General features: G+C 39.4%; 1 protein-coding gene and 1 pseudogene across 1 annotated transcript; both read left to right on the forward strand.

The window, feature by feature from the left end:
• The first annotated feature begins 1,556 nt into the window (after positions 1 to 1,556).
• On the forward strand, positions 1,557 to 112,184 carry LOC111144366 (neurexophilin 2). The gene is made up of 2 exons (XM_022498641.1): positions 1,557 to 1,649; positions 111,295 to 112,184. Exons 1-2 carry the CDS (start codon positions 1,599 to 1,601, stop codon positions 112,036 to 112,038), a joined length of 795 nt encoding a protein of 264 aa, XP_022354349.1. The 5' UTR covers positions 1,557 to 1,598; the 3' UTR covers positions 112,039 to 112,184.
• A 25,284-nt stretch (positions 112,185 to 137,468) lies between these two features.
• The window catches only part of LOC111140900, an 8,723-nt pseudogene continuing 2,012 nt past the window's right edge, over positions 137,469 to 144,179 (forward strand).

Consider the following 144,179-nt stretch of genomic DNA (forward strand, 5'->3'; position numbering starts at 1 on the left):
TGGACCATTCAAAGACTTTTAGACTCCCCCTTTATTTCTATTTTAGGATGGGAGGTGGGTTGTAAGAGGAGAAGAAAGGTTTTCCTAAAATTCCCCTAGGAATTTCCCCTAACATTTCAGCCCAAACTTCATTTTTGTTGTTTAATTTTTTGAAGACTGGAAATCAATTGCAATTCTTCTCCCTTGCCTCAACATGTTTTTCTTCCATAAGTAAGAGTTTTGCGTTTCTGAAAGCAGGAAATAACCTTATTTTGCTCATTCTTTTTGAAGCAGCTGCCTCGAGACTCATCCCTGGAAAAGTAGTTTTACCTCTCTGGATCTTAAATTTCCCACCTGCTCACTAAAAGGGTTGATGAGCAATGGTTAAATTCTCATCCACCATAAACAGTGGAGGAGTCTGAGGCCCACTGCCCTTTGACTTTTCTCCTGGAATGTCCAGCACAGAGGTAGCTGAAGGTTAAGGATCTCTCCAATGCCAAGCGGTTAACATGGGGGTGAGGCTCACTGGCTGCAGGTTCACAGCCTCTCCCCGGCTCAAAGACACCCCTCTCCAAGATTTCTCGGGTGTGAAGCTGCTGCGGGGTCTTCTCCATTCTTTCCCGCGTCCTGGCGGAAGGTTTGTGTGGCCCGGCTCTGTCGGTCTACCGGCCACCCAGCTGTCTATACCATTTTTAAACCCAGTCGAGGCCGCACCGCACACCTAGCTCGGTTTCTCACGGTTCTGCCACTACCCCTCTCCTCCAGGTGCCTCTCGGTTCCCACTATTTCCCACTTCCAGAAATCCCTTCAGCCGCACCAGCCACACTTTGCACCCCTCGCTTGGGGCTCTGGAGCTAGGCGCGGAGGTGAAGTGGGGCGCTCTCCCGGGGCGTCCCGGGCTCCAGCTCCACCTCCACCTCCCCACACCAGCCTTTCTTGTTCGCGGCCCCCCATGCCCCGCCCAGACCCCTGCTGCCTTCCCTCCAAACTCCTTGGGTGTTCTCCCGGAGCCCTTTTTCTTGCATCCATGTAGGGAGACTCCTCCCCGCCCTTACCTCCCCAGTAAAACGGGAGCGGGTCAGTGGGTAGGGCGGCTGGCCCAGCCGAGTCACCGGACCGGCTCTCTGCTGGGCGGGGACGGGGACAGCGAAGGCTCCGGGCCTTCCCCCGGCTCCGGGGAGCGCTGAGCTCTGTCGGGCAGCCGCACCGCGGGACCAGATCACTAGAGCAGCCTTGCGCGGGAAGCCGGCACCAAAGCGCCCGAGCCGCCGCCTCCAGCCCGCGGGCGTCCCCCGTGCTCACCCCGACTCCGGAACGCCAGAGCCTCGGCCGCCCCTGAAGCCCCGCTCGGCGTGCGGGTCTCGAGCGGCACCGCACGCTCTTTTCCAGGCCCCCAACAAGGAGGGGCGCGCGGGGGGCCCCAGAAGCACCTCCCGCCAGCCCGCCCTCCCCCTTCCCCGCCCGCGCACCGGGTCCGCGCGGCGCCGCGCTGCGCTCGGATTCCGGGAGGAAAGCGCCGCGCGGTGTCCCTGGCGTCCTCAGTCCTGCCCCTCGAAGTGGAGATGCGCGAGAGGCAGGCGAGGGCGCGCAGCTCGTGAGACGCCGCGCCAGCCGGCACCATGCGCCTGCGGCCGCTGCCCTTCGTCGTGGTCCCCGGCTTGCTGCAGCTGGTGAGTGTCCGGCCCGCCGCGCGCCTAGCGCGCGGGGGACGCGTTTCGGCGGGAAAACTGCGTCCGTGGTCGACTCAGAAGCGGAGACTGAGGTTGCACGGGACCTCGGCGCTGGGAGCACGCGGGGTGGAAGGAGTTTGGGGTTGCTTTAGGGGTTGGAGGGGAAGAATCGCGGAATTTAACAGAGGGGACCTTGAGGCGGGTGGAGGGTTTAGCAAGGATTGGGACTTGAGGGCTGGGGTAAAGTGGGCAGAAAGTGGCCGGGGTAAGAAGATGCGAGAGGGGATGAGAGTAGAGGGGTACGATGAGGATGGTCTGAAAGATTTGCCTCCAGGCCAGAGTTTGAGGGGCTTGGTGGTTTTTGTGTTTCACACGGTATTTTGCCCGGATGCCTGCAGACACTCCTTTCAAACCGGGCATCGTGCATCCTTGTTCTCAGGGTCAGTTCGTAGCTCCTTGCTAGGGGAAACTTAGGCAAAAGACAGATTTAGGAATCCGGGGGAGATTGGATTTGTCTTCGTTTTCCGTCTGGCGCAGGGGACTGGGATGGGGTTTTGCGCCGGTGGGGTTGCGGGATGTAACTTTCACGCCCAACTCCATGCTGGAGCCCCCTCTTGGGAATATCTTACGCAGTATGCTGCGGAAGACCTCTCCCGCCTCGTCTGTCTGAGGGGGCACTGAGGCATATGAAGGCCGTGAGAGGGTGCTTCAGGGTTCTCCGGCGAGGCTTTGGGTGACTGTTAGTCCTTTAACTATCTTCTCTCCCTGCTTTTCCCGCGCGGCGCCGCGCTCTCCTCCTTCCGAAATATGCCTCCATAATATATGTATTGTTAGTTAATTATACTTAAGGGAGATCCCAAGTAAAACCTTCCAGAAGACAACTTTTAAAGTAAAATAGGGAAAGGGACTGCTTTCGCCTGTGGATTTCAATTGTTCTCTAGGTACTTAACCTTAATACAGTGCTGTTAAGGGTTTTCTCCAGGTTCCACGGTTTCTTTGGTCCTTCTACCTAAGATTTTGCTCAGTTAGCTATGGGCTGTTAAAACAAGGTTAAGGAAACCAAGCTGTCAGAAAATGATGATCTCTCCCTTTCTCCTCTCTTCTCTTCTCTCTTCTCTTCTCTCTTCTCTTCTCTTCTCTTCTCTTTCTCTTCCTTTCTCTTCTCTTTCTCTTCTCTCTATTATTTCCTTTTAGAGGGAAAGATCAACTAACTTAAGAAAGTTTCTCTGTGAGATGTATGATACTGTAGATGCCGAGGTACTTGCAAATTTTGAGGATGGAAGGGATTCTAAAAGGTCTTAGTGAAGGGGAGAGGATAAGGAAAGGCCTGTCCATTCTGGTTACAACAGAGATTAGCTTTACTTGCACAGCATTAGGTAAGAAATTCTTCAGTGACATCAAGAGGAAAATGCCTTGATGTTCCCAAATGTCCTTCATGGAGCCATCACATCCTGCCTATATACAATATTTCATGTTAAAATAAATTTTACATCTAAGGCATTGTGCATGCAACATATATGCCACATTAGACTTTAGTATCACTTGCTTTTTTAAATGTTTAAGCTGGATTCCAATAAAAGATGGTCTAACCAGCAGCATTTGTATGGTGTATATAAATAAAACTCCAAAGGCCTAGAGAAATCAGGTACTTAGGTAAGATTTTCAGGATATCTTCATGAATCTCTTAGTTAATTTAATTTTGCATTCAGTGATCCAACTGTGTATCTGTTCCGCTGTGTTAGACTCTTAAAGATGAGGAAATATATTTGGGCATATGATGGGAAAAAGTTCTTCTATCAGCCACCGTATTGGAAATGTTACTTTTTTTTTTTTTTTCACACCACCATAGTCAATAAGAAAGAGGAAATACATCTTGAAGGGATTATATATCCTCCTTAAGAGCTAGATTCTAATATTACAGCATAGATTGATTGATTCATTTTTAAGGAAGCTTATGTCAAATTCTAATCCGTTTTTGGATTGTGCTTGGGTTGTTATGTTTTTTTCTGGAGCACTTTATCATGGTAAGTGAGGTGTGAGCTGCAGCTGTGTGATAAGCACACATTCCTTACTCTGCCATCCTTTTGGACAATAAAAGGCTGTTTACATTCTCCACATTCTTAGAGCTGTTTCCAGCCACACAACACGAGGGGGTTAGGATGTGAGCTGAAAACAGAGTGACTGAGGAAGGTAGACCTAAATGAAACATTCCGCAGTCCCACCATGTACCCCACCCTGGCAGGTATCAAGGAGGGCAGGTCATAACTGGACCCTTTGGATGACTCACAGTTTTATTCTACCTTTTCCAAGCTGATATTGGACTTACTTGCTCAGTCCCAACAGCAAGTGGATAAAGTGTTTTCTAGATGTGAAAACTGGACTTTTAATTTTCTAGGAACTAGAAATAGTTGTATTTAGTAGATCTGCCATGGGGGGAGTGCAGAAGTGGGGGCAAGGTTGGATTATTGCTGGAATTGGATTTTATTTTTTCAACCACCTGGGCAACCTGAAGAATGTACTTTTTAAAACACGCTAAGTTTTTTAAACCAGTAGTGGATTCATTTGGGGATTTTTAAATTGAATTTTAAGAAAATGGTCTGTTTCATCAAAAACAGTCACGTGGAATTGGGTCCAAATAAGTCACTAACCACATGATACTGGTACAATAACTAGAATGTTTTTACTTGTTTTTGTAATACTTAAAATTTCTGAGAAAACAGTTGGATGAATTGGTAAATATTGCAGGTAGCCTATGAAGTACGTGCGTGTTACCTGCCCTTGTCCAGTTCTCCTTCCTGCGTCCAGTGTTTTAACAGATAGATTGCTCACCTAATTAATAGGATTGCTAGGCAGTTGCAAAATTTAAATATCAATCCTGAATGTATTATTTTCTCCGAAATCCTTATTCAGCAACCATTCTTTATTATAGTATTAACAACACATTATTTCTTTTCTGCCATCTAATGATGAGAAAATTAGCATTTGAAATTAATATTATAATATAATGAGTGTTATTTCCTGACATGATGCAAAGTAAAGACTTCTCCAGATGACAACTTCTTACAGATTTACATGATAATTTAGGACTCATAATAAGTGTGATTTTTGCCTTTAAGTAAAATGCAGATTGTAAAAGATTAAATTTGAATTTAAATAGATTATTAGCTTGAGTTTAAGTTAAAATTCAGTGATGATTTTAAAAATAAGTTTGTCATACATTTCAACTTGTTTTTCTGTGTTACAATGATTTTATAAAGTAAAATATAAATTAGAAGTGATGTAAGGTAGCGAATTTTTAGAATTCTATAAAATCAGAGCACTTGTGAGGAAAGGTGTTACAATTTTAAGTTTATCCTCATTGTGTAGTATCGTCCCACAAGAACTTCCTTTGTTTATCTTTTAATAAATTAATAATTTTAGGATTTGTTTACTATGATATTCATAACATATATTATTCTAAGCTCCGTATTTACAAGAAGTGGTAACTCATGACTGTCTTCCATTCAAAAATCGTAATTTCCCTCATACAGTTCTGATCAATAAACATCAAAACAGTATTTTGATAGGATCAATAGTCTCTTGGCGAGATGATGATAACGCACAGGCGTAAAAATATTGCCATATCATGGCTACGACTTAAGAGTTGACAGGGCATTACAATTAATTCCTCATTAAAAACACCGTTATCTTAGACGTTCTTAAAAATGAGAATTAGAATTAGACAGCTAAGTCCTCTATTCTCGCCATTCACCTCTCCGAGCCTGTTGTGTTCCCTTGGCCTGTTCTGAGATTCATGTTATCTGGTTCAGTGTTAAATGCCTTCCACATAGGAATCTGACTCCTCTTGGGAACTTATTTTATAGCTTAATAGATTTCCAAATGGAAAAGAAAAGCTTTCTTAATCTTCATTGTTGTTTGTTTTTCTTTAATATTCTTTTTGTATTGTTTTTGATTAATGATCAAAATGCTCAATAAGGCAGAAGGCTTTTTGGAAAACCTTTTAGAGGTTTTACGTTGTCAGCTTAAAATGTGTAGCTCTTGCAAATCGAATGAATTAAGAAATGTTGATTTTATAATACGTTGTCCACCTTTTACCTGTTAAAGAGCTAATCAATACATTTTGAATGATTTAGACATTTGGTAGTAGCAATCAAAGGTGAATATAAATGTGTCACAGGTTCGTGATTTTGTTAAAGCTCTAAGACTGTCTCTTACTGTTTATATATTCTGTGGACTCCTTTACCTGAAGCATTGCTGGGTAAGATTTGAAAAAAGAATTACAGCTGCACACTCAAGTGCCTACAGTTAGGGCTGTGTCAGCGTTTCTGTAGAGAATCTCATTTCTATCTTAGCCATAAGCATTATTGCTGGTAAGAAGTTGGCATTTAATATCTTGATCTGGGAGTCAGTTATTTTAAAGCTGCTTTAAAAAATTGGTCCAAATGATCTTGAGCACTCATCCATGTGAGGTTACTCTCGCAGTATTTGTACAGTACGGAAGACCATGATTTAATAAACTGATTTCTCTATTAGTCTGGCAAGACATTATAATGTTTAAATTATTTTAAATAATCCTTTTCCAATTAACCCATTTATTGCACTGTTGTAAGACTTTGAAACACTATTTCATCATAAGTGTTTTTTACTGTGCCAAAATCAGATGCCCTAATGATTATTTTTATGAGTTTTTACTTGCTAACAATCTACTTGATTTTTTAAAAATTATTTTTGAAATGACCAATGGTGTTAATACAACTCCATTCCTTATTTCAAAACCCTGTTCCATTAAAAAAAAGGATTTAAAACAATTCACAGCATAGATTTTCATATTATAGAAGGAATTCTAAGATATGATTGGAAACGTCCATTTTAGGTTATTTTTAATTTATGAAAATCTAGATAAAAACCTTCAAACAACTGTTTGGTTCATTGTGCTATAAGAGCAATATATAATAAGGGATTCTGTTTCTTTGTAGAATGACCATTAGAAATTCAAATGTCATTACCTAAACCCAAAAGCTACAAATCGTATTTTCCTTTTTTCCTAGCCAGATCATTTAAGAAGTTAAAATAATGTCTTTAAACTTGCCGTTCTTATCAATTTTGTCTGTCCTAGATTTATGGATGTACGGTAAGGGACAAGGGAAGTTTTGTATACTTAAATTACAACAATAATGCTGTCTTAAAGTTGGACATACTTACTATTTTCAAGTTTCTTCTATACAGTTTACCATGTTCTGTTCTCCCAATAAAACTATAAGATCAAGAGGGACATTTTAAATGTCTCCATTTGTGTATTGGAATGAACAATGCATTTGGTGTTCCATTTTTAAATAAATTGCACATTCAACAAATATTGACTGACTGGCTGTTTTGACCCAGACAACCACACCGAGACGACAGCAGACATTGGGGACGTACCAGTAAGCAGAGTAGGACTGGTCTGAGAGTGTGAGTATGTGGATGTGTGTGCACACATTTGTGTGTATGTGTCTTGTGCAAGTCCCTTAACAACCTCAACCCTTCATCTGTAAATGAAGTCATTAATGATAAAGTGGATGAAAAGTGCTTTCTTGCATCACTTTCCTTTTTATCATACAGTAACAGTGTTTCTGGATTTTTCTTTTTATGAATTATATCTTTAATTACTGTACAATTTAAAGTATGTCTTAATACAAACATAATTGTTTTAAAGATAAGTTTTACGTGGAGTTTATGCTGTGTAACCACATCACAAATGATATGTGTATTTAGAAGTAGATTTAAAACACTGCAAGATTGATTAATGTTATCACTGTTTATGGGAAGAGAAAATTAGTGAAAGTAGGCAAAGGGAATTGATGAACATTTATTTAACCCATATAATCAACAAAATCAATAAAATTTAAATTAAAATGGTGTATTCAGGCTTTTTCCCCCCGTGTATACTATTTTTAAATTGTAAATACTAAAATCTAGTTATTGCTTTAATTTAAATAAAAGTAAATTGATGCTGAGTTAAATTCTGATAATTAAGATAAACAACGTAACAGTGTGATACTGTACTTCAACCAGAAAATGATCCTGTGACTTTTGTACATATCAGTAGAATCCAGCCTATTTAAATCAGAAATAGTTTTAACTAACTAAAAAAGTTTCAGGAGTTTGGATATAAATGATATGGAAATTTTAAAAGAAAACCAACAAAGAACTGGCATGTGAGACCCTATCAAAGGTGGAGAAAATGTCAGTGGTCTTAACATTAGGAAACGAGCCATCTGAAACAGACCTACTAGTCCTGGGGTTCACTCCAATTACACATTAAACAATGTAAATGTCTTTAAAAATGAACCCTGATGGGGGCACCTGAGTGGCTCAGTGGGTTAAGTCTCTGCCTTCGGCTGAGGTCATGATCCTGGGGTTCTGGGATCGATCAAGCCCCGCATTGGGCTCTCTGCTTAGCAGGGAGCCTGCTTCCCCCTCTCTCTCTACCTGCCTCTCTGCCTACGTGTGACCTCTCTCTGTCAAATAAATTAAAAAAAAAAAAATGAACCCTGACATTGTGATATTACTGTTTGGGCCAGATGAGGTAAGTTTATGGTCATAAAAACACTTGTTTAATTCTCTTCATGCAAGAATATGCAAGATTATGACTTTCAAGCATTGTAGTATAATACTGACAATATAAAAATCTTATCAGTTTTACCTTAAGTTACATAGTTGTATATTTATTCATTCACAATAGTAACTTAAGAAATAGTCTAGATTATTTGCAGAGAGAGACCGCATGTTTAATTTATATGGTTCTATAAAGTCCATGTGATTTCCATTCCAGAATTCTACCCCTCGTTTGTGTGTGCAGACTTAACCACTGAAAGTATTTGATTGAGTATGACAATCGCATAACATTTTGAATGGATAATGTATACAATAAGAGAATAGGGACTCTAAAGAACTATTTAACCTTTTGCAGTAGTGATAACAATCATTTTTATTAACAAAGTCTTACATTTTGATAACCCAAAGAGAAGACAATTGGGATCAGTATAAAGAATATTGCTACGGAGATAAAAAAAAAAAAGGGAGGTGAGGTTTTCAAAGGTGTGTTTTCCATAACTGTGAATTCACCCGTTAATCCCTCGTCGATGACTCCCAAATTTGCACTCAGTCCCTGACCTGCTCTTCAGACTCCAAGACCATATCTCCATAGCTCCCTGTTCATTTTGACTCGGATGTTTTATTACCAACTCACACCCGCTCACCATGTTCAAAGTCACACACATCTTTTCTGAACAAGTGCCTTCTAACATTCATGGGTTCAGATCTTGAAGTCACAATCTCCCCCTTTTTAATGTCTGGTATCTTTGTGTTCAGACTGTGGAGACAAGTGACTCGGTATAAAGCGCTACATGGTTTACTAGATTCTTTTCCCATATGTGATCTCGTGTTTTATCTTCGCATCAGCTCTGAAAGGTAAGCAGAACAGTAATGACTTTGGTGCATCCACTTTGCAGATGAAGAAACAAAAGCGTTGAAGGTTTCAGAAAAGGGCTATAGATGAGGAAAAGATAGTTCAGCTCTAAGGTCAGGGCAGTATCCACTCACAGCAGAAGGTCATGAGATCTGACTTTGACCTCCAGAACGCCTCACTCTGTTCAGTATCCTTGCTGAGGTAGAAACCTCAACTCATTCATTTTAGGAAAGTTTTAAACAAGTTTGTCATAAAGTCAAAGAAGGTAAACACAACAAACAGGTTCTTGGATCATGTCCTTTGGTCAGCAGTTCCATTTAGAATTTAATCTCCCAGAGTCCAGTTTGCCAAGTACTTTGGCGAGTAAATGTATCTCCAGTTAGGATCAACCGAGGATCTGAGAGTTCCTCTAATTTCTCAAGATCTCAACCTACACCACTTGAGATAAAAAAGATGAACAGGAAGAGAGCAAAAGGTCTTAATTTCTGTTAAGGGCCACTTAATCCCAGTTGTCTAAGGGGAAGGTCGGAATGTGAGAAGGAGCCTGGGGGATGGGGCCGGGCTACATAGTAGGTACTTACCCTTGTGCAGAACTTGGGAGCATCCATATGTGATTGTTCTTTAGCAATAGCAAACTTCCTCTTGTTCTCCCTTCCCTTTCTTACATTTGTAAAGGTAGTATATTATTGACTCTCCATCTTGATCTCTTTGGATCTCTTTTTAACATTTCTATGCACAATCCCCTCCCCTCCACTTTTTGATTTCCATCCTAACTCTGGGCAACTGTAAATCTCCTGCAGAGAAGTACCCCCCCAGGTGCTGGTGTTGGATGCACCTTGCCAGGAAGCGCTCAGAGTCAGAATGTCCTTCTGTTCCCTTCCCTCCCCCTTCAGCCAACTTTTAACAAATGACTCACAGGTGCCAGGGTTGTCTTGCTCAGAGACTTGGCGGAATATTCCAGAGTTTCCTTTGAGGCAGCAGGTTGAATCTACCTCAAGTGGATTTTGCCTGAGATCATACATTTCCATGGCTTCCTTCCACTCTCTGACCTGCAGCTCCACGCTCTTACCAGACTTCCCTGGAACCTCTTCATTAGAAATCACTCGCTCGGGGTCTGCTTCTGGGGAAACCGACCTAAGATTTCTGTTTAAATGGTTTTTTTTAAATATTCATAAACTTTAAAATAGGTATTCTCATCCTTTTCTGCTTTCTGCCATCTCACAGTAAGAGATAATCACTATGAATAATTTAATGTGTATTTTTCCAGGAATTATGGATATGTATGCTTTTATCATAATTATATCAACACAACAATGTTCTATAACATTTTTTGTTATAGAATATATATTATGGCCATTTTTAGGTAATATAGAACAGCTTATATTTTTGAGGATTCATAGTATTTCATAGCATTGACATACCATAATGTATTTGATCAATCCCTTATTAATATTTTGACTGTTTTGAAGTTTTTGTATACACTTGTAAATATGTAAAATGAATTCCTAGAGTTGAAAATTCTGGTTCAATGCTGGGAATGTAAAATATGATTTTTGATAAATATAAATTGTCCCCTAATTGACAATACCAAAATAGAGTACCACACACAGTGTATTTGCACATGTGTGTTCCTATCTGGATAGTATTTTCTCTTTTTTTTAACTTTTCCAATCTATTAGAGGAAAATACCTCATTGTTTATAGGGAAGGTGAAATGTGTTTTCATATTTAACCATATGTATTTCTTATTCTTATTAATTTTCTTAATTTTTCCATTCTTTTTTTTCTACAACTTTAAATTTCTATGTCTTTTATATTGCTCTTGCACAATTGTTGTTTATTTTATTTTATTTTATTTATATGTTTATTTTTTAAAGATTTTATTTATTTATCTGACAGAGAGAGACACATGGAGAGAGGGAACACAAGCAGGGGGAGTGGGAGAGGGAGAAGCAGTCTCTCACTGAACAGGGAGCCCGATGTGGGACTTGATCCCAGGACTCCGGGATCATGACCTGAGCTGAAGGCAGACGTTTAAGGACTGAGCTACCCAGGCACCCTTGTTGTTTATTATTCCTTGGATAGTTTATACATTATGGGGTTGTTGTGGATACTGTTTCTATGCCTGACATTTTAAAATTATTTTTTGCTGGCACACAAGGAAAGATATTTATTTTAGTTTATTTATGTTTGTATGAGTTCTATTTCTGAACTAGATTATTTTTAATAATCCTTTAATTTGATTCTCTTGGATTTTACATATAGATAATTATATTACCTTATAATTATCTATATGTAAATAAATAATCTTATATTTGTCTCTTTAGTAAACATTGATGCCTCTTGAGTTAAAATCTATTCTCCTAGTGTACTGACACTGGGAAAGACAGAGTTCTTGTATTTCCAACTTCAGTGAACACTTCACTCAATATGTTTACTTTTAGCTTCTGGTAATCTATCAAGTTAAGAATATCCTTTTATATTGTACATTAAAATAAATTTGTTGATCTCAGAGGTCATTTTCAAATATGTTTTTAGCATCCTTCAAAATGATCATATTATTTTTAAAATGCTAACCTCTGTATATTTCTTATTTATATAACATAATTTTCCTAATATTTTTCCTAAAATTTTCCCAATATTAAGCTGTTTAAACCAAGTTAAATGATCTATATTTTAATACACTGGTACATGTGTTTTTATCTTCTTAGTATTTTATTTAGGAACATTGATAATAATACATAAGTAAAATACAGCAAAAGTGGTTTTACATCAGGATTATTTTAAGATCATAATTAGAAAGACTTCTATTTTTTTTCCGTAGTTCTGGGAGAAATTAAGATGAGAATTGCTTCTGCCTTGGAAGTTTGTTGGGAATCATTTTAATCCACTTGAGCCTTTTTGTTTCAGGAGAGCTCTATTAGAAACATTTAATTGCCATTATGACTACTTATCCCCTCAGATTTTTTTTCTTAAAAACTGTATTGAGCCCCTTTTGTTAATTTTAAAAGAAAAGTATGCATCTTTGCACATCTTCAAATTTATTTAGCATAATATCATATATGCTATTACTTTAATTTTTAAAAAATTTACTTCACATCTGTGAATTTACACCAAATCCCCCCCATCCCCCTGCCCCAACCAAGTTTGTGTGTTTGGGAATAGTAGTTGCTGGGGGACGGCCTTCATTCTTTTTGTAGATCTATGGCTGTAACTAGAAACTTTCTGTGGCAGATTCCAGAGTTAATTCTGTAAGCTGTCCAAGATGAATGAAGCCTCACGTTAAAGGGTGAGCATCTAGAGCCTCAACCCTCTTTCTGCTCACTGGAAGACATTGCAGCCTTCTGGGAACAGCCCTGGTCCCTGGGTGTGCTCCCCGCTCCCCCTGGGCTGAGCTTGATGGTGGGAAGAGGGTATTCGTTGGCGGGGGTGGTGGGGAGGGGTGGTTGGGAGTAAACCCCAGCTTACTGCTCAGGCGTTGTTCTTCTTTGTCTTTGATTACGGGCTGCTCAGCACATCTGGCTTTGCATCATTCTGATCCACTCTTCTTTCCTTCCTCTCGAGGTTCTCACATCTTGTGGACTCTTGGCCTCCTTTCCTCTTTCTAGCACCACTATGCATTCATTCTTGTTTTTGCACTCCTAGTTCATGTCATGGGACATTTGGGAGGGAGGCAAGGTAAATACATTCACTCAGCTTTCCCCATTGCAACTGGAAATCTTTTAGTCGTTTTTGGCTCATTTTTCTTCATCCCCTACAATATCCATTCAGTCACAAAATCCTATGAAATTTCCTTCCAAATCCTTCTGTAAACTGTCTCTTCCTCTCCACCTGGTGCCATTTCATCACTACAGCAGCCTCCTAGCTGGTCTACTTTATTCCAAAACAAGCCTTCTAAATTCACTCCATATGCCATAGAATCAGCTTTCTTAAATCCTCTTTTGATTTACTGTGTCACTCAACTTTTTTTTTTGAAGATTTTATTGTTTATTTGAGAGACAGAGTGAGTGAGAGAGAGAGAGCACATGAGCAGGGGCCAGAGGGAGAGGGAGAAGCAGACTCCTTGCTGAAGAGGGGGTCAAACGTGGGGCTTGATCCCAGGACCCTGGAATCATGTTCCTAGCCAAAGGCAGACACTTAACCAACTGACCCACCCAGGTGCCCCTGTAACTCTACTTTTAAGAATGAGATTGTGATTCCCGTTTTCCTAACACGTGGTATCTAAGTTTTTTTGCCTGGGTTTCTAGCCTTTAATCTCTTGTCCAATATTCATCACATGCTACAAACTGCAGCCAGGTCTGTATCCTTAATACTCTACGGATACTTTAGAATAGAGGGAAAGCATAGGTTTTGATGACAGAATGATTTGGATTCAGTGCTTTCTTTGGCATCTTGGACAAGCCAATACGTCTACTCAATGTCAGTTTCTTCATAAAATAATGTCAATTATAGTTATTTCATAAAGTTGTGATGATTGTCTAAAAAATGTAAAATGCGTAGTACCTAGTATTAGCTTAAAAAAGATCAGCGTTCCTTTCCATCTGCAACATCTTAGCTTCTTGGTATGCAAGCAACGGAAGCTGACTCTGACAAACTTAAGCAGAGAAGAAATTCATGAGAACGGGGCGACTCACGGGAAAATTTGGAGAACCAGGCATGTCTAGAGCAGAATCAAGGATCTGGGTATCAGGAAAGTATCATTTAGGCAAGAAGATGAATAAATGCCAACTTTTTTTTTTTTCTTCCTCCAGTCCTTCTTTTGCTTCATTTAAGATGTCATGTTCAGGTTGAGAGCGTCTGGTAGACTTGAAAAAGTTGGACTGCTTAGACCAACAGTTCTACACATCCTAGGGAATCAACACTCCGTGTTCCCCTTAGAGAGAGCTTGTGATCAGAACTCCTGCTAAAGGAAGAACTCTATCAGAGGAGTAGACCCAAACTCCTCCAGCTCTTCATCTTGATTAGTGTGATTTTTTTTTGACTCATAGATTTAAATAACCACAGATCACCAGACATTTAAGAGAAATCATTGACAAAAAGGAGGAGGAGGAAGAAGAGGAGCTACCTTGCAGGAAACAAATAGTATACGGGGTAGATTTCAATTTGAAGGATTCCTAATTAGTATTCTCAGAAACTCAAGAGGTTATTGTATCCTGAAAATAAGAATAGGCTGCTATGAAGAAATATCAATTACGCAATGAGAAAGAATTCCTGGAAATGAAATGTATAACTGATGAAATTTAGAAGTTGAGGAGAAGATTGAAAAGAACAGGGCTAAAGTTCATGCTGGTGAACTCTTTTTTTCTTTTCTTTTTTTTTTTTTTTTAAGATTTTATTTATTTACTTATTTGTTTGATGGAGAGAAAGAGGGAACACAAGCAGGGAGAGTAGGAGCGGGAGAAGCAGACTCCCTGCTGAGCAGGATGCCTGATGCAGGACTCTATCCTAGGGCCCTGTGATCATGACCTGAGCTGAAGGCAGACGCCTAATGACTGAGCCACCCAAGCACCCATGCTGGTGAACTCTTAAGAGGAAGTCAGCCACAACAGAACCAAAAGACCAAAATAGGAAATAGGAGTTAACAGTGAAGAGACACAGAAGACAAGTTCAGAAAATCCAGTAAGATGCTCCAGAAACAGACACTGTGAGGGGAGGGAACATAGTAAAAAATAAAAAACAAAACAAAAAACAAACAAACAAACAAAAAAAACCAGTGTTGAAGGGGCTGATTTAAAAAGAAAAAAAAATCTGGTGAAATTTCTGAACTTGAAGGAAAAAATAGAAAATCCTTAGAGTTTTCAGAGAAACAAGAGATTACTGACACATACACACACACACACACACACACACACACACACACACACACATCTCATTAACCACACTGGATGTTGGAAGCAAAGGAATAATGCCTTCATAGTTCTGAGAGGAAAGGGATATTGAACCAATAGCAAAACTACAAAGTATAAAGGAAAAAGGAGGAAGAAAAAGCAGAGAAAATCAGAGAAAACAAAAAATGACTTGGGCATGCAAGGATCTCAGGGGAATTACTACTCACTCCATATGGAACAATTTTCAAAGAAATACCTCAGCCAAGCAAGGGGGGATGATGTGGGATATAGTGGTGTCTGAGTATGAGTCAGAAGTGAAGGAAGCTGGAAAAGGATCCGTTAGCCTCTGACCTTGGAAAGGTATGGGGTTCCGTTTCCTTTTCTAGTTCAGTCACACTGTGGCTCTACAGGGATTTCCATTTCAACCGTTTCAGTTCTATAAATGCTATTTATTAGTGTTTAGAATGGATTTACACACAAAGCATGAATGATTTAAATATAGTCTAAGAATGGAATGTAACCACAATGAATATTAATGAACTTAAGTAACAGAATATTTTAAAAATTTGGAGGTAAATGGAAGACACAGGTGAAGATAAGCAAGCATGCCAGTTTCCTTATCTTTCATAAGAAGAAGTTGAGAGGAGCTGTCTAATGTTAAAAAAAATTAAGAAACAGACTTCAAGTGTTAAAAGCTACCAAACAATAGAAGAATTAAAAATAACACAACAAAAATTCTCACGTAAATTTATTTACAGTGCGCTTTTATTTTTCCTGTCATATAAACAGATTAGAATACTAAATTTAATAGTAACATCTGGAGATGGGATTTTGACCTTCAAATGTGATTGTATGAGTGCACTTCTTTTTGTGTAGTGTTTTTGACAAATATTATCACTATGAATTTCAAAATAAGGGAGGTCTTCTTCGTAAAGGGAGCTTCCCAGCAGTTGTAAAGACATGCATGTGAGGTAATGTGTGCTTCACTGGGATGTGACGGGTATGTTAATGGCATAGATTGTGGTGATATTTTCACGAGTGAATACTTATCTCCAAGTGTATATGTGATAAATGTATAGCTTTTTGTATGTCCATCATGCCTCAATAAAGGATTTGAAAAAAAGGAGTAAGCAGAGGTCATCTCTTGGGTCGTGCCATAGGGCAGGGTTTCCCAACCTCAGCACTATTGACATTTTGGGCCAAGTAATTACTTGAGTGAAGGGTTGGGGTAGTGAAAATGGGGCTGCTCTGGACATTGTAGGATGTTCAGCAGCATCCCTAGCCTCTACCCACTAGATGCCAGTAGCACACTCTCCCAGTTGTGGCAACCAAGAATATCTCCAGACATTGACCAATGTGTCCTGGAGGACAGACACACCCGGACTGAGGCCCACCACTGTGGGAGATTCCTGGCTGTGAGAAGCTGAGCCACGTGACCTCTTTGGCCTATGCCAATTAAATACTCTATCTTTGCGCTATTGGGAAGGGATCAACATTTTGCATAGACCTAATTTCTTAACACTTTTTTTTTAACCCCATCTCAGCTTCCTTCAGTTCAGTTTTCTTCAGTTCAGTTCAATTCAAACAGTGTTTTTGAGTGCAGCTCTGTCAGACACTCTGCCCAGGGTACCCACCTCTATTTAACAAATTTTCATTTTTTTTTAATTTTTTTTTTTAAGATTTTATTTATTTATTTGTCAGACAGAGTGGGCACAGGCAGACAGAGAGGCAGGCAGAGGCAGAGGGTGAAGCAGGCTCCCCGCTGAGCAAGGAGCCCGACGCGGGACTCGATCCCAGGACGCCGGGACCACGACCTGAGCCGAAGGCAGCCGCCTAACCAACTGAGCCACCCAGGCGTCCCAACAAATTTTCATTTTTAAGGCAAATGGATGAGTGATTCCCCTGATACTGCCCTCCTGGATAAGATTTCCCTCTTAGTAGAAATTCACACGCTTCATTTTGTCTCAGGTACAGCTCTTACCAGTTGTTAGGGCTGGTTCAGAGAGTTTTAGTAAAGCCTTTGAATTTCCATATTTTAAAATGTGGTAATAAGAAGTTTAAAGACAGCAAATAAAACTGAAAATGGTGATCATCAATGATAGTTGGCTAATAAAAATGTGAACTAAATCACACTTGATGTATGTATTTGTTACAATTAAAATGTAGTGGGATTACAGTCTTCAGAATGTTTATCACAAACCCAGATTACATTATGCATATCAGAACCAGAGAGTAGCACTTTTTTTTAAAGATTTTATTTATTTATTTATTTGTCTCAGATCGAGAGAGAGAGAGAGAGAGAGAGCGCACATGTGCATAAGCAGGCAGAGTGGCAGGCAGAGGCGGAGAGAGAAGCAGGCTCCCCGCCGAGCAAGGAGCCTGATGCGGAACTCGATCCCAGGACTCTGGAATCGTGACTCGAGCTGAAGGCAGTGGCCCAACTGACTGAGCCACCCAGACGTCCCAAGAGTAGCACTTTTGAATGGAAAATTTGATTCAGTGTTTTTGAGATTTTTAAAAAGTAGCTTAAAACTATTAAATTCAACTCTTAGGAGCTAGAATATGTTTCCTTTTTATTAAAAAATTGAGGGCTTTCAAATTTGCTGAAATGTAAACTCCGGGGTACTCTATTTTTATAAATAGTATGAATCACTCTCTTCTACATTGGAATGCATTTTTAATTAAATTTCTTCTTTAAGGCAATTCTTTTTTTTTTTCTTTTTTTTTTTTTTTTTTATTTTTATTTATTTGACAGAGAGAGATCACAAGTAGACAGAGAGGCAGGCAGAGAGAGGGAGGGAAGCAGGCTCCCTGCTGAGCAGAGAGCCCGATGTGGGACTCGATCCCAGGACCCTGAGATCATGACCTGAGCCGAAGGCAGCGGCTTAACCCACTGAGCCACCCAGGCGCCCTTTTAAGGCAATTCTTAACAAAAAACAAAAACGTATCTATGAATGTATACTAGAAGTTGCATCATCTCCCCTAGAGATAAACACAGTAATAAACAAGTAAACAGACCCTGGCTGGTGTTAAAATTTGAAATATATTTTCATGAAATTACAGATATGTGTAAAAGGCGACTTTCCTTATTGGGATAAAGTCTGGGAACCACAGTGGACTATGAGCTATGCTTTTCTGTCTATGGTGGATGAGCCTCTGCATAGGCTCCCATAGCCTCTGGAGTGAGTGTGTTGCTCACCCCCGGGCAGGCCAGTACGTCCCTGTTCCTGCCCTTATACACACACATGCACACAGATAAACTCTCCTACTGAACTTTTCCCACCGCATCAAAAGTGGTATCTTTAGTCTCTACTTCGGCAGTTAGAGACCTGCTTATACTGTGCTAATGTCACTCTCTGCAAATGCCCAAACAAGCCATGATTTACTGGTACACTCTTAGCTTCCCTCAAAGGTTAGCGTAGGAAATAGCCATAGAAAAACATTTTTTTGGTAACACATATATTCATATTTTCATTCACTGCTTTGTTTGCCAGTTTAAGGGTCTACTATAGGCATAATATTCTGCCAAACTTTTCTTTAGAGTATATTCCTAAGGACAAAAGTATTTTTCCTGGTAAGTCAAGAATCCTTACTTAAAGAATGACAGTTTTCAACTCAGTGTTTCCTATTAACTTTTCCTACCAGGAAGAGCAGAGCTAATTTACAGCTCATTGCAACAAGTATCTTTACTAAACCCAATTTTCTTCAAGTTTTTCTCTCCCACTATATAGTTCTTGACCTTCTATTCGTTTACATACAGTCCTATTATGTATAGCTTATGTCACGTGCCTTGAAAATACTTTTTGAAAGTATTTGAGCTGAAATTTTCTTTGCCAGATGTTTCCCCATTGCTGTTCTAATGTTCTTGAAATTTGGTGGAGTCTTTTCACTTCTGTAGGTATGAATTTCCTCAAAAGTTTTCCTTGTGAAAACTGAAGTGGTTCGATTCCACTGTCCTTGTATGCCAGCCCCTGTGACAGCCACGGCAAGAAAGCTTGTTCAGGACCTTTGGGCGTGTTACCTCAGCGTCTCTGGGTTGGGGCCAAGTCACCAGGTGTTGCTGGGGCCCAACCAGGTTTAGGAACCCCTGGACCAGATGGTCGCCTAGACGTTCTTTGGGTTTATGAATTTACAATGCTGTTGGGAGCCCTGGCCCCCAGTGGGTTGAATATAAGCCAGCCCCAGAGAAGGAGCCTAACTCTCCTGATTACACTGCCACCGTTACAGGAAGGAGACCCTCAGGTCACACAACAGGGGTCTTCCCAGCTTTTACAGACCTTTCCTCCCGAGGCACGTGAAGTGCTTCTCTCTGGGCTCCTGCACCCAGGGCACACCTGCGTTGGAGCGTTTATGTGATGGTATTTACGGATGTGCACCTTTGTATATCCCACTGAACTTAAGTGCAGTCTGCAAACAGCATGGCTGTCCATCTCTAAGGCCACAGCCAACCACTGGTAGGTATCCAGTAAATGCTCAGGTGACTGAATGAAGGAGCTTTTGAGAGAAATCAGCCAGGAACCCCCTGCTAAGCTGTGTTTCAAAGCTAATGGAAAACCACCTGGGTGACAGATCACAAGGAAGAAATTTCAGTGGCATATTAAATCTAAGCCTTTAGATGTCAACGTCACTGACCTCCTTCCAAGCGTACCTGAACCCCCTTTGTTTTGGAGCTCTGGATTTCTACAGGAGAGGGCTCTTAACTTTTCTTAACAGTATTAAAAGGATCCTTTGGGACAGAACTTTTACACCTGGGTTACACTATCATACAAAAATAGATTTATTTGTTCTGTCTGTTATCTTCTACTAGAATGAAGAAAGGATATTCTCAATAGTCAAGGAACTGATTGATTCCATTGTTTACTCTTTTATAAGGCAATATAGATAAGCACAATTAAAATTTGTTGTTCATTAGCAAATATGCACCTTATAATGCTTTTATAATCTCTTCCCATCCTTATCATTGACTCATGTTTTTAGTAAAATATGCTTTGCTGTTGTTCTTCTTAATATATTAATATTTAAATAATTAGAGAAATAGATAATATAGGAAATTTTTAAAAAAATTTTATTAACATATATAATGCATTATTTGCTTCAGGGGTACAGGTCTGTGAATCAACAGTCTTACACAATTCACATATTTCTAAAGGTTAGAGTCAATCATTTGATAGAAAAAAATATCATGAAAATAAGGATTTAGATATCCAACAGTTTTATTTTTTTTTAAGATTTTATTTATTTATTTGACAGAGAGAGGGAGATCACAAGTAGGAGAGTTAGGTGGAGAGAGGGGGGAAGCAGGCTCCCCGCTGAGCAGAGACCCCCGATGTGCTGCTCAATCTCAGGACCCTGAGACCATGACCCGAGCCAAAGGCAGAGGCTTAACCCACTGAGCCACCCAGGCACCCCCATCCAACAGTTTTAAATTTATGATCAAGTTTTCTGATCTGCTTTTAAATTCTGATATTTTAGTGCTTTTCCACACAAATCTCCTTATTTCAGCTATTTATTATTTTCTGAGATCGCAGGTTTAATCTGTTGCTATTTATATACTAAGGCCACTTTCTTGGTATAGCTTAATTTACCCCCTTTTTAGATTGTAATCATATATCAGGTTTTTATTTAGTGTTAATTAAGGTGATTATTTCCTCATTGAATCTTTAAAAAATCTCAAAGGCCACATATGGTTTCAGCAATCATCACCTTACCTATGAGTAAGCACCATAACCTCCTTGTAACAATAAGCTATGCCCCAATTCTCCCACCTTATGTATAAGTAGATGTAATGTAACACAATGGCGCATGTAAGTAAGCACGGCCTGACCCGAGGAGCCAAGCATGGCTCTGTAGGGAATGGTGCCTCTTCTCATTATACTAAACAAGCATATTTCTAGCAGATAAGGGAGCAGGTCTACTTTCAGTTGAAGATTATTATGTGTAGACAGTTATGGTTTAAGCAGGACACAGCTCAGCAGCTCCAGGTGATAAAGGCATCCTCTGTTTATCCACAGCAACACAGACTGTCAGGCAAGGTTTTTGCATTTTCATTCGGGACCAGCTTTTCTTCTCTGTTCTGAACAACAAAATATTATGGTATAAGAAGCCCTTTTAATACGTTGTACCACACTTAAGTTAGCACATCAAAATTGACTCAACGAAGGCATATGACCAGATCATTAAGCAAATTCCTTTTATAATATTTAGTTTTGATTTGTTTGTCTTTGGGTTTATACTGGAGAGAGGTAGAACCAAATCAAATGTATCCAAGTGGTTATGAAATGACATGCCTGCAGCTGAAGAACAGTAGTTCACGAGTGCCTGCAGTGAGCAAAAGCTGTCATCTTTGAATGTTATTAATGAGAGACTTAAAAGTTTCTGTTAAGAATTCTGGGGTACTAGAGACTGCTGGGTAAAGTGTGAATCATGGGGGGAGATGTGCCAGTATTGGTGTGAAATCTGGTTCCTTTAGTGATGTGATACATGTCATAGCTTGTGGACTCCCATTATCTCGAGCTGACCTTGTTGATGACATAAATACAGTGTAGTTCAAGGCTCTTGTCTCCAGACGTGTCAGAGAGAGGTTACAGGGTATGCTTGTAACAGAAGCAAAGGTCATGCTTTTTCACTTTACATCTGTTGCCTCTTCTCGCCTCACATACACCCAGCTTTGAATCTACTTAATATGCTTTCTAACAGAAACTTCTTCTAAACTCTTTCTCTGGGGACCCATGTGGTCCTGGCTATTTCCCAATTCTGTATATACCGTAATTCTCTAAGACAGGAAAAAAAGCTCTCTAAATATCAGTTGTGCCTAACCTGTACACTACTCTGGATTTTAATAAGCCTAATCTAGGATTTCAACCTTTGTAACCTTATACTGTGAAATGGGACGACGTTTTGTGTGGTTAGCTCTACTCCCATGTCACCCTCATGAACACCTACAAGCATCTTAAATGGTTAGCCTCAGATGCTTGGCTTTTAATTTTCTAAACCCCTAGGTTTCTCTTTAGCTGAATCTGCCAACCTTCCTTTTTATCTTCAGATAATCCATACATTTGAATGCACATGATGAAACATATTTCGCTTTAGATAGGTACTTCAATCAGAATCTTTGAAAGTTAAATGTTCTTGTATCTGCAAGTGGCCAGAAAACCACTCTCCCAATTTTATTTTAGTGACATATAGGGGATGGAGGAAGATGTACTTGGGTACTAAAGCCCAAGCCAGGATCCTCCTTTCTCAGCTTCAAATGGCACAGGAAACCCCCATCAGATTTCCAGCATGCTCTCTCAGAATAGCACTCATTTCTGTTGCCACAGAACATACTTTGGCTTCTTGCTGAGAGCCAACAGGAGGCACAGCAGATGTATTAGTAAATCACAGAAATTACAAAACTATGAAGAAATACAGCCACAGGACATTGAAAAGCTCTGCTGCATAAATGTGACTGGGAGTATATTGTGGCCCCTGACTGTTGGGGACTTGGCCAAGAAACTGGGTGTTAAGGTTGTCCCATTGCTAGGACAATCAGCCATAGGTGAGTGGTGAGATCAGGTACTACAGATCAGAAAAAATGTGAGGCATGGGGGTTAGCCATGGACGGCCACAGAATGTTTTCGAGACTGGCAAAATGACTGAGGTTAGGTAGGGCATAGGCAGGGAACACTGGAATGATCTGAAGAGGTTCAAAGGGTTGGGGCAGGTAGCAGCAGTAGGTCAGGCACAAAGACAGAAGATTTGGTCCATTATGGGTCTCTAAGTTTCAGGTAGAGTTAGCTCTGGCACCCTGAACATCTCTGTAGGACAGGCATCTACTTGGTGGCAGTGTTATTCGGTTGGAGGCTTGTATGTGCCACAGGCTGGTTTCATCTGGTGGCTGCTCATGCCCTGATATTTGCTTAGCAAAGGGAGCTCAGGACTTTACCCTCAGCCTTGTTCCTGTAAAAAAGTGATATTATTGTTCTTTCAGAATTTGGCTTCAGAAGGAAGGTCCATGTCTGGTCTGACAGTTCTGCCAGCCTGTCTACTCTGCCTTGAGGCTGGCATATTAATCTCAGAGACTGGTCCTCAACTTTTAATTTGCAACCACCTGGGAAGCTGCCTAAAACTGCAGGTTCTTAGCTGCTGCTCAAGGAGATAGATACCAGGTGTGTAAGGTGAGGCCCAGGAGCCTGGATTTTAAGCAGCATCTAAAGGGTTTCTAAGCCCTTTAGATTTAGAGATAATTGGAGAAATACTAGCCTAAAGGGAGCTGGTTCTACTTTATTTTAGAAAAAATGTTGCTCTAGGGCCATTAATGACCGAGCATTATCTAAGGATCCTGACTGAATTTGTTCTCCAAAGCAGGGACCCTCTGCAACAGATGAGATGTAGCTCTTACTCATTATAACTTCCCAGGATTTCACCAGTGCTAAGCGTGTTTTTAACACACAGTCTTTTTCGTTCTGAAGGGTCAGGTTGAGTCATCTTAAAACTTAAGCAGATATTGAGTATGTGGACAGACTCTGAATATGCAACGGAGCAAATAGGAGAGTGGCTTGCAGATAGATTTATTATTCACGGTAATTGGGGAACTGGTGGCCCATTTATTTTACTGTTGTGTCTCTTAGACATATGGTATTTATCCAATTTAGGGTTGGCTTTGTTAATTTCCTCACTTGTCTTTCAGAATGAACAAATTGCAGGTAAATTTTAGCTTTTCAATTTGGAAAAAAAAAGTTCAGAATGGCTTATGATTTTGAAGCCTTTTTCGGAATGATTGTTAATTTAAATACTTTATAGAAGAATAGTGGTGCAAGTGCCTGTGACAGATACTACTGTCTGGCTGTCATAATCACCATCCACAATCTCTTTGCTCTTTGTAAAATTCTGGCACAAGTAGAATTGTAAAATTCTTACAATTCTTAGAAGATATTGCTAGGGCCAGTGGCATACAGGTAAAAATTTGCCAGAAAACCTTTTGCTTTTTTTATTAAAATAAGGATATATTTGGTTGGTATGCCTTTTGCCTTTGGCACTTTACCTCCTTTCCACTTGGATTGTTGAACTGTAGCTAGGGGGTGCAGCAGCCATCCTGTGAACATGAGGCAGCAAATGCAGGCAGAGAGCTACATCTTGAGGACAACAGAGAGGAAAGATGACAAAGCCTGGGTCTTTTATAGCTTTGTGGCGCATCTGCATCAGCAGTTGCCTGCCTGTCTTAGGGCTTCTTGTTTCTTGAGTACCTGACTATTTAAGCCACATATTGTCCTAATTGATACAGGATGCTAAAACATTTTGTGACATGTTCCACCTTAATAAAATACCCATTATTGGGGCACCTGGGTGGCTCAGTCTGTTAAGCATCTTATTTCAGCTTAGGTCATGATCTTGGGATCCTGGGATAGAGCCCCACTTTGGGCTCCTTGTCTACGCTCGGTGTAGGAGTCTGCCTCTCCCCATTCCCCCTGCTTCTGCCCCCTAGCTCACGTGCATGCTCTCGCTCTCTCTCTCTTAAATAAATAAAATCTTTTAAGAAATTTTTTAAAAATTAAAATACCCATTATCAAAGATCGTTGCAAACCATTATGAACAGGATATCTTAGTTAAAAAGAAAGGAAGAAAGAAAAATGTCTTACAGATCATTCATTAGAGCCTGGTGGGATTCAGAAAGAATTACAAGGAGTTTCGAATGACAGTCTGTTCCTCTTAACAGCATACATGATGGCAAATTACTTTGTAACTTGACGTAGTGGCTACAGAATATCTCAGGATCTGAGATGGTGAGTTCTGCATCTTATAAAGTAGCCAGAGGAAACACTTTCATAACATAAGCATATTACGATGTAAGAACTGGACCAGCTCTCATCCCCTCAAAATCAGAGACTGAAAATGGAATGTTTCAGTACAGCTCTTCAGTGAACTTTTTGCTGGGTTTCTTGGTGAGGGACAGTTGGTGTAAATAAAACCTAAGTACTTAAGAATTCTCCAGACTTGGTAAACCAGTCAGAGAATTAGATCTGCAAGGCCACATCTCTAATTATGAGTCTTTCAATTTTGAGAAATGGAATTTGGAAAGGTTATCATGTGACTTAACAAACTTGAGATGTTTCGTAGTGAGATGGGGCATGTTTCAACCAGAAGGCTTATGTAGGAGTTCATGGGGCTCAATCAAGTAGAGACATGAGTCAAGCACAAAAATAGTATTGTGTGAGGAACTCTGGACTGGGGACATGAATTTGAACTTGAAAATTAAATTCTTGTTACTAGCTGCTTAACTCAGAGTAAGTCATATCACTCAACCTCGGTATTTTTTCCTGAAAATGTTATATACACTTTAAAGTTATGTTTAGGCTTAAAATTCTATGATTCTACAGTAATTTCACAAGGACAGAGGGAACAGGTCCTTCGTGTCAGAGCAGATTTCAAGCACAGGCCCCTACATACCTGAACAGCTCCTTGGCCAAAATACTCAGGTGATAATATTAAAAATTCAGTGATCAGTTTTTTCAAAAGAAGTGCAGTCTTATTCAACTATGATTTTTCATTTTTCTGGAGTTCTCCGTGTTAAAAGAACTTTGGCCTCTTTTCTGAGATCTAGTCTGTGGAATATGAGATAGAAATTTCCTTAAGAAGTTGTGTCTGAGAGTCATCCCTGATTCAACCTGTGCCTCTCCCTTCTCTCATCACACATCTTGTTGAAAACTACATCATAACAGTGGTGTTCCTTGGACCACCACTCTTGTCACTCAGAAGTATGACGCTGGAAAGTTCATTTGTGTGCCTTAGTCAGGCTTCAAGTAGGCAAGCAGAACCAGTGGGAGATTAGATAGGTGAATAGAGAGAGGATAGATAGATAGATAGATGGATAGGGACACACACATACATGCATGCATACATATATATCGATCTAGCCATATATGTGTGTAAACACACACATTGTTCACTATCCACTGATCCTAAATTAAGGTGATAATTTAATAAATTACCTTTTAACCCACTTAAGTGGTTTGCCAGCCAGACTAGTGGCTTTAACTCTCTCTGTCATACTGACAAATCCTAGGGAACAGTGAGAGTTTGAACTCATTAGATACCTTCCTGAGCACTTTCTAAGTAGTAAGTGATGATGAGACAGTTTCTGTTGTTGAGCCCATTTTCTTTTGCACCCAGTTTATTCATGCCACCTTCAATTGTTATTGTGATTCTGTAACATAGTTATTATTTTGAATTGATAAGAATTATTTCTGAAGAGAAAGATAATTTCATGTATAAAACTTCAGTTAGGTGTCTTTGAAAGAGTAAATAAGGGCTAATTATTTTTCTAATTGCTGGAAAATTAGGCATGGGCAAGACAACTGGAAAAAAGGCAAACACTTTTCTAAAACTCTGGGCAGATTCTGTATCCAGATTACTTTGCAAGTATGTTCATTTGGGAGGTACTTAAAGGAATTGATCCAGTAAATCTTAAAGAAATTATGGTTTTCATAAGAAATATGACATTGTAACTGCAGTCATGGGCCCATTCTCAGAGAGAAGCTTTTGATCTTACAAAAATTGACATATTTACATTTTGATCAAAATAAAAAAATGTTTATATTAGAAGTCCTTGCTAACGCATTAATACAAGGAAAATAAGCAGTGTTCATATTTGAAAAGGATGAATAAAATGGATGATTTGATTGTATAACTAGGAAACCCCCCAAAATCAGTAACAGCAAAAAATCCTGGAACTAATAAGTGAGCTTAGCAAAGTCTCAGGATACAAGGTTAATATACGAAAGTCAATTTCTGTCTTATATACCAACAAAGAACAACTGGACTTGAAAATTTGAAAAATAACATCATTAAAACAACACCAAAATTAATGAGGTACTTATGTAAAAAATCTGAAAAAAAAAAAAGTCAGGATCTATCTGTGAAAAATTACAAAACACTGATGAAAGAAAACAAAGAAGAGCTAAATAAATGGAGAGATATGCCATGTTCATGGTTTGGAAGTCTCAGTGCTGTTATGATGTCATTTCTTACTAACTTGATCTACAGATTAATGTAATACTATTAAAAAAAAAAAAAAACCCAGAAGGCCATTTGTAGATATTGACAAACTGGTCCTAAAGTTTATATGGAAAGCAAAGACCCAGAAAACCAGTATAACACTGAAGAAGAAGAACAAAGTTGGAAGACTACCCTAATTTGGGGACTTATTATTAGGCCATAGTAATCAAGACAGTGTGGAGTTGGTAAAAGAATAGACACATTGATCAATAGAATAGAATAGAGGGACTAGAAATAGACCTGCACAAATCTAGTCAGCGGATCTTTAACAAAGGAGCAAAGGCAATTTAACAGAGAAAGGACAGTCTTCAACAAATGATGCTGAAGCAATTGGATATACATATGGAAAATACATAACTAGACACAAAGTTTACATCTCTCATAAGAACTAACTCAAAATTATAAACCTAATATAAATTGCAAACCTATAGAACTTCTAGAAGAAAACAGGAGACAATCTGGGTGATCTTAGGACTATTGATGAATTTTTAAATAGAAAATCAAAAGCACAATCCAGGAAAGAAAAAAGTGATAATACGGTCTTCGTTAAAATTTAAAACTTCTTGGTGAAAACAGTAGTAAAAGGATGAAAAGAAAGACCATGGACTGAAAGAAAATGTATGCTGAGTGTGTATCTGATAAGGGAATTGAATCCAGAATATCCAAGGAATTCTTAAAACATAACAATAAAAACAAGTTTAAAATGGGCAAAAGATGTGAATCTCATCAAAGAAGATATATAAGTGGCAAATAAGCATATGGAAAGATGCTCAGTATCATTTGTCACAGATAAATTGAGCATTAAAACAATTATGAGATACCGCTACACACCTGTTAAAATACCTAAACTCCACGTATCTTCCAATACCAATTGCTGGCGAGGATGTGGAGCAACAAGAACTCTCCTTCATCGATGATGAGAATGTACAATGGTACAGACACTTTGGAAGACTGTTTGGTAGTTTTTACAAAGCTAAACATAGTTGTATCACAAGATTCAGCAATTGAGCTTTTACATGTTTATCCAATAGAATTAAAAACGTATATTTATACACAAATCCCTGTATGCACATGATTATGACATCTTTATTCTTAATCACCAAAAACTGGAAGCACACAAGATGTCCTTTAATAGGTGAACAGATAAACAGATATTGGTGCATATGTATAATAGAATATTATTCAGTTAAAAAAAAAAAAAAAAGCATGAGTGGCCAAACTAGGAAAATATATGGATGAATCTGAAATGTGAATTGCTAAGTAAAAGACGCCAGACTAACTGTCCACACACTTCATGGTTGCATGACAATCTGGAAAAGGCAGAACTGTAGAGACTGAACGGATTAGTGATTGCTAAGGGTTCAGGGGGCAGGGAAGGATATGAATGGCAAAGCATAGGAGAAACTTTAGGGCAGTGAAGCTATTCTGCATGATACCATAATGGTGGATATATGACACCAGGCATTTGTTACAATGCATAGAATTTTGTTGCACAAAGAGCGAATCTTCATGCATGTTAAAAAAAAAAAAAAGGAGTTTAGGAGCTCAGGGGATTCTAGGTTGGAATGCAGAATATAACAAAACAGTCTAACAGCACTACAAATGTATGAAGTGACCTCACTGAAGAGGATAGGGGTCAGGGGGAGTTGCTGACCTAAGCAACTATAAATGAGTGGGGTTTGCAAAACTAAAGGCAAAAATCTGTACATAAGCACTGTACTCGAGTTGATAAAATTTTCCCCTGGAGGTCCAAGTCACTAGTCCTTACATCACTATACATGTACACTGGAATCAATCAATCAAGTACGTGTGTGGTGCATGTTGGAGCTAGACTTCTTATTTTGGAGCTGGAATCTACAGATAAGGAAGGGGGGAGGCTACAATGATCCATGTGGTTATGGGTTAGACTTGGAGTCACCAATACAAACTCATGTTTAGGATAAATACAGATGGTTGCATTTAGAAATATTTATAGATGTGTGTATATACGCAAGTTAGCACACACACATGTATTTCCTTGCCCTGCCTGCTGAGAGGACCTTGCAGCAACAACACCCCAGTAGCAATGAGCACACCCATCAACCACACCTTAGTTTCTAACACCATTTTTTCAATAAAAGGAACCAGAGCTCCTTAGAAAAACAACCAATTCTAGAACTAAGGCAAGAGATACACAGTTCATGTCTGGAGCATCTTGCAGTGTCAGAGAATAAGAAATTGCTCAAAAAGAGGAAAAAAAAAAAAGAAATCCTCAATGATGACAAATGTCAAAAGGACACAAGAGCCAACTGAAAGAGTTGGGTAATGTGAGCAGCAAGATAAATCACTATGGGATGAATTGTAACCCAAGGCTTAAAATAAGTGAGTCTTTACTGATACAAATTCCCAAATAAGCAAATCTCCACACAGAAGGATTCCAAATGATTTTATATAGATACGCCACCTTCAAGGAGGAGTGAACTGTGGCTCTGCTCCTTAAGCTTGGTCTGCGCATAGTGACTTCCAAGTAGTACTGTATGGAAAGGAGAAAAACTAATTTGTGGAGAAATCTGAGTGAATTATGGGCTTTCATTAATAATAGTGTACCAGTATTGGTTTCTTAATTACAACGAGTATGCCATACTGATGGAAGATGTTAATAATAGGGGAAATCAGGGATAGGGTAAATGGGAGTGCTGTACTACTATATTCATGATTTTCTGTAAATTAAAAACTTATAAACTGAAGTTTCTTTAAAACACGTTTAAGGTGTGTGTGATGTGTAATGTACATATCCATCTCTTTTCAACTGGCCAAGGCCCAAGGGCCAGGGCTAATCTCATCATATCAGAGGCATTCTCCAGAAAGCTCTGCCATTAATTCAGGACCTGGAATTCCACTAGATGCCTTTCTTTTTTATTTTATTCAGTCCCTACCACAACACTGCGGGGATAGTGTTTTTCTTCAGATCTATGAATAAGGAGTCTGATGTTGAGAGGAAATGGGGGCTTGTCAGAATCCTATTTCTAACAAATAAGATTTGAGTGGAAAAGAATTCATATGTGGGCTTTTCCGCTTTACATTTCCTTTTTCACACTGTTAGATACAGGAAGCTTATAAAACCATGTTGTTAGCTAGAATTAAATCATTCTTTATTGCTCTATTCTCAAAATGTATTTTTTAATCCCTTCAGGCCTCCATTTCATTAATGTGTCTTTGAGACCAAACACAAAGTAATTTAGGCATCTCAAATATTCCTGAAGTTATCACCCTATAATTTCAATGATGTCTGTTACTCAATTTAGTATGAGTATTTAGTGTTGAGTATTAAATTTAATATTTAGCATTACAATTCAAATTCAGATTCCCCACAACCTTTAAAATAAGAATTGAAGTTACCCTAGAAAAGAATATAGTAAAATTAATTTAAGAAAAATCTAAACAGAGTTATGAGGGGGACAAACAAATACTTTAACCATAAAAGTTAATAGAGTTGTTAAAATTCATCATGAAAGCTGCCGCTGTTTTATCTGGTGGCCAAGAAAAAGAAGGAAATATGATTAAGTTACATTTCTCCTTTGAAGAGGGAACATACCAGATTTTCAGCAAAACTTTCCCTTAGTTCAGATTCTGAAAGAATTTATTTATTTAGGGTATTTCGAGGGGATAAAACAAAAGAGTTGTTCACAATAGTTTCACAGCCATTATGAAAATAAAATTTATATAATTGTTTCTCATAAAAACTGACTAAAAGATTGAAGTCGTAACAATAAAAAGCAATTCAATGCTCATAGTTATTTGAGAGGATATTGTGATGTAGTCCATGTATATTGTAGGAAATTCCAAATTCTAATTCACTTTGAGAATACGTTAGACAAGTAAGAGTGTATATACATAGCTTGTTCCTAAAATTATCTTCTCTAAATATTATCCTTCTCATCTGAGTTTCTGGGAGTAGCTGGGTCTCAGAGAGAGCATGGTATATTCTCTAGTACGTGATCTGTACTGTTCATTGATTTCTTGCACAAATATTTCTTTCCGAGGAGCTTCTGTGTCCCAAGATATCCTGGTTCATTTGACAACAGACATCTGTCTCCTGAGCATGTGCTCTAGTGAGAGAGACCCAAGAGAACAAGGAAATAAGCCATTAGGAGATGGACAGACAGTAAGGGGTGCTATGGAAGAAAAAACCCAGGGTAATGAGACAGAGGTGGGATGAGGGGTGGTGGTGGAGATGCATGTAGGGTTGAGCAGGTGGCAAAGTTTTATAGAAGGTAGTAAGCCAAGGCCTCTCTGGCTCAACAGTAGACCTGAGGCCAGAGGGGAAATAAAGAAGCCAGACATGGAATACCTGAGGAAAAAGAATCTGTTTCCAGAAAGAGGGAACAGAAGATGCGGTGATGCCCATTTGGCTCATTTTTGCCCATTGTAGGCATTAATAGCTTACATAACACCAAGGTTTAAATAGTAAATTATAAATGTTAAATGAAGGATGCATAGGCTCCTTCTGGCATTTCACCTTTCACATTATCTGGTTCAGCAGGAAGCCTTTTTGCCTCCCATGATGGTGGTGGTATCACAAGGCAGCTTTTGAAAAAGTTTAATAAAACAGGAAACTGTGTCCTTGAAAGATGTAAATAGATTTAAATTTTTCTTGGAATATTTTCCATAAGATGAGGAAGATTTTAATGAGGACAGACTTGCTTCTTCTAAAAAAAAAAAAAGAAAGAATACTGGATCAAGAGACATAAATTTGCTGCTTATTAAAAATAAATTTTTTAAAACTAGGAATAATACTGAAATGTAGTATTGAAAGAATCTAGTAACTTGATGGACCTACCATTGTAAACACCAACTGTATGGTCATTTTAATTATAATTTTAATTTATGTCAGGGAATTATCTCTGAACCAAAGGGTAAAATGGGGAAAATAATCTACCAGTGGCCAATAGAGGAGTGTAGGTGTTAGCAGAAAGAAGTATTTAATGAGGTCTTCTTGCCTAATCTAACGAGAAGCTTAGGACTATGGATTTTGAAGCATATTTCTGGGAACTAAAGAGCTTTATGTCATTACTTTGTTATGTTACACACCATTCACCAAGTAAATACATTCCCAAACTTATTACAGTTCTAAGCATTAAGCCCAGGGCCTCCCATAGGGGTTTATTTTATACTTTTCTAAAGTAACAAACTATTTGATAGAAAATACTGAATAAAATAAATTCTTTGTTTAGTTTAACTCAGTACAGTCAACTCATTTTTGGTTAGTTTCTTCTGAATGCTTTCTAAATAACCTACAAATGTCTGATCATGTTCGGGGAGTGCATTTGGCCACAGAATGTTCTCATTCAGGCTTGCCAGATCCTTCAGCCGAAAGATCTGTCCCGTACCACACCTCGTGAGAAGTCACAAAATAGCCTCTGGCACTAGAAACCACAGCTATCATTTGTAACTTGGAATGAGTGCCTCAACATTTCTGATTTTACTATAGCTTGTAATATTTAAATTTTTAATTTTGGCTGTCTTAACATGGCTGGGGCTATGCATACATCTCTTTTTCCTTTTAATTTCATTTAAAAAAAATTTTTTTTAAATTATTTGACACAGAGAGAGGGATCACAAGTAAGCAGAGAGGCAGGCAGAGAGAGAGGGAGAAGCAGGCTCCCCACTGAACAGGCAGCCCGATATGGGGCTCTACCCAGGACCCTGAGATCATGACTTGAGCTGAAGGCAGAGGCTTAACCCATGGAGCCACCCAGGCGCCACTACTTTTAATTTCATTTTTGAAGTCATACTATTGCCCAGTAGATTTTGGGGACAGTATCTTCATTCACTTGTCTGGAAGGCCTTCATGGGTAAAGACTGGTTCTTGTTCACCTTTGTGTCACTAGTACCTAAGCATAGCTCCTATCCTTGTAGCAGTTCTCGGTAAATGTTTGGTGAATGAATGAACGGACACAAGGATGAGTCTCCACTCTGCCGCTACCAAGCTACAGCTCTGCTGGCTGGGCTAGAGCCATGATGTTGGTGACATCTAGACTATATTCCAAATAGATTTTCTCCTTATTTCATGAGCTTCTTTTATTTTAATGCCTATTTGAATTATTTAATTCTTTGTTTGCTTATGTCATTGGCTGAATTTGGACTGTATATTAGTGTTTAGAATTAAATCATTTGCATACATTCCAAGTTTGGGGCTTTTAAAATATTTATTCCGTGGGAGATACTAAAAGCAGAATACATGGATGACTTTCACATTCACAAAACGTTTCTTTTGAAAATAGTAAATGGTGAACTATAAAAAGAAACATTTCAGTCCTCACCATAGAGGAGAATAAAATAAGACCTATATTTTGGATGCAACAAAAGATTGCATTATTATTTTCATCCTGTAGGATCCTCACATCACCCCATTGTGTGTGTATCACTTGTGTTTTCTGGTTAAGATCACAAGGAAAAAAATGTTGGAGCTAAAATGCCTACCATTTCCCTATCTTCCCTGAGATCCAAAGGGAATGGACACCTGCCCCTTAGGTTTCTGGCTTCAATCTAACGTGTAAGCATCTTTTGAAATGAAAAAAACAAAACAAGTCTTTTGTAGAAGCAACACAGTCCCTGCTATTGGTTTGATTTAAGATACCAGAAACGCTTGCACTGGTCTTAAATTAAATTGGTAGAGGAATGTTTGCTCATTTAAATTTATCCTTACGAGGAACAAAACTTAAATGTAGTGTTTTCATAAGAGAAACCTTTCATGTCAGTAAAATTTATTATTGCATCCTGACATTATAAACTGTAAGCTTAACTATTTGTGATTTAAAATTATCATTTTTTACCTCTGTAGTTCAAGCAACTGTCCTCAAAACTTTGAATGTTTTTGCTGTTTTACTTTTTAAATTAAGAATTCAGCTTGGGATAAAGAGGCAGATGAAAGGTAAGGTATAGAGAAACATGGAATTCTTGAATTTGTTTTAGATTTTCTGTTTTCTTAATAAAGAGTTTATTCTTTGCAGGATCCATCATTAGAAAATACAAAAGCATATTGATAACATAAGGCAAAGATATGAAAGTAATTTGATAAAAATAAAGGAGCATATAAAGTATTACCATTAATAATAACTTTACTAAATCAAATCTGAAGATTCAGGACTGAATGAATGAGGTCATGCATTTCAGCCTTTTGGTAGGAGAAGAAACAGGAGCAAGAATGCAAACCTACATTTCTTTTATTCCATTGTATTACAAAATCATCGAGGAATCCTGAAGTTTGCAGACCACAATGCATACTTTTCTTTTCTTAAAAAACTGCCTTTCTCCAAGTACTCTGTTTTGTATATTGACTCCCCTTATTCTTAGGGTTGCAGTAACATGCCATCTTTGATTTCTAAAAGCAAATCTAATAGTAAGTAGAAGTTTCATTTCCGCTATTTAGATATGTCAATTTCTTCTTCCTCTTCTAATACATTTTCCACAGTATATTACCATGTGTGTGTGCATGCATGTGAGCATACATCTCAAAGGCAGACATTTTCCATTTCCAGCTCAATTCTATCCATTATAGTAATAAATCTTTCTAGCGGACACCATGACGTTTGCACACCTTTGTGTTGTTTGTTCTGTCATTCTTGCCCAACTATGGATTGGACCATGATGGGGAGTGGCCCCGCTGGGCCACAGGATACTCATGCCATGCAGAACTGTAAAGGCTATAAATGATGACTCTGAGCTAGCTTTTAATGAGCAGCCACTCTGAAACACTAAGCTAAGTCAGAACTTCCTGGCAGTCCTCTCAGCAGTCCTCTGAGATTGATATAACTCTTTTGTTCCCATGTCACAGAGGAGGAAACAGGCTGGTGAGGTTAAACAAACTAATTATTTGTCATTCCTCATCCTTCCTGACACACAGCAGTGTCACTAGCACGTGGCATGGGAGCAGGCACCTAGCAACATCCCTGCAACATTGCATGAATGACTTCATGAAGTCACTTGCCCTGGTCAGTGTCAAGGCCAAAAGGAATCCATGGCCTCTGATTCCAAACCCAGTCACCTAACCTCAAGTATACCGTGTCAGAAGGAGGCTGTTAACATCACCTAGAAACAGTGAGAGGAGCAAGGAGAGCCTAGAAGTGAGAGCAATAACGGCTAGGGTTGTGGAGGCAAAATTGAGTCTAAGTCAGGACTGAGGAAGACAGTAAGCAGATGCAGCTGTTTCCGTAGCTTTGCCAACCACACAAGGAAAAGTGACAGCCCAAGGCACATGTCTGCATTTGCACCCTAAAGGTTGCATGGCTGAGGTCCTGGACTCTTGAGGAACAAATGACCACTTACTTGTCCACTGTACATGGACATGGAGATGGGAGGAAGTCTCTGGAAGCAGCAGTCTGCACTCAGAGATCCCCACCCAACCTGGGGAGAATGAGGCTGACTCGGTCCTTGCACGGTGGGGCTAGAGCCTGGAAGAACTACTCCCTTCACAACAGTGGAAAGAGCCAGATGGAAAGGACCAGAGTTGTGACCAAAAAGCAGATTCAAGGTGGTCCATAACGGAAGGGAGGCTTATGAAGAGGAGGGAGGTCTGGACACCAGAAGGAGGGAGACTGAGGGAAGATGATGGCGGGGTAGCAGATTGAGGGAATCAGTAACTGCAGGGGGGATCAGATACACCTACCCAATGTCAAAACATTGAGCTAAACAAAGCAAAGCTTGGTCTAAGAGGTGGTGGTAGACACTGATAGGACAACCTGTTCATACAGACCTCTAAAGACTGACGTGACATAGTAGGACCAGTGCCAAGGATAACAGTGAATAACTGTCCTCCTCCCCTCTGAGAGCCTTTTTTTGGTCCTTTTCTTTTCTTCACCTTCTTTTCTTTGGACAGAAAAGACATCCATTCTTGAATTGATCCAGTCATCAATTCACATATTACTGGTCTGTACTTGTTATGGGAAAAATGCTCTCATATATTTTATATGTGGAGACAAAATTCTTAGAACAGTATATTCTGATAGTCACAGCCAAACCACATCATATGCCTACAGAAAACACACAGTGTTTTGTTTTGTTTTGTTTTTAATGGCCAAGCCACTCCTCTACTAGTAATGATCATAAAGAGAGAGTAAGATGTTCAAAGATATGGATTTAAAAATAAAATAACAGGGTAGCTTCAGTCATTTTTAAAAGATTTTATTTATTTATTTGCTTACTTACTATGAGAGGGCAAAGTGGGTGGGGGGAGGGAGAGGCAGAGGGAGAGAGAATCTCCAGCAGACTCCCAGCTGAACGTGGAGCTGATGACACAGGGCTCAGTCCCACCATCCTGAGATCATGATCTGAACCAGAATCAAGGGTCAGACGCCCAACTGAGCCACTCAGATGCTCCTAGCTTTAGTCATTTTTATAAGTTTCATCAATACGTAATTCACAGACCATAAAATTGACACTTTCAAAAATGTACAGTTCAGTGGTTTTTAGTATATTCACAGAGTTGTGCAATCGTCACTATCTAATTTTAGAACATTTTCATTTTATCCCCAAAAGATATCCTGTACCCATTAGCAGTCACCCTCATCTCCTACTTCCTCCAGCCATAGACAATTCAAGTTATTTCTTTATGGAGTGACTATTCTGGGCATTTCATACAAATGGAATCACATAATATCTGGTCATTTATGACTGCCTTTTTTCACTTAGCATAATGTTTTCAAGGTTCATCTATGTTATAGCAGTTATCAGTACTTCATCCCCTTGCATGACCAAATATTATTCCATTATCAAGATACACCACAATTTGTTTACCCACTTACCAGTTGATGGACATTAGTTTGTCTTTTTCAACTAGAAGTGGTTCATGTCTGGATAACCATGACCTCAAAGAGATACCCCATGGCATATGTAAATCCATTTCTTCCTGTGTTGGGTGCAGACTCACGGCCTTAGTCACAAGCAATCGAAAGAACTACATGGTTGCAATGGTAACTCTCTTGAAATATATTTGAGAATTCTTTCTTTTGGCCAGCTCTTTGGAATGTAAATTACCTATATTAACCAGAAGATATAGTCTTGCAAATAAGAAGTGATCTCATGGACTTACACCAATACATGTTGAATTAGAAGTGAAAAGTCATGATAAAAATATTGTTGCTGTTTGTGTTTGCTATATCCATGGTCAAGCAATATTTGTTACATTTAATCACTACCATATCTCTAATCTCTATTATGATGTTGATAATAATAGTAGTAGTAGCAGTAGTAGTAGTAGTAGTAGTAATGTTCCAGGTCAGTCTGTATGCCTCCCAGATACCTTTGGAAACTGAACTCCAAAAACAGTTTGTCGACATGGCAAAACTTGAGTCGAGATTTAAATTAAGTCACTATTTCATTTTCTTTGAGTTCATGGAATAAATAAATAAGTAAATAAAGCTAGCTTTGCTCTGGACCCAGGAAAGGTTGGGGGACAGGGAGGCAGTGCCAGCTTGCTGGGAGTGAATACAGTGTCAGCCAAGTGAGGGATCTGCATTGCTCATTGGTGTGTCCTGCTGGTGTTTTACACACACTTCTGTCACATTCATACATTGTGACATCCACATTATGATGTTTTGGGAATCTTGGGAAGAAATCTTTAATCTCATTTTATGTGATTATATATTAATGTCTGAGTTTTTTGGTTTGGTTTTTTTTTTAAGTTGAAATATAGGTGACACATAATGTTCCATTAGTTTCAGGTATATAACATAGTGATTTGAATTACTATAGGTTATGCTAGGCATAGCTCACCACAAGTGTAGCTACCACTTGTCACTCTACATTGTTATTACAATACCATACCAGAGTGTTTTTGAAATGAATATTCAGCAAAAATATTAGTAAGAAAAATCCTGTCAAAAGTGCATCAATACTTTCCCATAAGATCCAAATTCATCTCTTCATTATTTAAAAAAACTGCCTTTTTTTTTTTTTTTTTTTTTTCCTCACTGTGCTCTATTGGAGATCACTCACTTTCTTCCAGGATTCCTCAGTATTTTAACCTAGGTAGGTTCCGGAAAAACATCCACACCTCCTTCGGGCTCTAACCCTTCATCCCAGAGGATTACCTGAAGACAGATTCAAGTGTTAGCTCAGAGACATCTCACGTGTCTCTGATACATGAGACACCTAACTCAGAAGTTGTGGAGGATAAATAAAACAATCTGAATTTTGAGCCCAAGACTCATTATTCCTGGGATTAATACCTTGGTAATGAACTGGTTCAATTCGAGCCAAATTTTATGTTTCTCCCTTTCATTTGGAATGCTGACAGTTGGCTGGAATTATGGGCTAATGATGGCATGGGATTGACTTTTCAGGCAAATAAATAGAGAGCAATATGCTAGCTTCTACAGAACGTGTAACTATGAATTAGCAATAGTGCATTTTACCATGGTAACATTCTACCCATTAATGCCTAAATCGAGTGCAATACAGGGCTTTCTGTGCTTTGGGGATCCTCTACTTCTCTCTGTTCTGCATCTAGGTAATTATATCAGAGCTGGGGAAGCAGAAACAAATGTAGTTAATATCCAAGCAGTTCTAGTAGCAATCCAGAATGGAATTAGATGTAACCACTATGGAAAGTATATAATACACTAAACCTTGCTTTCACATCAATTTCTGCTACATTTGTTCATTTAACTTGGATTTTTTTCTTGTGAAATTAAGATATTTGTGTCGAGGTTATTTCATTTCAGGACCCCGAGTAATTTACAAGTGGTACAACTTCCTCATATAGGGAAATTAAATGACAAGAGGTGCCATCCCCAGTTGAGAAATTAGGTTTTTCGTTTATCTCTTCCAGAAATAACTGGGATTTGGATCATATAATTTCAGAACTTCAACAGTGAGAAATATGAACCAAAATATGGGGGATGATTTCCTGTTTTTCTAACATTCTCAAAAATCACTTCAAACAGAAGGTAAGCAAAGGTAGCTCTCAGAGACCCTGACCTAACATTTCTTTATTATTTCTGAGCTCCCCAGCTCTCATCCCTGAGTACCTGCACGAATGAGGGTGTGCACGGCTGTGCAGGCCATCCATCCCTTGGGCCAGTGGCCTCCGCAGCTCTGCCAACACCATCTCAGCTGGAGACGGTAGCTATCTCTGAACATTATGCTACCATGGACCAATTTCCCTCGTTCCCATCCACAACAAAGGCGAACCATCAACAGCGTTCGCGGAGAATCAGGCCAAGTTGTCAGACAAAGGTGTTTTTATTCCTGTTCTCAGATCTGTTAAGTGGATTTCTGTTTTGTTGTATTTTAAAATAAGTCATTTTCACCAGGAGTTGATACGACGCCTCCGACTTGCCAGGAAAATGCAGAGGGGGAGTGGGAAGCAAGGGGATTGTCCCAACATGGCTCTTCTCTCTAAGGATCTGTTTCACAATGTATTTTTTCCCACCCAACCCCCACTCACATCTCTACTAACACTGACTGTTCAAAAGTACAGGAGGCACCAGCACTGGTTTCTGACACTGCCTTAGCGAATTTGCAGTATGGCTTCATGCTTATCCTTTCAGATCTGTGGTGAGGCCTCCCTTTCCCCCCCAAAAGACCCATCATGAACACATTCTTACTGTGATCTATAAAGGAAGCAAGAGACTCTAAACTTTATAATGCAATAAGAATTAAAATTTGGATGATAAAAGTTATTACACATGAGTGAGTTTGTCTCTCCGAATCAGGGAAATAAATTAGGTTCCCTGCTTTGTAGCATATGGTATCCTCAGAATTGCCTTCATATAATTATAACTCTGTTTATTAAAAAGAATTATGTAACAGTATGGTTGATTTATTCTGATGTGATTGGCTTAGTAACTTAATTGGACCAAAGTAATATACCCGAGATAAAATTAATTTAATTAGCTGATTCATTTCAGGATGACTAGAACCCCTCATCACACTTTGATAATCTTCTGAAAAGGTGTGTGGGCAAACAAGCAAAGTTCAAGAACAATTGGATACCCGTGTGGTATGTTGATTAAGAGAGAAAATGGGGGGAAAATAGAGTAGTGGAGTACCTATTGCCAGAGAGATGAAAAATAATACTTTACCTCAAGCTCTTAACTCTTTTTTTTCCAATGGACAGATTTTCTCAAAGACGTCTGCAGTCCTAGGACCCTCTCTTCCTAAGTTAACCAGGACCTAGTTACTAAAGTCTACTCCTGACTTGTCCTTCCTTTTTCTGCTGCAGATTGCAGTCATGATCTCCAGCTGGGCAGGCCTTTTGTGCCACCCGGGCGCTAAGGTGAAGAACTGAGCATGAACCTGAGCCCAGTATGAGCCAGTGTGCACGGTTCTTTTCTGTGGATTGAGAACACCAGTGTGCAAATTTGTACCATTTCAGTAAAAGAGGATTTTAGGGAGCAGATATGGATGGATTAGGGAAAAACTGCCATGGCTGTTACAAAAGCAACTCAAAGTGTGCATATCCAAATAATTCTAGAGTCAAGAACTGTATCTTCTCACCTGCTTCTGGTCTGTTCTCCCTGCTCGTGCCCCCCCTTCATATTCTAATCTGTTCCGTACAGTGCCAATAGACAATATATTATATGTCTTTTTGTTTCTTTATACATATGTACAGTTCCTGCCTCATTCCTGAGGCAGATTCACTACTGCTGGGTTAATCTTACACTGCATCTTTGATCATATGTCATTTCCCTACTTGAGAGCAGATGGCTTTTCATCAGCTAAACTGCAGAGGAAGAAAACCACAGTTCTTCAACCTGGTGCTCATGTCCCTCTGTAACCTGCTCCCACCTTAGTCCTCTGGTCTCGCCTAATGTGACCCCACTGCGGGTGACAGGAACTTGGGACTTCTTGTCCTTTCCTCCCGGCCACTCTCTTCCTCCTCCTTTGTGCCCTGCATACCTTAGCTCATTCCGTATTCTCTTTCCACAGTAGCTCCTCACCACATTTCATTTCTGTTTACCACAGGAAACCTTTTCTGATCGTTGGGGTCAATACTTACTTCTTCCTCTTCTGAATGTGTGTGTGTGTGTGTGTGTGTGTGTGTGTATGTAAAATTTGAGGGGATAAATATTGTGAATGTTTGTTTGTGTCTACTAGTTTTGTTTACACGAGGGCTGTGGCCCATCTTCTCTCTCCCCGCACCTCCTGGTGCAGCAGTCAGATCTGAAACCTGAGGTGGCATTCGATGATTACTTGTTGCATAAATGAAAGCACATTACTGTGATTGTGGTTGTGGTGTTGCCTATCATTGTTGCTACTTTATTTTTATCACGGATACAGACATACCTCAGAGATCCTGTGGATTCGGTTCCAGACCACTGCGATAAAGCAAATATCATATTAAAGCAAGTCAAATGATTTTTTAGTTTTCCAGGGTCTATAAAAGTTATGTTTCAGGGTGCCTGACTGGCTCAGTCAGTAGAGTGTGCAATTCTTGATCTCCAGGTTGTGAGTTTGACCCCATGCTGGGTATAGAGATGACTGAAAACTAAAATCTTGGGGAAAAAATGTTATGTTTACACTCTACTGTGGTCTGATGAGTGTGTACTAGCATTATGTCTAAAAAAATTTACATACCTTAACTATGCAAAACTTTGTTGGTAAAAAATCGCTAACCATATCTGAACTTTTAGCAAGATGTTAATGGCTACTCAATGATCAGGGAGGTGGTTGCTGAAGGTTGGGATGGTTGTGGCGATTTCTTAAAATAAGGCAACAGAGAAGTTTGCCACATTGATTGATTCCTCCTTTCATGAACAATTTCTTTGTAGCATGTGACACTGTTTGTTTGATAGCATTTTACCCACAATAGAACTTCTTTTAAAGTCAGAGTCAGTCTTCTCCAACCCTGGCCCTGTTTTATCAACTAAGTTTATGTAATATTCTAAATCCTTTGTTGTCATTTCAACAATCTTCACAGCATCTTTACCAGGAATAGATTCCATCTCAAGAAACCACTTTCTTTGCACATCCATAAGAAGCAATCCCTCATCCGTGAAAACTTTATCATGAGATTGCAATTCAGTCACTTTTCCGGCTCCACTCTAATTTTAGTTCTCTTGCTGTTTCCACCCCATCTGCAGTCATTTCTTCCACTGAAGTCTTGAACCCCTCAAAGTCATCCAGGACGGTTAGAATCAACTTCTTCCAAACCCAGTGGATGCCTGATGTTTTGACCTCTTCCCATGAATCATGAATGTTCTGGATGGTATCTGGAAAGGTGAATCCTTTTCAGAAGGTTTTCAATTGACTCTGCCCAGATCCAGCCAAGGAATCATTATTTAGGGCAGCCATAGCTTTGCAAATATATATATTTTTTAATAATAAGACTTGAAAGTCAAAATTACTCCCTGATCCATAGGCTGCAGAATGGATGTTGTGTTAGCAGGCATGAAAACAACCTTAATCTCATTGTCCCTCTCTGTCAGAGCTCTTGGGTGACCAGGTGCATTGTCATCAAGCAGTAATATTTTGAAAGGAATCTTTTTTTTCTGAATAGAAGCTCTCTCAACAATGGGGTTACAATATGCAATAAACAGTGTTGTAAACAGATGTGCTGTCATCTAGGCTTTATTGTTCCATTTATAGAGCACAGGCCAAGTAGATTTGGCACAATTCATAAGGGCCCTAGGGTATTCAGAATGGTAAATAAACATTGGCTTTAACTTCAAGTCACCAGCTGCATTCGCCCCATCAAGAGAGTCAACCTGTCCTTGGAAGCTTTCAAACCAGACATTGACTTCTCCTCTCTAGCTATGAAAGTCTGAGATGACATCTTCCAGTAGAAGGCTGCTTTGACTAAATTGAAAATCTGTTGTTGAGTGTAGCCACCTTCATTCTCAGATCTCAGATCTGAGATCTTCTGGATCTAGATCTCAGCTAGATCTTCTGGATAACGTGTTACAGCTTCTCTGTCAGCACTTCCTGCTTCACCTTCTACTTCTAAATTATGGAAATGTCTTCTTTCCTTAAACTTGATGATCCAAACCTGGCTAGCTTCAAACTTTTCTTCTAGAACTTCCCCACCTCTCTCAGTTCATAGAAATGAGGAGAGCTACAGCCTTTTCCTGGATCAGACTTTGGTTAAGGGAATGTTGTGGCTGGTTTGATCTTCTTTCCAAACCAAGGAAACCTCCATTTTAGCAATAAGGCCATTCCCCTTTCTTATTCGTGTGTTCACTGGAGTAGCAATTTTCACTTCCTTCAGGAACTTCTCTTTTGCATTTGCAACTTAGCTGGCTGTTTGGTCCCGGAGGCCTTGCTTTCAGCCTGTCACGGCTTTCAACACACCTCCCTCACTGAGCTTAAGCACTTCTGGCCTTTGCTTGAAAGCAAGAGGTATGTGACTCTTCCTTTCACTTGAACACTTAGAGGCAATGGTATGGTTACAGACTGGTCTAATATCAATATTGTTGTGTCTTAGGGAATAGGGAGGCCCAAAGGCAAAGAGAGAAAAAAGGGACTGTGTGGTTGGTGGAAGAGTCAGAACACACATTTATATATTGTTTGCTGTCTTACATGGGCATGGTTGATGGTGCCCCAAAAGAGTTACAGTAGTAACACACAGGATCACTGAAGACAGATCCCCATAACAAATACAGTAATAACAAAAAAGTTTGAAATATTGCGAGAAATACCAGAGTGACACAGAGACAGACATGAGCAAATGCTATTGGAAAAATGAGGGTTGCCACAAACCTTCAGTTTGTTAAAAAAAAAAAAAAAGAAAGAAAGAAAGAAAGAAAGGAAAGAAAAGAAAAGAAAAAAAAAAGACCTGCAAAACCTGCAAAACGTAAAAAACTGAAGGCAAATAAAATGAGCTATGCCTAAACAGCGCTTTGTGGTTTCTGCTCCTCCTCGGGCAATAAAACATCGCCCATGGAAGCAATCATTGCTAACTTATTCACCATCCTGTATCCAGTGTCAACTTTAATCTGTTGCTTAAGAAGTTTTTCCTCTTTAAAAATAAGACCCTGTTTCCTAAGAGTTTGCTAATTTTTGAAGCCTTTGAAGGCTTTGAGGGTTTTTCTGGCTCCCATCGTACTGGGTAGTCTGTGGGTTGCAGGAAGATAAGGTCTGTGAGGATGGTGTCACAGGTGTGTACATACCCAAAGAAGCTGATGAGAGACAAAATCCCCAGTTCACCTGCTTCTGCCCCCTTTGATGCTGCAGCACATGTGGCATGTGTGATAACATGCTTCCCACAAGCAGCACTAACCAGGCAGAGCAAGGGAAGCAAATTCAGGCAGTCCCCTCGGTTCTGCTTCTTTGTTTCAGTGAAGTTAGATTAGGGTTGCACTGCATTGCATTGAACTTGGGTGCTTTGATTTCTTTTGTTGTAGGAACAAAACTGTAAAAGAGAGAATAGAACAGAGGTGCTTCTATAATGAGCATTGAAGTGATCGAGGAAATCTATATTGGACAAAAGACCCATTTATCAGTGCCATGAAAATCCTTTGAATATCCACAGTGTTTTTTTTTTCTTTAAAGTCTTTTATCCCTTGTCGTCTGAGGTAATAGGTATATCTCTAAAGGTTAGATAAAGATTTTTGCACACAATGAGAGAAGATGAAAATATGTTTTCCAAAATAAAATTACAAATAGTGATTATCATATGGAGATGAGTCCATTAATTGTCGTGCACTATTCCCAGTATTTTTTTCCTTCATCGTTTTATTTAATTATAAAAACAAGCCCATAAGCCCCATATTGTTACCATTTTCCAGTTTAAGAAAATAAGTTTTAGAAAGCAATAAAGTGGTTTGGAATCCAAAACCTAATCCAAACTCTGCTTTCTTTCCACTACACTGGATTTCATCTACATATGAGAATGAAGATGTACAACTTAACTGGACAATGGAACAACTCCTTTGTGTTGGTCACTGGATTATTAACCACAAATTAGACTGGCAGTGACTTTGAAAGGATGACACACTACATAATGATGCAAAGAAGCACTCTCCTTATTAGTTGCCTGAAAGTTGTGTGTTGTGTATTTTATAGATACTGATTAGGACACCAGCAATTTGGCAGGGGTGGGCATCCAGTTCTGACTAATTCCAACACATTGCTCTTGACTTGAGAGAGAATATTCCTGGATGGCCGATACATTCCAGAGACAGATTGGCTCTGAAATATGTAGTAAAATGTGTGGGGCTTGGTGATACGGGAAAGTAAGAAAGAAGAATACCATAATGGGATCCTAACTCTAAAACCCACAAAAATCAGTCTCAACCATCAGCTATTTTTTATAGTACCTATGAGATTTATGACCTTTTAGATCAATAAATACCAAGTCCAGACATCCAGTATCGTGGATTTTCCAGACTAGTACCATATTTATGTTCAAGCACAGCTTTTTGCCTGCCACAAGCTCCTTTCCCACCTGACCTCAGAAGACTGACTTCCTCAAGATTTTATTCTTGGCTTTCTTGCTTAATAAAATCTTCTCTACCACACCCCAGATAATATCTCCCACTATCAAGACTAATTACCACTTACAAACTGACGGCTCCTAGATCTATACCTCTGACCTTGATCATTTTTCTTATTTTCATCTTTTGATTCTACATTTTTACCAAGATACCTCTGAGCTACTATAAGCTCATTGAATTCCCTATTTTCTCTTCCTGTCCCTGAACATCCCCTGCTCACCATATTGCCTCTCTTCACCATGGTACCATCAGCCATCCAAGCATCCAAACACAAATCCCTAGAATCGTCCTGAGTGCATTTCTCCTTCACCCCCCATAGCCACCCCCTCCAACACTAGGTCCTATTTACTCTCTCCTGTCCAAATCTCCTCCCACTCCTGGCATCTCCCTCTGGCTTTTTATTGTCACCTTTCTAACTGGTGTTCACTCGCTCTATTCCGTATTCCATTCTTCTACAAGCACACATTCACTTTTCAAGATTTAGCTCAAACACAACCATGTTTGTAAAGCTTTCCCTAGCTTGGACATTTCTTCCTCTCCGCCACCAATCACATTGAATAATTACTTTATCTCATTGCCTCCCTGTGATATTGTGAGTTACAAGGGGTATATATTTGGTCATTCAGATATAGAGAAAATATATTTCTCTTACATATTTGGTCTTTTTGGTTCTTGACTCACAACACACCAAATCCTTGGAATTTCCTGAACAATAAGCATCTTTTATTGTAATATTTGGTCTCTCGTCTTCAGTTCCTAATACCACTTCAGAGCCATACAGGTATAATGGGTATCTCATGTTCACAACAAGCCCCTTTGCACCACAACTGGGTTTATGGTAATGAGATGACTTTTGTGTAGCACCTAAGGATGGGGACTGGTTGCCAGGGGAATCAACTCTGTGATTAGAGGGTTGGAAATTTCAGTCCCATGCCCCTGACCTCTAGGAAGTAGGGAGGAACTAGAGGTTGAATCAATCACCAATGATTTAATGAATCATCAGTGATTTAATCAATCTTGCCTATGTAAGGAAGCCTCCATAAAAACCCAAAGGGAAGGGGTTCAGAGAGCTTCCAGGTTGGGTGAACACATGGAGATTTGGGGAGAGTGGCCCATTTGGAGAGGGCGTGGAAGCTCTGCACCTCTTCACCATACCTTCCCCTATGTATCTCTTCCTTCTGGCCATCCTGAGTGACATTCTTTTATAATAAACCTGTGATTAGTAAGCAAAATATTTCGGAGTTATGTGAGTCACTCTAGCAAATTAATTGAACCCAAAAAGGTCATTGGAACCTCCAACCTGTAGATGGTTGGTCAGAAGCACAGGCAGTGACCCGGACTTGCAGTTGACATCCCATATTGGGGATGGGAACAGTCTCATGCGACTGACTCCGTAACCTGTGGGATGTGATGCTATCTCTGGATAGATAGTGTCAACCTATAAAGGAGGCAAAACTGAATAAGAACAAAGGCATTTATCTGGGGGGTCTCAGAATTGTAATTCAGGGAAGGCAGATTCCAGCAGTAACCAGTAAAGTGTCCTGCCTACAAGGTGAATACAGGGGATTTTATGAGTAAAAAAAAGGAGGGGAGCAATTAATGACTCAAATAAATGAGGACAAAAAAAGTATTCATTGATACTAACAGGCAGAGCTGCTTTTGGTACACATTGATCAACTCTTCTATTGATGTTAAAAAATGAAACTACTCCTGGGTACCTTCATTAGTTTAGCTATTATGTCTTTAAAAAGTCCACAACCCATTGTCTTATGATTAGGATGTCCATTGTCCTGTTGACTTTATAAACAATTGCTTGTAAAATATTTGCTTGCTGTTTCTGGCCCAGTCCAAAGGTCTTTTTGCCCAGTTCACAATGAGTTCATTAAAAAGAAAATGGAGATTTTCTCTAAATGGAGTCTCTCATGCCCTGAAATTTTATATAATTCCACAATAATGTCATATTTTGAGTTAAATTAAAAGACACCCAGCTGGTACCAGAGCATTGCTTATTGGTGGGGAGAAAACAACCTCCCACACATTGAGATTGGGTGCTCAGAACTTTACTCCCCTTTTAAAACACAAAGTTGAGAACAAAGATGGAGCCCTATTGATCTTTGTATTCCCGATGCTCAGACTATAATAAGTAGTTAAGTGTTTATTAAATCAAATATCCCTAAGCTGAGTTCTGCTTCTCAGTAACTTCCATGCATTCTTTTAGACCTAGCCTTGACAACTACCCTGAATGTCTCCTTTTATTTGACATTTTATCTAATATTTACAAACAACATTCTGATTGATTCTGAAATCTTCTTGCTTCCTGATATATAACTGCAAATCTTTCCATTGCCACTGTCTTTATGTTCTGGAAACTTCCAGATCCTGGTCCACCCATCTTCTGGAGACAGTTCATTACTTAATGCTCCTTTTAGAACCAAGTGTGAATATCACGATGTGATCTGAAGTCCATGAGTGCAGTGACCTCCTTTGATCACCCCATATAATGTCCTTCTATAATGCGACCAAAAATTGGGAGAGTTTTCTTAGGTGTTATATCCCCTTCTTGCTTAAGTATAGCTGGAGGACAACTAAACATACAGATATTTTTTTCACATGAAACAACAATTTCCACAGAAAGTTTTTCCAGGTTTAAGTGCAAAGACTTCCATTTTTCTCCATTAATTTCATATTCTTTCCTTTTTGCCTTTCAAGGTCTTTCAGATTCTCAGTTCTGTAATCTGACAGGCAAATAATCTTTCCCAGCTTGGAGTCACTGCAGATTTGATAAGTGGTTTCCCCCTTGATTCACACAGAAATAAAATATCTAGATATTTACCTAAACCCTGTTTTAAGTCAGATATTCTCTCTAAATCTCTGTAATGTTCTATTCTGTCTTTCTAAGGTGCCCGTGGTTAACAAAATGGCGTTCTGTTTATCTTGATTTCTTTAAATACACTTATCACTGGATCACTCATACTAGCCAATTTCATAGAAATTTTTCAGTCAATAGAAAAATCATTTTAAGGGAATTCCTCCTTTAAATCATTTCATTATAGGCCATGTTGATACATGGAATGAGAAAGAATATTTAGAAGATACAACACAGCTTACTTCAATAAATTCACTTTTCTCAAATTCTTAAAAAAAGAAAAAAGAAAGAAAGAAAAGAAACAAGTCCTATAAGGTATTTGAAGCATTTGTGCATGTTAAACAGGACGAGCAATGATTTAAGAGCATAGAAGCTGCATTTTGAAAAGGAGGAAATGTAGTCAATTGCTTGAAAGTCTATTTTGCACAATACTAAATATTTGTGATTTGCCTCAGGTTTTTTTTCTATTTAATCTGGAGGCTTTATGTCAAATATGTCATGAGGCATACAATCAATGACAGTGAGCAGACTTTTAAAAGTGGAATAGAAAGAATAAGCAATGGAAGTAGGAAGAGCCATATTATTCAGAATTATGAAGAGCCAGTTATTAGGACTTCACATAAAAGATTAAGGGCACAAATTAAAATCAGAATGCCAGCAGAAGGAACACTGAGAAGACCATAGGCTCAGAATGATAGGTCAAAGAGATCACAGCACAGGCTCGTAAAACCGACATGACAAGGCAGGAGAAGGACAGAGCCTGCTAGTGAAGCTTTGAGGTACATGACTCAAAAGCCTGGGCCAGCAGACCTGAGGATCTCCCCTCATTAGAAAGAAGTCCACATCCTCAGCTCTGACACTGACAGAACTTTAGATGAGACATTCTCCTGAAAGGAGCTCCCACCTTGACAGTTTAACAGAGTTACTTTTTCAACTTTTTCTCATTACCTAACCATGCGGCTGCCTTTTAAAAAGTCCAGTTATACATCCGACTCTCCTCCAGGCCCATATGTATATAACAGGTCACCTAAGAAGCTTCTCAACCCCCTCCTCTTCTCTAGGACTTTCATGGGCCAGATTTCTCTACAGGATTCTTGAAACATTTTTGATTGCCTGAGATGATTGTTTCCCTAACCACAGAGCTTCCCCTTCTGACACAGCACGTACGGGATCAGCAGACTTGGAAAGCAATGATTTATTTCTAATTTGACATACTTTGGATGTAAACCAAGATGTCTGAGAACAATCATCTAGTTCCTTAACCTTCTTTGCCACATTAGTCACATTTTTCTCATTTCTGTTTCCTCTTTATCCACACATCCATCCACACCTGCCTACTCATCACAGCCTACACAGACATCCTTTTCAGATTTTGGCTGAGGTTCATACACACAGATCAGAGGTTGAGGCAATGCATAAATCATGAGAACTGAGAAGCATAACTAGAAACAATGCAAAACTTTTGAGCAAAAACAACAAAGAGGTACTATTACAAAAAGAAGTGAGTTTTAAGAATTGTGAAGCTGGGGGCGCCTGGGTGGCTCAGTGGGTTAAAGCCTCTGCCTTCAGCTCAGGTCATGATCCCAGGGTCCTGGGATTGAGCCCCACATCGGGCTCTCTGCTCAGCAGGGAGCCTGCTTCCTCCTCTCTCTGACTGCCTCTCTACCTACTTGTAATCTCTGTCAAATAAATAAATAAAATCTTAAAAAAAAAAAGAATTGTGAAGCTGGGCTTGTCAAGGCCATGCTCCTGCCTCCTCCTTGTGATGGTTTTAGTGTGCGCTGCTCACTGTAAGACCAGAATGCTGACCTTGGCCCTAACACTCCAGCCCTCTCCTTGGGTTGACCTCTGTGATTTCTAACAGATCTACCTACGGACTTGCTTAAATCGTTCATCCATGTGTGCATAGACTTCTAAAGACTCAGCCTAGTATTTATGGAAAAACTTAGAAACAGCCTCACCCACCAATGACAGAATGTCATGGGCATTTTGAGCCAGTACTCTCATCACTTTGATTCCCATCTTAAGTTGCCAAAACTCTGGGGAGACTGTGCCGAAGAGCAGACTATTTGTGAGTTGCCACAGTGCTGTCCACTGGTGGATTTATTTGGCTTTTGGGTTTCCTTGGTCACCATCACATTGTCAGCTCCTAGATTAGAGCCAACAAGAACGGGTACTCAATCAAATTGTGCTGCTTACATCTAGCCAAGCCTCTTCAGAAATCCGATCAGTTTACTCTCAATGATTTTTTTCCCAACAAGAACAGAGTAATGCTGACCCGAGAGTCATCTGTCTGTTCAACAAGTACCGTGCAGCCTCTGGTTATGAGCACATACAGCATATCTGATCCAAGCAAACAAATGGAAAGTGGTTCCTGCTCTTCAAAAGCAAGTAGTATTATGGAGAAGGCAGAAACTGAATGATAAATAGAAATGATTAAATGCCATTTAAGTGTCTATGGATGCTCTGAAGGGGAACAATAAGGAACTCTAAGACAAATGAAAGGGGGGGACACTTTATACTGGCCATCAGAAGAGACCTTTCTAAAGAGGTGAAGTTCAAAGTGAGAGAGAGAATGACCAAGAGCAGAGGGAAGAACATTCCAGGGAGAAAAGAGAACATAGGTGAAGCTGGAGAAGGTGTTACTGTTATCTATTGCTGGATAACAAATCTACCCCAAATTTAGTGACATAAAACAACCAATTTACGGGCACCTGGGTGGCTAAGTCTGTTAAGCCACTGTCTTCAGCTCAGGTCATGATCCCAGGGTCCTGGGGTCGAGTCCCACATCGGGCTCTCTGCTCAGCAGGGAGCCTACTCCCCCCCACACCCCGCCTGCCTCTCTGCCTACTTGTGATCTCTGTCAAATAAATAAATAAAAATCTTTAAAAAAAAATGTACTGTGCTCATAGGTCCTGTGGGTCAGGAATTTGGAGAGGTTGCAGCCAGGATAGCTTCTCCCACTCCACAAAGTATGGGGTCTCATCTGAAAGACTAAAATATCTGGGTGACTTGGATGACTAGGGGCTGAAATCAGCTGGAGTTACTAGGACTTTATTCCCCTGACTGGCTCTTGTGTGGGTATAATGCAAAGACTGGGCAGAGCTGGGGCCATGAACCCAAGCATCTACAGGTGGCCTGTCCATCGGCTTGGACTTCTACACAGTATGGTGCCCCAGGGGAGTCATATTTCTTACATAGAGGCTTAGGGCTTCAGAGTATACAATGGACGATGTCTAGCCTTCTATAACCTAGCCTCAGAAGTGTTTTAGGCTGACTTACATCCCTCCAATCTCATATATTGAATCCTGGACTCCAGTACCTCAGATGAAACTGTATTTGTAGATAAAGCTTTTCAAGACGTAATTAAAGTTAAATGAGACCGTGTGATTGGCCCTTCCACTATGAATGGTGTCCTTATGAGGGGAGATTAGGACACAGACAACATCAACTAAGGGACAAACCGTATGAGGACACAATGAAATGATGTTTGTCTATAAGCCAAGGAGAGGGGCCTCAGAAGAAACCAACCCTGCCAGCACCCTGATCTTGGACTTCCTATCTGCCTCCAGAATTGCAAGGAAATCAATTTCCATTGATTAAGCCACCCAGTCTTTGGTCTTCGTTACAATTACTTCTTATGTTACTCTTTTGGTCAGAGCAGTCTCAAAGCCACTCAGATTCAAACAAGAGAAACATGGACCTCATGATTTCTTCATGACAGGAGTGTCGAAAGATGTGGGGCAGTGTTTTAAAACTGCAATGTGTTGGAAAGAACTTGGCAGTTGGAGGACCTAAAGGCCAGTGTGGCTTGGACATGGTGGGCAAGGTGTCACACGGGAAGAAGTAAACACCAGGGGGATTGACTATTCGAGGACTTTTTCATCCCAGCAAAAACTCAAATTGTGCTCTAAGTGCAGCAGGATTTTTGAAGGTTAATCTGGAGAATGATGTTTTGATTTATATTTTTTAAAAGCACTAACACAGCTGTGAGGAAGAGGACAACTGGAAGCAGAGTGACTGATTATTACATGGACTGAGAGATTCAGAGGAAAAAAGTCATTGGCTTGGAGGAAGGGACTGGTGGTGAAGATAGAGAGGGACAGGTAGGTACAAAATAGGGTTTGAAGGTAAAACTGGCAAGACTTGATGAAGAACTGAATGTGAGTTTGCAGGGAACTGAAGGCACGAGGGATAACTACCAGATTTCCAGCTTGAGAAACTAATGATGCTATTTTCTGGGATGGGAAAAAAGAGAGAGACAGATCGGGTGGGAAGATAAGTGCAAATCAAAGGCTTATTTTGGATACATAAAGCATCTTTTGAACTTCTTCAAATGGAATTTAGCAAATCTTCCTGGAAACAATAATCCAGAAATGAAAAAGCCCCCATAATTTTACTCATTTTTCTCTCTTTTTTTTTTTTTTTTTTAAAAAGATTTTTTTTTTTTTTTTAATTTATTTGACAGACAGATCACGAGTAGGCAGAGAGGCAGGCAGAGAGAGAGGAGGAGGCAGGCTCCCTGCTGAGCAGAGAGCCCGATGCGGGACTCGATCCCAGGACCCTGAGATCATGACCTGAGCTGAAGGCAGAGGCTTTAACCACTGAGCCACCCAGGCGCCCCCATGTTTCTCTCTTTTAACAAAAGTAGAGTGGAAAGAAATTAGCTAGAACTACCCAAGACAAATGTCACCTCCAGCTTCCAAGCGCCCTTCCCGCCCTCATCCCCAGTTGAAGGTAGACTCCAAGTATGCAAGCATGTACTAAAAACTGTGCTTTTAATTAAAAAAAAAAAAGTAAAAGATTAGACCTGTAGAAAAATATCAATCTCACTTTATAAAAGAAGGAATACTACTTTTTAAGAAACAAGTAAATCCAATTTGTCCAGGAAAATAATCAGAATATATTAGAACTCTCTATACATCTAGAAAAGAATAAAACTCTAAGTAGAATTCAGTACTGATCTCATTTTTTAAAGAGGAAATAACAATTTTTCTTCTTTTTTTTTTTTTAAGATTTTTTTTATTTATTTATTTTGACAGAGGGAGAGAGATCACAAATAGGCAGAGAGGCAGGCAGGGTGGGGGGGGAAGTAGACTCCCTGCTGAGCAGAGAGCCTGATGCCTGGCTCAGTCCCAGGACCCTGGGATCATGACCTGAGCCGAAGACAGAGGCTTTAACCCACTGAGCCACCCAGGCGCCCTAACATGTTTTCTTCTTAAGAAAACAGGTATCACCTGTTCTATAATGAAATATTTAGCAAAACATAAGCAGAGTTCTGAACGTTGGGAGAAGAACAGACCCAGACACAGTCTATGGCTTTCTTTGGAAAGCAGGTAATTTAGTATAATATTTGGGCCAATATACATTAAAGGAAATATAAAAAAGAAATGTAAATAAAGTTCTGATCTTTTTAACCTTAGAAAACTAATCAGAGTCATAAAATACCTTAATAATAACTATGAGGAAATGACTTAAACCCTTTAGCGAAACTTTGTGTCTACCCGAATCCCTACACTTAGACTGAAAAATGAAAACAGAAATGATTAAAATGTTTTATAAAGCCACATCTGAATTTTTTTACTGATTTTTTCCCAATTTTAATCTATAATTTTGGTTTTGTTCACTATGCACAGCTTGATGTCTAGATAATGGCAAACATTTTTTATGAGGGACTAAGTGTGCCCACATTGTTGTTACAGCCATATTTTCACATAAGAGTTTTTATTTATACTTCATGTTTATAAACATTCTTTATGTCTTAAGGAAAAATGAATTTCTGTTAAAAGACTTCTGTTTGGGGACGCCTGGGTGGCTCAGTTGGTTGGACGACTGCCTTCAGCTCAGGTCATGATCCCGGAGTTCTGGGATCGAGTCCCGCATCGGGCTCCCAACTCCATGGGGAGTCTGCTTCTCCCTCTGACCTTCTCGCTCATGCTCTCTCTCACTGTCTCTCTCTCAAATAAATAAATAAAATCTTTAAAAAAAAAAAAAAAAAAAAAAGACTTCTGTTTGACTTCTGCTAGATTAAGCAACTGCTCATTAAAAATAATAATAGCTAATATTTATTGAGACCTTTCTGTATGTCAGACACTAAGCTAAGTAACTGAAATGACTTTCTTTTTTATCCAAATACTTTGTATCAGGTATGTGCTATTTTTGTATCCAGAGGATTAAAAGCTCCATCTTAGAGATTGTGTTAGTGTGCTAGGGCCGCTATAGGAAAATACCACAGACTGGGTGGTTTAAACAACAGAAATTAACTTCTCACAGTTCTGGAGGCTGGAAGTCCTAGATCAAGGTACGTGGGGCTGGTTTCTGGTGAGACCTCTCTTCCAGATGGCCTTGCAGACAGCCATCTTCTCTCTCTGTCCTCATGTGGCCTTTCCTCAGAAGATGAGCGTACAGAGAACTCTAGAGTCCCTTCCTCTTGTAAGGACACCAGTTCCCTCACAGTAGAACCCCATTCTTATGACCTCATTTAATCTTAATTGCCTCATTGAAAACCCTATCTTCAAATATAATCACATCAGGGGTTAGGGCTTCAACATGAGTTTTTTGAAGAACCCAGTACAATCCGTACAGAAATATTAAGAAACTCACCCAAGATCACATACCCAGCAAATATTGGAGCCAGGTTTAGAACCCAGGCAGTCTGACTGTAGAGTTCTACTTGACATGTTCACTCATTCTGCCTTATATATTAACCTCTGCCTCTATCTTCCAGAAACCTTGCAGGTACATAAAAATTAGAAGCAGTGTAATCAACAGAAATTTATTTAGGTCAAATAACAGGAAAACATGTTTCATGTACTCAACCAATAAAGTTGGTCTTTCATTCTGTGTTGAAGATAGTGTGTGTGTGTGTCTTTTTTATTTTTTTCCAACTGATGCAAAAAAAGGAACTTACTTCAGTATGGATTGAATTTTTTTAATCTCCAGAAATCCTAAGTATAGCAGTAATAATAATAGTCCATTTCAGTAACACAATTTCTGTATCTAGGTTAATAATCTAGAGGGAAATATATCAACATTATGTTAATTAAACTCTCAGTTGGCCGTACCTTGGGAGATGTTATGAATGGTCCTGGAGAGAGAGTCAATATGCAAATAGTTATAGTATCAAGATATAGTCAGGAAATTGTGGCACAGATGAGACAAACTCATACATGCATGAAAGAATATAAATGTAGATAATGTGAATGGCAGTAAACACTAGAAGCAGGCATACTGGAACAATGATAATACTTCTTACCTGTGCACTTGAAAATTCTTTACACACAGTAAATGGGTTTTTTAATGCAAGAAAATTTTTAAAAAGCACAGAGACTGTCAGAGAAAGCCACTGATCATTGAAGCTGGAAAATACAATTCATTGTCAGAAGACTATTTTGAAATACAAAGAGCAACTATATACATAGCTTGGTGGAACAAATGTGGGATAAATTTAAGAATAGAAAGCAGTGTATCTACAATGCCAAATATTATGTAACATAAGCCTAGAATATCCTTTTGCCTCAATCTGGAATAAAAACTATCTATGTAAAAGAGCTTGCTTTCATGAAATTTATCTAAAACAAAGAGTCACAATTTAACATCTATTAATAATTACTTGCTTTCGGGTCAACACATATTTACTGACTTGGGCCCTCAGATGAGAAATTATAGCTTTTTGGATTCATCTCCTTTCTCTATCCCCTTTCACAGACCTCCTCTCTCTCCCAGATGGGAACATTAGTAAACTATGGTAAAATCTGAGTGTAGAAGATGGGTAGATACGTGGGTTAGTCTTCCTTCTGGGGAGGCAGAGCCCATTTAACACAGCATCAGATTAAAAATTTAAAAAGCAACCACTTAGTAAATATTTGTAGTGAGTTGCCTCAGATACCTGCGTATTTAAAAAAACTTGCAGGGGTTTAAAACAGTAGGATAAAATATTCAGTAATTAACTGTCCTCTCCACTCTTTTGTTATGGAAGAGACCTAATCCGTGTTTATCTTTCAGACTGCATTTTCACAGCAAATACCAATTGTATTTTAACTACAGTATGTCTTAGCTCATCTTTCACTGCTCCCACTTGTTAGCACAAAAAAGTAGTGAAGCCTCCACACTGTGGGACACAGCAGGGAGGGGGCAGTAGTAGTGACAGCAAGCAAGGCAACAGGCTGTCCCTGGTGTAGTTTCTTCCATTCAGACTGATTTTCAGCTACGTGTAATCCTATTGTGTTATGAGCGCCTGGTTCCCTAGAGAGCACGTAGCATAATGCCTGCTGCGTAATAAGCTCTCCATTGTTGTTTGTTTAGTTCATCAGTTACAATCTTGGTCTTCTTGAGCCACTAACAGACTCATTCAGACAAGAAACAGACACGCATCCCCCCAAACAAGTATCAGGAGTGGCGTTTTGTCATTTCACCAAATCCCTTTAGTATTGAAGCAGTCATATATTATGAGCAATTCAGGGTATCCCCCACTTTCTCTGGGGAGGCTATGCTTTTCTGAAAGGTAGAAATAACAATGAATAGTTTTGGGGGAAAAACGATCAGGATGGAAGGGAAAGGTATGGAACAGCCCACAATGACCTGCTGAGCTCTGTCCCACCGCGCCATCACACTGCCATATCCAACGTCCAGAAGGACACACACCTACACTCATCCCATCGGACAGAGGGGGGTTGTTGAAGTTAGGGCCAGCTTGCGTGTGTGACTTGCTGTAGCCATGTCACACGCCACAAACTGAAGACATGAGGGAAAACAGTCATGCTAAATGTGAGGCAGTGCTCCCTACAGTTGATAAAATGTCTTATGTACCTGAAGTCGTGCCTGATAAAAATATGAGTAAACTAGGAAATGTTGGTTTAGGAGGAATGGTGAAAGCATGCAGGGGCGCAGGAAGTGTAGGTACCAGCCATGGGTAGAGAAGGACGTGTGAGGCCAAAGAGGAGAGACTGTGGGGTCCGTGTCCGCTCAGCCGTGTGTAGCTTCATGGGGTAAGAACTGCAAGGCTTGGGGCGAGGCTCAAGTGCTCCCTCTGAAAACTGGGGACAGTGAAAGTCAGCCCAGAGCCGCACTGTGAGAGCTGAGCGCAATGCCGGGACCTGACAGAAGGCAGATGCCCAGTAAATATAGGTTTCTCGTTTGGATATTAAACCTCGGGGCCTTTAGACACCTTAGGAAAGGGCCAGGCTCAGTGTTTTCTAATGAGATGCAGCTAGGAAAAGCTAGGACACTAAGAAATAACCAAGGCTGTGCCCCTATCACTTGGATTAACATGAAAACCTCACTCGGAGAAGAGAAGCCTTATGGTGTAATCGCTAAAAACTAGATTTTAGGGACAGGCTGGAGCCAAATGGTTTGGTTTCTTTTTGAATGCCAGGTATTCTGCTAAGTACTTAACCATGGCTTTTCCATCCATTTTCCAGTATTTCTAATGTTCAATGACTTTCTTTTTTTCATCGGTTCTTTCTGGAACGAAATCCACTACCACTGTCAATTGTTGCTATTCAAGGCTTCATTAAAGCTACTTGGATTAAGGCTTTGAGCCTTGAGAAACACTGTTTGTTGGCTTGGCTTGGCTGTGCTTTAATGTGAAATCCTGTAATGAATTTCCTCAGTGTTGTTCTGAGAAGGAAAATATCTTGCGTCGAGCAGTTCTTGTCTCTGCTTGCCCTAGTGATAGATATTAAGTAATGTGGTGTTTAACGTCTTCATTTTTCTTCACCCAGAAAACAAGCAGTCAGAGACACAGGAGGCAGTAGGTAGGAGATGAAGAAGTGAAGAAGGGCTATACGGCGCTCCCTGCACCCCCCCCACCCCCGCTTTCTTGTGTTCTTCCTTCTCTGTGCCATTTTAAATTTGGGCATCTACTGATGAAGAAGGAACTTCTAGTGAAAAATCCAAACTCAAATCTAATTGATGTGGGGTTTCATAGTGTTCTTTCTTCCTCCCCCTCCCCCGCCGACTTGTGACGCTCTTAACTATGTTCTGCCTACGAACAGCTGGAGACGCTAAAGAACTTCCAAGGAAGATGGAAGTGAACTCAAGTTCTTGAACAACTATCGAATTTTAGGAATTTTTTTTTAACTTCGTTTTATTCTTATAAGACCAGCCAAAATTTCTTGAGCCGAAGATCACACCTTAACCACCTGTCAGCAAATCCTGCCAGGACTATCTTCCAAAAGTGGTTCTAGAAAATTCCACTTCTGAAAGTGGAAAATAAACATTCTACCACCCCTTCCCCTCCCAGTCTCATCTTCATTGTGTGGCCCATCGCAGATCTCCTGGTGGTTGGAATGGTCTCTCCTCCTGACACGCTTGGAGTCAGTACTCAGCCCGGCAGCCTCGTGATGCTCAAAGTGAGTTGATGCCCCTGCTCTGCTCAGGACGGCTTCCCCTATCTCTAACCACTCAGAGCGGGGCTGGCTGGACGCCTATCTGTGCTGACCGGCCGAGCCTCCACGCAGCCCACACATCCCACGTGCTTGTTCCACGTCCACGGTCTTGTACTCTGATCATACTCACCTCCTCAGCATTCCTATCCCCTATTCCCGTACCCAGCTTGCTTCCACACCAAGGCCTTTGCACTTGCTGTTTTTTAGGTCCAGAATTCTCTTTTTATTTTTTTAATTTTATTTATTTGTTTGACAGACAGATTACAAGTAGGCAGAGAAGCAGGCAGAGAGAGAGAGAGAGAGGAGGAAGCAGGCTCCCTGCTGAGCAGAGACCCCGATGCGGGGCTCAATCCCAGGACCCTGAGATCATGACCTGAGCCGAAGGCAGAGGCTTTAACCCACTAAGCCAGCCAGGTTCCCCCAGAATTCTCTTTTTTCCAAATAGCCTCAACACTCACGTTTTCGATTCCTGCAAGCCTGTGCTCAGGTGGAAACTTAGCAAAGGACGCCTTTGTTGACCACCTTCCGCAAAAAACTGTTCTCAGTTACCCTCTAGCCCTTCATGCTGCTTTGCTCCTCTTTACAACACATGTCCTCTTTGGTGTATATTTGTTTATTGCGTCCAACCACGTTCACACGTATGTAAATTTCATGAAAGAGATTAATCTCAACAAATGAGATTAAGTTTGAGAGCCATGAACTTACCCATAGCGTGCATGGAGCAGCTAGACCACAGCCTCCCGTCTGGCAGTCTCTGCAGCCCGTGTGCTCCCTGCTACACCAAGATGCTGACTTTGAAGCAAAAATAACTACGCTCCATCCATCGCTCCTGTGGGTCTGCACATTCAATAAAGGCAGGATGCTCAGAGCACACTACACGTATGTATCTACCTGCTGCATCTACATCCTGCAGACTTCCAGCATTACCCACTTGCTGACAAGGTTACTCAGCCTGGGGAGGTTTACGCCTTTGTCAGTCTTAGGTTTGCAGGAGAGGAAAGAAGGATGAGGGAACAAGACTGAACACAACACAGGATTCCTTCGTTCCCAGCCTGTGTCAGTCACTTATCTAGCTATTCAGCATACTCTTTTCTTAGGAGCTTTTTTTCCTGCACACATCATATCTCACCCATTGCAATTAAAAACAAACAAACAAACAAAAAAACCCAGGTCTAAATGCTTCTTTTGAAATAAAATGATCTTCTGCCTGCAGTATTGCTGCAAATCCTTTGTACTGTTGCCAGAAGGGTCTTTATAAGACATGAATCTTACTATTTTATTCCATTTTGAAAAACAAAAACAAAAACAAAAAACCTGCTGTCATCTACAATCATGATTCCTTGACCTAGCACACTAGCTCATGAGGCCCTTGCTAATTGAAATCCTGCGTCCCTCATAGCCCTCTGCCCAGGCTTGCCCTCTCTGACAACTTTTAATTTTACAACAAAAAAGTATTCATAAGGCCCTGTATACATCATGCAATGTCACATTTAAACACTTTCTTCCATTCTGGACACTCTGAATCACTACCTTCTCTGCCTGATTCCTGTCTGTTGTCATTAACACTGGCGTCTATGGAGAGCCTGCGACGTGTCAGGTGGTGTTTGTCCATAAACATAAATGAGACACATTGCTTCCTGCTCACAACAGCTCTGCTCGCAAGCATGTTTAGCCCAGACTTTACAGATAAAGGAAGTGCAGCTCAGAGAGCCCTAGACCCCATGACTAAACAATGGGAGAACAGGGATCCGAGCCCCGTTTTCTTGCCATGACCCCAGTGCGTGCCGTCTTCCTACCATGCTGGGTGCCATGCATCTGTGCCTGTCATCCCATCTCCTGCTAAGATGGCAGGCCCCTTCTGGCAGAGTCGTCTCGTTCTCTTAGCTGCTACAGTGCCTCAGTGACCCGGGTCATCAATTTTGCAGTTGCAGAAATAGGATTAATTATCTGTGAAAAAGAGTGTGACTAGGAATTATGTGTGAACACCAACAGCTTTGGGGCAGTCAGTCCTCATCTTGACTGTGTGGCCTTGTCCCTCACCACACAGTCATGGCTAACAGATGCACACACTTCAAGGAAATTTGCTCGTTTGGTTTATGATGACCACAGGTCTATGAACACAGCCATCCACGAAGACTCATGCTTGCTCCGGCCTGCCTGTGAGGAAGTTCATAGGCATACCTTTTTCTGTTACTGAGGGTTTAGTTTTATGTAAGAAGATGGTTTTCAGTACTAATGCTGGTGTTCTTCATACACTCAACAGCACACCTGCTTTGCATTGTCCTTTCAAATGACCTCTGTTGATTTAAACATACTGCTTTTTTTGTTTAAATTCTTTTATAACTGATAGTGTGTTTCATGTGATTCCCTCAAAATTCAATAGATTTGTTTTTTTGTGTGGGACTAGGTGATTTGAAAGTTCATATGGAAAAATAAATGCGAGAATTCTCAAGAATGTAGGAGAGAGAGAGAATAATGAGATGGTTCAGGTAGTACCAGATATTGGAATTTACTTTAAAGCTAATGTAATAAAAAAAAAATGCTATTTACACAAGAAGAAATAAATAGAGCAATGGAATAGGATCAAATCAAGAAATGTGTAGAAGTAAATGTGGGACGTTACTATATGATAATGAGAGCATTTCCATTCCGGGGGAAATAGAAAGTTGATTTAATAAATAATATTGGCATTATTTTGCCATCAAAATAAAAAAATAGTTTTAATTTTAATAATTCCGTTTTAATTGAAGAAAGGAAGAATAGCACCATATGTTTATAAATTTATATTTTTGACTTGTTACAACACATATTACCTTTGTAATTTAAAAGAATTAGAATTTATCTTAAAAGTAATATTTACATACTGCATAATGTATATTACATGTTCCTAATATTAAAACAATTCAGAGATCATAAAAGTAAATACTGAAAGACTCCTTCATCTTTATGGAAGCTGAAGTTTGTAATTTCAGTGTATAATTTCTCCTCCCTTAACACTCTGATGTGCATTTAACCTATACACATGCAAATGGATATTTTTTTTACCTTAAAGGGCATGACATGATATTATTTTGCAAATTATATACTTTTTACATTAAATATATCATTATGGATGACATTCTGCGAAAATATATATTGACAAATCTCAATCTTTCCAAAGGCTACACACAGTATTCCGTTATATGATTCTAACTTCAATTTATTTAAGTAGCCCTTTATCGATAGGGATGTCTTTAATATATTGTTAGAAGTCAAATCATACAGAAGGAACAAAAATGAAAAGTCAAGTTCCCTATGGCTCTATTTCTAACATTCTTCCCCAGGGATAAACACAAAATGGGTCTGTGTCATAGTTCTGAGGTTACCATTGCAGCTTAAATGACATTTTCTTCTTTCTTTGCTTTTTGTTTTTGTTTGTGTATTTATTTTATTGTTGTCTTGACTTCAGAGAGTAGCTATTGCCTTCCTGAGACAGAAACTACACCATTTAGTGAGTCTCTGCTCAGTTTCCAACTTCTTCCACTTCCTTACGTCTGCTGTTCTGTGACCATGATTATGTATTACTTGTTTAGTCTATCAGTCAATGCAAAGCTTTTAACCTAGATTTAAGAGACATTAATGAGATCATGTCCCTATCGATATTTATAACAGAACAAATTATGTTGTTGGATTTAGAGAGAGAGAGAGATAATGTTAAGATAAAAATCGCCAGCCACTCAAAGGATGATACCTCAAACCTGAAGGTCTAATGGTTTCTTTTCATTTCTTTTGAGTTTTTTCTCTTCTTCTAAGTCGTGTCAACTGTTACCATTATGGCTCATCGCATCCTCTTTCTTCATTATTTCTCTTTTGCTTGATCTGTTGGAGGGCCTTATTGAGTAATGCTTTTGGAAAGCTTTTGAGAGTGACAAACTTTGTGGGAATTTGTATGACTGAGAATGTTACATAAATAATAGTTTAGATATGGAATTCTAAATTCATAGTCATTATCACAATGAGGATTTGGACAGTCTTTGTTCCTTCGAGCTTTAGTGTCCAGTGTGGCTAATAGAAAAATCTACTATTAATCTAATTCTCCTTCCTTTATAAATAACATCATTTGTTTTTCCCTCTGGAAATTTTTAAAAATTTTCTTTCCAGAGATTTCAACAGGACATATTGAAGCATGGATTTTTTTCCATCTGCCTTACCTCAGTGAGACTTTCAATGTGAGAGGTCTTACGCTTCTTCAGTCAGGAATATTTTTATTACATTATTTCTTTCATTATCTCCTCTCTCTTCTGTCTTCTCCTGGAACTTCTTTTAGTCAACTTTCTTTTTTTCTTGTATTTTGTTTGATTGTTTGTTGTTTTAGATTGTTGAAAACTTCTTTGCTTGTGCTTCCAAATCAATAACATGGTTTCTAACACCATTAGAATGTGGTAGTCCATTGATTTTTAAATTTCAGCCATCAAACTATAATTTCCAAAAATTCTTTTTTCATAGGTACAGTAGCCTCCCTAATTTTTCTGAGGATAATATTTGGAATTCTTAAGGACATTTTGCATCTCTTTTGTTTCCTCACATTCCTGCTGCTCTTCTGCTGCCTGCTCATATTTGTGAATCTTTTAGGTTGACCTGAGGTGCCGTACAGTGAGTATTGTAGAAGTTCTTCAGGCAATTCTCATCTGGTGTAAAGACCTAAGTGTATCTCTGCCAGGTAATAGGTGTAAAATGATGTACATGCTGCTTCACTTGGTCTTCTTTCATCTAATAATATGTCCTGCAGATTTTTCCTTATCAGTGTGTAGAAAGATCCCTGCTTTTGGAGAGCTTCATGGTATTCCACTGTGTGGATGTACCATAGTTATTTAATTATTTCCCTATCAATCTGAAGCACTTGAGTTCTTTCAAATATTAGGGGAAGGAATTCTTTCCTTAATCCTGCAATGAGTAATCTTTTTTTTTTTTTAAGATTTTATTCATTTATTTGACAGACAGAGATCACAAGTAGGCAGAGAGAGAGAGAAGGAGCAGGCTCCCTGCTGAGCAGAGAGCCTGATGCGGGGCTCGATCCCAGGACCCTGGGATCATGACCTGAGCCGAAGGCAGAGGCTTTAACCCACTGAGCCACCCAAGCGCCCCTGCAATGAGTAATCTTATCTAACTGTCATTTTGTACCTGTGCAGTTATACCTGCAAAATAAATCCTCTAAAGACAGAATCTGCATTAAAACAATATATTTTTAATTTTGGAAAGTGTTGACAATTTCCCTTCAGTTTTAAACATGAGGAAACAGGGGCCCCTGGGTGACTCAGTCAGTTAAGCCTCCAACTCTTGGTTTTGGCTCAGGTTGTGATCTCAGCGTCCTGAGACTGAGCCCTACAGCGGGCTCCAATTCACTGAGGAGTCTGCTTAAGACTCTCTCCCTCTCCCTCAATCCCTCTCCCCTGTGAGCTCTCTCTCTCTCTCAAATAAATAAATAAATCTTCAAAAAATTTTAAAAAAACTAACAAACATGAAAAAACCTCCCCAGAAAGATGAGGTGACTTAAAAATAGGTACATAGCAAATTTAAGGTCGTGTGGGGAACAGAACCATTACCTCGTGACATTTGGTCCAGTATTTGTTTCACTATGTAACATTTCCTTCACTATGTTCTACAATCAGGGACTATAGCTATGTCAGGTAATTTGGTGGAACTGATTGATCATCAGGGGCTAGCCAAGAGATCATGAATCAGTGCCTGGAAAAGCACTAAATACCTGCCTCCCATTCCCCATAGCCTCACAGAAATAATGATATATGCATATGAAGACAATGCAACAAGGTAAAATGATATGAAAAGAAAGTGAAGCAAAATAAAAGTGGAGTTAACAGTGGACCGGAAAGTTTAAAGAAATTTTGGAGCAAGGAAGCAGGACAGGAAGAACTATAGCCAGAAACACGAGAGACAAAAGAAGTTCTTCTCAAGATGGCTTCCAAGGGGGGGCACCTGGGTGGCTCAGTGGGTTAAGTCTCTGCCTTCGGCTCAGGTCATGGTCTCAGGGTCCTGGGATCGAGCCCCACATCAGGGTCTCTGCTCAGCAGGGAGCCTGCTTCCCTCTTTCTGCCTGCCTCTCTGCCTTCTTCTGATCTCGCTCTCTGTCAAATAAATAAAATCTTTAAAAAAAAAAAAAAGAATGCTGCAAAATGTTTCAAAAAAAAAAATCAAAAAAACAAAACGGAAGATAGCTTCCAAGGAAAGTCTAAGCTAATTAGGACAATGGCAAGAGTAGATCATCAGAAAAACACCAAGATTTTTAGATTAAGAACTAAATTTAGAAGAGCCAATTCAGCTGCCTTGCTGGCTTTCACCCTACCCCAATATACAGAGGCTCCTCCAGAGCTGACATGAGGTGTTTTGCCCTTAATATTGAAGACCATCCAAGTACTAACTAGACTCAACCCTGCTTAGCTTCCAGTATCAGACAAGATTGGATACGTTCAGGGCAATCTGGTCAGGGACTGAAGCCCTATTCTCTAATGAACAAGTGGCTGATGGATTGGGAAAGGGTCTTAATATATGTACAGGACCTGAGAGAGAATAGAAATGGAGATTTGGGCAACCCTACATGTCTGTCTACTTCAGAGAGCGAAGGGGAAAAACAGGAAAACCCTCTAACCATCCAAATAAGGCCTTTCTTCCTTGACTGTTGGGGGATGCCCAGCCTCCTTCCTACTCCAAGCCAGCATTCCCTACTGGGAAGCCTGTCAGAAGCCTGAACGCTGTCACAGGTGAATTCTGCCCTCCGATCAGAAAACATTTGGTAAGTCAGCCTGCACCAGGACTGTGTTGCTTTGTTACACTTCATCCAGCTGTGTACAAGAATTTGTGCAATATTGTTTACCTCATAAAACCTCCCCGAGTGATTCTAAGTTGTATCCAGGACTGAGAAACCCTGCTCTAAACAACTGAATGGAATAGTTGTATGTGTTTAATATAAAATAATCTCTGCTCTTTTGAAATTGAGTTTAGAGTGAAAAATCAAATCCTAAATCTACTTAATAGGTAAGTGTTTTTGTGCCAAGAGAGCTATTAGCTTATAGTCAATTATAATAAAAATACAGAGACTCTAGTTAAAAATAAAGTGACTGTAGTGGACTACAATGAAATATTATTTTCAGCGTGTTCAAATGAGCATACCTAGAGTTGAGAGAACAGTCTTGTTGCTTCAGATTTCATGTCCTTGTCATTGATTTAGGAATTCCACTATGATGGGTCTATTCCTGGAATTGTTTTACTCATTTCCTTTCAGTTATTATCTGTAAATTGGTGTCTTTCATTTGGTCTGGGAAATTCTCAGTCATTACCTCTTCAAATATTTCTTCTCTTCCATTCTTTCTGTTCTCCCCTTCTGAAATTCTACTTAGACTTATGGTAGAACTTTTTATTCACTTCATATTTTTAAACTTTTCTTTCATATTTCTATCTTTTTTCTCTCTATGCTGATACTTTCTTCAGATGTCTCTTCCTGTTTCTCTCTTTAGCTCTATCCAAATGGCACTTTTTCCTTTTTCTTCCCAAAAATTCTTACCATTTTTAGAGTTTCTGTTTGATTCCTTTACAAGCCTACCAAGTCATTCCTGGTAATTCCTTCTTTCTTGCTTTTTTTTTTTTTTTTTTTTTTAATTCCCATATTAATTCTTTAAATTGTTCACACGTAACTGTTCTACATTCTTTATCTGACAGTTCCAGTCTCTGCAGTCCTGGAGGGTCACCTCTATTCCTTGTCATTTGCTCTAACTCTTTCTTGGAGCTTGCCTTCTCTTATGCTTGGAGCTCTTTGATTTTAAGCTTTTTGTTTGCACTTCCTCTGTGGGGATCCCGTGGGGATGCTTTCAGCCAAGAGAGTATCCATATCTGCTTCTGCTGTGAACTAAGGGTCTCTACCAACCTGGGACCACTTGGTCCCTCTGAGAGTCAGAGTTCAAAGCAGGATTCTCAGGCTCAGCTTGTCTATGATGTTGGCCTAAGATCTAATATATGGCATGAGACCTCAGGGCAACCCTGCCCCTCCCTGCCGTTCCCACTCCCAAATTGCTTGCGGTTTGGGGTTCTGTGACCACCAGGAAGCACGCCCCAGCTAGGGTCGTTTCTACTATAGGAGGGTCCCTCCCAACAATTATGGTCCACCATATTGCTGGAAGCAGTTACTGTAATGAAATATTTCAGCACTGTTCTGGGGAGCCAAGAATGATTGTATCAAAAGTAAATCAGTACAGCAAGGAAGAATGTGTTTGGTGATTAGGATAAACTGTAATCAGCTGGTTATCATATTAATATAGTGAAAATAATTTTCTGTCTGATGTCTTTGTATCAGTCCAACATTTCTTTTTCTAACATCTCTAATTAATTCCTAAATTAATTTGTTTGGCCACAGTGTCTTATGGATTTTCATTAAAAACTGTGACAAAAATGTGCTAATAAGCCTTTCAACTGACTTGGCAAGTAACTTTATGGCACATATGTAATGCTTCCTCTGATTTTCTGTGTCTTTGTGGTTAAAGAAACCATAGAGGTTATGCTAATGGACATCAACAATTTGAAAAGAGAGAAGTATGAGCATTCACCTTTGTATCTGTCTATATTGTATATGGGTATGCCTTCAGATGTTATAATGTGTGGCATGAAGTCAGGTTCTTTTAGTACATGGTCTAATTTGTTCTAAGTGCTAGACCTTTGTCTTTGTGCTATTTTGCACATGGTAGAAGTAAAGTAATTCAAATGACTTAACACCATTGTCTCAGAGGTGGACCTAATTCTTCAGCACCTCACCTCTTGCTTTTTATCAGGCCATTAACAGCAAGGTATGCCATTTCCAGTTTGTGGGGAAGCGAACATAGCCTGCTTCCTGTCTCTGCATTTAGAAAAGTCTGGCATTCTCCTAGCACATGATCTTCAAAAAGACTTGAAATTTCTTCCTAAGGTGCTGGGAATAAGGGAGTCTTATATTAATGTGAGAAGGGTTGCTCCATTTCTAGGAAGCCAAAGAAAATCAAGATATGAATTTTACTAAGTGAGAGTATATTCAGCATGGAGTAGGGTATCTGACAGACACTTAACATTTATTATTTGTTGAATGAACGAATGAAAAAAAAAATGAATGAATGAGTCTTTTAAAATAGGGAACCAATAATCCAAAACTATCCTACTAGTAGGGATTTCATGGTGAGATTTTATTTGATCTTTTATTCAGTATACCCCATCCCACCACATGCCTACATACACACACAGCAAGAGAGAGAAGCAGGGATAGAAAATAAATTTAATTTATTCCAGTGTGAATTTTGAGGCTGGAAATAACCAATTATTATAGTCCAAATGAGTGACCTATTGCATTAAGACATATATTTAAGCTCCTGTACTTTTATAAAAAGAACAAAAAAGAAAGAAACTCTTCTCACTAATTTTCCTGGCCTATTTTGTTCTACTGACTGTAGCTTTTTTGTTTTGTTCTGTTTTGATTTTACATAATTCGAGAGTGGTGCACTGACTAGGAATGTGCCAGTAGGAACTAAAATTTATCTTGTGAGGAGATAAAGATCAGTATCTGGAGGATTGTTTGGTAATTCACACTGAAAACCGAAAGCTTTGATAAGAAACACATTGGATTCCCCTGGCGAGTACATTGTGAGTCCGTGCGAAACAAAAGGCTGGGAAGGATCCCTTGGGCCCACCATCCTGTCCCAGTCTATTGTCCAGACCCACAGCCTCATCGCACAACACGTCACACGTCGTGACGACATTTCTCTTGGGATCCTGGGCAAATGGAGATTTTGCTTGCACTAATTTTGCAAGTTAAAAAAAAAGGCTTCTATAGTTGACTTTAAGTGCAGTTAAACCACTCTCTAGAAAGGGTTTTTTAAATTTCTCATGTTCTCATTTCTTATTCATTCCGTTTCCCTCACTGAAATCAGGAGAAGAGCACTGAACACACCGGATAACCCAGTACTAGGCAGCAAAGCTGTAACCAGAGTTCGCTCCATTTTTATTTTGTCTCCCTTCATTTGCAGGCTTCTAAAGATGGCGGAAGGAAAAAAAAAAAACTTAATCTGTTACTCCCAGTGGATAAGGGTTCCTCTTCAGACTGGGTCAGCCACAGAGCCAAGAACATTCAGCAAACTCTCCTGTCACGTTCTGAGGCTTGCTACTTGAATGGAGGCAGGTTAGACCTCAATAAGAAGGGCAGCAGTTGGGGGTCCTGTGTGGCTCAGTGGGTTGGATATCCACCTCTTGATATCGGCTCAGGTCCTTATCTCAGGGTCATGGGATCAAACCCAGCGTCAGGCTTAACACAGTCTCCTTATCCCTCTTTCTGTGCTCCTCCCCAGTCTCTCTCTTTCTCTCTCTTCTCTGTCTCAAATAAATAAATAAATAAATAAAATCTTTTAAAAAAAGAAGAAGATGAAGGACAGCAGTCAAGGTCTGCGGCAGCTCCCAGGAAGAGCCACCTTGCAGGGTGGGGGTAAATCCTGAGTGTCCTCCCAATCCAGTTTTTTCCCAGTAGGAAACCGCTTTGGAATTAGCAGCGATAATGTATGTAATCAAAACTATGTAAGGCTTGGAAGCATTGGATAATTAATTTAATTTTTTTTTTTCATTCAGAGCATTTTTTTTAAACAACCAGCATATAAAACTGTCTCCAAACAGTTAGTAATGGTAGACATAGCTGCGAGAAGGAAGAATTAGAGGGAATTTATCACAGAGTGTTTACTATGATGGTCTCTGGTTGTTCCTTTACTCAGTAGTACTGGCTGGATACCTGCTGTATGGTAAGCCGTGTAGGGTGTAGACAGATATAGGAGACATTGACCTTGTCTTCAAGGAGTTTTCCATTCATACATGGAAATAAGGGCTGAACCCAAGTACTTACAGTGCAATGGATTTTCTGCTTGGTGGCACAGAGTAGTCAATGCATAGCAGAAAAGTAAACTAATACCTAAGAACATAAAGAATGGGGGAAATAAGCTTTGCTTTCTCAGAGTTAACCTAGGAAGATACACGCAGCTACATTCACAGGGTTGAACTTGATTTGAGGATAAACCAAAGATAGGACGTTGCTGTGGATTTGGGGAAAGTAAAACCAGACTCATAGGTGCCTGAATATCAAGATGGAGGACGGAGGGTGGGAGGAGGACAGGTGGGGTGATACTGTGGTGAATTATATTTAGGCTGGTGAGAGTAAAACTTAATCAAGAGAAGGCAGTCAGCCCAGAGAGGAGAGAACTCCAAATTCCGATGCTCACCGGCCAAAGATAAGCAGTTCAGATCCTGGGACAGAGGAATGAATCCCTTCAGTGAACCAGCACCTTGTTATGATTCTGTACTCACTTAATATTCTGATTATAAATTGGCTTCCAGTTTAATTCTATCCATCAGGGGGAGACTCTTCCTACCTATGTGACTTATGCTTCTATCCATGTAGGTTATAATGTAATAGTATTCTGCAGTGCGCACACACCTGCACACACACACCAGTTCTGTGAGCTCAGGTAATGTACATCCATTCCTAAGAAACAATTCTGCCCAGCATGCACTGCTCAATGTCAGGTTCTCCACCTACCATACTAACAATTAGACCCTGACATTGGTGAATGCCCCAAGATCTCCTGATTGAAACCATTTGACAGACAGCCATCTGCTCTCCTGTAGTGACACCCCAAGCTCACTGGATCAAGCTTCAGATCAAGCTAAAACATACACAAAATGCTACAAAAGACACGAGACTAGCAAATGATAAATATTTCTCTTCTAACTGGAATGACCACAGAAACTCAACCCTTGAAAAAATATAGAGGTTCATTAAGCAAAGGGCTTTGGTGAATGGGAACCCATGGCCGTGTCATGAGCCAGATGCAGAGGGACATGCCTGGGCTGTGCAGATCAGAGCTGCTAGGAAATAGTGGGAACTGGTGTGAGAAAGGTGGGTTAGGCCACTGTGGGAGGACTGAACTGCTAGAACTAGGTATTTGAATCATACTGAGTAGGAACTAAGGAACAATTAAAGAGTTTGAGTAAAAGAATTTGTGCTGTAAAAGATATGCTATAATTGCAGTCGACAAGATGGATTCAGCGGAATTAACTCATGTAATGACATTCTGCAGTGCACATACCGACACACACGCACCGGTTCCTGAGCTCAGGTCATGTGTATCTGACAGAGGTGCAGTTTAGAGGTCAAGGGACAAGTTCGGACAAGTTTGGAAGCTGTTGTCATGAGGTAACTGTGGCCTCAGGTAGGATGGAGGCAGATGGATGACTGAAAGGAAAGCCTAAATGCTAGAAGAAACCAAGGAAATTCCTCTGGAAGGGCTCGTTAATTAGTCAGCCTCCTTTCTCTGGCTAAGATTTTTAAATAGAATCATGCCAGTCATAAGACAGCATTGTGCAATATCAGAGTCCAAAGGAGCATCTCACTTCATTTTAGTAGGTGAGAAGCTGGCTCCCAGGAGAGGGCAGCAAGAGGAATGGAACTAAGGAGGAGGGAGCATCTCAGCAAAAAGTGCTGAGTGGCCCAAGAGAGATCAGGCAAAGCCTGAGGAGGGGTTGGGGGGGATGGGTGCCAGTTTGGATCAGTGTTAACCCTGGGGCCATTTAGATGCATTCGAGGTGTATTAGACACTTCAAATGGAGAGTGAGGTAATAAAGGCTGTGTTCATGGGGCAGTGATTCAACTGAGACACAGAAAAGGAGGTCTCAGTGAGTGGACTTCCAGGGGAGAACTGTAGGTGAGGGGCTGGTAAACTATAATAATTTATAGAAAAATGTATCTTACAGAATCTGAGGTGGAGTAAAGATGCCAGGTAACTTGAGAGTAACCCGCGGGTGAACTAACCCCTCTGCTTGGGTCTCATGATCAACAGCAAGTTGGAACTCTTGTACATTGCTAGTGAGAATGTGAAATGGTGCATTTGCTGTGGAAAACAGTTTGGCGGTTCCTCAGAGAGCTAAACATAGAATTGCCATGTGACCCAGCATTCCACTTCGAGATACTGAAAAATAGGAAAATTGAAAAGAATTGAGAACAGGAACTCAAACAGATACTTGTACACCAATGTTCATTGAAAAATTTATTCATGGTAGCCAAGGGTGGAAATAACTAAAGTGTCCACCACCAGATGAATGGATAAACAACACATGGTACATTGGTACAATTGAATGTTCTTCAGCCATAGAAATGAATACAGTTCTGATATATGCTACCACATGGATGAATCTTGAAAGCATTATGCTAAGGAAGATAAGCCAGGCCCAAAAGGACAAATATCATATGCGTCCACTTATAAAAAATATCTAGAAGAGGCAAATTCTTTGAGCCAGAAAGTAGGTTACCAGGGCCTTGAGATGAATAGATTTATTGCTTAATGATTACAGCATTTCTCTTTGGGGTGATGAAGAGATTTTGGACATACTGGTGATGCTTGCATGCCCAACAACGTGAATGTACTTAATGCAACTAAATTATATACACTTAAATATCATTAAATGGTGAACTTTATGTTGTGTATATTTTACCACAATTTAAAAACTTTTTTTTTTTTTAAGAGAAGCTGCAAAGGCTGCTTGTAGAGTGAAGAGTGAGAGAGAAAAGCAGTTTGAACTTGTCGTTCCTGAGGGGCCTGCCTCAGGAATGCTGGACCCCACAGTTGCCCCTATTGCCTGAGAGGATGGGAGGCGCCCTCTGTCCCACCATAACCCACAATGGGAACTGACAGCCCTCATTCCAGCTTCCCTCCAGTAGCCCCCAGAGTCAGTCCTGTGGGGTCTCGATAGCTTTATCGTTGATTACAGTTAGCTCCACTGCCAGTCCCTGCTGCTAGAACACACATGGGGACCAGTGGAATATTGTAAGTGCCCGTTTCCGCAGCTTTTGTTTGGTAGAATGCCAGAGAACACAGCTTTTGCTGTCATAATTGGTTTAAATTTAAATACTCACTTGTTTTTGTTTCAAATTGGTTTGCGGGTGCGTGGACACAGCCTAGGTTTGTGGGCATAGAGTCTATTTTGTCAACATGGAGAGAGTGAATCAGGGGTTTTTGTTATCCAGACCAGCCCTTGTTTTCAGTCTTAATTTCCCGCGCCTTAATAAATGTCCTCCAGCCTTTGAGTCAAAGAGAGGTTGGAACCCAACCACTTAATTGGAGGTTTTCCAGTTCACAGCAGTTAACTTTTCTACAACTTGTCTCCTTAATTTAGAACAACATTCAAAGAGTAATGAGCACTATACCTCACATTAGTTTGGGCCTATTTCTAGACTGCTGTGTCGAATATTCAGCATTCAAAGACATTTATTGTCTTTCAAGAGTTTTCAGTAAGATTATGAAGGAAAACAAATTTGTCTTGAATTTTATAAGTTAATTTCAGTCAAATTGCTAAATGGGGTGATTTAGTATTTTTCAGTGAGTGCAGCATTAATTTGCATATTAAATCACATTACATCTGCCTCCATTAATGAAATTATTTTTAGATTTAAGCAATCAATACAGTCTTCTCCGATGTTCAAATCATGGTGCAAGAAATAGCGCTGGCTGAATTGCATGCTCAGATACTTGTTAAAACATCTTAACTAATCTATGCTCATTCTTCTCCCGCGTTCAGGTTCACGGCTTTGGTGATCGTCGCAAAGTGGTTTGTGTGGATGACAACTGGGGAAGTTAGCAGCTGTTTTTGTTTTTGTTTTTTTTTGTTTTTTTGTTTTTTTCCCAAATAGGCCCTCCTTGTCATCCTGTGCCAGAAAAAGAGTTAAATTCTCTGCTTTAAACACACTTATTAAATGCCCTGTGTTTAGACTACATGCATTCGTGCTCGAGACAGCCCTGGCATCTTGGGACAGCCAGCGTGATGACTGTAATCACAAATTATTCCAGTGAGGAAGAAATGGAGGAAGTATCTATAGTTACCAGCTTGACTGCCCAGGGAGCCTTCAGACAAGGTCAGATTTTAAAAGGGCAGAGAAGACGCAAGTCTTACTTATTAAATTAGCTGATGACATGAGGCTCAGAGAGAGAGGGGGAATGTGTTGGATGACAGGATTCCAATGGAGCTCAGCAGGTTAGAATGATGGGCCAAATCCACAAGGAAAAAGTTAAGAGGGACCATTTTGAAGTCAGATACTTGGATATAGAAAGAACAACCACCAGAGGACGAAGGATGTATAGTGAGCAAGTATGGAAAAGTTTTAGCTGAAATAAACTAAAGTTGTGAGTCATCAATATGGTGAACGCTTTTCAAATGTGCATGAGCTTTCCAGAATGCTTATGCAATCCTAGACTATATTAATAGACTCTGGTATTTAGTAAGAGAACAGCGATAGCATAAAGCATTTGCAGGCACTATACACAGATGTCAAGCAAATGCTCTTTGGGATCAGACAACCGTTTTCTCAGATACCATCTCCGGCTCATGGTGTAGTAGAAGCTCTTCAGGAGTGATTCATAAAAATGTCAAATGTGCATTAAATTTTTTAAATGACACTATGAGTGTTCATTCTTCCACAGATTTTTTGGTGTAGGGTCAAACCTTTTCCTTTGGGGGGTGGCTCATACCTTCAGCCAGTGCATACAGCTATGGCCATGCCTGTGGTTGGTGGCAGACTCCCATCCTCACGGGCTCAGTGTGTTTTCTCATTGGTTTTAACAACATTTGCAACATCATCCCCTTAAACATGGGTCCTGTCACTGGCGTTTTTATTTTCTCATTATAAATAAACCCCATTCTTAATGAATTATCTAAGATTCCTAACTCCTGCTTTTTTTTTTAATGGAGCACATACCTAAAGATATCTTTCAATCAATTCAAATCATTCTATAATTTTTACCTTTTTTCCTGTTACAGTTCTCTTGCTTTCACTTATTTTAGCAGCAATATTTTAAGAGACTCATCTGCAAAAAGTTTCTCAAGCAGTTGACTTAATTTTTACATAATTTTCTTTCCTCACTCATATTTCATCGGTTTATGTAATATTTTATTACATAATTAAAATGACCAATATGACTGACATAAACAAGATGGAGACAAATAGCTGTCTTCCCTACAACTCAAGAGAAGTAGGTGGGTGCCCGAGAAGAGTCCACGAGGGGTGAGCAGTGTGCTGTGAAGTAGGACCGTAATCAGAGGGAAGTCTCCAGGATGGGTATGGGAATCGAAGGGTGGCTTATGATTGATCAAGTGGAGGCATTTAGTCTAAAAAGGGGCTGAATGGGGCACCTGGGTGGTTCAGTGTGTTAAGCCTCTGCCTTCAGCTCAGGTCATGATCTCAGGGTCCTGAGATCAAGCCCTGAGGGTCCTGAGATCAGGCTCCCTACTTCTTCCTCTCCTTTAGCTGCTCCCCCTGTTTGTGCTTTCTCGCTCACTCTCTCTAATAAATAAATAAATAAATAAAATTAAAAAGAGGCTGATTTGCAGATGTCCTCAGCTGTTGGAATATTTATTAGATGGAGGATTCTTCTCTAGGACTCCAGAGAGAGAGTGATAGAGAGAAAGAAAGAAAGAATGAACACAAATCACCAAATAACATTATAGGCAGACAAACTTCAGCTCATACTGCTATGAATTTTAATAGAGAGTTTAAAGATGACACAGGCTGTCTTGGAGATACCTGTCACTGGACATGTTCAAACACAGGCAGGATGACCGTCTGGGCAGCAATGATATAGAACAAATACAGGATAGTGTGGGAAAGTCAATTAGATGATGGTAACTTCTCAAGTCATAATGGCAATGCCAGGAAGTCATAACTCAGGACAATCTACTAAAAAGGATTAAGCAGAAGACTTTCCTTGAGCTTTTACATTGCCAAAATAAGGGCAGTCTTAACTGTTCTTGCTACAGCTTAATTTAAAAAAAAAAAAAATTCTCTTCAAAAGAATGATTATTGTGTCAAGAAGCCAGAAAGATAACTAAGAATATACACGCCTATATGTATACACACGCATGTATGAGTCTACGTGTGTATATATTCTCTTCCAGTATGAGAATTCCATATCTCAAATCAAAGCAAAAGAAACAGAGAAACACCGGTCTTCTTAATATTATTAACAATAATTGCTTCCTGGAACAGGGTAATTTTATATCTCCACTACATGAAGATACATTAAGTGAATTTGTCGTATGAATTTAAAATGACTTACAAATCTGAAAAGACATATGAAAGTCTAATAAGACTTAATCATGCTTACTTTGAAAACTATGATGGGTCCTACTCTGTTGAATAAAATCCACTTGATAGAGTTACAGCTGCCAGAGTATAGAATTTTAAAAGCTTAGGCATCCCTTTGTTTTGTTATTAGGAGACAAGACACGACAGCAGCATTATGGTAGTCTCTAACTCTGGATGGTTGTCACATTTTGAGGGATACGATTTGAGCCCCAGTATATCTTCGCTCCATTCCATAATGGACTTTTACTCTACTTCACGGCCAGTGTGTACCTATAAATTTCCAATTTCAAACCCCTTTAAAGCCCATCTATATGGACTGGAAAAGTATCTTCCCATCACATGTGGCTGCACCTGTCTTACTAACTCAGAGCTCTTCATGACGTGATTCATCCCATTTGGATCCTGTAATAAGAAAGGCTACCCCTCAGCTGCTACTGGTACTGTAGTAGGATTGTGTACAGCCCGCTCGGTTCTGATTGGTGGGCGCTTCCGCTCTGGTCGGTTAGGAACAGTGTGGGATCAGTCGTTAGATCTATTTAGCGACACCACCTGAGAATCCCCTGAGGGTTGTAAAACCCAGGTGACGCTCTGGCTCCACATCTCCCTCATTCTGATTTAACTGGTCTGAGGTGACACAAGCTTTCTAGGTCAGTTTTCTCAGACAATCTCTGTAAATGGCCAGTGGTGATTTTTTGCTGTTGTTTGTTTTAAGTTCCAATAGATGTATAAAATGAAAAACCATAGGACTGAATGTTGTGATTGAATGTTGTTGCAACATCTTGGCTATGAAAGTTTCTAAACACTGAAATGTTTATCTCGGACTGGTAACAGTTTGTGGCTCCTACTTTAAGAAGCACTGATTCTAACCAAGGCTGGCGTAAGGAACCACAGGTTTTAGAGAGCCTGCCTTGCGGGCCGGCCATTGCCTTCCATGCAACTTCTTATGTATCTGCTTGTATTTTACAGTCCAATAGCCCAAAGAAATGTTCTAGTCAGGACCATTTATTATAAGGAATTGGCTCACATCGTTATGGACACTGGCAAGCCCCAAGGTCTGCAGGGTAAGGCGGCAAGCTGGAGACCCAGGAGAGCCAAAGATGTCTTTCCAGTCCAAAGGCCAGCACCCGAGAGACCCGGCAAGAGCCAACATTCCAGTCTAAGTCCGAAGGCAGGAGAAAAGCCAGTGTTCCAGTTCAAAGGGTATCAGCCAGAAAGAATTCTCTCTTACTCATGGGAGGGTCAGCCTTTTCTTTCATTCAGCCCTTCAGTGGACTGGATGAGGTACACTCGCATTTGGGAGAGACATCTGCTTTACTCAGTCTACTAATTTAAATGCTAATCTTATCCCAAAACCCTCTTACAGAAATGCCCAGAATGTTTGACCATATATCTAAGCTCCCTGTGGCTCAGTCAAGTTGACCATAAAATGAACCATCATATTGTGACACATAGGAAAAGCTAGCCCTTTATTAAATATGCTACATCACAGGTATTGTCTAAATCTCTGAGAGACACACGTGCCTCAGATCGGGTTTCACCCGCAGTCAGTTCACGGGGTGTGCGCAAGGGGAACATAGCTAGCATGCTTTCACACCGTTGCAGCATAAGGGAGTACTCGTTGCAATGAAGTCCTATCCAGGGTGGTGTGGTAGGAGAGGCCTGTAGCTCCCAGGGCTTCTGCATGTTTGGATTGAAGCCTAACCATGCGTATTTTTTCAAGTCTCCCTACCCCACCTTGTTAAATGATAAATAGGAACAGGCACATAACAGATCCCCCGTAAGTACGTGTTTCTCAGTTAGGAGGTTGTCTGCCACCCTTTGGACACCGGCTGCCTCACCCTGCTAAGCACCCATTACGATGCGTATGAAGGATCGCTGTCATCTGTGTTCTGTCCTGTCGGCCCTACTCATATTTGTCACGTCAGATCCCAAACACTGTAACTGAAGGAGAATCCTTGAGATTCCCTTAAAACAGGAGTAACAGTAAAAGCTGCTCTTCACTGAAAACTTGGTGTTGTTAGAACCTGTGCTAGGTTTTGGTCACATACCGCTCACACACCTACCAGGCTGCTTGATAATGACCCCAGGATCCGACTTTCTGTTGTACTCAAGTGGCCGGGAATAGCTTGCTGCGACACCTCTGCCTTTAAAAGGCACCGGGGACTTATTATTTTAATCCTTGTACAGCCTGATTTATCCCTCCCAACATCTGTCAGCTGTGCTTTGTCTTGAAATTGGTACCTATGCTGCTGCTGATTTTCCAACAGCAGCTGGGAGACGTTCATTAGTTAGACTCTCAGAGGGTGTGTGGCTGTAATATTTTCTTTTACTAATGATCTCTGAAGCATTAAATATTATGCATCCCATATCTACAGGAAATCTTGAATTTTTATTTCCCTGCTTCAAGATTTGAAGCATTAGGTTTTACTCAATTAGCTAAATTATTAACAACCAAGTCCCTGGGTCCTGGAGATATAAAAGAAAAATGGACTTTTAGTTCTTAGGTTAAATACTTGTTATTTAACACAGGGGAGAGAACATGGCCCATTCTCTCCGGCAGATATAAATAAGAGCTGAGGCACAGTTTTTCTTAAATGATTTCCAAATTAATTTGTCAAAGGAACATTCCTTGATTTAGCTCTAATTAAGCCTGATTTAGCTCTCACTTGCTTTACATTCTATGCTCACAACAGAGGAGAGGTTCTTTTGCCCTCCTAGAGTTTTCTGTCCTACCTTTCGTTGGCCATTGTTAAAGCTCCTATTTGTCTGTGCAAAGATCTTTCTCATTTCTTGTTCTGGGCACCTGGGAACTTGCTTCTCACATGTGGACAAAGGCAACAGCATTTTATACTCTATCTGAAGCTTTGAATATTCTCTGGGAAAGTAATCTATCCTTCTGGCCCCATTGTTACTGCGCTTTCATCATGAGTTTTTACTCCCCAAGTTAATTCATTCATTCATTCAGGTTATTTGGCGCTGCATGGGGGTGGAGTAGAACGGAAACTCAAGAAAAATTTTGAATCATCTGTAATTCTTCTGGGAGTGGATGCTGTGGGTAGGAGCCACGAGACGATATGATGCCAAGGCTGTATTTATAATTTTACTCAAGTCAGGACCTGAGTCTGGAATATATTCAAAGATAAAGAAACTGCCTCTGAGAAATCATGATCTGAACCGAAGGCAGCCACTTAACCAACTGAGCCACCCAGGCGACCCCATAAAATAAATAAATCTTAAAAAAAGAAAAAAATATTGATGTATACTGGAGGCTGAGACATCTTTAAGGAAGGATCTGTGTCTTTCTCATCTCTTTCTCTCTGAAATATTGAAAATCAGGATCACGTAAAGGAAAACACATAGATTGTGGCATTGGACAACCAGGGTCTTAAACGCAGATTCTCATCTCTCCAAACCTCAGTTTCCTCATCAGCACTATGCAGCCAAGTCTTATCTAACCTAAAGACCCTAATTCAGGCTCACAGTAAACGTTCAAGAACTGCTCCTTCTCACTGCTCTGACTCCTGCAATGAGTTTTAAGTAGTGGGTGCTCAGAAACACTAGCAGCTCCTCGAGATGTGCTTCTCCTTCCCCTCGCAGTCATCCCCTGTGCTGTCCATCTTTTGTTCTTTTGTTCCTGGTCTGTTGTCTTAAACCTGTTCTATTTTCCTTAGGTTGCCTTTTTTTTTTTTTTTTTGTCCTTTCTCATGTATTTTATACCTTAAGTCTGAGAATTGCACTCAGCTCTGCCAAGCAGTGGGCATTTCCTAGGCTGGCTGATGCCATCCCAGGATAAAGATATCATCGACCTCTATCCAAAACGAGGAATAGCCCACCCCACCCCACTTCCCACCCATGTGGGCCAGCAGATTGCAAATCCTTCAGGAGTTAGATCAGCTAATGAACAGTTAAAATCCTCCCAACTTGACAACAGGACTATTACCTGCTCTGCTTCCTATTTGATTGCTTTTGTTTTGTTATGTTTTTTTCCCCCAGGAGGGATGATCATGAAAAGTTGTACAATTGAGCCTATTTACCATATTTACAATTCTTCCTGCCTGTCTTTGCTGCTTTTCTTAAAGCACACTTCTCTACATTTCTTTCAAACTGCCTCCTTCTTTGAGAGCCAAGGTAACTCTTGCTCGAGGCTCCAGGGGATGAGAACAGATGTGAAATTCTCCTGCAGTTGGGAGATAGCACAACTGCCTTTCAATCGCTGATATGAACCAACAGATAATTAGAGTTTAAAATTAGTATTTTAATGAACCAGTCTTAGCAAATGTAAAGTGAAATCTCCCAGGCTTTCAAGAAGAGAGCAGGAGGGAGGACATTAAGAAGTCCAACAGACGGATGGTCAGCAGGTGCTGGTCTGATAGAGTGTTGAACGTTCCAGTTTTTATGTGCTGCACAAGGCAAGGAAAAGCCCATGTTTAAAGGTGAATGGAAATACCTAAGGAGCAGTGTCAAAGTCAAATCAATCATACATCTGAGGCCTCAGTCCAAGAACTTCAAATTAAATATCGGTGCAAAATCTAGGGAAATAAATTCCTTCTTCATTTAAGCCTAATGTCAAGGTTCTCTTTGTCTCTTTCAGAAATTAATGGCATCATTAAATATTTATGTGGCCTGATACCCAGCAGTAATTGTTAGCAGTATTATAAACCATTTCAGCAAAATAGAAATATGAGAAACCAGATGTTGGTAGGTGAACAGATCATCGAATTGTTAAGGTTTAAATGTCTATAGTGCTAACTATGTATTTTCCTAAGGGTTTGGGTGTTATACCACCTAGTCAAGTAAAAGAAAAGGCATAAATCATGTTAAAAATGGTTTGAATGCTGGATTGGAATGCTTCCCTGTAGGGGCAATGGAAAGAGCAGGGTTCTGTTTGTGTTGGGGGGCTCACTTGCTTAAAGCACTTGGATTAGTTGCTTAAACTCTATGCACCTTGATCTCTCATCCTCAAAATGAGGCTGTTACCCCACTTTGGAAAACGTTGTGGAGATTCCTTAAGAAATTAAAAATAGAGCTACCCTATGACTCTGCAATTGCACTACTGGATATTTACCCCAAAGATACAGATGTAATGAAAAGAAGGGCCACCTATACCCCAATGTTCATAGCAGCAATAGCTACAGTCGCCAAACTGTGGAAAGAACGAAGATGCCCTTCAACAGATGAATGGATAAAGAAGATGTGGTCCATATATACAATGGAATATTATGCCTCCATCAGAAAGGATGAATACCCATCTATGTATCAATATGGACGGGACTGGAGGAGATTATGCTGAGTGAAGTAAGTCAAGCAGAGAGAGTCAATTATCATATGATTTCACTTACTTGTGGAGCATAAGAAATAACATGGAGGACATTGAGAGATGGAGAGGAGAAGTGAGTTGGAGGAGATCAGAGCGAGAGACGAACCATGAGAGACCGTGGGCTCTGAGAAACAAACAGGGTTTTGGAGGGGGGTTGAGGGGGTGGAGTGAGGCTGGTGGTGGATATTAAGGAAGGCACATGTTGCATGGAGCACTGGGTATGGTGCATAAGCAATGGATTTCGGAATACTGAAAAAAAAATTAAATAAAATTTTTTAAAAAGTTAGGCTATTACCATTTGCCTACATGGCTTACTGGGAAGCAGGGAAGATGGAATTCAGTAATGCCCTCCAACAGCACCAGCCCGCATGAGGACGCCCCCACACATGCATGGAACAGTATGGATTATTGCACAGAGTGTACACTGACAAGACCTACCACAAAAGCTTCAGTTTGTATTTGAATATATTTTGGCCTCCTGTAGAATTTTGGACTAAAGGTTGCCATGAACAAGAAAATACATGAACTTATTTCCACAGCTCCTGCTCTGCACCTCAGCAGGAGACTGACTGGGATCAGTTGGATACTTGTTCCCCCAAAGCTCTAACTGTCTAATCCCTGCAGAAAAGTGCCCCCTTGTGCTGACGTCCATCTTCTATCATCTGCCTTCTCAGAAGCTGGACACAGCAATATCTGCCCTCATTCTCACCTCACCATAGGCTAGCTCCCTTAGCCTACTTCAATCTTGAACCCTATTCATCTGTTCTCCCCGCCATGTTTCTAGGCCAGCTCTCATCCCAGGGACTGGATGCTGCTGGTACAGGAAGTACTTTCTAGATTAGATAAAGCACAAAGCAAAGAGGGGAATATTTGCCCTCTTTTCCTCTGCTCTGTTAAGGATGAGTCTTCCTAATGAACTGTTCACAAGGTGTCAACTGGTAACCCAGGTTGTATTGTTCCTTGATTTCCTCTGCTTTCAACAGCTCCCTGGTGGGCCAGCTGATAGGATGAGGAAAAGCACCTTACTCCCTTCCTCCCAGGGCTATGTGGCAGCACTGGCATTTCAGTAGACACTTCGTCCTTCTGCCCACAAAAGATTGAACTTGCACTTCATTGACAACTGCGGAAGGGAGTTGTGTTCAATCCAATGTTTTCTACATATATGGTTTAAACCTTTTACATATTGTTGAGTGATATGGGAGATTGCTTTATATCATGTGCTTGTATTTATGTACATACAAATTCATATATATCTTCAATATTTTTTTCATTTCTGTTCATTGTAAGTTGCACTTATTTAGCCATCTTGTCCTAGATATTATGCTAAGCATCATAGATACAAATCTAAATTTCTTTAATGCCTTATTGTTTTCTGTCCAGACACTGAAGTAGTTTGATTCCCAAAATTTATTGCCCTTTTCCATTTCACCAGACACTAGAAGACTAAAGGATTCTACATTTGATAGCAAACTGCCTGAATGTGTTAATCTTGGTCTGGACATATTTTAACTTCAGAATTTTATTTGGGAGTAGTTGTATTTATACCTATTTATATTGTTGAATATTTTCAAAATATACAAATACATTAAAAATAAGGGGAGAATTGGGTGCCTGGTTGGCTCAGTCAGTTAAGCTTCTGCCTTTGGCTCAGGTCATGACCCCAGGGTCCTGGGATCCATCCCACATTGGGCTCTCTGCACAGCCAGGCTTCTGCTTCTCCCTTTACCCACCCCCTGGCCCCACTCATGCTCTCTCTTGTGCGCACGTGCACAAATATAAATAAATAAAATCTTTTAAAAATAATAGGGGGAAAATCATTAGTGACCTTTCTGCCTAGTTGTAACCTATAAGTATTTTAGGATATTTATTCTAACCTCTGTCCCTTTATTTTTAATATAATATAGTTGAAATAATACCTTATAGACAATTTTGTAGCCATTTTAACTTAACATTATAGAAGTAAGCATTCCCCCACATTATTAAAATCCATATCATTTTTAAATATCAGTTAATAAGCTTTTAAATAAATGTATCAAAATCACTTAGCAATTTTCATAAATTTTTAGAGATTTTGGTTGTGTGTAGTTTATCATAGTATAAATAACACTGTAGTGAACATCATTGTACATACATCACAGTTGTATTTTGAAAGAATTTCCTAAGGCTAATACTTCAGAAGTGCAATTATTACATCAAAAGGATTGAGGAATTTTAAGGCTTTTTGTTCATATTGTAAATCACTTTCCAGAAATACTCTGTTAATTTATATTGCCATAACAAAGTAGGGAAAATATCCTTTCCAGCAATAGATATTCTCATTCTAAAAACATAATTTGTTTTCATACATTTTATATTTGCTGATTTGTTAGTCATAAAAGCATCTGTTCTTTAATTTGTACTTGATTGGTTAGTAATAAGGTTGAATGTTTTATTAAATTGTTAATATTATCCATTTATACTTAATCCAAAGAGAATTATTTTGTCAGCTTATAATTTTTATTTTGTTTTTCTTCAATACTTGCATTTTTAATTTTTTCTGAATTAGAAAAGTAGTACAGATTTAATGTAGAAAATGAAACATAGTGCAACTACATAGAAAAGCACCAAGAATTCATTATCCTGAGACAACCAATTAGCGACTTGGTACATGTCCTGCCAATATTTTTTTTTCTACTCTTGCCAGTTTTTTAAACTGAAGTATAGTTGACATATAAAGTTATATGTGTACAATGCGTATAATATAGTGAATTGACAATTCTGTAGATTATTCAGTGCTTACCGTGCTAAGTGTCCTTACCATCTGTCACCATACAGTTCTTATGTCAATATATTGACTATATTTCCTATGCTGCACATTTTATCCTCATGACTTATTTATCACTAGATGTTTGTGCCTCTTAATCCCCTTCACCTATTTCACCCATCCCCTGCCCCCTTGTTCTCTGTATTTATGAATCTATTTCTCTTTTTTTTATTTGTTCATTTGTTCTGTTTTTTAGATACCATATGTAAGTGAAATTATATGGTATTTGGCTTTCTCTGACTTACGTCACTTAGCATGATACACTCTAGGTCCATCCATGTTGTCGTGAATGGTCAGATTTCATTCTTTTTTATACGGCTGAATAATATTCTATTGCACATATATACCACATCTTCTTTATCTATTCATCTATCAGTGGGCATTTCTGTTGCTTTCATACCTTGGCTATTGTAAATAATGCCACAATAAGCAGTGAGGCACGTTATGTCTTTTCAAATTACTGGTTTTGTTTTCTTTTGGTAAATATCCAGCAGTGCAATCACTGGATCATATCGTATTTCTATTTTTAATTTTTTGAGGAACCGCCATACTGTTTTCCACAGCATCTGCACCAATTTACATTCCCACCGATAGTACATGAAGGTTCCCTTTTCTCTACATCCATGCTAGCTTTTGTTCCTTCTTGACTTTTTGATACTAGCCATTCTAACAGGTGTGAAGTAAGATCTCTTTGTGATTTTGATTTGCATTTCCCTGATGATTAGTGATGTTGAGTGTCTTTTCATGTGTCTGTTGGCCATCTGTATGTCTTGTTTGGTCCTGCCAATAATTTTTTAATGTGTATATAAACTAGTTTCTTCCAAAAATGGGTCATTTTTTCCCCACTTACTAGCATTTCATTTTTCTTGTTATTAAATGTTCTTTGTTTACATTACTCTAATGGATCCTCATATCAATTACATTTTATTGCTTCCATTAAATGTATACACTGTATATTATTGCCATTATGAATAATGCTATAATTGATAGGCTTGTACATAAACTATGTGCATCATTTCTTTTAAATTTTTAATCAACTTATAGGAGATATGATTTACACATAATAAACTTAACTATTTTTAGAGAACAGTTCTGAGAGTTTTGACAGATATGTACACATGTGTAACTACCACCATAATCAAGGTATAGAACTTTTCCATCACTTTGAAAACTTCTCTCAAGTCCCTTGAAATCAACAACACCACCAATCCCTTGGTCAAACCCAACCTCTGACCTGCCTATAGCTTATTTTGCCTGTTCTAGAATTTCTTATCAATGGAACCATGCAGTGTATATGGACTCATATTTTCTGAGTCAGTAGTTTGGTTTTTTTTTTTTTTGTGCTAAGTGGTATTTCATTGCATGAAATTATCCATTTATATTCCTCCTTGGAGAATTACTTTTTTATCTAATGGTTTTATTTTTTTATTTTCCATTTGATTATCCATTACTTAATCTTTCATATTTGTCCATTATTTGGACATTTGGATTGTTTTCACTTTGGAGTTATTATGAGTCAAGTTGCTATAAATATTTGTGTTTAAGTCTTTGTCTGGATGTACACAGGCATACCACGTTTTATTGTACTTCAGTTTATTGCACTTTACAGATAATTGCATTTATTTAATTTATTTATTTTATTTATTTTTTAACAAATTGAAGGCTTACGGCAACCCTGTGTTGAGCGAATCTCTCAGCACCATTTTTCCAACAGTATTTGATCATTTTGTGTCTCTGTGTCACATTTTGCTAATTCTTGCAGTATTTCAAACCTTTCCATTATTATTATATTTGAATTGCTGCAATCTCATGATAAACCTTTAACAGGTAAGGAATTGTTTCTTATGGATGTGAGAAGAAAGTGGTTTCTTGAGATGGAATCTACTCCTGGGGAAGATGCTGTGACAGTTGCTGAGATGACAACAAAGGATTTAGAATATGACGTAAACTTAGTTGCTAAAGGAGTGGCAGAGGTTAAGAGGATCTACTCCGACTTTGAAAGATTCTTCAGTGGGTAAAATACCATTAAACAGCTTGCGTGCTATGCAGAAATTGCTCATGGAATAATCAATCAATATGGCCAACTTCACTGTTGTCTTAATTTAAGATATGGACACAGACAGCCCCACCTTCAGCAGCCACAACTGCTGATCAGTTAGCAGCTCTCAATATTGAGGCAAGACCCTCCCTCCACCAGCAAAAAGATTACAACTCGCTGAAAGTTCACATGATGGTTAGCATTTTTTACCCATAAAGTGTTTTTAAATTAAGGTATATACCTTTTTTTGGACATAATGCTTTTGCACACTTGATAGATTACAGTAGAGTATAAAAATCACTTTTTTTCAAACATAACTTTTATATGCACTAGAAAACCAAAAAAACTCATTTGACTTGTTTTATTGCGGTATTTGCTTTATTGCAGTGGTCTGGAACCAGACCCACGATATAATCGAGGTATGCCTGCATATTCATTTCTCTTGGATAAATACCTAGGAGTAAAATTGCTGAGTCTTAGTGTAGGTATGTCCTTAACTTTATATGAAACTGTCAGATTGCCTTCCAAAGTTGCATTTTACATTTTACTTTCCCAACAGCAATGTACAGGAATTTTAGTGAGTCCACATCTGATACTAATGCTACCATCTGATACTGTCAGTCTTTTTCATTTTGGTCATTCTTGTGGGTATGTAGTGCTATCTCTTGTGGATTTCATTTTAATTTCCCTGAAGACTAAGGAGGTGGAACATTTTAAAAAGAGCATATTGTCCATTTGTGTCTCTGTAGTGAAATACATCTTCTTTTGCTCAACCATTTCCCTTTGTAAAAAATGGAATGTTGGTCTTATTATTAAGTTGAATGGATTCTTTACTACATTCTAGATACGAACCCTTTGTAAGTTAAATGTATTGTGAATATGTTTTCCTAGTCTGTGGCTTGTCTTTCACTTTCTTAACAGCATCTTCCAAAGAACAGATCATATGAATTTTGGTAACATATAATTTAAATTTTTTTCTTTTATACTTTTTGTTTTTTATATCCTAAGAAACCTTGGCTTTTATATCCTAAGAAACCTTGGCTGAAGATTATTTCCCTTTTTTTGAGGTCTTACAGTTTTAACTTTTACATTTACATCTAAGATCCATTAGATCCAATAATTATTGGATTTATCTAATTACTGTGTTTGGTGTTAGAGATTCATTTTTCCCATGTGGATATCCAGGTATTTCAGCACCTTTTGTTGAAAAGACTACTCTTTTCTGATTCGATTACTCTGGCACTTCTGTTGTAAATCAAATATACATATATACATATATATCAGGCTATATATATATATATATAGATAGATAGATAGATAGATATATAAAACCATATATATATGGGTTTATTTCAGAGCTCTCTATTTTGGCCCATTGTTTTGGGCATTATTTTGCCTTGAACTGAATTCCTAAACATGAAATATTGGGCTTGAGGGTATCACAGTTTTTAAAGCTATTAGTTTATATGCCCAAATTTCTCTCTAGAAAGATGACCTCTTATTTATTTTTCCAGGCATGTTCCCAACCTTCGGTGATTGTGTCACCTTAAAAACTCCATGCCAACTTAACTATTGGAAAATATTGTCATTACTTTTAAGTAGGTATTTGCCTGTTTATCCCAATATTCTTTGGCTACTTGTATATCTTTTCTTGTGAAATTTATGTTTTTATCTTTTGGGTTTCCATCGTGATTCTTAGCTCTTTTCTTAATGATATCTAAAATCTCTTCATATGGTAAGATATGAATCTCTTTTCTACCATATTTATTCAAAGCAATTTATCAGTTTGTGTTTGTATTTTAGCTTCATTAATCTGTGTTTTTTATCAAGAGGTGTTTAGTACTTTTTTCTGAGTGGACTTTAAAATCATTTCTTCATGTTCCCCAAAAAAATCCCATTAGGATTTGTAGATCAAATGGCATAAAATGTATACATTTACTTGGCCAGAAGTGATGTCCTCACACAATCCATTCTTCCCAGTCAAGCACATGTTATGTGTCCACTTGTTTGGACACATAAAGAAACAAGAGAACTCGTTTCTCTTGGTAGAGTTCTGTAAATTTACCCATAGAAGTCCTAGATATTTCCTGTTAAAGCCATTTCTACATGTGTCAAACTTGATGTTGCTATCATGATCAGCATCTTTTTCAAATTACATTCTAGTACTTTTAATACTAAAATATAGAAAATTATTTATTTTTGTTATTAATTGTTTATCTAGCTACTTTGTTGGACTAATATCAATTTTGAATCCTTTTCATTTGATCCCCTTGGATTCCTTACTTATGCAACTTATTTTTTTTCAGCAACTAGTGATAATGTAGTCATTTCATTACCAGGATTTTTTCCAGTTACCTCCCTTATGCCTTACTGAATTGGTCAGAACTTCGGCAACCATTTTAAGTAATAACGGTAATAGTAGCTTTATAATCTCAGAGCCTCCAGTATCCAGTATCGTTGACAGGCCATAGGAAAGCATATTAAAAATGAAGGTAATTAGAGACTGGAAAAATCATAAAGTTTGTTTCAGGTAATGCTTAGTTAATTTATGGATTTCCCTTACAACCTCAGATATTCTGCTTTAACATCTGGAGCGATGAGGACAGAGGAATTCACTGTCTGCATTGGTTTTCTAGGGCTGCCATAAAAAAAGTGCTACAAACTGGGTGGCTTAGAACAATGGAAATGGACTCTGTAGGGCTTTGCAGCCTCCAGGTCTGAAATCAGGGTGTTGGCAAGAGCAAGCTCCCTTGGAAGCCTCTGCGGGAGGATGCTCCCTTGCCTGCTTCACCTTCTGGTAGCTTCAGGGGTTCCTTGGCCAGTGGCAGCCGAACTCCAATTCTGCCTCCAGCTTGAGAGATTGCATCTGTGTGTCTTTGCCTGCCCAAGTTTTACCTGTGTGTTTTTTCTTCTCTTCTCATAAAGACTCCAGTCATATTGGGTTAGGGTGCACCCTAATGACCTCATTTTAACTTGATTATATCTGCAAAGACCCTATTTGCAATAAAATCCCATTCACAGGTACCGGAAGTTAGGACTTCAGCATGGGTTGGACATGCTGAACCCATAACCCATAACCCATGGACACAATCCAACCCATAACACTCTCATAGGAGCTGTTCTATTGGGGGGCAGTCCTCTGGTTAGAAATGCCTTCCTTTTACCAAACCATGATCTGCCTATCTCTTGTCTCCATACTTAGACCTAGGGCAAACCACTATAAATCTCACCTGGCTTCTGTTGGACAGCCCTTGAGATATACCAAAACCTCATACATGGCTCACTGTTTAGAGACAGTCACACCTTTGATGCAAAAGAGAGAGGGGTTGGGGAGAAAGAAATCAAGAATTGGCCACAATCAAGAATTTATACATTATATGGAAACACCTTCTCACTAGTTGGTAGAAGATGCTTCAGAGGTGCACATAATAAGCTAGGTGATAGGACTTGTGAGTTTTGAATATGCTTTTCCTGATCCTCACCAGTTATCTCAGAGCATAATCTCAAATTCTGTTGATTTGCATGCTCTTGGAGCATCTGAATTAATCTTCAGCATATTTGACCCAGTGTACTCACAAGCATAGCCCTTACCTTAAATTTTTAACTTGACCACAAGCCAGTAATAGAGAAACACTCACACTTTTGTAATAGTGAGTTCTCTCCTACAGGTGCCTAGGTGGTTAAGAAGTGGGTGATTTCTATTTTTTTTAGCCCCCTTTTTGTTGACCGTGGTGACAGAGCAGGTAACTACCCGTACGTGCTTGAGCTATGTTGAGAGACAAAGTATGAGAAGCATAAGTACATTCATGAAACCAAATCAAGCAAAGATAGTAAAAAGGAGATACAATGGAAAAGAAACAGGAAGATTTTTAAATGTTATTAATCATAATTCCTTGCTTGAATCACCTTTTAAGAAATATCCCTGAAATGGAAATGCAACCTACATACACTTTGTTAAGAGGGGGAAACTTGAGCTTATTTGAAAAAGACTTTCTTGGGACTCTGACAACTGACTTAAGAAACCAGGCCTCTTCTAATTGCTTTTTCCTCTGCTAGCGCCCTCTATAAATATGATTCCTTTATAAATATTGCAAATCTCCAAATATTATGAAGCACCCACTTTTCAGAATTAGGTCATAACAAGATGAGGAGTGAGATCTATTAAAGATCAAATAAGCCCTGTAAAAAATGATGTCTGTTGTAAGTATATATTAAATAAATAGGGGCACCTGGGTGGCTCAGTGGGTTAAAGCCTCTGCCTTTAGCTCAGGTCATGATCCCAGGGTCCTGGGATCGAGCCCCACATCGGGCTCTCTGCTCAGTGGGGAGCCTGCTTCCTCCTCTCTCTCTCTGCCTGCCTCTCTGCCTACTTGTGATCTGTCAAGTAAATAAATAAAAATCTTTAAAAAAATTAAATAAATAAATAAATAAAAACCAACGATCCTGAATTTTACCTGGTTTCTGCTGACCTGGCTTAACAATATATACTCGATCATTTTCTTCTTTTTAGATATCCATGCAGAATTAACCTTTATGAATCCTCTTCAGGGCAAAAAGGTGACTGATTAAGACCCAAGCTACCTAGGAATTCATAAGCAAAAGAAAACAGAGGGATGGTTACTTAACATTGGAGTTTGTCTTACATGTTTCTTGAATATCCTTGAAATATGTAAATTGACCAAAACTGCACTGGCTGGCGGGAGCTAGCATCCGTTCCTTGGTGGTAGGCACATGTCTTATGGAAGTCATACCAGCAGTCTGGACTCAGGTGGTTATATTTAGGTGAGCCCCAGATTGAGTCTGGACTTTTCTGGAACCGCCCCAATGATGACTGTGAAATCCTAGAAGCAGAGTTTAGGAAAGTCCTCAGGCTCTGTGTGGGATCGGTAAATCAGACTGACTCCAGCTGAATCACCCAGGCTAAGGCTGCAGGTCCCTCCACACACACAACCTCATCTGCAGGACAAAGCTCCGATTATCTTTTTAGTGCTTGCACCTGTGGCTCCTACTCTTTCCGCTCACAGACTTAGACATGCCCTCCATGTTTCCCTTATTAACTGCATAAAAAAACTATCCTGGGGCACCTGGATGGCTCAGTGGGTTAAGCCTCTGCCTTCAGCTCAGGTCATGATCTCAGGGTCCTGGGATCGAGTCCCGTGTCGGGCTCTCTGCTCAACGGGGAGGCTGCTTCCCCCTCTCTCTCTATGTCTGCCTCTCTGCCTACTTGTGATCTCTGTCTGTCAAATAAATGAATAAAATTTTTTTTAAAAAGCCTCAAAATTTGTGGAAATCTTAAGGCAACGGCCATTTTATTATATTTCATGATCTCGTGGATCCAAGATTTGGACAGGGCTTAGTTGATGGAGTCTCTTGCTTTGAGTAGCAATTACTGGGATCCCTTGGAGGTACCCCGTAGCACTTGAACAGCTCTGAAGAGCTCAGGATGGCTTTACTCACATGAAGGGGACTTGGAAGTCTGGCCTCAACTGGGCTCTTTGCCCTCACCATGTAATTTCAGAGTGTCTACACACAGCCTCTCAAACAGAGTAGTTCGACTTGATCCCTGCCTGTTCTAAGAGTGCATATATTAGAGAGTTATAATTTGGTCCCAATTGTGGGGAAAGGTTTCCCTGATAGAGAAAACACAGGGCATAAAGAGCCCAGAAGAATTAAAGGACGAGGGAGCTTTCAGGCAGAGAACAGCATTTGCGTTAAGAGTGTGGATAGACTCTGGGAAACTCACTCACTGTCACACATTCTGATAAAAGACTGTTGATTCCTGCATGTCAGTCACGTTCAGTGTGTGCCTGATAGAAGCTGGCGTTGTCCTCTGCAGATGCTGAGTAGTCCCATCTCCAAACTATTTCTGGGTCTTCATTTATACGTAAAAGTCTATAAGGATACTAGAAAAGGCTCTTAACAAAGAATGAAGAGAACTTAGTTCTCGATTTTTTTTCTTAATTTTAAGGATCTCAATTTCTTAAACCTGTAGAATTTTGTAGTTGGTGTATAGTCACTTCATGAAAACTCAACAAATATTTACTAAACACTTCCTACAAGCAAGATGCTCAACTTGATGCCCAAATGACTTGACCCTTCCCTTGCCTGTTTCTCCAAAATCACCTCATGCCCTTTCTCCTGCCGCTAGCTGCCTCCATATAATTCCTGAATTCTCCGAGCTTTATCTGGTCATAAGGCCTTTCACAAGCTGGACTCTGAACCCTCTGCCCAAAGCACTCCTTCTGCACTGTCCCTGTAATTCTGTCCACGTGAGCTTAAATGCCACCCCCTCTAGAGACACTTAACCCTATTCTCTGGTGCATCTTCTGTTGGTTTTCTTCTCTCGGCTACCCACTCCCCCAGCTTGCATTTATTTTGTAAATGCATTTGCTTATAAATTTCATCTCGGTCTTCCCCCACTGGACACCACACTCCAGAAAGTAGGAGCATGACTGTCTTACTCACCACTGTACCTCATTGCCCAACCGAGTGGCTGCAGTGCAGGTGCGCCTGAAATGTGTGTGGAATACATGTAATAGGAGACCCAAAGTAAACTTGTAGTCTAGTGAGAGAAGGCAACATGAGTCAGAATATTATTATGTCTTACGATAAAGACCATGAGCAAAGTTCTCTGTTGGTTTTCAAGAGTAGACAGAAGGCATCTGCACAGGAGAAAGTGGAATGCACATTGGAAAGGCAAAAGGAGCCATAACCAGAGGACTTTGCTCACCATTTGAGAAGTCTGAATTTTATTCTTAATGCAGTGGAATATGCTGACAAGTTTGTACTGTGGAGGAACATGGCCTGGTTGTATAATTGTCACCATGCAGAAAATGAGTGAAAGGTCAAGATTGGACACCGGCGATTCTGAAGGTGTCCAGGAGCGAGATCACCTTGTTGATGGAGGAGACAGCAGAAGTGAAGAGAGGGATACATATTTAAAATAGATTTGGGGGCACCGAGTAGCTCTGTCAGTTAAATGTCCCAAATCATGATGTCGCTCAGGTCATGATTTCAGGGTTGTGAAATCGAGCCCTGAGTCAGGCTCCACGCTCTGCAGGGAGTCTGCTTGAGATTCTCTCTCTCCCTCCCCTCTGCTCCCCCACTGTGCTCTTGCTTTCTCTCTCTCTCTCTCTCTCTCTCAAAATAAAATAAAATAAAATAGATTTGAGAACAGAATACAGGAATTAGTGATAAATTAGATGGGGAAAGGTGAAGACAGGGGAAGGCTTCAAGCATAACACAAGGATCTGGGTTGAATTTTGGAGGGAGGGAGATGCCCCAGGTGGGAAAGATAAGGCAGCAAAGGGAGGAGAATATGTTTGAAGAAGGAACTCAGAAAGGAAATGAGCACAACGATCCAGTTATTGAATAAGGGATGGGAACTGTTGAGGATAGGTTCACATTTCAAGTTTCTCAGTCTCTGGATATTTGCTTTCTAACCACTTCCTCCCTCTGCTACCACCTCAGGCTACCCATCCATTTCACTGCAAGTTCTTAATGAGGGAATGTTCCCCAAGTGGTCTTTACATCATAGTTGCTCAATAAGCACCAATCTGAACCAAGTTTAATTAACAGGTTGATTAGTTCTTAATACTTGTATGTAAAGACCCAGTGAATCACTGGTTGTTCCTCTTTCCCAATAACACATCGGGAAGCTGTCCACTGGTTATTAAGTATTCTGACTTACTTAATAGATTGTTAAAGGTGTCTACAAAAGCCAAGTGTAGTACAGTGAGAAATGGAACGTTTACCTATGTGGTTCAGGTCCAAAGCACTTTTAGTCTGAAAAAATCAGATCTCTCCACAACACTGTAACTTACCTAAGTATCTTTTTCTCTCGTCCTTTATTTGACAGGGACACTTCTAGAAAAGTATATTCTCTCCTTAGCAATTCAGTGGATGCTGCACTAATTCTCCCCTTGTCACTAGAGGACACTCTTCACAGAAGTCTTTTCCCTTTCCCTAATTAAACGGAGGAAGCCACAACATCCGTTTTCCAGATCCCTTCCTAATCTGACAGTATTCCTCAGCTAAGCCTAACAATGCTTGTCTTCTGCTGGATCCCAGAGGCTGTGATTATGCTTGAGTCTCCAAGGGCCAGAGTGGCTAGGATCCCATCAAATATTATTTGTAGCATCCCATTCTGTTCCTTCTGTAAGTGTGGCTTTTGTCTCCAGGTCCCCTACAAAACCACAGACAGTTAAACTTTTTGAATTTGATTCCCGATTATCTAAAAATGTTATATGGTCATTTGGGTACAGTCCAGGAATGATTTTACAATATACAAAGTCTCCTGGGAAAACTTAACCGAGTCATTCTGTTACTGTTGAAATTATATTGGCACTTTATATGAAGGATTACACTTCTTCAGCAATGTATGCTTACTAGTGCACTTTAGACATAAAATAAATGCGGGGCTTTGAGAATAGAATGAAGGATAAGAAAATGTCTGTATCTTAAGATAATTCAGCCTAATGAAGGGACACCAACCAACTCAGGCACTATTATAGGAGTAGAATGGTGGGCCCACCAAGTTCCCATCTCCACACTACTTCTGGGTCTTCACTTAATAATCTGTAAGGATACTAGAAAAGGCTCTCAACAAAGAATGAAGATAACTTAGTTCTCAATTTTTATTCTTAATTGGGGTGGGGAATGACCAGGTCCACTGATTGTCGAAGACACTCTATGGTGGAGATGTTGCCATGAGCTCTTCTGAAGCTGATATGACTATAGTACTCATCTACTTCCTCTGATTTCAAGTAATATGTGTAAGATCCTTATTACTCTCATTCATGAAGTTTATAAGAATTGTTACACATTTGAACTCACATATAATTGCATTAGTAAATAACACTGGCGTCTCTTGTATGTATTAAAATTCTACCAAAGCTTACTTTGAGGCAAAAAAAAAAAAAAAAACAAAACAACACAACACATTCCACTGCTTTGTAATTGTGAAGGCATCGATTTAGGTAACAGGGAGCTTTTTAAAGGCTCACAATCAGATCCCAGTAGATCTTAGAAAATGCACCAGGCCGGATACCTGATGGGTGTGGCTTGACCGAAAGTGTTGACAAGAGAGAGCCAGGGCCACTGTCTGTGGGCCTGAACCAGCTCCTGATCCCAGGACTTCTGAACCACATGTTGGGAGAAGGAGGTGGAGAGAACAGAGGGAAGGCTACTCAAGCGTTTGCCAGAGAGACAGAAAAGACTTTGATTTGATCCCATTTGCAAATGATTTCAGACACAGAGAAAGAAGGCATGAGTGATCTTAGCCAGTATCAGATGACTGAAAGTTGTCCGTTTGCAATTGTACGAAAGCCCTCGGGGCCCTGCCAGTACAACTTCAGCCCAGTAGAGACTATCTGAAGCAATGTTGTACTCATTTGAGTTGTAACAAAGAGCTCCCTTGACCACCGCCCATTAAAAAAACCTTCTATCGGCATTATCTTTAACTGCTACTTACACTATCACAAAGGAATCATATTATGTTTTTCAGTTTTATAAACTGGTGTGTATTTTCCATGGCTAAAGTTGTTGCAAGATTTCTTTTCCTTTAGTGCCCGTGGTTCTTGGTTGTGCCCTTTAGAAGAACGAAGAGGTAGAGCAGAGGGAGAATGGTGGGGAGCAAAGCAGAGTTTATTGAGAGTACAAAGTTCCAGAAGAGGGAGGGGACTTGAAGCATTGACAATTTGATATTTAAATCTAGGATGTTTTATGGGCTCTTTGATGAGGGCTCTTTTAATCTGATTAACCCTCCACGTCTCTGTCATCTACTTACCAGGTGGTTGTTCAAGTGGGAGAGATGGAGGGCTCCTTCCAGGGTGGTGTTTCTGTAGCCTCTAGGATCAAGGGGGTGGTGGCCCCACTGCCCTAAGGTGCACCTTCCAGCCACAGGCCACTAAATCAAGCACTTTGTTTAAATATCCCACTGGCTATTCAGCAGGCCCCTGGGCCTGGGTAAAAACACCCAAGACCATTCCCTTCCATTATTTTAAATACATGTTGTAAGGCCTCCTAGTAGGAAGACTTAAGGCTGTAGCACTGAGTAAAGCCTAGAATAACAGGATGCGATCTTTTTCTTTTTAAGGGTAGTTTTCCTTTTAGGACAGGGCCCCTTGTCCCTGCCTGCTTTTCTCCTGACTATGCTTCTTTAAAGTGAACCTGTCTATTAGAAAGCTAGATCCATAAATCTTGAACTCCAAGTTAAGTTGGGGCTAACAGTAGAGATCTGTAAGTAAATCTCCGCTTCTAGGGGGAAGACAGTCATGGGAATAAGTACCCCTTGAGAGTAATAGAATACAGTCTTTTTTTTTTTTTTTTAATAATACTCTGTAAATTAAGTTTTTCATTAATTCCTGCCAAACCTTTCAAATATTATTTTGAATTTTTTTTCCATTTAATTTTCATTCTTCCTCTATCACATTATCATTTCTGCTTATTCAGTTCCATTCTCCCAATGTGTAACTCTTCTTTCCCTGTCTCCACTACTTTTTCTCCTTGACTACTTTATCGACTCCATTTTATTTAGGATTTAGAACATTTTCCAAAGTGGCCTAAGAGTAAAGCCTAAGGAAATAAAAAGTAGTGAAAGGTCCAGGATGTTACACACTGCTGGTCAGATTTATGTACTCAGCTTTCATTGGGCACTTACTGTGAACCAAACACTGAGATAAGCACTGGAAACATAAAGGCAAGCAAAACAGAGCAGCTGCCTTCAAGGAGTCTACAAGAGGAAGAGTCAAGTAAAAAATAAATAATAATGATAATAACAAACAACATGGCAGGTGAAGTGATTTGAACTTGCACAGGTTACTCTTGGGAGACCATGGAGACACTTGACCCTAAATCTGAACTTGTGATGAAATCACAATCAAGTATCCCCTCTGTTGGGTTCTGTGGACAATGTAAGAAAGCAAGAGGCATAAATGAGTCATGAAATAAGATATTTACACATGAACATAATTATTAAAATTAAAAGATAGTGTATTGGAATTCGCCAGAGATACCGAATCAATAGGCTAGAGAGATGATAAATAAAAGACAGGTGGATGGGTAGCTAAATGGAAACCTAAACAGCCATATTTCAAGGGATTGCTTCTTGCAATTGTGGGGGTGCCAAGTCTGACATTTGTAGGGCAGGCCCCAGAAACTTTCAGGTAAGAGTTAATGCTGCAATTTTGAGGCAGAATTTCTTCTTCCTCAGGCAAACCACAATTTTGTTTTTAAGACATTTCGACTGATTGGATAATGCCCACCCACAACAAGAATAATCTCCTTTACTTAGAGTCAAATGATGGGCTCTGGGGAGAACACCAAAGGTGTGAGTGCTTTTGCTACAGACTTTAGGTCTATGACTCCTGGATCCAATCAACTACCTCAGCAGAAACCAAGAATAGAGATACAGTTATCCAGAAAAGATGTGTGGAGGATGTTCTTGTTAATGGTTTGGACCCCAGTGAATGACACAGGAAACTGATGTGTTTTTAAGAAATTCATAGCACCCAAAATGTCACCAGCTTGGACTAAGGCACTTTAGAGGGGAGGGTCAAGATGAAGAAAGAAGGCAAAGCCATGGATACAAAGACTAGAGCCCACAAGACCTCCTTGGGCTTCAAGGATGGAGCCATCCCAGAGAACAAGTTTGGTTCTGCCCAAAATGATCCAAATAATTGATTTGGACTTCGATGACAAATGATGGAACAACAAAGTGTGGAAGGTTTAAGGAGGAGGTCTAGAGAAAATGGGCCCAGATTTTTACTCTTAGTGAGATTTTTTCTTCTAAAGCATTTAAACTGTTATGCAACTGAATACAATGTATTTTCTTAAAAGTAATTAAAGATACTATACAAAAGATTGTTGTACCCGAGTTTTCGCCTCTGAAAGACCATCAAGGAGCCAACACTGATGCAATCACATGAGGGTTTTTTCAACAAGCTTAAGCTTGGGCCCAAGTATACCCGACACAGCGGAGTAGGGACTTGGACCCCAAGCTTAGTTAAGGCAGGGGTATTTATGGGTTCCTGTTACTAAAGCAGGGTGGGGGTTTCTGGAACCAAAGCAGGGTGGGGGTCCTTAGAACTAAAGTAAAGTAGGGAAAGTTCACCCCTTGGGCACAGAGGTCTATGGCTGCTGGAGCTAAGATGGCTGTACTTATGCTAAGGCTAAACCTGAGGTGGGATGGCCTTAATTTTTCTCAGCCTCCACATTGATGTATCATTTGTATTACATAGGAAGAAAATATAAATATACATTAAAATATCTGGTTACCTGACTTTAATTTTCTTTAGTTTTCTTAGTTTTATTTTCTAGAATAAAGATTTTGTAGTGAAATTTTTTATTTGTAAGGTAAATAGTTTATATCATATTATTTGTATTATGTTGATCAAGTTGTTTTTTTGGTGTCATACCCATTAGAGTATTAGTGTGAAAAAAACAGTGACTTGATAAAAAACTGATTTCTATATTTATTGCTGCCTTTCAATATTTGGACCTTAGACAACCCCTCATAAGCTCTCCAAGGCTATCTCCTGCCCACCACACCTCACAAAGTAGGTGTAAGAATCAAATGAAATTATTTATGAAGACTGTAATTCTCAGTATAAATATTAGGAATGATTATTGCAAAAAATAATTTTAACACTGTTATCAGTTTCATTTACATGAGTAATAATGTACTTGTGTTCTTTGTGAAATAGATATTTTATCATATGGAAATTATCATTGATTTTCTAAAACATTTATATTGTGTCATAATAAAGCAGCACATTTATGTAGAATCATGTAAAAATCCCCAGTACACTGTAAACGTTTGCATTTAAGTGAAATACCAAACTATATATCTAAAACCACTTAAAGATTTATTTTAAATGAATAAATGTCATGTTTGTTGAAAGAAGGTAACCAATAAGCACTGAACATTTTGAACTGAAAAAGAGAAGGTCAACTAATTGTGAATGTCAACCACATTGACAATATACCTTCACAGCAACACCTAGATTAGTGTTTGAATAACTGAACACTGTCACCTCGCTGAGCTGACACTTAAAACTAACCATCACTGGGTGCCTGGCTAGCTCGGACGGTGGAGGATATGACTCTTAATTTTGAGGCTGTGAGTCGGAGCCCCACACTGGTGTAAAGGTTCTTTAAAAAAAAAAAAAAGAAGAAGAAATTTTAAAACTAACCATCACAGATAGTGCATGCTAATTGCCAGACTAATTGTACCTCAAGACTGAAATATCAAAAGGATTTGATGGTGAAGTACACAGCCCTGCACATGTGCACTTCTCCTAACTCCCATCTCCTGTCTCTCTCTGTACCCACCCCCCACACCGTGTTTCCTCATCCCTCATTGAAACTCTGCCTAAAGGGATAGAAATAGAGATATCTGGCATTTCCACTCCTCATTTGACTGTTCTTCCCTTTGTTGTAAATTTCCCTTTCAAATGCCAGCATTTAGAGGTGAAGACACAGATTCACGGGGCATCTGGGTGGCTCAGTTGGTTAACTGGCTGCCTTAGGTTCAGGTCATGATCCCAGAGTCCTGGGATTGAGTCCTGAATCCAGCTCCCTGCTCAGCAGGGAACCTGTTTCTCCCTTTCCCTCTGCCCGCTGCTCCCCTTGCTTGTATTCTCTCTCTGTCAAATAAATAAATAAAATCTTAACCCTCCCCCCCACACACAGATTCATGTTGTTTCTCCCAGGCGTTATATTTGAGAAGTATTTATGTGTTCCTATCACATGAAGCTTTTCTCTCTCATTAAAAACTTGGGTGGGGTTCATAAGAACACATGGATGAAAACAGACAGTACCGCTTCACATGCTGATGCATTGATTCCTTAACTGCAAAGGGACTATTCTTCTCTTATATTATCAAAAAAATAAAAATAAATAAATACCTTGTTTGACTTTGCAAAACTTGCAGTAATGGAGACTACAATCTGACCCCGTTTCACTCTGGAAGCATGGTCTTGTCGTGACACTTAGCCCCCTTCCACAGGACATCCTCAATATTTGTTTCTAGCCTGTTCATGCTTGTTTAAGAGCCCCTTTTATTTAGCTTGCTAATACAAAATGAAATCTAAGTTTCCTTTCACACCATTTCCCCTAAATATTTACAGAAATTAGGGTATGTGCATGCACGCATGTGTTTATACACATGATATTTCTGTGTATCTGTGTGTGTGTGTGTGTGTGTGTGTACATTTTTTTGTAGAAGTTATGTCATTGATTTTCCATATTACTGTCATCAGGATAAAATAGGAATTGCCATATTTAACCTTAGCAATAAAACTACTGCCAAGCATTGCAATCTAGCTTTTTGGCTCTTACTGCTAAGATTTCTGTCTTCACATTTATATTTCCTGTTAGTTCCTGTATCAATTTAGAAAAATGTAAAGGGTAGCTATTAAAAGATATCTGGAAGGTAAAATGAATTTGCTACACTCAGCAGAAAGGAAGGATGTCCACTGTTTAGCTTTCTTCTCCTAAGCAATCATTTGTTTTTCAACATGCAAAATGAATTTTGAAACAATGCCACTTTATTGCCACAAAAAATTAATAGGCACAATTAATATATTGATACAGGTTTGCTCTTACCATCCTTCATTCCCTTTATGTCATTCTTCTTTTAATCTGCTGTGACAGCTCAGTAATAGAGCCCCAGAAATATGACATTAGGGCCAGCCATACTACTAATCATCAATATAGCATTGTGTGTTGTCCATCAGATACCTGCTTCTATTTTGTCGGCAATGACAATAATCTGTAAAATTTCTACTCAGAAAAAAATGCTTTCCAAGATTCCTTTACAAATAAAAAATTTAATGGGATGATGAGTTTGATCATGACAGGGATTTTTTTTTTTATTTTCTGCTGAGCTGGTCATCATTTTAGTTTTAACTACAAGATACAGGACAGAATTGTTAAAGCAATGCAATTATATAAGCTATATATATGCAACAAAGATAAGGCTTTAGACCACCTTCATTATTGGCTCTATAATATACAGCACTATAATGGCATCTGTGGGCTACTTGTAAGTTATATAGCAGGGGTCACTTTGGGGGTTCTTGGCATAAACTCATACCCTCAGTAAAATAATTAATGGCCAGCTTCATGGATTCCATCATGAACAACATTATAAACAGAGCTATTAAACAAACCAGTTCTCCTTCCAAACTGGCACTTAGCAGTGATTGTCACTCGAAAAGAACATTAATGAATGATTCCAGAATATCCAAGGGAGGGCAAGCCAGCTGCCTTTAAAAAAATATTTGTACAGATCAGTATCAATTTATCTCTTGTAGCATATGCCACTTCTGTTATTAAGGAAAAGCCAACTCTCCCAGCTTGGTACAAATCCACATGTTTGGAGAATTTGGTTCATTCTGCCTCATCCTGGAAATTCGGATTTTTTTTTTCTTTTAATGGACAGAGGAGTACATTTTTTTTTTTAAAGATTTTATTTATTTGTTTGACAGAAAGAGATCACAAGTAGGCAGAGAGGCAGGCAGAGAGAGAGAGAGAGGAGGAAGCAGGCTCCCTGCCGAGCAGAGAGTCTGACATGGGACTCGATGCCAGGACCCTGAGATCATGACCCGAGCCGAAGGCAGAGGCTTAACCCACTGAGCCACCCAGGTGCCCCCAGAGGACTACATATTTTTAGTGCAGTATAAAACAGTTAAGGGTATGGCCTTCCTTGTTAATGGTAGGTAATATATATAATCTGTGCACTGTGTGTTATATATATTATGGCAAGTGTTTCATGGTAAAGCAGTATGGGTTGTAAATACTTTATATTCAGTGTAAACACAGAAAACTGAAAACATCCTCTTGAGGTATAGATGTCTTTTCAGTGCTATGATTGTGAAAAAAAAAATATTTGTTTTGTTCTTCCTTTTATTTAGAACAATCAGTATTTCTTGTGAAAATCATAGATATCATCCAAATTTATTGTCTACTAGCATATTTTCACACACCTAGACACATAAAGACAAACCTACCTTATTTCAGAATACTTATCCAGAACATACTTAGTTCATTATCAATCAGCATTAATATGTATTGTATTAATTATATAGTATTATAGGAAAGAGCTATAACATAATCATGGCAAAGGCCTGACTCTCCCAGAACCTAAGAATGTATACAGTATGTATACAGAATGTATACCCTTGAACAACACAGTAAGTTAGGGGCGCTGACCTCCACACAATCAAAAATCCACATACAACATTTAACTCCCCTAAAACTGAACTACTAGTTACCTGTTGACTGGAAGACTTACCACCCATAACCTAAACAATTGATTAACACATATTTTGTATGTTGTATGTGTTATATACTGTTATATATTCTTGTATACTACATTCTTAAAATAAGGAAGCTAGAGGAAATAAAATGTTATTAAGAAAATCATAAGGAGGAGAAAGTTAATTTACAGTACCCTATGGTATTTATTGAAAAATATCTGCATATAAATGGACCTGCAGAGTTCAAACCCATGTTGTTCCAGGGTCAATGGTATTATAAACCTTCAGCATCTCGTAGGAGGTTTAAGGGTGAAAGCCCAGGCTGGCTAGGGCTGCTACCTAAGAGCACTAGACTTCCTAATCAGGAACTCAGCGCTGAGAACGTTGGAGTCCACTTATGGTTAACAGAGGTGGTCATGTACTTTCAGTTATAAGACAGGTAAGTTCTTTAGATCTAATGTACGGCTTGGTGATTGTAATAGATAGTACTGTGTTGTACAATTGAAATTTGCCAAGAACCCTTTCTTAAGGGTTCTCACTCGCCTCTCCCCACAAAAAGGTAACTCTGGGGTGAGGGATGTGTTAATTAAGTGGGTGCTGGGAATCCTTTCACACTGTCAACATGTATCAAATCCTTACGTGGAACGCTTTAAACGTATTACAATTTTGTTTGTCAATTATACCTCAATAAAGTTGGGGGGGCAGAAGAAAAAGAAAAAGAAAAAAATTAACCTTTCACTAGAAGAAATATAACTATTGTCTTACAATGTTATCATACTCTCATTAGTAATTATAAACAAATCAATACATAATTTAGAGTAGGAAAAAAGGAGTATAAATACCAAGATCAATATGTTTTCTTGTCACTGATTCATTCATTATCAATCATCAACTGGTAAATCTTGGATTTCATTTCTCTCATCAGAATAAAGGTATTAATTACACGGTTCTATTTACTCCCTGTGCTGTTGCTCTCCCTGTTGAGGACTAGGGCTTTTGACTTCCTGCTCTGCTGATATATGTAGATATAGATACAGGTATAGATATAGATATAGATATACAGATAAATTTCCTGGCCCTTATGACAAGCATAAATAAGCGAGAGATTTATGTATGATTTATTTTTCTTTTTCCTGCTCTTCTACAAATCCCACGAAGGCAGAAACTTTATCTGCCCCTTGAGCAACATTCTCCCAATACCTAGAGCATAAATGCTACATCTGGAAGGCATCCCACAAATAGGTGTTCAGTCAGTGATTAAAGATGAAAGCTTGAATCTCTGGCCACGGTTCTGTGTCTTCTCAATCCTCTGGACTATAGAACTCACGTCAGTATAAGTGTCCTGCCCACAGAGTGGCCTCACTCTGATTCACTTGCTACCTCAGGACCTCCTTCTCTCCCAAGTTCAACTCCAACCCTCCCTGCCTCTACTGTTTTACCATTGAAAAAACAGTCATGACTGGCCCAGGATGATGGGACCATAAGTGATGGTGCCAGATTACCATCCCAGTGCTCTGACCCCAACTCCTTCCAGCAAATCAAAGCACTGCTATTTCCATGCCTCATCCTTTCCTGCTGTGGTGTTTAACATATTCTGATTGAATTCCTTGTGTCTGCTTCTTTCATTCATTCCATCACTCTTGGAACAGTTTTTCTGTTTGGGCAAATTCAGCTGCTGGAGGATGTGCCGACAGATTCTTTTCTACAATCGACGGCCTTGTTTGGGACTCCCCATTCTGTCTCCCAGTCTAGTCATTTGCAAATGCAGTGTGGGAAGGAGTCCAGTCGCATTCATCCGGCTGCAGGTATAGGCAGAAGTCAGTGAGGCAATTGATTTACTCCTCCAAAAGTAAAGTAATTTTTGTGGAAACATTTCCAAGCTGTTTCAGGCTTCCTACTTTCTTAAGCAAGGCATGTTAATGTCATCCAGTCTGGCCTTGCTAAGTCAGGAGAACTATATATAGAAGCAGCGAGCTTCAAGTGCTAAGCTTCAATTACTTAAGAAATTCAAGCCTTTCCTGCTCCCTTGGTGTCATGTCAGTGAAGAGTTAGTGGGAACAAAATAAACATGTCAGTTGTAACTGTTAAACACTGGACCGGGACAGCAGGGCTGGTGGAGAGATCTCTTCTGCTGGCATTTCTTCAAATGAAAACACCATCTGTTCAAAGTGCTGTAAGATAGAACTACCTGGACAGATAGTGGCATGGTATAGATTGAATGGAATTTGAACCCCAGAAGCTCAAAGCTTTAAATGCCCTTCACTTCCTTTCTGTTATACACTGTGTGTAAAGAAATCTCCCCTCCTCAGCCCTATAGCTTGCAGCTACAGAGAAAAAGCAAAGCTGTCACAATGATAGACATAGAGAAAAGGGTTATCTCATAATTATGCCAAAGGTCTCACTGTCCCCAGATCCCAAGTGAGAGCACATAGCATTCATGATTCTTTAGCACCCAGAGTACTATGAATATAGAATGCTCCTTTGTGAGGCTTTCTTTCATTAGCTCCATACCCCCTTGATCAACAGGCACCAAGAGAGCCTCATCTCAGAGTTGATAAGACTCACTGGGGGTGTCTAGAGTCAAGTATAGTGGGCCAGCTCCAAACTTGAGAAAAGGGACAGTTGACCCTGATACAGTCAGCATCTAATTGTATGTAAGATATTGATAGAATAAGCTCTTCTGACTGAGCTCTCAGTTACTGAAATGGACCCAGGTTTTTAAGAAATTAATATTAAATAAAAACAAAATAACTAATAACGAGGACAAATGTATAGCATGCAGTATTGCTGAAATACTTTATAAGGAGCATATGACTTCCTAAACAACTCTGAGGTTATTTTAGATAATTCAGTGATTCAATAGTTATAAATTGAAAGGCTTGAGAATACCTGATTTAAAAAATAATAATAATCCTAAGCCAAGTGCCACTGAATTAGATGTGAATTAAACTAAGCTTATGATAACAAAAATGAACAAGTCTTACGAAAATTCTGAAAGGAAAACTTTGAAAAAAGGAACTTTTCTCCCAGAATACAAAGAATAACATCAACAGTAATGAAGTATGTTGCTAACATGTGCCCTTGAGATAAAGTGATGAAAATGGCATTTCCTCCCCGACCTATAACCCCAGTGTAATCATGGAACAAAAATCAGACAAACTCAAATTGAAGAACATTCTACAAAATGTCTAACCAGTACTCTTCAAAACATACCATTTCATCAAAAACAAGAAAAGACTGGGGCGCCTGGGTGGTTCAGTCAGTTGTGTCAGACTCTTGGTTTCAGCTCAGGTCCTGATCTCAGGGTCATGGGATGTGGCCTTGTGTCAGGCTACATGCTCGGTCTGGAGTCTGCTTGAGGTTCTTTGTCCCTCCCTTCCCCCTGCTATCTCTCAAATAAAAAAATAAATAAATCTTTTTTAAAAAAGGAAAGACTAAGAAGCTGTCACAGCCAAGACAAACCTAAGGATTCATGATGACCATAATGCGGGGTTCTAGACACTATAACGTAAGATGTTAGCAGTACAGGAAATGGGATGCTAGGTATCTGATAACTCTCTGTATGACAAAATTTTTCTATAAAGCTAAAATTACTCTAAAATAAGCCATTTATTGAAAAGTATATGACAGATATAGTGTTTAAAAGGATCTTCTGATATAGTATTTGCAGAGGAAAATGCTTTTTAGTTTATAAATTATTTCCATAATTTGTGACAGTTCTCACATCTGCTACTATAAAATTCATTGCAGCTTCTTTGTCTCTTGGGAAAAAATGCATTTAATTATCAGCGAAATTCAACTCCTGCTTGTTATGATGAATGATTTGAACCTGTCAGCTTCCCCCCCCAAAAAACAAAGAACTGAAATGAAATACAGTCTTCTTTCTCTACTCCCTTCCTTCCACCTGCTTCATTTAATTGATGAAGGTTTGAGCTTTTATTAATCTTTTTGAGCTCCTCTGTAAGATGCAGAAAAAGCTAATATGATATCATTGTATCTCGCTAATGTGTGTGCTTTGTGAAATTGATACACCCTGCCAAGACATAAATTACTTAAACTTTGATAAATGTGTGGAAATCAGGGAATGTTCAAACAGATAAAGCACAGCAATTCCTCTTTTTTTCTCCCTTTTTTGAAACTCCATTTTGGGCTTGCTTGCGCTTAAATGTTTTTGCATTATTATTGTAATACGATGGGACCAAAGGAAGCAGTGATAGCCATGGAAAGCCACAGCAAATAGAAAAGTAAGCAAGGGGATACAGCCATGTGTTTTGCAGATAACGTCTAACAACATTGCCTTGGACAGAGTGTTTGCCAACAGATTCAGAACCACCTCCAGACTCTCCCAGCATGTCCTTTCGCTGACTCATTCGGTAGGTTGGAATCAAAGATCCACAAACACGTTCTGTTGGCAAAGGGAGCTCACCTGTGCCTATGATCTGGCTGTGACTCAGATGCCAGTGAGAGTGGAAACAGGAGGAAATGATTGATTGATGTTCTAGGGTTGAGGAAGGTGTTTTCTACTCAGTCACTAATTTATTATATGGCACTGAACAAGTTGCTTGATTAACCATTAATCAGCTTCCTGAAGGCCCAAGAGTTCATACAACCCTTTGAAGACAGTTCTTGAATAGGAAACATGGTACTATCCATTGGACCATGCAAGAGCCATCAATCATTGAATGCCTTTTGCCAGAAATTGGGCTCAGTAATTTCCATCCAATTTTTAAATTTGGTCCTTACAATCAATCAGCAAGGAAGATATAGGTGAGAAAATGCGCTCACATCAAACACTCAAGTAAGGGGTGCGAGGTCATCAGGCACCGAATGCCTGTGCGTTTTCCACCGTTCTGCTTCCATACTGGGAGTATATGGATGAGTGTGGGGCAGGGTTATAGTTCATTAAACCCCTAGTCATCCTTCTTTAGATCTTTGAGGTTAAGCATGAACCTTGGAGACTTAGATCATACAACCATCTTTGCAGACCTGGTCTAGGAGGGGGTACCCTCTCAGCAGTGATGCATTCATCTTAACAACATATTCCAGGGGGAATGCTGAATATGTTATACCAAAGGGACAGTGAGTTGGGAGAAGAGGTACAATTGTCAGCTTTGTAGGACAATTAGCAATATATTTACCCATTTAATTACACTTTTCTCATTATTTGATAACTTTTTAAGATTTGGATTTAGATTTGGAAATCAGCATTTGTGATAACTGTCATGTATTTTGAAGTAAGAAACGGCTGCCTGGGCGGCTCACTTGGTTAAGTGTCTGACTTTGGTTCAGGTCATTATCTCAGGGTCCTGGGATAGAGCCCAGCATCGAGCTTCTTGCTCAATGGGGAGCCTGCTTGTTCCTCTGCCTCCTCCCCTGCTCATACTCTTTGTCTCTCTCTCTTAAATAAATAAATGAAGTCTTAAAAAAATATAAAGTAATAAACAGATGAAGTTATACACAGCTTTTCTCAACTTGTTTAATATTGTTTTCAAAGTAACGTGATGGTCTAGGGCAAAGCAAAAAAATTAAAATATATGTATATCTACTTTTTATCTAAAATGTCTTTTATCTAAAAATGTCTTTTTATCTAAAATGCTGTTAGTATTTTCCCAAGAGCAGGGACCAATTACAGGCCTGAGTTATTAGTTAAATTTTATTATGTTTTTATATAAGCCTACCTTAAAATCATGAGCTCCTTGAATGGGTTTGAACTGTAGAGTATTGTGTTAGAATATACTTTTTAAAAGTCAAATTACATTTTAAATTCTCATAGGAAAAATTGTTTCTGAAGGGTTGAAGAGCCTTTCTAAAACCAAATAATTGCGTATAAGTTATCTGTTTGATAAACTTTGTTTTTGTTTTTGTTTTTACACTTTAATTTCTTAGGGTTAGTCAATACGTTTGGGCCAATTTGTTATAACATAAATTACTACAAAGAAAGTTTTCATATTTTTTTGACACTCAGTAAATGATTTTTTAGTATTATTATTCTTGTTTTTCTTATTACCATTGAATAATCTCAGAACCAGCATAGCAGAAGTCCTAGAGGTAAGAGGATTTCTTAACATCTGTCTCATAATGGCATCTATGATGAGTAAAAGGCCAATACCAGTTAACTTGCAAACTCACTTGTCATTGAATGATGGATTCACTGTTTATAAGTTTTCAATAATGGAAAAGTAAGGAGAAAATCAGGCCAAGCAGTAAATGAGAAAAAAATGATCCAGGTAGAAAAAATTCAAGAAAATGTATAATGTAAAACAAACATTTTAAGGGAGCTAAAAAAGATCATGTTGCCCCTGGGAGCAAAGAATGTTCTCATACTTCTGAGCAAAAAAAATATTTTTGAATGGAAAATCAGTCTTAGTCCTGCTAATAAAACATTGATTGACAGCATGGTGTATAAAGGTAAGATCTGGGATTTTTTTAAAAAGACAATTTAGAAGGGGAAAATGTTGGAAAGGATTTACTCTATCAAAGAGAGGAAGGAAGGCAGGAGTGAGAAAAGAAGTTTGTAAGTTGTACCAAGTCTGGGAGTAGAGATCAGGAAGTAAAGTTCTTACGGACAAGCTTCTCAGTAAGTGAAGTGTGTGTCTTGGTCTGTCAGCATAGACCAAGCAAAGCACATCTCATGAAATACTGGAAATGGATGAAAAACAGATAGTAGACTCTGGGCAACAAGAATCACAACCACAGAAAAGAGAAATTGGACCTTGATCAGGAAGGGGTTTCTTACCTGCCCGTGTGTCCTTGGACGTCTTGCTGGGGAGAGGGTGGCATGTCAGTTGGACCAGGCATCTTCAGTCAGCTTTCAGGGAACTTAAGTCATAACTGAAGCCACCACTGAACCCCATGGGAAAGTACCAAAGGATTTGAATGAGATTTACACATCATAATTAAGAGTATTCAAAATAGGGGGTACCTGGGTGGCTCAGTTGGTTAAGCCTCTGTCTTTGGCTTGGGTCATAATCCCAGCGTCCTGGGATTGAGCCCCACCTCAGGTTCCCTACTCATCAGGGAGTCTGCTTCTCCTTCTCCCTCTATCCTCCCCCTCCTCTACTCCTGCTCTCTCTCTCTCTCTCAAATAAATAAATAAGGGGCGTGGGTGGCTCAGTTGTAAGCATCTTCCTTGAGCTCAGGTCATGATTCCAAGGTGAGGGATCGAGCCCCTCATCAGGCTCCCTGCTCTGTGGGAGGCCTGCTTCTCCCTCTCCCACTCCCCCTGCTTGTGTTCCTTCTCTCACTGTATCTCTCTATGTCAAAATAAATAAAATCTTAAAAAAAAATAAAAAATGAAAACGTTAAAAAAAAAAAAAGAATATCCAAAATCAGAAAGCTAGTCACACTGTCAGAGATACCCAGAATATTTTGAGCCAGAAATCCAGAGTAAGGATTCTTCTTTTCCTGGTGAATATACTCACCTTTCAACATCAGCAGAGGAAAGAAGTATCAACTTAGGATACATAAACCCCTAAGAAGGTAGCACAGATTTAGGTTCTCAAAATAGTAAGATTGTGCATTGTTTCAGTTTGCGCTCCTGCCAAACCTTAGTAATTTAAGGGGAAAGAATTTTAAAAAATACTAGACATGAAGAAGAAAAGCCATCAGGAAATTAATCAGAGGCAAATATATTATGCACCCTACCCTACCCCACCCCTCACCCAAAGTACACAAAAAGAAAAAACCCATGCATTGAAGTCCTTGCTTTCTGACTCTAACGTGATCTTAGGGGATTGGGGTATAGGTGAAAACACTTTTCACAAAGCTCTACTAGAACTTAAACTTCTAAACTCTCATGAATCTATAGAAGATTACCTCATGTTATTATTAAGCTCTACCATATGGTGGAGTACAATATTTATAATCCAAGCTGTGTCTTTTTTTTTTTTTTTTTTCTCAAAAATTGGATTGAAAGCAGTAATTTTTGTAATAATCTGAGACTACTTTTACCAGGTGCTTTGCCAAGTTTGAAAGCGTTGGGGAAACAGTTCATAAATACAGCTTCATTTCTCTCTCATCCTTTTCATCACACTGACAGTTTTCTGGAGAATCATTACCAGTGTGGTTTGTGCCATTAGAGATAAGAGGCTATCTGTGTTTCCACTAGAAACGTCTATTTTCCGGACTTTATAACTCATCCATAAATATTCACTCCAGGCAACAGTTTCATATATTATGATTCCGTCCCTCAAAATCAATATTGGCTTAACTAATTGATTTTTAGAAATTATGGGGACTCTTGCACTACAAAAAGAATAAAGAGAAACATCAGATCCAGATAAAGTACCATGTTTCAGTAGGTGTGATCTGAACCACATTCTGTGGAATCCATAAAACTAATTTGCATTCTTTCTTAGCAATCCTTTCAGGATATAGAATTCAGTTATAATAAAATTTATTGGATAATCTATGGTCTGTTATTAATTCAAAATAGACACTTCCAATTTGTTTCTGTTTCTGTAAGGACCACAAAATTTGAAATTTTTTTTCAACTAAAACTTTCGTAGAACTTTCTCTTACTATTCATACTCCTTTTTTTTTATTACAGAGGTTGAGATGGAATTATATCAAAAGCTATGAAATTATTTGACATAAGCCTTTGAATATAATAATACCCTTAATATTTCCAAGTATACTTAAAAGACATATCAATATTTTGCATTCAGATGGCTTCTAGCTTCTTGGTAGAAACCTTCAGCATTGGGGAGTCGTCTTCTACCTGAAAGAGAAGACCTCACAAATGGAATGTTTTTATCAAATGAGATACCAAAATATATTACTTCCTCCAATCTGGAAAGATAGTATTATAAATATGAGGAAGCAGGGACAAAAACCACATTAACCCATTAAAATGAAATACTTTCTTCCTAATTTGAATTTTGTGCTCACGATTTTAACATTGCTTGAATAGAGGCTCATCTTGTTACGCTAAGCCCAGCTGTGTGAGTGAAATGCTATTTGTCAAGAATTGAAATAATACTGCAAGCACTTCCCCTTTGCTTTGGCTTTAGTGTGTGTGCTCAAAGCCTAACCTCAAGTTTAATTCTCTTCCTTCTTTTCAAACAGCTATTCTGTGACAGTAAGAAGGCGGTGCATGCCACAGAGGGGCTGGACTGGGAAGACAAAGATGCTCCCGGGACCTTGGTTGGAAACGTGGTGCACTCAAGGATCATCAATCCTCTGCGCCTGTTTGTTAAACAGTCTCCTGTCCCAAAGCCTGGACATTTGGCGTATGCGGACAGCATGGAAAACTTTTGGGATTGGCTGGCCAATGTCACGGAGGTTCAGGAGCCACTGGCAAGAACTAAACGGAGGCCAATAGTAAAGACGGGAAAATTTAAGAAGATGTTTGGGTGGGGCGACTTCCATTCCAACATTAAAACTGTTAAACTCAATCTCCTCATCACAGGAAAAATTGTTGACCATGGAAATGGAACCTTCAGTGTTTATTTCCGACATAATTCCACAGGCCTAGGCAATGTTTCAGTGAGTTTGGTACCCCCCTCCAAAGTGGTGGAATTTGAAGTTTCCCCTCAGTCTACCTTGGAGACCAAGGAATCCAAATCTTTCAATTGTCGCATTGAATATGAAAAAACAGACCGGGCGAAGAAGACTGCCCTGTGCAACTTTGACCCATCGAAGATCTGCTACCAGGAGCAGACTCAGAGCCATGTGTCTTGGTTGTGTTCCAAACCCTTCAAGGTCATTTGCATTTACATTGCCTTTTACAGTGTTGATTATAAACTTGTGCAAAAAGTCTGTCCTGACTACAATTACCATAGTGAGACTCCATATTTATCTTCTGGCTGAATCTTTCCAACAGTAATATAAATGAGGGGTGAATACATATCTCATTAGAATGACCAAGAACCAAGGCCAACTCTTCGTGGTAAAGGATCCCTTTTGTTTCTGGCAGTGAACCTTAGTTCCCTATTAGGTTTTCAAATTAAAAAAAAGAAAAAGAAACATCTTTAAATGTGAAATGTGTTTGTTTCGCTCATACCTTAATCTGAAAAGTCAAACTGTGTATGAAGCCATGGCTTTCATGTAGGATGGCTAAGTCCTAGAAATATTGTTGTTTCTCTAAAATCAACATCAATGGTAGAAACATGTAACGAAAAAGAACAGAATTATGCATGTGATAAACATTGCTCTTAAAATGAGCCTGCCTTTGAAATTTGTTTTGGAAGGTTACCTTAAAAATAGCAGATTCAGTAAAGTAACTGAAAAGATTGCATTTGATAGATGAATCACATTTCTGACATTGAATTCTTTTTTTATCTCCGTCCTTTCCCCCACATCTGTGCTGTTTTTGATATGAGAGATGAAGGGGTAAAATTTGTTTCAAAACTCATGTGTGAGGTTACAGTGCCACAGTGGAACTAAACACATTATTATCTGAGCTAGGCTGGGATGAGACTTAAACACTTAGTCCTGGGTTGGCCACCATCTTTAGGATTCTCATCTGAGTAGTAATATTGGGGCATTGGGAAAGCGAACCCGAATATATTTTCAGTCCCACAATCATGAAGATCATGATGTTTTTAGATTCTTTTGCCAAATTCAATGCCATGAAATTGCCAAAAATACCATAAAATCTGCATTCTACCCTATAACCTATAACTTCATGCTATTCTTTTGATAGTGTGAGTTTATATACACACATAGAACAACTCTGAAATTGAGAGAAAGTGATTTTGTTCCCTAGGCAAGAGCAGAGAAAATAATTGGAAGTGGATTGACAAAATTCCAGGATTATGGATTCATTATTTCTAGCCTCCCAGATTAAGTCCTCTTTGCGTTTAGTTAATTATTTGAGTGGGGGATCAAACACTACCTGGAGATAAAGAGTATATTTAAACATGACTGATTAAGTGTCAACAACCTGACTCACCAGGCTTTTGAAATCACTTCCAAATGAAAGCGGCTTCACAGTTGGAGTCATTGCCATCTTTTCTCGGGGGGAGTGGGGCGGGGAGTGTGGACAGGTATCCTGCAACATAGATGTGAATGATCTTTGCATCAACACAGAAAGAGGGTCTGGCTGGCCAGCAATAAGGTTTCTAGAACTCGTAAGACTCATGGAAAGGTTACTCTTTTTACAGTAGGTGTTCACTTTTGCCCCCTTATCTGTAAAATACCAGTTGAAGTAAAACATTAAACTTAAAGAAGACAAGTCTAACCAACAAAAATGCTCTTTCTACATTGTTTGAAGAGCCAACAGCTCTGTTCTCTATTTTGCATCTCCATTCCTTTCTGTTTACTGGTGATCTCTGTACAGTGTTTGATTTTGTCTTTTGTAAAAAAAAAATGTACTAGGCTTAGTGTGTGGTAGTACAGGCTTGAAATTTTTGCTCTGAGTTCATCAGGTGCTTTCGTAATTTTGTGGTTGGTGTGAAATATTTTGAGGCATCCTTTTATTTTCATCTATAGACAGGATTAAAATACTATTTATTGTAAAATATATGGGAACCATATATGTATATATACTTAGAATTTTCTGTGTACAGAGAAAGTATGTGTACACATTTCTATGTAAATAAAAAGAATTTGCTAAATCTGTCACATGACTTCAGGGTTCTTGTTTTTTTAAGACTCTTCTTGGTTTTGTTCTCACAAGGGTTTTGTGTGTGTGTGTGTGTGTGTGTGTGTGTGCACGCGTGCGCACATATTCCCAAGTGAGCATTATGATTTTCCTTATGTATATATTAAACAAAGCACCTTGACTATGAAGACATTAATGTAGAATAAAAGGATAATTCATATAAAGCACTTGGCATGTAGCCTGAAACCTGATGAGACCTCTATGAGTGTGAGGTTCTATTATGATTGATATTAATTACTATTATTATTATTATTACAACATGAAATATGGTTAAGAACTCTCTGATGTTCAAATGTTGAGTAATATAAACATATCCATGCAAAGGGTAAAAATGGAGATCGGTTTACACAATTCTTAGATTTTAGCAGGGTTTGTGGAATTAAAAAAAAAAAAAAGAAAAGAAAGTTTCCCTAGGCATATTTTTTTAATTGGAGTAGAACATATGCCACATACATTTTTAAGTCATAATTTCATTTCAAAGACTATGTAATTGCCAGTAATGGTACTTGGCACAATATAAATCAGATCCCATTTAAACATGCAAATGCATACATTTCTACAAAACCATTTTTGCCTTTGAATATTGCAGTTGAGGGAAAGGACATTCATGTAAGCTAACTTTACACACAATTACAAATTCTTCAAAAGTTAAAGAATAGACACTTTTAAAAACGAAAATGTAATCATTGTACTCCTGAAACTACTATAATGTTATATGTCAATTATACTTCAATAAACATTTTTTAAGTTAAAAAAAATACTTAGAAATTTAATCTTCAGGGAGATGTCAGACGTCTTTCCAGGGGCTCTGCAGGCTTGCTGCTTACTAGAAAGCAAATTAGTTTGAAGACCTTTTCCTCCTCAGCATAAACAATCTTTTAACTCATCACACTGAATCAGGAAAGAAACCATATTTCCATGACTAAGAACAATGTGATCACACCAGCCACAGACTCTGTAAGATCTGTGGAAGGGCAATGAGAGAAAGAGCCTATGGACAGCATCCAGCAAAGCACCAGTCAGTAAAAAGGGAACAATTTCCTTCTTACTGCTGGGTACTTGGAATTTCAGTGCATTCTCATGATTCCAATAACAGCAACAAAGGGTATAGTTCTATATGACCGCCCATAAGAGCACCTGATGCATACTGCATTATAGTCTTTCATCTTTATTCTGCAACCCCTTTCTTCTTTACTTTGTATGACTTGGATGCTACATGCTACATTTTAGGCATGAGTGCTACATTTTAAACATTCCACAATCTGGCTAATTCTGTCTTCGCTCAAGACATGGTTCTGCCAGGTTGGAGCGGCAGTCCCAGCTCTGAGGGCCCTGTCGTTCAGAGTGTGATGGGCAGATCAGCAGTGTTACCTCTAAGTTTGTTAGAAATACAGACTCCCAGGTCCTACCCCCAGATGCACTGAATTAGGAGTTTTCCTTTTTAACAAGATCCCCATGTGGCCCGTATACACATTTAACGACTAAAAGAACTATTTCCCTAGAAAGCCCAATTTAGTGAACGGGCTACAGGGATCATATACTTTTTTTTTTTTTTTAAGATTTTATTTATTTATTTGACAGAGAGAGAGAGAGAGAGATCACAAGTAGGCAGAGAGGCAGGCAGAGAGAGAGGAAGGGAAGCAGGCTTCCTGCTGAGCAGAGAGCCCTATGTGGGGCTTGATCCCAGGACCCTGGGATCATGACCTGAGCCCAAGGCAGAGGCTTAACCCACTGAGCCACCCAGGTGCCCCAGGGATCATATACTTTTTATAGGAAATCTACATTTTTTTAACCTTTAAATTTTTTTTAAATTTAAGTATAGTTGCCACACAGTGTTACATTAGTTTCAGATGTACAACAGTGATTTAACTTCTCTATACATTATGTTATGCTCACTATGACTGTAGCTACCATCTGTCATCATACAATGTTATTACGGTATCATTGACTAGAGGAATCTACATCTCAATAAGCATCCTAGGTTATGCTGGTTCAAGTAAGCTTCTGAAAATACTTTCCAAAAAAAAAAAAAAATTAAAAAAAATTAAAGGAACAACAAAAATTAAAGTAATAGATTGATAATCAAATAAAAAGTGATAACCTAATATTAAGATATAGAAGAATAGTAGAACTTCAAAGAGAGTGCAACCTATCGTCTAGTTCAGCTCCCTCATTGGACAGACAAGGAGACCAAGTCACCATCATAGAAAAGAATATGCCCAGTAGCAAGCGGCAGACCCAACTGAAATGCATGTCACCTGATTCCTAATCTCAGGCTCTGTGTTACACAAAAAAAGTAAATTGGGACAGATATTCAAGATGAAACAAAAATAACTGCAGTTGGGGCGCCTGGGTGGCTCAGTGGGTTAAAGCCTCTGCCTTCTGCTCAGGTCATGATCGCAGGGTCCTGGGATCAAGCCCAGCATCAGGCTCTCTTTTCAGCAGGGAGCCTGCTTCCCTTCCTCTCATTCTGCCTGCCTCTCTGCCTACTTGTGATCTCTGTCTGTCAAATAAATAAATAAAATCTTAAAAAAAAAACAAAAAACTGCTGTGGATGTATATAACAAGACATGATGCAGAAGGCAAACTAAACATGAAATGCTCTCCCTCCAAAACCTTCGAGGTTATAATTTCCCTATGAACATAAAATTTTTAAAAACTAACCACTATAGAAAAATAAAATCAAGATAGAGTCATTATATCCAAAGATAAGAGCCCTGGGATATATTAGAGGTATGACTGGCTAAGAATTAACAGCGGTAAAACACCACATTTGGCAGAATTTTCCAGTGATTATAACACCTGAAAATATATTTTCATAGAACTAGGTAAATTGTGTGAAATACTTTAATTGCCTGGAAGTCCAATTTTACCTTACAAAGAATCTTAAATTAATTGGTCTATAAAATAGAGAATGGAGTCATGCATTTTTACTTGCAGTAAAGCTATAGTTAACCCTAGCTTAATTAATCAAAACTTTCAGTGAATGGAAATGTAATGTGTCCGATTGAAAGAGACAAATCTAGGGAAACAAGGTTTCATTGGAGATGTTTTTCTTCACAAAAATATTATGGAAGATAAAGGGTCATTTCATATTTGCCTTCATCTCCTACTCCATACTGTGAGGTCTGGAATCCTAGGCATGTAACCTCTTCTACTTCATTTTTAATCTTCCCCTTTCTTCATCCAACTCAGCTCCTTCATAAATAGGATGTAATCTGTTCTCAAAAAGAATGAATCAACTCCTTTGTGTACTCCACAGTACCCGGCTCAAAGTGTCTGGAATGGAGTGGTTACTTGATCAATATCTGTCATTTGATTTTTTAACAAATTTCAAGCACAATCCAAGGATTTGTCTAGACCCACTCTACCGACATAACACAAGAGTTATCACGCACCATTTCCAACATGAGCACATTGCTCCAGCTGAACACAGTGCCCACTGAATGCTAGCTCCCAGAACCACAGAAACATAAAAGCTGGAAACAATTTTAGAAATCATCTGGAATAAGTTTTTTTCTTAGATAAAGAAATGGAGGCCTGATGAAGTTTAACAACATGGGTGTTATTGTCCTTCCTGCCTGGGCAAAGGCATTCATTCTCTTTTATTCTTCCCAATCATTGATGTTACCCACATCTGTTACAGAGACTGTCAGCTGCCCACCAGAATGGACCTTCTTCCTTCTCCCATTGCACTAGCAGATCAATATGTGGCTGGCCAACTAAGATTGCATGACCCTGCCTCTCATGCGGTGAGCTACAGTTACTGAAATACGGGAGGAAGGAATGTGTTGATTCCAGGAGTAGACTCAAATAAAAGTGCACTCGGGCATCTCTGCGTTCTCTGCCCTTTGGCTGTCTCAGAGAGATGACCTGAGGGTGCTGAGATACTGGACAATGAAGGAGGCAAAGCAACTGCCAGTCTGAGTGCCTTTCCGACCACAGAGCAGAGCCACCCTGCCAACAGAAAGCCCACCCTTGAGGGCTACATAAGAAATAAACCAACATAAGGGTGCCTAGGTGGTTCAGTCGGTTAAGTGTCTGTCTTAGGCTCGAGGCATGATCCCAGGGCCCTGGCATCCGGCCGTGTCAGCTCCCTGCTCAGCGGGGAGCCTGCTTCTTCCTCTCCCTCTGCCCCTCTCCCCCTCTTGTGTGCTCGCTCGCTCTCTCTCTCACACATTCTCTCTCTCAAATAAAAAAATAAAATCTTTAAAGATAAAAAAGAAAGAAACCAATACATCCCTCTTGAAGTAACTGAATTCTTAGTGATAACTGAATGATTAATGATTTATTACTGCTTGACCTAACGAATACAAATGTTGCATAAAATCTTCTCTGTGGATTTGAGCCCACTCTGATCTCCGTTTGTTTAAATTGTGTCTTCAGTCTATGCTAGGCATTGCAGTAATAATCCCACACATACATTTTTAGAGTGTCTTATTATTTATACTTCTTCATGTGTCCTAGAAAGAAAATCTTTCTGGGAAAGCCAGAGATTACATTTTATACTTAATTTGAATGTCCCACAATGCCCAGATAAAGCCATTGCCTTTTAAATGGTATACACACGATAAGTTGCATTCGAAGATAACATAGGAAGTTATTTACTTGAAAAATTGGTTTTAAGAATGACCCATATAGGGCGCCTGGGTGGCTCAGTGGGTTAAGCCGCTGCCTTCGGCTCAGATCATGATCTCAGGGTCCTGGGATCGAGTCCCGCATCGGGCTCTTTGCTCAGCAGGGAGCCTGCTTCCCTCTCTCCCTCTCCACCTGCCATTTTGTCTACTTGTGATCTCTCTCTGTCCAATAAATAAATAAAATCTTTTAAAAAAAAAAAAAGAATGACCCATATAAAATAGTGATGGAAAAGTCTTAAAAGAGAATGAAACAACAATTTAAGAGTCATGCTAATTCTATTTCACCTACCAAGACAGGGAAGAAGTCTATCTGTTTTCTTTTCTATTTTATTTTTTTTGTTAGTAATCCACTTACATGAATTTATAATTCCCAATCTACTGACACAATAGTGCAGGATCTCTCTCCTACCCCTTTTCTATACCCAGGCTTTCCCATCTCAAAAGGAAAATCATAATATAATCTTCTTGTGTATCCTGGCAGAGATATATTAATATGTGTTGGAGTGTTTTAAGTGATTACAAATGTTTTCTTCAGTTTTTCATGATGCTCCCTTTGGTGTGTATTTTGATTAGCTAAAGCGTTATGATGCATTTCTTTGTTATTGTTTCCTCTTTTAATTTAATAACTCACTTTCAAATACCCAAATTTTTAAAATTAAAAATGCTATCCATAATTCCATCACTGATAAATCTATTTATTCTCTTATTTTCCTTCTCATCTTTATCCACGTATATGAGTATGTGTGTATATATAAGAATAGCTTTTATGTAGTTGTAATTTTGTCCAGCATATTTACTAATAAATAAAGCATTATATCTTATGTATAATCATAACTCTTGGCTGGAATAAAAAGACACCTAGAACATTTCCTGAGCAAACCATCTCGGATTTAGTGTATGGCTTGATATGAACTCAAAAATAGGATACCCTGGGACTATGTGAGTAAGGGGATGCCCTCCACCTTCTCTCTTTTTGTCATCTACCCTATGACAAATAGAGCATAGAATGATTCTAGTGTCTGAACCATAGAACATTTTTGTAGAACTTGCTATGTCAAAGATTATATTACAAAACTTAAGAGGATCCCACTCACAGTAGAATCTAGGAAGCCAACTCACTCTCAGAGCCCCTGTGGCATCTAACGTGGCAAGTGGAGCCTGTCATTAGCATAGTTCCATCCCACTCCCTTTCTGAAAGAACCATGCAAATCGCAGTATTAAGGAAGTGAAAGAGTCTTTACAGAGAATCAGAGTTAATGTCCACGGATGTCTACTATGGGTCCAGTACCATCTGACATAATTTACAAATAAGCATAGAGTTTTGAGTTAGTGTAACCTGGATTTATGACTTGAATTTGCCACTAGCAAATTCACACACAGCTGTGTGAACTTGAACCAATTACTCTACCTCTCTGAGCTTGGGGTTTTTTATCTGCAAAATGAAGTTACATGCCTGGCTCATAGTGGTGTTGAGGTGAATGTGAATATTTCATAGATTGTGAACAGTAAGGGATGACAAGAAAGGACAACACTTTTTATGATTTATTTTATTTGATAACAATACTTTTATACATTGTGGATATCTCAAAGTCAGTGCAAATAATTAGACTTCACTGTTTTCTTTTTTTTTTTTTTTTCAAAATCTATTTCCAAACTTACCTGGCACATCAGTGAGAACCTCCTTACTTTGAGGCTTGAAACTGTATATGCAGGTAGACTGGTAGTTGGACTTCTCAGGTGTCTTCAGAGCAATGTCTACTTAAGGTGTATTCTTTCTTTCTGTATTTAAGCAAAAAATTAAATGTGGACATAGTGTCTTGCATAAAGAAAATCAAAGATTTTAAGAACCGGAGATAATTGTCTTCACAATATTCATAATATAAAGCCCAGATTTCTTTTAAGTAGAGAATCGATATTGCCCTTAACAGAAGTAATTTTACTTAATGAATGAAAGCTATTTAACAAAATTATCATCACAAAAGAAATTTTTTTTTAAAGATTTATTTATTTATTTATTTGACAGATCACAAGTAGGCAGAGAGGCAGGCAGAGAGAGAGAGAGGGAAGCAGGCTCCCTGCCGAGCAGAGAGCCCGATGTGGGGCTCGATCCCAGGACCCTGGGACCATGACCCGAGCCGAAGGCAGAGGCTTTAACCCACTGAGCCACCCAGGTGCCCCACAAAAGAAAATTTTTAACTGAAATGATGTCCAGATGTTGTGGGTACCTGGTGGGTGATCTTGCCAATACCTTCTTTTCCTAATAATCTTATTTTGGCATAATCTACCTAGTGACATCACTGGATCCCAGCAACTATTTTGTACAATATGACCTTGCCCGTTGGATTGTTTCAGTAGCACTGGGAATGAGCATCTCTTGCACACTGGGCCAGTCAGAAAACTTCTCCAGGAATTTAGAGTTAGGACAAAGGTACAGTTCATTGTGTAATACTACGTTTAAAGACTGTTGGCCATGATGTTTTCCAACATACAGGAAAGAAGCAAATGAAACTATCTTATAGAAAGAGAAAGAGAAAAGCAAATACAAGGGAACAGAGAAGAGAAAAGGCAAGTCCTGAGAATACTTAGGTCTCATTCTGGTTTATTACCAGGGAAGGCTGCAATCTCTGCTTTTGGATTCAGTAAGTCTACTCTATATATCATTGTATAAATGTCTTTTTTTCCCCCCTAGAGATAACTGTATTAGTCAGAGTCCCAGCAGAAAACAGAAATCACTCAGTGCAAGAATCCTGTGGGAAAAGTGTGACTTGTTTGACTTTAGGCATGGTCAAGTTATATGCTTTGGCCACTCAGATGTGAATGGACTTGACATTTGCCCTATCCAAGCGGAAGCTTTACATGTAATTCTAGAGTTTGGGTTGGGCTTTCCCTTGAGTTTCTCCCCTCTATCATGAAAAGATCATATTCTTTCAAGCCAAGGATTTAGAATGCAAAGACACCCAGCATCTAAGCCACAGCTGATCTAGAGCCCTCATGTTACATGAGCAAAAAGCAGAAGTCTATTAAGCTGCTGAGATTTTGCAGTTGTCTGTTGCCACATTAAGCTGACAAAGACCGTGATGCACCCATAGATGCACAACAGCTAGAAGCCATCACCATCATTAGGCTAAAGAAATAAGGAAAGGAAGAGTATGCTGACAGCCAGGGGGAGCTGGAATAGTAAAGAAAGGGCTGTGTAGTCTGGTGGGAGCAGTGGTCAAAAGAATGCAGCCACCACTCAAAGAACAGAGGGAATAAATGGACAACCAGCTCTCGCTCTCTTCTTGCCCTCATTCATATCTGACAGTGCCTCCCATTGCCAAACCCAACCAGAAGTCAATCAACAAGATAGTCCAAGAGAATGAGTCCCCAGGGCTCAGCATCCCAGAGCATAGAGCAACACAGTAGCAGACAATAGCCACTAACCAAAATGATTTGGGATTGATAGAGAGTGGGAATGGCAAGTGTAGAATAAATCAAGAAATAGCTCAAATAGATTATTCTATATGCAACCAAGAGCCCTCTTAATGTGAAAGATAAAGAGTAAGTGAGAGAAAAGAGTGAGAGAAACAATGATTTCAGATAAATCTCTCAATAAAAAAGAACATAGAGGCCACAGGTTATTACTGAGCTATCAGTTAGCTTACTGGGGGAAAGCAACTTGATGGGAACAGGAATCACATTGTATTAAGCAGATTCCATGATAGCTACCATTGTTCCACTTACTATATATGTTACATAAGTACTTGATCAGGACAATGACTTCGATGACAGATGTGCTTCCCTTCCAGCATCAGTTTAAGTGGTGTCTTTCTATTTTCCCCGATTACTCAACATAGAAAAAAAACTTTTTACAGTAGTACTCAAAGATTTTATGTAAAGAAAAACAGAGAGCATTCTTTTGCAAAAGACAATCCTGAGATGTGAAATTCTACTAGTGATTTATTCTGCTACGTCATGGGAAAATAAATGTCCTTTCCAACTGACCGAGACTCTTTTCATTTGTCAGCTATTGATCCCCTCCCACAACCTCTCTTCTTAGCTCCATGATTCTTCTGGAGGTTAAACCAATGAGGCCCAGTCCCATTTATTTCTTCCTACTTTATGCTGTGGTATCACCATCGATAACATCAGAGCAGCCAGCCACTCATCTTTGGGGAGCAGCACAGTGGCAGATACTAGCTAGAGAGAAGCTTTTAGCGGTTGTCTAGGCATTTCCTTTCAGGGCCCAATAATATAAATTAAACCTTGAAAATAACTACAGAATGTATATTTTTAAAAAGTACTTCCTTTACATTTTATGTCTGTCTACATCTGCCTTGCCCCTTTGTTTGCCATTCTAAGAAAAGTAAGAAGGAAAATCATAATAGGCATCAGCATATTGTATGTTACATAGGAGGCTGGTAGGTTACAAGAGGAAGAAGGAGAATGATCAAAACCAAAGGTCGAAGAAAAATCTCTATAACTCACAAAGGCCATAATCCTGATAATTTACTTCTAGGGTCCATGGACCATGTTCCCTTTACTTTAATTTCTCGAATTCTGCTGAAGAACATTTTACTTCCTGAAGATTTATACTTACTGTACAAATTCATGAATCACTGCTTCCTATTTCTGAACTATAATGTAGAGAGACTCATCTCCCCTTTAGATTCTCCCATGAGTTTGGCATGGTTCTGAATACCCAGGTGTTCAGACTCCTCCACAAACACTTAGAATACCCAAACACTAGCCTATAGAGTAGAAGCAAGAGGCCAAAAGAAAATATTATCTGTCTAAATAATTGCTTTTGATTCCTTTAGGTGAAAGTGTGATTTTGTCATTTCAGGGATATCGTCATTTGAATTGTACTGACTTTCCTATTAAACTGGAAGCTACCCAAGGGGGGAAAAAATGTTCCTTTCAATTTCTTTTCTGGTCTATGTAATATTCACAGCAATCATCTGCTCTTAGTGGTGCCTGACCAGTGTTGTTAATATACTAGTAGATCAGTCTATCTCTCAATTTACTAATGCTCCATTTTGTCCAAGACACTATGTAAGGTGGCTTATAGGAATGGATTTTTTTTAAAATATAAACTACTATAAATCAAGAATAACAAATAAGTTTTATGCTACATGAAACTTTATTGTTTGGTAGAAGAGGCCCAGATAGGTCTAATGGCTAATAAAATGGCTAATAAAGAATGAGTGGCACATTCAGTTAGCAATTTCTGCCCATGAGTGTGGGAGGGGAAAATACGGATATGCCATTCTAGTTTTTTTAATGCAGAAAATGAAGCCAAGCTTCAAATGAAAATGTAAGTAAATGATCAGGTGCTAAAGGTCCTCCCAAATATGACACCAAGACAGAAACCATTAAAAAAAGACTGCTAATATTGATAATATAATATTGAAACAGACCACCCAAAAAAAAGATAAAAATAAGTTAGAAACTGGAAAATATTTGACAATACCTTTTTTTTAAAATGTGAGTGTAGTTGACACACAATGTTACCTTAGTTTCAAGTGTACACACCTTAGTGACTTGATAAGTTTATACATCATGCTATGTTCACCACAAACAGGGTCACCATCTGTCCCATTACAGCTCTATTACAGTATCATTGATTGACAATACTTAGTAAACAGGCATTCATACCTTTTAAGTCTAAAGACCTCTTCTAGATCAATAACCAATTTATGGTCTTTACAATTAAATATGGACAGAGAATATTATCACCTATACCTAATAGAAAACCCAACTTATAATGGCTTAAGGAAATAGAGGTTTTATTTTTCTCATGTAATACAAATGTAAAGGTAAGTTGTCTGGGGCTATTATGGAAGCATCATGATGTAACCTTGCCAACAGGGACCAGCAAATTATAGGAGGGAAGGAAGTGATGGATGGAAGAAGGAGAAAAAAAAAACTTAGTTCAAGGGGGATGGCAGGAGGAAGCTTAGGAAGAAAAATGACAAGTAACTATGTGAAACAGTTAACTTTCTCATCATCAATCAAGTTAATACAAACTAAGGTATTTTTTCACATAGTAAATTGGAAATCTAAAAAATATTTTGATATTCAAATTAAAAGGTATACAAGAAAGAAAAGTATGCATAGTCTGCCCTTCTTAAAGGCAATTTGACAATGTCTTCAAAGCTTTATGGTTTTGCTTATTCTTTGACCCTGCTAGTGGACTGCTCAGGAGCAAGTCACAGATAAGAGTGAACACTGAGCAACAAGGATATTCACTAAAGTGTCATTACTAATATGAAATACTAAAACAACTGAGATTTTCAGATAGAAGACTGGTTAAGAAAAATGAGGCACATCTATACAGTGGGATTTTCTCCCCCTCCCCCCACTCTCTCAAATAAAGAAATCTTAAAAAAAAAATAAATAAAAGAATGGTCACCTTTCTGTTCATTGTAGTGAGAGGTGGGGCGAAAGCAGGCAAAATGCAATTAACTCACTCACAAATAATATGTGTGTAATAAACAAGTGAAGGAGAAAACATTTCAAAACATCCTGGTGTTATCCAACTGAAAATTTTTAACTCTCCCATCCCCAGACCTTCTCAACTAACTCGTACATAGATCCTGTCTGAGTATCAACATAGAAAACCGCATGCTGAATATGAGCACCTTAGTCCAAGGACAGGCCCATGAAACTACAAATCATCAAATATTATCTTTACTTGATTTTCTATGAGGAGATAATGAATATAATAGTCTATAGCACAATAGCTGTGTCTAGAGACCATGTGCTTGTTAATAAATGTTGTCTTGATATGCAACCTTAGTTACACGATATCTGGCCAGGATACAATATGGATGCAATGATAAAGAAGGGATAAATAATTTGTATAAGCAAAGCACTGTCCTGGTGACTAGACCATCAGCTTGTTTGGACTACGGACCTCTTCTTAGTTGTTTTTGTTCGTTGCTCTTCCTTATCACTTAGCAAAGCTCCCAAACCCCAGTGTGCTCACTTACTTGTGTTATAGTCAACTGAGAATAAGAGAGACTACTTTTTGGGTCCATCCATTTAGGGCCATAATTGTAGAACTATTAAAACTCTAGCTTTCAAATGGTTCTTTAAAAGCTAAAGAGATGTATCTATTAGTCAGTATTCTAGCAGGAAACAGAAGATACCCTAAAGAGGTATTTTGAAGAAAATTTAATGAGTGGGCTGTTTTTGGAGGTGTTGCAAGGGGAGAGGAGCTACCAAGGGATATTGAGGCACCCAGGGAAGGCATCAGTGGGAAATTCCTACTATTTCTCATCCTGAAGGGGAAGGAAAGGGAACAATGTTACACAAACCCAGTGAGTTGGAACTACAGAAGAAGAGATGTTGAATAAGAGCTGAAGCCCTACTGGGATGAAGACACATGAGAGACTTAGCCTGGAGCAGAAGGAAACAGGGAAAGAAATACCCCAACAACTCTCTTCAATTTATGCACTTTATTTATCTATTATAAATAGCTATTGAAAATAATAATGAGATAAACATCTTGTGCATATTTTTCTACCTCTCTGATTATTTTCCTAGGATATACTCATAATGGTAGGACTGATGGGTCACAGGCCAAGAGTGTTGAAATATGACTAGCCCTCCAGGAAAAGTGTACCAATTTATACTGTACAACAGAACCTTGGTGTATGACAGTGCTATTTCTTGACATTCTTGCTAATTAACACTCCCACCTCCAGGTGTTAAGTTCTCTATCACCTCAATGACTTTATCTCTATTATATTCTTTATATTATTTTCTTTATATTCTTTATATTATAATATTCTATTATATTCTTTATATTCTATTATATTGTATGTATGTATTCTATTTATTTCTTTTGTATGCTGGCTAATTCTACTGTCCTCCTAATACTCATGACCTCATCTTCCTCACCCATCTCTGCCAGTTCCTATTTGTTCTACATTTCTATCATCCTCCTGGCACCTGACCAGGCATAATGCATTGCAATCATTTGTTCACTTGTTTGTCTCTTAAACTAGGCAGTGAATTATTATTGAGGAAAAGGATGATTTATTAATAGTGGTAGTAAAAGTATTGAACTCTATAACCTCACCACTTAGCACTATCTGAAATGTAGGACATACACAGAGCTATGCTTTAAATGAAAAAGATATGGAAGCTGACCATCATCGTCGTATGATCCAAGGATGATCCATCAATCCCCACACTGCTGTTGTACCTCTTAGCCTGGTTCTAGTGTGAGTCCTGTATGGCTGGCACAGCTCTGGAGAAGATCATTTCTCTTGAGAGTTCCTCAGAGCCCAGCCAGTTATAAGAAGCTACCCAGCCCATTCTTTAGGAGCTCTTGTTAGCCTGTTCTTTGAGTATTACAAGTAAAAGAGATCAAGGACACCTGAGTGGCTCAGTAAGTTAAGCGTCTGCCTTCGGCTCAGGTCATGATCCTGAGATTGAGTCTTGAATTGGGCTCCCTGCTCAGGGGAGAGCCTGGTTCTCCCTCTGCTTGCAGCACCCCCTGCTTGTGCCCTTTCTCTCTCTCTTTCTGACAAATAAATAAATAAAATCTTTAAAAAAATAGTAGAAGAAAGATGGCGGAGAAGTAGCAGGCTGAGACTACTTCAGGTAGCGGGAGATCAGCTAGATAGCTTATCTAAAGATTGCAAACACCTACAAATACAACGGGAGATCGAAGAGAAGAAGAACAGCAACTCTAGAAACAGAAAATCAACCACTTTCTGAAAGGTAGGACGGGCGGAGAAGTGAATCCAAAGCGACGGGAAGATAGACCGCGGGGGAGGGGCCGGCTCCCGGCAAGCGGCAGAGAAACGGAGCACAAAATCAGGACTTTTAAAAGTCTGTTCCACTGAGGGACATCGCTCCAGAGGCTAAACCGGGGTGAAGCCCACGCAGGGTCAGCGTGGCCTCAGGTCCCGCAGGGTCACAGAAGGATCGGGGGTGTCTGAGTGTCGCAGAGCTTACAGGTATTAGAACGGGGAAGCCGGCTACAAAGACAGAGCCGAGGAGTAAGCTCTAAGCTCGGGGTTACCTTGAACCAGTCGCAGGCTCGGTCGGCTCGGGGCGCGGCCGGAGGCCAGGGTGGCGGGAGTGATTGGGCGCTGTTCTCTGAGGGCGCACTGAGGAGTGGGGCCCCGGGCTCTCGGCTCCTCCGGGCCGGGGAGCGGGAGGCCACCATCTTCATTCCCGCCCTCCGGAACTCTACAGAAAGCGCTCAGGGAACAAAAGCTCCCGAAAGCGAACCCCAGCGGATTACTCAGCCCGGCCCCTGGTAAGGGCGGAGCAATTCCGCCTGGGGCAAAGACACTTGAGAATCACTACAACAGGCCCCTCCCCCAGAAGAGCAACAAGAAACCCAGCCAGGACCAAGTTCACCTACCAAGGAGTGCAGTTTCAATACCAAGGAGAGCAGTGGAATTCCAGAGGAGAAGAAAGCAAAGCATGGAACTCATGGCTTTCTCCCCATGATTCTTTAGTCTTGCAGTTAATTTAATTTTTTTTTCTTTTCTTTTTCAATTTTTTTTTCTTCTTCTGCTAAATTTTTTTAACTTTTACCCTTTTCTTTTTTAACGTTTTTTAACTAGTTTATCTAATATATATATATATTTTTCCTTTTTATATTTTTTCTTTATTGGTTTTCTTTTTTTAATTGTTTCTTTTTATTTTCTTTTTTTTTCTTTCTGAACCTCTTTTTATCCCCTTTCTCCCCCCTCACGATTTGGGATCACTTCTGATTTGGCTAAAGCATATTTTCCTGGGGTTGTTGCCACCCTTTTAGTATTTTACTTGCTCCTTCATCTACTCTTATCTGGACAAAATGACAAGGCGGAAAAATTCACCACAAAAAAAAAGAACAAGAGGCAGTACCAAAGGCTAGGGACCTAATCAATACAGACATTGGTAATATGTCAGATCCAGAGTTCAGAATGACGATTCTCAAGGTTCTAGCCAGGCTCAAAAAAGGCATGGAAGATATTAGAGAAACTCTCTCGGGAGATATAAAAGCCCTTTCTGGAGAAATAAAAGAACTAAAATCTAACCAAGTTGAAATAAAAAAAGCTATTAATGAGGTGCAATCAAAAATGGAGGCTCTCACTGCTAGGATAAATGAGGCAGAAGAAAGAATTAGCAATATAGAAGACCAAATGACAGAGAATAAAGAAGCTGAGCAAAAGAGGGACAAACAGCTACTGGACCACGAGGGGAGAATTCGAGAGATAAGTGACACCATAAGACGAAACAACATTAGAATAATTGGGATTCCAGAAGAAGAGGAAACAGAGAGGGGAGCAGAAGGTATATTGGAGAGAATTATTGGAGAGAATTTCCCCAATATGGCAAAGGGAACAAGCATCAAAATCCAGGAGGTTCAGAAAACCCCCCTCAAAATCAATAAGAATAGGTCCACACCCCGTCACCTAATAGTCAAATTTACAAGTCTTAGTGACAAAGAGAAGATCCTGAAAGCAGCCCGGGAAAAGAAGTCTGTAACGTACAATGGTAAAAATATTAGATTGGCAGCAGACTTATCCACAGAGACCTGGCAGGCCAGAAAGAGCTGGCATGATATATTCAGAGTACTAAACGAGAACAACATGCAGCCAAGAATACTATATCCAGCTAGGCTATCATTGAAAATAGAAGGAGAGATTAAAAGCTTCCAGGACAAAGAAAAACTGAAAGAATTTGCAAACACCAAACCAGCTCTACAGGAAATATTGAAAGGGGTCCTCTAAGCAAAGAGAGACCCTAAAAGTAGTAGATCAGAAAGGAACAGAAACAATATACAATAACAGTCACCTTACAGGCAATACAATGGCACTAAATTCATATCTCTCAATTCTTACCCTGAATGTTAATGGGCTAAATGCCCCAATCAAAAGACACAGGGTATCAGAATGGATAAAAAAACAAAACCCATCTATATGTTGCCTACAAGAAACTCATCTTAAACCCGAAGACACCTCCAGATTTAAAGTGAGGGGGTGGAAAAGAATTTACCATGCTAATGGACATCAGAAGAAAGCAGGAGTGGCAATCCTTATAGCAGATCAATTAGATTTTAAGCCAAAGACTATAATAAGAGATGAGGAAGGACACTATATCATACTCAAAGGAACTGTCCAACAAGAAGATCTAACAATTTTAAATATCTATGCCCCTAACATGGGAGCAGCCAACTATATAAACCAATTAATAACAAAATCAAAGAAACACATCAACAATAATACAATAATAGTAGGGGACTTTAACACTCCCCTCACTGAAATGGACAGATCATCCAAGCAAAAGATCAACAAGGAAATAAAGGCCTTAAATGACACACTGGACCAGATGGACATTACAGATATATTCAGAACATTTCATCCCAAAGCAACAGAATACACATTCTTCTCTAGTGCCCATGGAACATTCTCCAGAATAGATCATATTCTCGGTCCTAAATCAGGTCTCAACCGTTATCAAAAGATTGGAATCATTCCCTGCATATTTTCAGACCACAATGCTCTGAAGCTAGAACTCAATCACAAGAGGAAATTTGGAAAGAACCCAAATACATAGAGGCTAAACAGCATGCTTCTAAAGAATGAATGGGTCAACCAGGAAATTAAAGAAGAATTGAAAAAATTCATGGAAACAAATGATAATGAAAACACAACGGTTCAAAATCTGTGGGACACAACAAAGGCAGTCCTGAGAGGAAAATATATAGCAGTACAAGCCTTTCTCAAGAAACAAGAAAGGTCTCAGGTATACAACCTAACCCTACACCTAAAAGAGCTGGAGAAAGAACAAGAAAGAAAGCCTAAACCCAGCAGGAGAAGAGAAATCATAAAGATCAGAGCAGAAATCAATGAAATAGAAACCAAAAAAACAATAGAACAAATCAACGAAACTAGGAGCTGGTTCTTTGAAAGAATTAATAAGATCGATAAACCCCTGGCCAGACTTATCAAAAAGAAAAGAGAAAGGACCCAAATAAATAAAATCATGAATGAAAGAGGAGAGATCACAACTAACAACAAAGAAATACATCCAATTATAAGAACATACTATGAGCAACTCTACGCCAACAAATTTGACAATCTGGAAGAAATGGATGCATTCCTAGAGACATATAAACTACCACAACTGAACCAGGAAGAAATAGAAAGCCTGAACAGACCCATCACCAGTAAGGAGATTGAAACTGTCATCAAAAATCTCCAAACAAACAAAATCCGGGGTCAGATGGCTTCCCAGGGGAATTCTATCAAACATTTAAAGAAGAACTAATTCCTATTCTCCTGAAACTGTTCCAAAAAATAGAAAGGGAAGGAAAACTTCCATACTCATTTTATGAGGCCAGCATCACCTTGATCCCAAAACCAGACAAGGATCCCATCAAAAAAGAGAACTACAGACCAATATCCTTGATGAACACAGATGCAAAAATTCTCACCAAAATACTAGCCAATAGGATTCAACAGTACATTAAAAGGATTATTCACCACGACCAAGTGGGATTTATTCCAGGGCTTCAAGGTTGGTTCAACATCCACAAATCAATCAATGTCATACAACACATTAATAAAAGAAAGAACAGGAACCATATGATACTCTCCATAGATGCTGAAAAAGCATTTGACAAAGTACAGCATCCCTTCCTGATCAAAACTCTTCAAAGTGTAGGGATAGAGGGCACATACCTCAATATTATCAAAGCCATCTATGAAAAACCCACCGCAAATATCATTCTCAATCGAGAAAAACTGAAAGCTTTTCCGCTAAGGTTGGGAACACGGCAGGGATGTCCATTATCACCACTGCTATTCAACATAGTACTAGAAGTCCTAGCCTCAGCAATCAGACAACAAAAGGAAATTAAAGGCATTGAAATCAGCAAAGAAGAAGTCAAACTATCACTCTTTGCAGATGATATGATACTATATGTGGAAAACCCAAAAGACTCCACTCCAAAACTGCTAGAACTTGTACAGGAATTCAGTAAAGTGTCAGGATATAAAATCAATGCACAGAAATCAGTTGCATTTCTATACACCAAGAGCAAGACAGAAGAAAGAGAAATTAAGGAGTCAATCCCATTTACAATTGCACCCAAAACTATAAGATACCTAGGAATAAACCTAATCAAATAGACTAAGAATCTATACACAGAAAACTATAAAGTACTCATGAAAGAAATTGAGGAAGACACAAAGAAATGGAAAAATGTTCCATGCTCCTGGATTGGAAGAATAAATATTGTGAAAATGTCTATGCTACCGAAAGCAATCTACACATTTAATGCAATTCCTATCAAAGTACCCTCCATTTTTTTCAAAGAAATGGAACAAATAATCCTAAAATTTATATGGAACCAGAAAAGACCTCGAATAGCCAAAGCAATATTGAGAAAGAAAGCCAAAGTTGGTGGCATCACAATTCCGGACTTCAAGCTCTATTACAAAGCTGTCATCATCAAGACAGCATGGTACTGGCACAAAAACAGACACATAGATCAATGGAACAGAATAGAGAGCCCAGAAATAGACCCTCAACTCTATGGTCAACTAATCTTCGACAAAGCAGGAAAGAATGTCCAATGGAAAAAAGACAGCCTCTTCAATAAATGGTGTTGGGAAAATTGGACAGCCACATGCAGAAAAATGAAATTGGATCATTTCCTTACACCACACACGAAAATAGACTCAAAATGGATGAAGGATCTCAATGTGAGAAAGGAATCCATCAAAATCCTTGAAGAGAACACAGGCAGCAACCTCTTCGACCTCAGCCGCAGCAACATCTTCCTAGGAACATCGCCAAAGGCAAGGGAAGCTAGGGCAAAAATGAACTATTGGGATTTTATCAAGATCAAAAGCTTTTGCACAGCAAAGGAAACAGTTAACAAAACCAAAAGACAACTGACAGAATGGGAGAAGATATTTGCAAACGACATCAGATAAAGGGCTAGTGTCCAAAATCTATAAAGAACTTAGCAAACTCAACACCCAAAGAACAAATAATCCAATCAAGAAATGGGCAGAGGACATGAACAGACATTTCTGCAAAGGAGACATCCAGATGGCCAACAGACACATGAAAAAGTGCTCCACATCACTCGGCATCAGGGAAATACAAATCAAAACCACATAAGATATCACCTCACACCAGTCAGAATGGCTAAAATGAACAAGTCAGGAAATGACAGATGCTGGCGAGGATGCGGAGAAAGGGGAACCCTCCTACACTGTTGGTGGGAATGCAAGCTGGTGCAACCACTCTGGAAAACAGCATGGAGGTTCCTCAAAGTGTTGAAACTAGAACTACCCTATGACCCAGCAATTGCACTGCTGGGTATTTACCCTAAAGATACAAATGTAGTGATCCGAAGGGGCACGTGCTCCCGAATGTTTATAGCGGCAATGTCTACAATAGCCAAACTATGGAAAGAACCTAGATGTCCATCAACAGACGAATGGATAAAGAAGATGTGGTATATATACACAATGGAATACTGTGCAGCCATCAAAAGAAATGAAATCTTGCCATTTGTGACGACGTGGATGGAACTAGAGGGTATCATGCTTAGCGAAATAAGTCAATCGGAGAAAGACAACTATCATATGATCTCCCTGATATGAGGGAGAGGAGATGCAACACGGGGGGTTAAGGGGGTAGGAGAAGAGTAAATGAAACAAGATGGGATTGGGAGGGAGACAAACCATAAGTGACTCTTAATCTCACAAAACAAACTGAGGGTTAATGGGGGGATGGGGGTTGGGCGGGGTGGGATTATGGACATTGGGGAGGGTATGTGCTATGGTGAGTGCTGTGAAGTGTGTAAACCTGGTGATTCACAGACCTGTACCCCTGGGGATAAAAATATATGTTTATAAAATATAAAATTAAAAAAAATAGTAGAAGAGATCATCAGATTAAGGAGTTGGGGACCTGTGTGGGGATTGATCAAGCTCTAGACCTGATGTCTTTCCAACCTCTTTCTTTCAAGAGGAACCACAGATGGTAACTAGGGCATATCTCACTATATGTTGTCACTACAGCTGACAACAAATCTGAGAAACCCCTTCAATGACTCCTTTCCTGGAAGACATAGGGGACTTCCTTCTTCCCCTTCTTTGAGTCCAAGTTTTGGGCTAGAGTTCTCAGTGGGGCTTGAGATATAATAGGAGGGATCAATGTGTCCAGGGTCAAATTTTCACCTGATATGGTCAGGAGATTGAGCATAAAAATAAATACATTGAGAATAATGGAAGTAGGTATTTTATTGCCAGATAGGGGAGTTACAATTAAGGAGAGGGGAATGCTAATAAATGTTAATAGTGCTGGACTGAACCATCTTGTGATAGACAGACAGATAGATAGACAAAGAGATAAAGAGATGCAAATGTATATGTCTACATATGTACATAGATTTCCTCATGAGGTCCTATGAGAGGCTCTAGAAGCAAGAACACTCTGAAGGTTAGATCTTGATTTCTTATTATCATTCTCCATTAAAAGGAACCAGGGTTCTTAAAGAAATGGCTTTTTCCAGGACTAAGACAAGAAAAATACAAAATAAAGCTAAATTTTTTTGTGCCAGAAAGTACTGAAACCATCAAAAATGATGGAGAGGAGATATCAGAAGACCACCCAAATCAGTTTAAAGGGGTTCCCATTGGCATAACTCAGGACAGTTTGAATATTAAAATAATCATTTTAACATACTGCAACCCCTTAAGTAAAATAGAAGGCCATGAGTATATGCTGATAAAAATGAATAAACAAGGGAAGAAGGGAAAGTTTTACCTTACAGTAGATTGCCAATTAGTAAGTATAAGGGATGATGGAGTCAGAAAACCACCATTCAACATCGTGTGTTTCAACCACTAAGGTAAAGGGACACTTTCTTGGCAAGGTTCATCTTTTCCTTCACTATATGTAGTTTCTTATCATTCTGGATATCGTCTTCTCAGATCATCTATACTTTCACCATTGTATTATTTTTCAGTCCCCCAATTTGACTCCTTCCCAGTATGGTTGAATGGGGCCTGCCCCTTGAGACTGTGCTACTCCTTTGGGCTCCCCCATTACTTCCACCATGTGTCTGGCCTCCTTTCCCTTCCTTCAGCCCAAATCCCCAGCCACAGCCCAAATCCAGAGCTCCCAGAAAAAAGGCAAAACTGATTAACTTCTGCTTTCTGATATAAAGACAATGGATGCAGTTTCCCCCTTTTTTTTCTTCCAATAGTTCATCATATTTTCTCACCTTTCATCTGAAATGTGTTTCAGGATTGGCTACTGTTCAGTCTCTTCAGAGTTGAAAGAATATGAAAGTGACCTAATACTTTATCCCTTTCATATAATGTGTTCTGCACTGATTAGAACAACGAAGAGCAGGATGGGGGTAGGGGGCAAACATATTCTCCAGCGCAGTTTATTTCCCTCCCTTTTTCTTGATTCTCAGAGTCCCCTCTCTTATCTTTCACCACAGGAATTAGTATTTTGATTATAAGATAGAAGAGGAAGTTGTGGATGAGTCGCCTTTAGCATCTGGATTGTAGCAGAATTCAGTGAACACAAATGATGTGATCTTAGGTAAACAATGGAATCATTCAAGCTTAGTGTCTTCCCTGAAAAATGAGAGGTTTGACCTAATAACTTCTTACAGCTTTTCTATTTCTGAGTCCATGAGTCTGTGATTAGAACTTTAGATATTTAAATGCTCCTGAGTGTGGTCCTAAAAATTCTTTCTTCTTTACTGACATCAGTGACTTCCTGAAAATCTCTTGCTTTCATATACCAACTCCCTGATAACCCCAAATTTTATACCTTCAGTCCATATCCCTCCTTCCTTCCCTCCCACCATGAGCTTCCTATCTACAATTGCCTGGTTGATAGCTTCAGTTGGCTGTTCAACAGGCATTATAAACACAACGTCTGGAAGAGAAGTCTCCATTTCTAACCCTTTGTCCTTCTCTGGTCTCTGCCATCTCACTAAAGGGCAAAACCACTTACCTAGTTTCTCAGACAAAACATTGAGCAAATATCATTGATTCCTCTCTTTCTGTAAAGCTCCACATCCATTTTAACAGTAACTCCTCTTTGCTTTTCCTTCAAAACTATGTTCAGTCAGACCACTTTTCAGCACTTCACCATAGCCAAGACTTAGTCCCTGCTCTCATCACCTCTCCCATGAATTATTATCATAGCCTTTCTTGTCCCTACTTTATAGTCTCCAAAGAGCCTTCAAGTTCCTTTTGAAAATTGAAATCCAAGTATATCATTCCCTTGTTTAAAATCCTCTGGTAGCATGCCAATATACTCAGGAAAATAACACGAAGTCCATTCTATGACCTGAAGCCTTACCTGCCCTGGCACATGCCCACCTCTCAAATGTCACCTTCCCTCAGGAACAGTCACTCTGGCTCCTCCTGTATGTTCTTTATGTATGCCGGAAAGAGATGGGCTAGCTGCTTCCCAAACCTGGATTCTCTTCTTCCCAAACACACAGCTAAGTTGCATTTTCCAGCCTCCTCTGCTGGCAGGATGGGCATGTGACTGGATTCTTGATGATGAAACAAGAAAATGAGTGATATGTGCCATTTTCAGGACCTGACCAATAAAAACTTCCCATATGACACATTTCCATCACTTGCCATTAGGATAGAGAGGAGCCAGGATGCTGGAGGGTGGTAGAGCCACCAGGGGAAGGGTCCTGGGTCCTGGAAACAGTATGGGAAAACACATCTACTAGACCCACACTGACCTCTGCAGTGAGCAAGATATAAGCATCTTTTATGTGAAACCACTGAGTTTCCATAATGAGCACAGGTGGGACAGGTATGGGTTCCCAGTCTCCTCAGGAACTTCCCTGTTATAATCTAAAACTAGCTCATATGTAGGACAGGGAGAGGCCAAAGAGAGAGGCAGGCCACTCCAGACTGGTAGGTTTAATAAGCAAGGGAACTTACTTATGAGGTTTGTCTTGGGTGCCCACATCGCAAGTAGATCTCTGCCTCCACTTGTCAAATCTTGGAAGTTTATATAGCAGTCTTAACTGGGTTTAGTCATGTATACCATCCAGATAGTCTCAGCACCACATCTCTGTCTTAAGGCTGTGTCCTTGGACAGTTTCTGGGACTGGAGAGGGCAAACAGAATGCACATTTCAAGGATAAGGAAGGGAGTGAGGAGTCTCTGACTGTTGGGGTCCAGTTCCAAGGTTACCTAGTTCATATACGCTCAGTGACCTCCTCCAATGTTTGTTGAAACATTTAGCTTCCGCTGACTGAGCAGTGAACCAAACTTCTTCCTATGTTACTTACTTCCTTTGCTCGGAAATTTCTTTTTGTATCCATGTGGCCTATTTCATTAGATCTTTGTTTAAATGTCACCTCCTCCAAAAGGTCTTCTCTGACTACTCATTTAAACTAACCTAAAACAAACAAACAAACAAACAAACAAAACATAAATTAACCTAGTCCCATTTCCCTATTAGCTCCTTACCTTAAACTAATTTTTTTTCAAAGTGCTTATCATCACCTAATATTGTTAGATATTTAATTTTTATGTGTTTGTTGTCCCTCTCACACTACGATATCAGATATGTGAGGACGGTGCCAGCCGTTTTTTTCTTTTTTTTTTCATTGTTATATATTTCATGCTAGATCAGTGTCTCACACATAATAGGAGCTCTATCACTACCTGAAGGAGAGAAAGAATGAATGAGTGAGTGAATGAGCGAATTTTAGCTGCCCTTTAGCAGCGTGGCCCTGTTTCAGCTGCGACTATGCCCACAAATCCAATTTTGGCTCGCACGCCTCATTTTCAGATCCAAAGCAGCACCTACCTCATCACTCTCCAACAATTAAGCTTTCGCTTCCCTTATCTTAACAGCTCCAAATGAGGCAGCGTGCCTCCTGAAAGGTGATATACTGTCATGGCTTTAAAAGTTGAGAGAAGCAAAAAAACAAATGTAAACTCTAAGAGTGAGAATCTAAGCGGTCTGGGAGTCTGACGGGGATGAACGGGAACACAGCAGCCTCCAAGCACTTGGGCCAAATCAGGCCCCTGCACGAGATGCTTCCTGGTTCTTGCTTCCAGGCAGAACTCTCTATCCCCTACTCCTCTCTGGCCCCTTGGTTGAAGGAAATTACTGTAGTTAAGAGTTGGACAGCCTTAGGTTCAAAGCCAAGTTCTAATCCCAGCAGGTCCACCACTCAAAGTGAGTGGGGCCTACTGAGGGGAAAGATCATAATTGTGATTTTGGACGTTGTGACTTTGCAGCGGCAGCCGCTTCCCTCCTGTGAGTATTGAGCCTGAGTGTGGAATAGTGAGAACATGACTATCCTAAGAGTGACTAGGAAGCCTGCAAATGCTCAGCAACGGTACTTCTCTTTCCCTTCTCACTTCCAGCCTTGGTCATTAATTCATTCTATCCCTGTCAAGCAGTCTTCCAGATCCATGCGTGAACCCATAAAGTCCCTGTTGTTATGGGGCTTACTTTCTAGAAAGATAGACTGATGATGATATAAGCAGACAGTATTCTAGGGAAATGCTGCGAAGATGAACAAGGCAGGGTGAGGAGAAGAGATGCCAAGGAAGTCTCTCTGGGGCAGTGACAGTTAAGCATAGACTAGAGTGAAATGAGGAAGCCATGAATGCAATGATGGTGGAGAGGGGTCCAGGCAGAAGGGGCTGGAAATCATGAAGACCCTCAGAAGCCATTGCTTGGCTTGTTCTAGGAGTAACACAAAGACCTGTGTGGCTTGAAACCAGTGAGCGAGGGGATCCTGGTGGAGCTGATTTAAACAAGTGGCCAGGACTGGACCATACAAGGTAAGGACTTCGACTTTCACATGGAAGCTGCTGGGGATGAAAAGAGCCACCTTCTACAGGACAGAATGATTTAGCCTGTGCCCGAAGCAAGAACCTTCATCAATAGAACCAGCTCTCCCTAATGCTCCTTTTTCTTTTTCCCATTTCTGCCCCAACTCAGTGAATGAATATAGAACAGCTTTAGAATCCAATTAATTTTTTAAAATGGCATTTATGGAGTATTTACTATGAATCTCTTCCAGGTCCTTTCCCACATGTCAAGCGGTTCAGATAGCAGTCTCTGTGTTATACCTTTGCCTGGAGACCAACCACTGGGCTCACCTGCTTTAACAGTATCTTATTTGCTGTTCATGTCAATCAAGGAAGTGGATTTTATTACCTCCCTTTCCCAGATGAGGAAACTGAGGGTCAGAGAAGTTAAATATCTTATGTAAAGTCACACAGACAATAAATGGTAGAGTCAGGATTCCCCACATGTACCCAAGGCTTACTTCCATGGCTCGGTGATAAGATGTGGCTGTGGCACTTGATTCTTCCCTTGAGGGTGTTTTATATTGAAAGGAGTGGATCTGAAAACAGACAGACAAATGACCAACCAGCACAGAGTATGTTCACATTTCCAAAAAAGGTGCATCATTAACAATGAATGGAAAAGGAAATCTTCGAGCATAGAAGTGGGAAGAACTTTCTAAGCAGAAAGGACGGCAGAGCATACATACTGTTTAAGGCCCCATTATACTGGTTCCCCGCCCTAATGACACATTAGAATCACATAACACGTGTTTGTGCATGTGCTTGTATGTTCACACGTACCCGTGTTTACCGTGGCCCTTAGTAAGATCGGGGAAGTCTCTATTAAAAAATCCCAAGTCTGTTCTACTATGCAGCCAGGATGGAAAATGCCATGATGTATCAGTTGTCAAACTGTACCATCCATAGGCCTGGCCTCCTCCTCCTGTGCGGGGTCACCTGTGGGGGCTAGAGAGTCTATACGCTAAATGATAACCCAGGTGATTCTGAAGCCTGTAGCGCCAGGACTGTGCTCTGAGGAACATCTGAACACGATTCCATAAATGGAAGCAGTGGTCATATTTGCCATAAGCAGCCATCGTACCTCCAGGCAGGAAAAGGGTAAAAAGGCCAGGTAGGTGTTTAAAAGGAGAGGCTGCCGGAAGTTAACCAGAGTGGAAAAAGCCATGATTCAGCAGAGCTCAGCGGGGACTCCGAGGGGCCTTCTGACTTCTAATCTGCCCAGCTGAAAAAATGAAAAAGAGAGAGAGAGAGTATCCATTACTACGAACAGGAAGTACAGAATTCATAGAATTTCAAACATTTTCAGAAAAAAAGTACTGCCTCTTTTCTGAGTTTCCATTTTCCAAGTGGTTTTTAAGTGCTTTTAATATGGAGGGCAATAACACGGGCTTCTTCTTCTTCTTTTTTTTTTTTAATAGTGCCGAGCTAATTACCAGACGTAGCTGTTCTGCAAGCATTTAATGCCTACATAAAACATGGGGCCATAATGAAGATAATTGAAAGTATGACTTTCATCAATATTTAATTAGCATTTGGTGCTAACTCATTATTTCGGTACAATTAATTTGACATCTTGCTCTAAGTCCCGAACAGATTTCAATCCAGAGGGCTGTTTTATTGGCGAGACATGTGTAACATCACGCATGCCCCTGCCCAGAGGAAACAATATGAAATATGGGGGAGATGATTGACAGTTTAATCTAGCTCTGAATAGCAAAGCCTAATATATTAAAACCAAATAAGCATGTTTACTTAGCAAGGCGAATCCTGTACTAATGAAACTCCAGGCCTTGCTTGCCAGCCAGTCAGGGCGAGAACCCCGCTGCACAACTTCTGGGGTGTCATCTGTCACAGTGGTCTGGGGAAACATTCAGAGTAAGGGCAGGCTGTTGGTCCCCTGTGAGCCAGAACTTAACACCTCACACACTTGAACGACCTAAGCTCAATGTATTATCAAGCTAACAGCAAGAGATTGCATAGCAGAAGGGGACTGAGAACACAAGGAGGGGATCCAGGGATTTGGATTTGGATTTGCCAGTCTTATGATCTGCCAGTCCTATGATCTAGCCACTTCTTAGCTTTTGGGCAAGTCTCTGAACTTTCCTATGGCTCAGTTTATACATGTGTGGAAATGATAAAACAAGACCCTTTAAGTCAGTGTCCCTCAAACTATCTGTGGTAAAGGTCCAGTTTTTTGCCTTACACTTTTTGTTTTTCTAATTTTCAAGTGCTTGTGAATTGATACATCCTTAAAATACAATTTTTAAAAAATGAACAGAAGGGAGGGCTGGGTGGCACAGTCGGTTGAGCGTCTGCCTCTAGCTCAGGTCATGATCCCAGGATCCTGGGATGGGGTCCCTCATTGGGCTTCCTGCTCAGCTGGGAGTCTGCTTGTTCCTTTCCCTCTACGTGCCACTCCCCCCGCTTGTGCTCTCTTGCTCGCTCTCTCTCTGACAAATAAATAAATAAAATCTTAAAAACAAAACCAAACAGAAGATACTCTGTTTTCAACACTGTTCTGGGCAGGGAGCTGACGTGGGACCCTGTTCTAGGACTCCAGGATCATGACCTGAGCCGAAGGCAGATGCTTAACCGACTCAGCCACCTAGGCCTCCTGGTCAATATGTTTTTTTAAAAAGGCTCTTTTTATTTTGTAGTTATAAATATTTTTCCATGCTAATATTTGGCTCAATTATTTTGCAAATGGAAAGTCGTATATTCTTCATTAAAATAACTTATAATTTTTAAAAGAATAGGAAAAAAACAATAAAAAGACATATAAAATAAAGCCTCAATTTTTAATTATTAGGCCTAGTAGATGTACAATTATTCTTTGAAATTATATAATCGTTCCTATATTCTTCAATCTGTGTACTTATCTGTTGTGGATCAGTGAGCACTTGCAGAACATACCTGAGGGACACTGCTTTAGACTCCTCTTAGGAAGAATTAAGGAGTTGAAGAGGTTTGAAAACAACAGGAAGAAAAAGTGAAAAGCACTCAGACTATAAGAGGCTGCTTCTGAGAGGAGGAGCACAAATAGGGAGGAGACTGTGGCTTTTCTTAGGATTTAAGTGAGAAACAACAGTCTTCCCTGTTCTTGAGTCAGTCACCACTTGAGCCTTCCTGGGTGACATGTTCAAGAATAACACACTTACTTTATGTTGAGTTCTGCTGTAAGCAGAAGGGGAATAAACTAACTGGACAAACTGGGATGCTAATGATATATATGTTATATCAAAACCTTGGAAAAGCAGAGAAGGGTCTGCTTTATAATATCCTAAGATGGGTGCTATGTGTGTGTGTTTTGTTTTAAACAGTTTTGTTGAAGTTAAACTGACAGAAAATCAACTGCCCATGCCTATTTTTTTTTTAAGATTTTATTTATTTATTTGAAAGAGAGACAGAGAGAGCAAGTTTGGCGGGGGGGTGGGGGTGGGCGGGCTGGGCAGAGATCATGGACCCTGAGATCATGACCTGAGCTGAAATGAGATGCTTAACCGACTGAGCCACCCAGGTGTCCCATGTTTATTTTCTTCTAAAGTCTTATTTATTTACTTCAGACAGAACAAGAAAGTGAGAACACGGGGGAGACAAGGAAGATGGAGAGGGAGAGAGATAATCTTCCAGCAGAATCCCCGCTGAGCGGGGAGCCCAACCCGGGGCTCAATCTCATAACCCTAAGATCATGACCTGAGCTGAAATCAAAGAGTTGGTGGCTTATCTGACTGAGCCATCCAAACACCCCTAAACCCCACATGTTTAGTGCACAGTTTAAAGTAATTTCTGACATAAACATACCCATCACCTCCAAAGTTTCCTCATGCCACTTTGATCCCTCCCTCCTGACCTACATTCCTTCCCCTCTACCCCATCCCCCAACCCCAGATAACCATGGCTCTGCTTTCAATAATATATATAAGCATTCATTTTTTAGAAATGTATATAACTGGAATCAAAAGTATATACCTTTTTTAATCTGACTACTTTTACTTTTCATAATATGTTGAGGTTTATCCATGTTATTATATTTAATGTATTATATATAATAATTCATATATGTATATAAATACAAGTCCTTTATTAGATATACGCCTTTCAAATGCAAATATTTTCTCCCACAAAGGTGTGACTTTTCATTCTTTTAATGATATCTTCCAAAGACTAGATGTTTGTAATTTTTATGAAGACCAGCTTATTTTTCACTTTATGGATCTATAAATTTTATAGTTTTGGATTTTACATTTTGGCCTATGAGTCATTTTAAGCTAATTCCTATATACAGTGTGAGGCATGGATGGAAATTCGTGTTTTATTTTTTTGCATATGGATATCTAATTGTCCCAGCACCATTTGTTAGAGTATCTTTTTTCTGCTGAATTGTCTTTGCACTTTCACTAACAATCAATTGATTGTTGTGTGTAGGTCTATTTCTTTACCCTCTGTTTAGTTCCATTGATCAATTTGCCTATCAGGAAGCTAATACCACACACTGCCCCCATTACTGCAGCTTTATAATAACTCGCAGTCAAAAAGTTTGAGTTCTCTAACTTGGTTCTCTTGTGCAAAGTTCTTTTCGGCCATTTGAGGTCATTTGCATTTCAGTAAGAATTTTAGAATGGGCTTTTAAATTTCTTCTTTGTTGTTTTAGATTTTATTTATTTATTTGAGAGAGAGAGAGAGAGAGAGAGCAAGAACAAGCAGGGGGAAGGGCTGATGGAGAAGCAGACTCCCAGCTGAGCAGGGAGCCTGATGTAGGACTTGATCCCATGACTCTGGGATCATGACCTGAGCTGAAGGTAGACGCTTAACCAACTGAGCCACCCAGATGCCCTAGAATCAGCTTTTAATTTCTGAAAACAAAACAAAACAAAACAAAACAAAAACCCTGTTGGAGTTTTGAAAAGGACTGTGTTGAATCTATAGATATGAGAATGGACTCCTCAACAGTGAGTCTTCTGATCCATAAGTGTGCTCCGCATCTCCATGTTTTTAGGTCTTTACTTTGTCTCAGTAATGTTTAGATTTTAGGGTATTGGTCTTGTCCAGCTTTTGTCAGAGTCATCCCTAAGGATTTCATATTCTTCTTTGTAAATGGCATTATTTTCTTAAATTTAATTTGACTGTTGGCTACTAGGATATAAAAATACAATTAATTTTTAAAAAATATTCTCACTCACCATGTGTCCAAGAAAACTAAATGGAATTCTGAAAAGATGTTAGATTCTAGGAAATGCAGTAGTCCTTGAGAAAGGAGATGGTCAGTAGGACTTGTTATGGAGAGCCCTAGGTAACTGACAGTCTGCTTCCTGTGCTCAGGAGAGTGGGCTAAGGCACTGGGGTGCCTGGTGGCCCTGGATGTGTAAGAAGTGATCTCATGGGGGGGCACCTGGGTGGCTCAGTGGGTTAAAGCCTCTGCCTTCGGCTCAGGTCATGATCCCGGGGTCCTGGGATCGAGCTCCGTATCGGGCTCTCTGCTCAGCAGGGAGCCTGCTTCCTCCTCTCTCTCTTCCTGCCTCTCTGCCTACTTGTGAGCTGTCTGTCAAATAAATAAATAAATAAAAGCTTTAAAAAAAAAAAAAAAAGAAGTGATCCCATGGGTAAGGGATGGTTACTTCCACTGGAGAGACCAGCTTAATGCAAAGTGTCAGTTATTATCCCTCTTAAAGGAACCAGTGCAGAGTTTTCTGAGGAGCCCTGGGCTACGCACTAAGTTCAAAGGCAGGAAGAAGATGGGCAGTGAGGTCTTGAGGGGATGAGACAATTTGAGAAATTCTGGCCCTCATGTAGAGAATTCTACAACTCAAGAGGAGGGAGTCCTAGGTTGAAATCTTTTTGCTGAAATAAGCTGCTCAGTGAGAA

This window comes from Enhydra lutris, unplaced genomic scaffold (assembly GCF_002288905.1).
Source record: "Enhydra lutris kenyoni isolate GAN:26980312 unplaced genomic scaffold, ASM228890v2 scaffoldscaffold1, whole genome shotgun sequence".
NCBI classification, from domain to species: domain Eukaryota; kingdom Metazoa; phylum Chordata; class Mammalia; order Carnivora; family Mustelidae; genus Enhydra; species Enhydra lutris.

Excerpts from the sequence above, each read along its gene's own strand:
- LOC111144366 (XM_022498641.1), top strand. The coding sequence starts at position 1,599 with ATGCGCCTGCGGCCGCTGCCCTTCGTCGTGGTCCCCGGCTTGCTGCAG. Across the intron at positions 1,650-111,294 it reads TCCCCGGCTTGCTGCAGCTG|CTATTCTGTGACAGTAAGAA; the intron begins GTGAGTGTCCGG and ends CTTTTCAAACAG.